Source organism: Amphiura filiformis, chromosome 6, assembly GCF_039555335.1.
Source record: "Amphiura filiformis chromosome 6, Afil_fr2py, whole genome shotgun sequence".
Classification (NCBI taxonomy): Eukaryota; Metazoa; Echinodermata; class Ophiuroidea; order Amphilepidida; family Amphiuridae; genus Amphiura; species Amphiura filiformis.
Window position 1 is genome coordinate 47,569,446 of NC_092633.1, and position 127,073 is coordinate 47,696,518.

The following is a 127,073-nucleotide window of genomic DNA, read 5'->3' on the forward strand; positions in this document are numbered from 1 at the left end:
AGTGTATATTTGGGGCACACCGACATCGCCTGGCTAATAATTACTTGGTATAGGCCTACACCAGAAATACTAGAATCAATACCCGGGATCAATACACGTGAATGTGCTATGCACGATTTTGATATTCAGACGAAAATCTTTGAATACCGGGATAGAAAATGATGAATATCTCCCGTAAATGATTTCGTCTAAAGAAACCAGATGTGGCTCCTTGCACTTGAATATATGTGTTGAACAGATATGATAGTCGTTAGCTTGCGTCTTGAGAAAGAAGCTTGCGTCTTGAACTCAAAAACTGACAATAATTCTGATTTTATAATGTGCCGAATTATATAGCGCAATGTATAGGCCAATCGTGGGTAGTCTAAAAGCATATGTGACGTGTCATGTCAAAAGGAGACACTTTTGGGCAGGTTATCAATTTTGAGTTTTTACATATCTTAAATATACAGAGATATTTTGCTCCACAACGCCGTTTTCTCCATTGAAATCGGACATCCCTAAGCGAAGATATTGAGTTCGTAAGTTATGGTATTATAAAATTGGAAATTGAGATATCGGCCTTTAAAAAATATTTTTGACAATGTTGAGAGTAGGAATTACCTTGAAAAATGTCTCAAAAATACAAGATGCCAGTCATATTCTGGTCTGAAACTATCAGACTATATTTCTAATATTACTAACATCACAAATTTGCAACAAACCCAAATTGTGAAAAAATCACCCCGGGCAGATTTTTGGCTATTTCTCCATTTATGATCCTGCCCAAAAGTGTCTCCTTTTGACATGACACGTCACATATATGACCTATGGCGTACCATGCTCGACTCACACACAGCGAGGTCAGTCACCGGGCAATTGTCAGTAGCCTTAGTCAGATGGCCCATGCGTGGCGGTGGATTCAACCTACCATGGCGATTTCTGCCATGAAGATATCGAGGCGATGACACTGTGTGGGGTGTGAAGTGTTGGGGTGTGTCTGTGTGTGATAATTGTGGTAATATGGATATCAATTGTTTATTTTGTGAGGACATCCTGAGGCAGGAAAGTCTACCTGAAGTTTCCTAAGACAGCATTGTTCAATGTGACCATCAGCAAAATCCGACTGGATCTCCCTCTCTCTTCCATTGTCTCTTTGTCTATGCTATCCCTCTCTATCTCCCCCCTCTCTATCTCCCCCACTCTTTCCCCTACCACCTCCCTTCTCTCTTTCCCTCAATCTCTCTCACTCCTTTTCAATTCGCCGTGCGGGTGAGAGGACACGTACCTTTAACCCCATCCTTCATGAAACAGAGAATAGGTGTGTTGACGTTAGGTCCAAATCTAGGGAAAAATCATAACCAGACGCAAAATTACTGCACAATATCTCTTACCAGATAAACTCATTGGATTAACTAGAAGGTATCCCAATGGGCATCAGGTTAGGATTTTGACGTTGTATCAACGTTGTATCAACGTTGATACAACGTCGAAGTTTCAACCTGATTTCAACGTTGATTCAACGTCAGGTGTGCCCACTGGATAGGTCTAGGCTTATTGCGAAACATATATTTACAATTTTTTGACATCGGACTCAGTAATTAGCTTTCAATGGGGTTCTTTGTAGGTCTGTAGCCAAGAATAAGGTTCTTTGTAGAACCTTAAGCTTGCAGAACCTAAGGAACTTTTAAGAAAGAACCCTCAAAAGGTTCTATGTAGAACAGAAAAAATGGTTCTTTATCCAAGAAAATGATTTTTTAAAGGTTCTAAGTTGCACTTTTTTCTAAGAGTGTAATATACAACTTAATTTACAATAACTTAATAATTTACCCCCATTGATGGAAAAAGAAAGGGGATATTTATAAACATGATAAATGGGGAAAATGAACGACGGCAAATCTTCAAATAGGCCTACCTCAACCGTTGAATAAGTGAAAATCGTAAGCCAGTAGATCTATATAGTTCCAAGATGTCACATAAAATGAAAATGGCTTGATACACATAATGGTCTGAGATTGTGTAGAGCAATTCCACGGTAGGAATCTGTAGCAGGAAAGAAGGAACGGATATCGGATATATATAAAAAGGTTAAAAGATAAACCCAACATGCGCAAGAACATAAAATCACAGTAGCCTATTGCCGGATATATTGTTCTGAGACTACACATCCAATTTCTCCCTGGAGCTACTCCGGATTACCCACATCTAGCTACTCCGAAGCAGTGTATCGTAACAAATATCCAAGGAGTTTATATAGGAAGGAGAGGAAATAGATTATGTAACGCTTATTGTTCCTTTGTGCCAATTAGAGTTCCCGAGTCATCGAGATGTACCTTTTGTTCGAGACAAACATGACAAAGGGCTTCCGCCATTAAATCGGTAACTAACCTGACCAGCGTATTAACGCTATAATAGGCAGGCTACTGTCAATAAGTGATGAAACGAAAGTCACGTAAAAGCGCCTATACGAACGAGAGGTACCTTTTGTACTAGTCCATCCCAAGGGTGTGCGTGAGTTGTCGCATGCTCACAAAACAGAGGTTCACCTACAATACAAATATTGCAGCGCCCAAATTGGTTTGGGCGCTCATTTGATTATACTCAGTGAACACGATTTGCTCTACCATTTCGCTACGGACAGTTCAGCAGCATAGGCAAACGGTGTGCGCTGTGTGTGGCGGATATAAGAATCTACACAAGTTCTACATTGTTTGCCAATAGGTCTACATATAAGGATTTGAAGTAATTATGATATCCCTCCTACTGTAGTATTTTTAAGGACATTAGCCGCGGTCCACATCGTGTTTTATTATGTATAGGCCTACCATAGTATTTTACATGAGCATCGCGTATATAGGAGTCTACCCTGGACCTCAAATGTGATATATTTGCTGATAACTCGAGAAGTATATAGCCATACTATTTCTGAATCAATCAATAAAGCAAAGCAAATCATACTTGTAGGCCTATAATACTATAATAAATCGTGGACCAACCGATACAGCTCGATACGCCCAATGTATGAATAAAAGCACCTAACAATAAAGTCGCCCAATTGAACAGTTGTAGATGTCGATCGCACGACTTCATTAATATTGATTGGCAACATTTTCCAATATGTCAGCGCTCAAATCGGACACAATAGAACAATAGACTCTTCAGTGCGTTGCAAATATCCACTATAGGCATGTTTCTACGTTTCAGTTTTGGTTTTACTTTAGTACATAGTTGGCAATTTTACTTATTTGATCGAATCTCTGCTCTCCTCTCCTTCCATTGAGCAGTAGGCCTATATATATTATCCGAATTATGATTCTTTATTATTTTAATAATAATTGTGGCCTAATATGCCTAACTGGTGTATCAACAATTGGCATTCACAGTTAGCCGTGGGCGTAAATCCCGGGGACAGGGGGACGTGTCCCCCCCCCACACACACACCTTTCGGCAAAATGACAATTTTTTGGTTTTTTTCAGCCACTTTTTGACAATTTAGGCCGAATGTCCCCCCCCCCCCACACACACACCCCAGCCGGATTGGCGCTTATTATGTACACAGCCGTTTTCACCAAACGTTTGTTACAAACATTTTCGTAAACGCCCGTAAATATTTGGCAGACAATCGTGAACGCTAAATATTTGTCAAACGTTTGGCGAATGTGGCTATATCATGTATTATATGTAGGCCTAGTTTTTTAATCATTTATGCATATTTAAAACTGTTTGCGCCAAAGTTTTGACAAATGTGTGTGCAAAATATTTGCAAGCGTTTGTGGTCATAGGCCTACGTCAAAATATTTCTGAAACATTTGGTGATATAAAGGCCTAATCTGCTGACAGAATAGGCCTAAACTATATTCCGGTGCGGTCTACTAACCCTTAAAGTCCGGTATCCAGCTTGACTGAGAACAACTGCAACTTGGGCCAGAGAAGAATCACTACCAATGAGAAGAACGTCAAATTCACCAGGATCTGGACCAACACGGCAAGCCATCATCATCAGTTTTATTCACACGATCATCTCATAGTTATGAAATAATAGGCCTATATATAGCTGCCCTTGCACAGGAACTGGTGGACTCAAGATCCAGCGGACTTTTACCAGGATCTAGTGGACTTTTCACAAGATCTAGCGGTCATGTGTATTTTTTGGTACCGATTCCGTTGTTTGTCAGATGACGATAAACGACGCGTTATATGCGCGTGCGTCTGCAGGCGTGGACATTCGCCGTCGCACGCAGAATCTCGTTAATTGGCGGGAATTATCTTATTCTGAATTTCGGCAATTGGCGGGAAGCATTAACATTAACACATTCTGATATCAGTCATCTTCAGTAGATAGCACCATTAACACATACTGATATTAGCCATCTTCAGTAGATAGCAGCATTAACATATTCTGATATCAGCTATCTTCAGTAGATAGCACCATTAACACATTCTGATATCAGTCATCTTCAGTAGATAGCACCATTAACACATTCTGATATCAGTCATCTTCAGTAGATAGCACTATTAACACATTCTGATATCAGCCATCTTCAGTAGATGGCAGCATTAACACATTCTGATATCAGCCATCTTCAGTAGATAGCACCATTAATACATTCTGATATCAGTCATCTTTAGTAGATAGCAACATTAACACACTCTGATATCAGCCATCTTCAGTAGATAGCAACATTAACACATTCTGATATCAGTCATCTTTAGTAGTCATCTTTAGCCTTTCAATCTATGTTTTCACGCACGACTCCGCGCGCGACTCCTCGCGAGTTTCTGTGCTCTCCTCTTCCTTTGTTTTCCGGCACGCAAAAGGTCATCACTTGACAAAGGTCTATGACCGAAAATTCGTGTTTAATTTTGCTACGCAAATAAATTTATACAAATGTGGTTTGACACCAAATATTTCTGCTCTTGGACTCTTTTACTTATCATTATTCAAACCTACGCAGCCACTACTTTTTTGCAACATTAACACATTCTGATATCAGTCATCTTCAGTAGATAGCAACATTAACACATTCTGATATCAGTCATCTTCAGTAGATAGCAACATTAACACATTCTGATATCAGTCATCTTCAGAAATGACGTAAGCTGGATGCAAAAACCGTGCGTGCCAGCTCCGAGGCTTTCGCGTAGGACAAGCGCTTGATGTATGTACGCTCGTTTGTGACGGTAAATTACGCTAGCGTATCAAGCGCGATAACACCTTTTTACTGTGTGACGCAATTCTGCACTTGTTTCAGACCCCAGACAAACAAACGTGATTTATTTGTCTGAGAAAATCCTTCATTCATGTCACATCATTGTTCGAAGTCTCTGCTACTTTCCACTCATCTGATCATCTGTTCATGTGACGGAAGTGATGTTGATTTTATAAAGGTAGGCCTATGTTTCTTGCTTTTCCGATTATTTTTAAGGCTATCTATTAGGAGCGAACAGATGTATAATACTTCTAAATGATTAGATTATATTAAAAAAAAATATGTTGTAGGCCTAATTTATTTTCTTTTGTCAACAGTTACAACCATGTTACAAAATGTTCCCCCCAGGGCCGTTCCGAACATTAGGCCAGGTAAGGCGGTCGCTTTAATAGGGCGGCAAACGCAGAGGGGCGCAAAAAAAAAAAGCCGAAATAAGAAAAAAAGGGAATGGAGAAAGAAAAGGGGAAAAAATAAGGGCGGATTAAACAAAATGGGGGGATAAATAAAAAGGGGGCGAAAAGAGAAACAGAAAACAGAGCGGAAAAGGAAAAGGGGACCTGAGAAAAAGAAAATAAACAGGCAGAGGAAAGGAAAGAAGACACGGGGCGGAGAAAAAGAAAGAAGAAAGGGGGCGGAGAAAAAGAAAGAAGAAACCGTGTCCGGTCCCTCCAAAATACTAAGTGCCGAAGAAGAACAAAAAGTGGGATAAAAATACAGAAAAGAAGGAAAGCGGCCGTGAAACAGTATTCATATAGGTCAAAACTGATGAGTTTTCAAGGGGGTAACCCCCTTAACACTTTTTGGTATGCTTTGGCGGCAGGGAGATGCTTTGCCTAGGGCGGCAAAATCCCTAGGAACGGCCCTGTTCCCCTTGAGAGGTGAGAAATTTTGTGAATTGAAGGCCCAATTGCAACCATTTGGTGGATCATTTTGGCACTATTATTTTGTACAATTTGAAAAATACGAAAATGAAAGCCCAAATTGAAGCCATTTGTGGACGAATTTTTACTATAATATTTGATTAAATATTACCTAAACATTTGGTGTGCAAAAATGGTCGATAGAGAATCGAGAATTTATTATTTAGGTTCACCATGACCATGCAGACATGCGATATCGACACACAGCATTTTGGGGTTGATTGGCGTGAGGGGGGGTGTACGGGGGGCAGGCCCCCAGTCGAGGAGGGGGGAGTGGGCGTGATGTGATGATTTTGATTTTTTTTGTGATGAGAATCGGGAGATGTACGATATCTTATACTTTAAGTTTTTAGACGTTTAATATAATTACCCTGTTAATCTTGTTTCAGATGACTACGTATTTTGATGTCTGATGAGGTGTCGTGGCAAGGGGGTGTACGGACGACTCATTACTAATGATCACGGATTTGTGTTGATGTCATATCATACACTATGTCTGTTGTTGAAATAATATTAAAGCCGCGGGGAGAGTGAATAAATATCAGTTGAAGTTATAAACTTACAAATTCGGAAGATTAAAACAAAGAAAACCAACTTCAACCAATATCAGTCTCCATACGACATGTGCAATGTCATTCTCGTCACCACATAAACATATATTCATACTATTTTGTAGTTTACTATGTCTAAAACCAGCGTCATCCGACTTGTGGTCTTGTCATGATCAATGTACCTTTGGAACTTGCATCTCAGGGTGTGTTAGTACCGGTAGCCCGTTCACCAGCAGCTGTGATGCTTGCAGATGCCCTTTCGGATGGAAAGGAACATACTGTGATAATCTTGCGCCTGAACATGGTATCGGGGTTTTTTTAGGAGTAGCGGCAGTTATGATCATCGGGATCTGTTGCTGGGTAGGCTATGCAAAAAAGAGACAACGTCGTTTGTATCCTTCTCAAGGCTTCCAGGTGACTCATCCAACAGTTACTCACCCTCCCCCTGTTACTGATTATCAACATGCTCCTCCAGGACATGTAGGCCTATCGGGTAGGCCTATAGTGATACCACCTGATCCATCGATTCAGGATACTGGACCTCCACCTCCGACTTACAATGAAGCATTCGTGATGGATGTTAGTTACAGTAGATAGCAAAATTAACACATTCTGATATCAGTCATCTTCATTAGATAGCAACATTTACACATTCTGATATCAGCCATCTTCAGTAGATAGGAATATTAACACATTCTGATATCAGTCATCTTCAGCAGATAGCAACATTAACACATTCTGATATCAGGCATCTTTAGTAGATAGTTCCATTAATACATTCTGATATCAGTGATCTTCAGTAGATAACAACATTAACATATTCTGATATCAGCCAACTTCAGTAGATAGCAACATTAACACATTCTGATATCAGTCATCTTCAGTAGATAGCACCATTAACACATTCTGATATCAGGCATCTTTAGTAGATAGTTCCATTAATACATTCTGATATCAGTGATCTTCAGTAGATAACAACATTAACATATTCTGATATCAGCCATCTTCAGTAGATAGCACCAGTAACACATTCTGATATCAGCTATCTTCAGTAGATAGCAACATTAACACATTCTGATATCAGTCATCTTTAGTAGATAGCAATGCAACATTAACACATTTTGAGATCAGCCAACATATAAGCTTTCTTGAGTAGATAGCAACATTAACACATTCTGATGTTGAATTCATATTTGTTTTATATAAAATAATGTCTTAAAAATGTCTGAAACAATGTGCTGTTCTCTGCTGTGATATTCCTCTCAAATCGGGAGTTAAGAGCAAGAATACCCTAACTGCAATAGCTGCCGTATACACATTTGACAATTTTTGTATTCTATATTGTACACATAATAAGACATGACATCTGGCAGCTATTGAGATGGAGCCTTCTTTCACATTTTAATGTGAAAGAAGGCTCCATCTCCATGATTAGAACCCTTCTAAATGATTGGATTATTTTCATAAAAAGTTATTCAAATGTCATTGTAATTTAAATTTCTTTGGTCAGCACTTAAAACATGTTACAATGTTTTGTTTGCAACTTTTTAATGTTTTGAACCTTCAATAATAGAAATAACTCGACATTTAAACGTTTTCTGTCAACCAATATGTGCAATAATTGAGAGAGTTACGAAACGTTTTGATGTGTTTAATATTTCCATGCAGGTTTAACCTGTTTAATATAAGTTAAAGGCCTATTACTGATTTCCACATCCAGATGATCGTAAAAATAATCAAAAATTTTGGCACATCTGTTACGAGTGTTAGTGTCATGTGCTAACATAACATGCTAGTGGTTAAGGCTGAAGTCGTATATTAAAGACAAAATATTGACATTTTACATGCATCTGTAATTTCTTTACTTAGCCCTATTAGCATGATTAGTATATAGCTACATGTAGGCCTATTTGAATGGGGCTTCAACTTTGTAAATACTGCCGCTGTTTTCCTTGGTTTTTTTTGCCATTTTCCATTTTAAAATACCTATAAGTATATACCGGTATATATGCATAAGAGTGGTGCAGTCATGTGTTGTGTAGTTCTACCCTACAGGGGTCTTCGAAATATTTTGTGCCACGAAGATTTTCGGATGCTAACTTTCTATACCTCGTTTTTGCTAGCCATCAATATACCATTTGTCAACCAAATATCACCCACATTTGCCATAATTGGTCGCTTTTAATGGTACTTTTGCCAAAATGTGCCTAATTGGGCGCATTGATCTCCACTGAAAACCCACCCATCGATATACAGGGTGAGTAAAAAAAAAGTGCAATAGAGTAAAGAATCAATATTTATGTAAGAACCAAGTTGAACTTTCCCATTATTGAAAGTTTCTATAAATGCCACACTCAATAGTCACCTTCTGTGAAAAAATGAAGTGACTCGCTTCTACCGTTTAATTTTTATGAGTCCTTTTGCTGCGATACCCAATTTCATTATTTGTCCACGAGGTACCATGCATTTTGAATGGGAGCACACAATGCACGATAAATGCACCAGCTCTGAAACTGACCTTAACTTAAATAAGGTTGATTTTTGCGTTATTTTTATTTCTTTTTCTGTTCAAACAAACTTTCTAACATTACTTTATGTCCTTCATACCTCACTCGACTCCAACTCCAGTTTTTTAATCCCAATATGTCCAACTTACTGGATGTTCTGTAATTCACTCCACTCCAAATTTCGCGCATTTCATTTCGACATTTGAAAAACCCGCCTATACAAATTTATATGGTTTTGATAGAGAATAAACATCTTTAAAATAAAGGGAAAATGAAAATAACAACAAATACTGTTTCTTCTCCTTAAACAAGACCAAGGGCAATAACACTTCGGGTGCTCCATTTTATTTCAATGCCAATGAGGTTAACAAACTGGCAGTTGTTCCAAATCGACCTTACACAGAGTGGGCTGACTTTCAAATTTTAGGTGTCTCCTGGACAAACATTAAAATTGGGTATCGCTATAAAATGTGTCATAAAAACAAAACGGTAAATGCTAATTCCTTGAATTTTTCACATCACTAATGGATATGTTATTTATAAAATGTTTTAAAACCTAAAAGATTCACTCGGTTCTTAAATAAAAATGGATTCTTTTCTCTATTGCACTTTTTTTGACTCACCCTGTACCACTTGAAACAGATTCATCAGGATCGTTCATAGTTCATAAGATTGATAAATGTTCTTTTTCAGATCCAATAAACTGATACTACTCACTCAGAAATATTTCAATTCCTATCAGGAATCTTGTTCACTCTGGTACTGGTGTTTCTAGATGTTTTTAGCACCGGCAACACTTCTGTCTGGTTTTGATGACGTCACCAAACTTTCTTGTTGCCGAGTATTTATGACCTGGTCATAAATTTTGTCCAGTCGGTAGGCCCCCTCGTCTTTATTCATAGTGTCTTTTCCTCTACTCCTAATCCAGATTGCTTCCTTTAGCCAGCGTGTGGTTTTGTCAGATTCTTGATCAATAACCTGAGCCTCCTCCCACCCAATTACGTGGTTTTGGTTGGCAACATGTTCGGCAATGGCAGATTTGTGAATTTCTGAAGCGGATGCTTTTCGTTGTGACCAGGTGAAGCTTTTGGCGCTTACTTTTTCGCTTTCTGACTTATGTTCTGTTAATCTTGTCTCAAACAAGCGGCCTGTTTCCCCGATGTAAGTTTTGGGGCAGTTCTGACAAGGTATCTCGTAGATCACTTCTGCTGATTGTAATGGGTCGCGCTTGTCTTTCGGGTGAACTAACATGTTACGTATAGTGCGGTGGGGTTTCATACTGGCATGGTGGAAAAGCCATGTTTTTTAAAAACTCTGGAAACCCTCTCGGAGAGTCCCTCCACGTATGGAACGACCACAAGACCTTTGCTCCTCTCCTTGCTGTCTTTGGGGGGCTTTCTCTTGGGTTTCGGATGCTCTCTGTCCGCTTTGACTTTGTTAATGGACCACTCAGGGTAACCGCATCTAGCGAGGGCTTGTTTTATATGCGACTCCTCATTTTTCCGGTCTTCCGTCTCAGTTACAATGGTATCTTTTCTATCAAGCAGAGTTCTAACAACGCCTAGCTTCTGATGTAAATCAGAAGCTAGACAAAATGTAAATCAGAAGCTGGACAAAATTTATGACCAGGTCATAAATACTCGGCAACAAGAAAGTTTGGGGACGTCATCAAAACCAGACAGAAGTGTTGCCGGTGCTAAAAACATCTAGAAACACCAGTACCAGAGTGAACAAGATTCCTGATAGGAATTGAAATATTTCTGAGTGAGTAGTATCAGTTTATTGGATCTGAAAAAGAACATTTATCAATCTTATCACCCTGTACCAATATCGCTGAAAAGGTACCCCAAAGCCGTGGTACAAACCTTCAACTATAGGCCTACGGGGTCTACCCCGGGTGGTCAATTCTCAAAATGGTATGAAAATCTCGTGCCTATGGCACTACCCGTACCCCCCTTTGGCCGTGTCAAAAAAAAAAAAAGAGCTATCCGGAATAAAAAAGAATAAATAAAATAAATAAACGAATCAAGTGAGTTTTGTCTTTACATTTAGGTCAAATAAAAACACTAATTCGTGTCACGTCCGTCCCTCCCTCCTCCTCACTTTCTGGGATCTTTTTTTTTTTTTTTTTCAATTTTCATACAAAGATTTTAAGGTTCGTGCGAAAAATTTCAATTTCAGACTATTTTAGCCTAAGTGTGCTTTCTCGTGTGCAAAATTTTTGCCCTATTTCGGTCGGCCCAAAACGTAGAGGATGATGCACTGCTTTATTTGTTTTTCTTCTGTTAAGATTTGGGGGGAGGTCGTCCTTCTTACAAAAATTTAAAGGGACGTGTCCGCCTACATTCTTCAGTAAAATATTTGCATGACTTTATTTGCACTTAGGCCTTTAAAGACAGAAGTATAAAGGGGCATCAGTTTTATGGGTAACCAATTTTGGCATTCATTTCTGTAAATGGATGACTTTTTAACCTTAAAATCCGTAGCCAAAACATAGATTAGCTCACTACGAAGCACGTATATTACACAATAGCCACAGTATGGCACGCCAGAGAGGACATTTTGTCCTATTCAGAAATAAAGAATCACTGAGAAAGAAAAAAAACTTATCCGAGAACAAAAACCTAACTGAAGATAAAAAAAAAACAAGATCACAGAGAATAAAAAAAACGATGTTTTCACGGATTTTTTGTGGGACCGACCTGAGAGCACATCAGATACATCAAATTTTATTCTAGAATACGATGTCCTTCTGATATCAAATAATTTTCATTTTTTGAAATTCGCAATAAAATATAGATTTTATGGCAAATTATTACAAATTGATATTTTTGACATTTAACAGCCCTCGAACTTAAAGAACGCATCATTAAATTGATACAATTTACTTTGAGCCTCAAAATAAATTGTATCAATTTTATGATGGGTACTTAAAAGGGCATTTCGTGATCCACAGCCTCACCCCCCCCCCCATTCTTCTCAACCAAAAAAAATGAAATTTTTATACCACTGGAAACCTCTAGCCACATAATGTTTATGTACAAACAATTTCTTGCAGATTAATTTGTTTGTATCAAATATCAAAAATATCGTCAAATTTGAATTACGTTCTGGTACACCACTGTACACCAGAACGAAATTACAACGGCCTATGGAGCAGTGTAATACACATAATCATGCATAACTCGTTAACGCAAAATTGGAATTAACTGAAATTTTGGGAATAAGCTTTTTTCGTTGATATCTACTGAAAAATGTCCGATAAAAAGAAGAGCATGCTAGGATCACGAAATACTCCTTTAAATTGTTTGTAGCTGGGATAAACAGCCGACCATCAATTGAAAATTTTGACTTTCATATACATCCGGTCCAGCCATGCCATAAATCCCGCACTGTCCACACCCACTGCAGAACCAAACTATTTCTCAATGACTTTTTTTTTTTTTTTGCATCGAATGGGGTTTTTTTGGTGTGTTTCTTCCCGACAAATATTAGGTTAAGGATTTTGTTTATTTTCAACGAGTTTAAAAAAAATTTAAGAGTTTTTTTTCTCTGAATAAGTCCATTTGGAATGTTGTTTTTAACAATTCCAAATGTTTCGGATTACTTGTCTGATGACGGTGAGTGTAGGCGTATACGTAATTATACTGTTATTAATGATCACGGACTTATGGTTTATCATGATTGATGTCATGCACTTTGGGTTGTTGACTTACGATATCTCCCAGCTATATATTTACCAAACTGATATGTGACGGATATAAAACCGAGTAGATAGAGTGCATAAATAGCACCATTAACACATTCTGATATCAGTCATCTTCAGTAGATAGCACCATTAACACATTCTGATATCAGACATCTTCAGTAGATAGCACCATTAACATATCCTGATATCAGACATCTTCAGTAGATAGCACCATTAACACATTCTGATATCAGCCATCTTCAGTAGATAGCACCATTAACACATTCTGATATCATTCATCTTCAGTAGATAGCAACATTAACACATTCTGATATCAGCCATATTCAGTAGATAGCAACATTAACACATTCTGATATCAGCTATCTTCAGTAGATAGCACCATTAACACATTCTGATATCAGTCATCTTTAGTAGATAGCAACATTAATACATTCTGATATCAGCTATCTTCAGTAGATAGCACCATTAACACATTCTGATATCAGTCATCTTCAGTAGATAGTACCATTAACACATTCTGATATCAGTCATCTTCAGTAGATAGAAATATTAACACATTCTGATATCAGCCATCTTCAGTAGATAGCACCATTAACACATTCTGATATCAGTCATCTTTAGTAGATAGCAACATTAACACATTCTGATATCAGCTATCTTCAGTAGATAGAAATATTAACACATTCTGATATCAGCCATCTTCAGTAGATAGCACCATTAACACATTCTGATATCAGTCATCTTTAGTAGATAGCAACATTAACACATTCTGATATCAGCTATCTTCAGTAGATAGCACCATTAACACATTCTGATATCAGTCATCTTCAGTAGATAGTACCATTAACACATTCTGATATCAGTCATCTTCAGTAGATAGAAATATTAACACATTCTGATATCAGCCATCTTCAGTAGATAGCACCATTAACACATTCTGATATCATTCATCTTCAGTAGATAGCAACATTAACACATTCTGATATCATTCATCTTCAGTAGATAGCACCATTAACACATTCTGATATCAGTCATCTTTAGTAGATAGCACCATTAACACATTCTGATATCAGCCATCTTCAGTAGATAGCACCATTAACACATTCTGATATCAGTCATCTTCAGTAGATAGTACCATTAACACATTCTGATATCAGTCATCTTCAGTAGATAGAAATATTAACACATTCTGATATCAGCCATCTTCAGTAGATAGCACCATTAACACATTCTGATATCAGTCATCTTTAGTAGATAGCAACATTAACACATTCTGATATCAGCTATCTTTAGTAGATAGCAACATTAACACATTCTGATATCAGCTATCTTCAGTAGATAGCACCATTAACACATTCTGATATCAGTCATCTTCAGTAGATAGTACCATTAACACATTCTGATATCAGTCATCTTCAGTAGATAGAAATATTAACACATTCTGATATCAGCTATCTTCAGTAGATAGCACCATTAACACATTCTGATATCAGTCATCTTCAGTAGATAGTACCATTAACACATTCTGATATCAGTCATCTTCAGTAGATAGAAATATTAACACATTCTGATATCAGCCATCTTCAGTAGATAGCACCATTAACACATTCTGATATCATTCATCTTCAGTAGATAGCAACATTAACACATTCTGATATCATTCATCTTCAGTAGATAGCACCATTAACACATTCTGATATCAGTCATCTTTAGTAGATAGCAACATTAACACATTCTGATATCAGCTATCTTCAGTAGATAACACCATTAACACATTCTGATATCAGTCATCTTCAGTAGATAGAAACATTAACACATTCTGATATCAGTCATCTTCAGTAGATAGAAATATTAACACATTCTGATATCAGCCATCTTCAGTAGATAGTACCATTAACACATTCTGATATCAGCCATCTCCAGTAGATAGCAACATTAACACATTCTGATATGATATCAGCTATCTTCAGTAAATAGCAACATTAACACATTCTGATATCAGTCATCTTCAGTAGATAGAAATATTAACACATTCTGATATCAGACATCTTCAGTAGATAGCAACATTAACACATTCTGATATCAGTCATCTTCAGTAGATAGCAACATTAACACATTCTGATATCAGACATCTTCAGTAGATAGCACCATTAACTCATTCTGATATCAGTCATCTCTAGTAGATAGCAACATTAACACATTCTGATATCAGTCATCTTCAGTAGATAGCAACATTAACACATTCTGATATCAGTCATCTTCAGTAGATAGCAACATTAACACATTCTGATATCAGTCATCTCCAGTAGATAGCAACATTAACACATTCTGATATCAGTCATCTCCAGTAGATAGCAACATTAACACATTCTTATATCAGTCATCTTCAGTAGATAGCACCATTAACACATTCTGATATCAGTCATCTTCAGTAGATAGCACCATTAACACATTCTGATATCAGTCATCTTCAGTAGATAGCACCATTAACACATTCTGATATCAGTCATCTCCAGTAGATAGCAACATTAACACATTCTTATATCAGTCATCTTCAGTAGATAGCACTATTAACACATTCTGATATCAGCTATCTTCAGTAGATGGCAACATTAACACATTCTGATATCAGCTATCTTCAGTAGATAACACCATTAACACATTCTGATATCAGTCATCTTCAGAAGATAGCACCACTAACACATTCTGATATCAGTCATCTTCAGTAGATAGCAACATTAACACATTCAGATATCATCCATCTTCAGTAGATAGCACCATTAACACATTCTGATATCAGTCATCTTCAGTAGATAGCAACATTAACACATTCTGATATCAGCAATCTTCAGTAGATAGCAACAATAACACATTCTGATATCAGTCATCTTCAGTAGATAGCAACATTAACACATTCTGATATCAGTCATCTTCAGTAGATGGCAACATTAACACATTCTTATATCAGTCATCTTCAGTAGATGGCAACATTAACACATTCTGATATCAGCTATCTTCAGTAGATAACAGCATTAACACATTCTTATATCAGTCATCTTCAGTAGATAGCAACATTAACACATTCTGATATCAGCTATCTTCAGTAGATAACAGCATTAACACATTCTTATATCAGTCATCTTCAATAGATAACAACATTAACACATTCTGATATCAGCTATCTTCAGTAGATAGCAACATTAACACATTCTGATATCAGTCATCTTCAGTAGATGGCAACATTAACACATTCTGATATCAGTCATCTTCAGTAGATGGCAACATTAACACATTCTGATATCAGCTATCTTCAGTAGATAACAGCATTAACACATTCTGATATCAGTCATCTTCAATAGATAACAACATTAACACATTCTGATATCAGCTATCTTCAGTAGATAGCACTATTAACACATTCTGATATCAGTCATCTTCAGTAGATAGAAACATTAACACATTCTGATATCAGTCATCTTCAGTAGATAGTACCATTAACACATTCTGATATCAGTCATCTTCAGTAGATAACAACATTAACACATTCTGATATCAGTCATCTTCAGTAGATAGCAACATTAACACATTCTGATATCAGCAATCTTCAGTAGATAGCAACAATAACACATTCTGATATCAGTCATCTTCAGTAGATAGCAACATTAACACATTCTGATATCAGTCATCTTCAGTAGATGGCAACATTAACACATTCTGATATCAGTCATCTTCAGTAGATAGCAACATTAACACATTCTGATATCAGCAATCTTCAGTAGATAGCAACAATAACACATTCTGATATCAGTCATCTTCAGTAGATAGCAACATTAACACATTCTGATATCAGTCATCTTCAGTAGATGGCAACATTAACACATTCAGATATCAGCTATCTTCAGTAGATAGCACCATTAACACATTCTGATATCAGTCATCTTCAGTAGATAGCAACATTAACACATTCTGATATCAGCAATCTTCAGTAGATAGCAACAATAACACATTCTGATATCAGTCATCTTCAGTAGATAGCACCATTGAGACATTCTGATATCAGTCATCTTCAGTAGATAGCACCACTAACACATTCTGATATCAGTCATCTTCAGTAGATAGCACCATTAACACATTCTGATATCAGTCATCTTCAGAAGATAGCACCACTAACACATTCTGATATCAGTCATCTTCAGTAAATAGCACCATTGAGACATTCTGATATCAGTCATCTTCAGTAGATAGCACCAATAACACATTCTGATATCAGTCATCTTCAGTAGATAGCAACATTAACACATTCTGATATCAGCCATCTTCAGGAGATGGCAACATTAACACATTCTGATATCAGACATCTTCAGTAGATAGCACCATTAACACATTCTGATATCAGTCATCTTCAGAAGATAGCACCATTGAGACATTCTGATATCAGTCATCTTCAGTAGATAGCAACATTAACACATTCTGATATCAGTCATCTTCAGTAGATAGCACCATTGAGACATTCTGATATCAGTCATCTTCAGTAGATAGCACCACTAACACATTCTGATATCAGTCATCTTCAGTAGATAGCACCATTAACACATTCTGATATCAGTCATCTTCAGAAGATAGCACCACTAACACATTCTGATATCAGTCATCTTCAGTAGATAGCACCATTAACACATTCTGATATCAGCCATCTTCAGTAGATAGCAACATTAACACATTCTGATATCAGTCATCTTCAGTAGATAGAAATATTAACACATTCTGATATCAGCCATCTTCAGTAAATGGCAACATTAACACATTCTGATATCAGTCATCTTCAGTAGATAGCAACATTAACACATTCTGATATCAGTCATCTTCAGTAGATAGCAACATTAACACATTCAGATATCAGTCATCTTCAGTAGATAGCAAAATTAACACATTTTGAGATCAGCCAACTTTATAAGCTTTCTTGAGTAGATAGCAACATTAACACATTCTGATGTTGAATTCATATTTGTTTTATATAAAATAATGTCTTAAAATTCAACAATGTGCTGTTCTCTGCTGTGATATTCCGAATAGTCCTCTCAAATCGGGAATTAAGGGATCTGGAATGAGCGTTTTGAGCGTTTCGACAGTATTTTTTTGTGGGACATATCGAATTGCATTATGAATACGAAGAATGTCTTTCTGATATCAAATAATTTTAATTTTTTGAAATTCACGATATAATACAAATTTTATGACAAATTATTAAAATTTGATATTTTCATATTTTTGATATATAACAGTCCTCGAAGTAAATTTTATAAAGCTAATGATATATTCTTAAAGTGTATGTAGCTGGGAGGAAAAACCGACGATCAATTGAAAATTTTACCTTTCACGTTGAAGATATGGATTTTTCCCCCCAAAGACCTATTTTTTTGGTGTTTTGAGAAAAAAATAATCCATATCTTCAATACGATTGATCGTCGGCTTTTCGTCCCACCTACATACACTTTAAGTATAAATCATCAGATTTATAAAGTTTACTTCAAGTACCGTTAAATATAAAAATATCAATTTTTAATGATTTGCCATAAAATGTGTATTACATTGCGAATTTCAAAAATCAAAATTATTTGATATCAGAATGACATTCTTCGTATTCAGAATGCAATTCGATATGCCTGATGTGCTCTAATGTCCCAAAATAAATACTGTCCAAACGTTCATACCCCAGCCCTTAATGTTTTGAAAAACGTTTTTATACTTCTAGTAACCTTCAATAATATATAGGCCCATAACTCGACATTTAAACGTTTTCTGTCAACCTTTATGAGCACTCTATGCTGCTAAATAAATTGAGAAAGTTACGAAATGTTTTAAGGGTAGACGAGGTATTGTTGGTCGAAGCAACCTAAAAATCGATTTTCATTATCTAGATCAATATATTATTGAAAAATAACACCTTGAAGTTTTGCAAAAGTTCATTCTGCAAATATTATACTTTGCAAACTTGCTTAATTTATTGTTATTAATGAGTTATGTACGTTTTACAAAAGTGTTGTTGTTTCAGCCCTCTTTACAACGTAACTCAATTAAGAACCGCAGCACGTATAAAACTATATCTGTGATATTTTAATTCTTCTACACACTCGTTATGAATTGAGCAATACAGTTTTTGCCAAAGCTCACTACCATTCGTAAGATGCTGTGAACTACCAAATCACAACAGTTTAAAATAATTAATAACCTTAAGGCGTTTAATTTTTCCACTTAATATTAGGCCTATTCTTAACTAATTTAAAGAAGTACTCATACGGAAACTGCGTGTATGAACCAAGGGAATTAAGTTTGCTTTACTGCACGGGAATTCATGCATTTCCTGTGTCAGAAACAAGAACAGCACATAAACAGGAGGGTGACACTGCATAGAATTAAATGTCGGGACGCAGGTCACACAGTTCGAGATGAAATGATTTACCACCGCGGCCATTTGCGGAAGAAAAAGCCACGGCAGTGACCTCTACCAGAAGATTATTTTAATAATCTTCTATTATTTTAATAATCTTCTATTAAAATATCTATGCCTCATCAGTTACTTGGTATAACCGATCTACTATAGGATAGTTCTTATACCATGTTTTCTGTATTAATATTTTATCATGTGCCAAACTAGTGTAGTCCAGGGTCTATGTTGAAATGGATGTGCCTACCGAGCATGCTGGGAAATAAACCGACCTATGTCATATTCAGGATATACCGCTTGTGTGAATCATGGAAGTAAGAGAAAATTACCTTTTTCAGTCGCAATTCCCGGATATCGAAGTTCCCTGATATAAATAAATTTAACTTGAACTATAACCTGCAGACCATGTAGGCCCTACCGCATATCGCATGTGCACAATGTTCTCCAGCATGGACCACGATAGTGGAATGATGTGATGATTTTGATATTTTGTGATGAGATGTACAATATGTCAATTTAATTTTTATCCGTTTAATTATAATTTTCCTGCTAATAATGTTTAGATTACTACGTATTTTGATGTCTGAAGACGGTGAGTGTACGGATGACACATACTACCATGAATACTGGTGATAACGGATTTCATGATGTCATGCGTGTTGCCGTTGGTTGTTGACTCACGATATCACACACTTCGCCGTGCCATTTACACACAGATATTAACTGACGTGTGATGGGACAGATGGTCCAAAATAATATAAAGCCGAGTAGAGTGAATAAATATCAGTTAAAGCTTAATACGTTTATACAAATCTACAAATTCGGAAGATTTTGATGAAGAACAAACCAACAGCAGTCTCCACGATGTATGCAATAATAATGTCATTTTCGTCACTACACCGTCATATATTCATGCTATTCTGTACTTTACTCATGTGTCTAAAACCAGCGTCATCCGACCTGGGGTCGTGTCATCATCAATGTACCTTTGGAACTTGCATCTCAGGGTGTGTTAGTACCGGTAGCCCGTTCACCAGCAGCTGTGATGCTTGTAGATGCCCTTTCGGATGGAAAGGAAAGGAATGTGATGATCTTGCGCCTGAACATGGTATCGGGGTTTTCGTAGGAGTAGCGGCAGTTATGATCATCCTTGTCTGTTGCTGCGTGTGCTATTCAAAAAGGAGACAACGTCGTATGCAGTCTTCTCAAGGTTTCCAGATGACTCATACACCAGTTACTCACCCTCCCCCTGCTACTGATTATCAACCTCCTCCTCTAGAACCTGGAGTGGGTATAGTGATGCCAACTGCTCCGTCGCTTCAGGATCCACCTCCGACTTACAATGAAGCATGCAAGATAGATGTTAGATGATACCAACACCAGCCCAGCACAGAGGGTCTGTGCATCTAAGATCACTCAGGGCTGCACCAGAGTGCTGTACATGTATAAAGTATTTACCGTCAAATATATTTATTTCAAATAGTGGACTGATCTAAATTAAAAATAAAAATAAATTTCGGTAGGCCTATTTATAATTATATAGCGCCTTACCACAGATCACGGAGTGTCCGAGTGTTCAAAGCGCTGTAATTTCACTGCCATGGTGAATCATAACAATCAGATCGCATCAACTAGGCACTGTGCAGCCGGAATAGCGCAAACCTATCCGCACTTAGATTGTAACATCCACCATTTATCTGTGCAGCTCCCCAAATTCCATTGGGTGAAGGAAGTTTTTGATAACCAAACAATACAATCACCGCTTTTTTGAAAGCAGGAGGAAACCGGAGATCCCCGAGAAAACCTGCGCGGAGCGGCGAGCATGGAATCAGGATAAAACCAAGTGCACATGAGTCCTTGGGCCGCGCCGGGGCTTGAACCCGGCACCTCAGTAGTGCAAAGCGAGGGAACTACCGCTGCGCTAACTCGCCCTCCCAAGGCGAGGATACTGTGTGTCTTCATAATGTAGCTTGTAAGTAGTTCTTATGGATGGAAAGAACATACTCATAATCTGATCATGGTATCGGAGGTTTTATATAGTTGAAGTAGCGGGATTGTAGCGGGATTGTTATTATCTTGATCTGTGCCAGCTATGTGTGTTATGCAAGAAGGAGACCGTCGTTTGACATCAAGGCTTCCAGTTAACACATCCTGTATGTACCAGCAACCGCTTAAGAACATGGAGTGAGTATAGTGAAACCAACTGCTCGTCGCTTCAGGATCTTTACCTCCCGACGTACAATGAAGCATGGATGTTATATATATGAAACTTTGAAACTTAGATTTAAGAAGGACCATATACAAAAAGCCAGATTTATTTTGTTGGATTGTAAAATAATATATATTTATGTTGAATATCAGTTATCCACTTATGAGATAACTTGCTTGTGAAATATTATTGAAATAATTTTATCAGAGGAATCGTATTTTGTAAATTTGTGAAATATTATCAGTGAATCTGATAACAAATCGATTTGTGTTTTCGAACTTATTCCAAAAACATAATTTTTTGTATTTTCAAATACAAATAATTATGTTTTTGGAAGAAGTTCAAGATTTAAGAATTATTAAAATAATTCTTAAATCTTAAACATCACGATAAAGATGTGATAACTAAACAATTATTTGAATGCATAATGGAAGAATTCCAAACGCACCAAAAAGTGGATTTTTTAATCAAACATTAATTCTGAGTGTACGACCCATATTACGTGCATGGTTGAAGCCTACAATCATTAATTTTGTGTATTTAAGGGAGTATTTTGTGATCCTAGCATCCTCTGCATTTTCAGTAGATATCCACGAAAAAAGCTTATTCACAAAATGTCTGTTGATTTCGATTTGGCGTTTACTATACGAGTTATGCATGATTATGTGTATTACACTAATCCATAGACAATGTGTTGTAATTTCGTTCTGGTGCACAAGAACGTAATTTAAATTTCATGACATTTTTTTGCTAAACGAATTAAGGGATCGGTCACCCCTTGCACAGTATTTTTGTGGGACCTGAGAGCACATCAGACATATCGAAATGCATTTTTTTGTTTGAAATTTGCGATATAGGCCTAATACAAATTTTATGACAAATTATTAAAATTTGATATTAACAGTCCTCAAGTCTCAAGTCTTTTGGGGAAAATGTGTACCTTCAAAACGAAAGGATCGGATATTAACGTTTGCACATTATGTGGGAGGAGCTGACTGTACATCAGACATATCGAATTGCATTCTGAATACGATGAATGTCGTTTAAATTTGTTTTTGAAATTCGCGATATAATACAAACTTTACGACAAATTATTAAAAATTGATATTTTTAAAATTTTTGATATTTAACTGTCCTTGAAGTAAACTTTTTCTAAATCTAATGACATGTACTTAAAGCGTATGTAGCTGGGATGAAAAGCCGACTATCAATTGAAAATTTTGACATTTCATATCGAAGATACAGACTTTTTTCAGGCTTTTTCAGGCAATATAAAAGGATAAAACTTTCAATTGATCGTCGGCTTTTCATCCCAGCTACATACACGTAAAATACATATTATTAGATTTATAAAAATTACTTCCAGGGTCCTATTTCATAAAGCTCGAAATAGGACCCAGACTGTTAAATATCAAAAATATCAAACTTTTGTTCATTTTATGTGAACTAGTGTAGAAAGCTTGCGTACTTGAAATTCGTTATACTCTTATCTTAATCATGTTAATATACATTTCATCTTGTCAAAACCAAAAGTTATTTACTGACCTGACAGTTTCGATGCATCTTGGGCGATGGCCATCTTCAGAGTGATGTTTTTCTCTCGAACTTCTGTTTGTCAGGTCAGTAAATAACTTTTGGTTTTGACAAGATGAAATGTATATTTTGAGTTTCTAAAAACCTAATGAACCTCTTCAAGAATATCGTTATACATTTTAATGACATTTTTCAGTAGATATCCACGAAAAAAGCTTATCCCCCAAACTTCAGGTGATTCCGATTTTGCGTTTGTGAGTTATGCATGGTTGTGTATATTGCTCCATAGACAATGTGTTGTACGTAATAATTTCCCGATATTTGTGCTAATCGAATTAATCTGCACGAAGTTTTTGTATACATAACATAAACATATAGCCAGAGGTTTCCAGTGGTATAAAAATATCAACTTTTTTGAGAAAAGTGGGGGATGAATGCATGATGATGTGGATCTCAGAAATGCCCTTTTAAAACAATTTGTATATGTTTTTGAACATGTAGATTATTGATCTTGTGATGTATTAGATAATTAATCAGGCCGCACCCCCCAATTTGCAAAAGTATTAAAAAAAAGCCCCAAAATATAAAAAAAATTTTTTTACGCTTTATTGGTCAAAAAGGTCCTAATTTTGGGCAGAAAGTCACTTGTCACAAAATCGCCTTCTTGAAAAAAGTCCACTTTTTCAAAATCAGCACCCCCCTCATCTCCCCCGCTTACGGGCCTGGATAATTTGTACACAATAGAACAATAATTTTATTGAATACACTGCAAAAACATTTCTAGACAATTCTAGACACCACCTTGTCCTCGATTTGTAAACATGTTTAAATGCTTAACGTGTTTAGGAATTTGATGCCATTTTTTTTGACGTTGGTGTTTAGATTTTACACACATGTTTACAATTGAGGTCAAAAAAGAAAGGGACCAATCACTAGACACAGTTTTTGTAGTATATTGAGTTTGAAGATGTAATCATATTTAATTGGATATTGAGTGAGATTGAAATAGAATGAATATTGAATGTAAATATTAAATTATTATTTTGAATATATTACTTAGTAGAGTGTATATCATTCTGTGTTTTTACCGTTTCATTAAATTGAAGTGTCAGTTTTTGTACTTTGCCCCCCTTGTATGTGATATCCAACATCAAGCACAGATGGTCTGTGCGTCTTATCTAGGATCCGGACTGACATGTTAGCATACCGTCAAACGTTTTTGTGTTTGACGAGTGGTTTGACGGCAGGACCGGATGCGAGTCCCGACAGAATCCATATCACATGCATCCATCTCCCAACATCTCACACAAAACATCAAAAGTCTCGGAAATACCAAGTATAGGCCTAGTGGAACAGTGCCGAATTCGCGTAAATCAATGATAGCCGCTTGGTCAAACGGCTCAAAGCTCGGTTCAAAACCATACTAATGTATTTCTCTCGTCATAGATTCATAAAAAGTATTATTTCAACCTATCTCGGACGTACATTCTTGAGGTCAAATGTCAAAATTTGGATTCCACTGGGGACAACAATTGACAAATTCTCTGATTTTTATTTAAAAAAAAGGGTCTTAGATTACTCCACTTGCAAACACATTCAAAAAAGAATAGTTTGCCATATCTCGTGGTTGTTTGTTACCTTGCCTTAGTAACATGGCCGAAAAAGATCAAAATCCATTGAGCCCTGTTGACCTATTATGCGATGTTACCAACATACAAAACAATGCATCTTTTATTAAAAACGTTTTAATAACATTTAAATGTCGGGTTATGTAAAGGTCACGAAAATAAAATGTTTTATATAAAAAACGCTTTAACAATATTTCTAAAATGTCGTTAAACTGTTTTTATAAAATATTTTTGACAATTATTTGTGCAAAATAGTTTGCCAACTTTTGAATAACAGTATGTTAGAATGTTTTGCATTAATATTTCACAAAAGGTTTTTGGAACGTTATTAAAACGTTTTACCCGTCCCTTTCTGTATAACCCGACAATAAAACTTGCTTGCTGGGTATCTTCAGTAGACAGCACATTTGATACATTCTGATATTAGCTTTTTAAAGTAGATAGCACCATTAACACATTCTGATATCAGTCATCTTCAGCAGATAGAAACATTAACACATTCTGATATCAGCCATCTTCAGTAGACTAGATGGCAACATTAACACATTCTGATATCAGTCATCTTCAGTATATAGCAACAATAACACATTCTGATATCAGTCATCTTCAGCCTGAGATAGCGTCATTAAAACATTCTGATATCAGTCATCTTCAGCAGATGGCAACATTAACACATTTTATTATTAGCCATCTTCAGTAGATAGCAACATTAACACATTCTGATATCAGTCATCTTCAGTAGATAGCACCATTAATACATTCTGATATCAGTCATCTTCAGTAGATAGCAACATTAATACATTCTGATATCAGTCATCTTCAGTAGATAGCACCATTAACACATTCTGATATCAGTCATCTCCAGTAGATAGCAACATTAACACATTTTATTATCAGCCATCTTCAGTAGATAGCAATATTAACACAATCGGATATCAGACATCTTCAGTAGATAGCAACATTAACACATTTTGATATCAGTCATCTTCAGTAGATACCAATAGCGATCTTCAGTAGACAGCACCATAAACACATTCTGAAAAGAAGAAAAAATCCGCCAGTACCCGGTACATTATAAGTTGTGCCCCCCCCCCCCCCCACCCCGGTTCCGAAAACCTGGCTACGCCACTGCCCATGATCGGGGTGAACTTTGGTGGCCGGGAAACGGGCAGCACAGAATGGTGCACCGGGCAATTTTGGGGAGATCCTTTCCTTCAATTTACTTTTTCCCCTTTTCTTTTCCTTTGTCTTTTGGAGACCAGACGCCTCTAATCTAGCATTCCCTAACAATCCCAAACTTGAATCATGAGCAGTGCATTGAACAGAAAGCGAAGTTTGCTTTATAGGCCTAAATTTATCAGGGAAGCGAGAGTAATTACTATATTCCGTCCATTAACCGCCCAACCCTATAAGCGCCCACCAGTGACTTTAGGCCTATACGTCAAGCAAACTTTGGTATTAGTTTATTAACTGCCCATGCAAATCTGAATCATGGTCTGATGATGATGATGGATGAATATTTTGGGCCTTACGTATTGTAGGCCTAAACAATGTAAAAAATAAGCTCCCATCCAAAATGACATTGTTAAACGCTCTGGGTGGTTAAGGGAACGAATACGGTAAATAATGAGCTATGCATTGGACAGAAAGCAAAGTTTGCGTATAATAAGGCCTAAATTTAATAGGGAAGTGAGAGTAGCTTATAGGCCTATATTATTACAATCACTTCCCTGATTATACTTTGCATGGGACAGCATTTGTCGTGTCAGAAGCAACAGCAAATGAACTTGAACTATAACCTAAATTTGTATTGTTAAAAAGGACACGGCTGTACACAGTTGAGTGAACATTAAAAAGGAAACAGAACTTCTATTCAACTCGAATTGGTAATGTGATCACGAGATATATCTGCCATGTTTGCGGGGTACGTTATGTACGTTGGTTGCGAGATATATCATAATATGCCACTTCATACGTAATTTACCAGACATACCAGCCCGGATAGTCCAAGACTCTGCTGTAGGCCTACCAGCTAAGCCGGACATCTGTTCAAGTTTGCAGCTTCCACGATGTGTAGAAGTCGTCTACATAGCGTATGTAATTTTATTATGCAACAACTGCATGCGTGAGCACACTGGTTTCAGGAACACTCTTAGCTATTCTTCTCATTAACATGAATATTGAAATCACTGACAAGGACAGATACACTTGGTACCGGACCGAACAGGCGGCGGATGACATGATCGAGCCGGCAACTCGTGAAACCGCCCGGCCGTATGGCATTTTCCACAAGCGGCTCCATATACTCGGTCAGTTTTGTGGGGTTCATTATCGAACCCCAACGGTTTTAGCTTGTATTTATATTATTTATCAACATAGGCCTATTTGTTTGTGATATTTCAAGCGTTTTAAAATTTCAAAATAATCCCATTCAATTACACGGTTGACGATGAAAATTTACTGAATTTAGGGACTGCACGTCATACACCACCTGGGACCGAATGAAAAGACAACATTCAAAGGAGAACAATTTTATAAAAAATGGCCAAAAAGCCTAAACAAAAAATGCCTAAACAGCCTTCACAGGGGTACAGCTATCCCCTGCCACTGGAAGAGGCGAAACACATCTGAACCTGAAGAATTGGTCATATCTAAGTAGTGAAACGTCTTGAAGGATTATGATTCATAGCTTGTATACTTAGCTATACCCAGTAAACACAAAACGTTTTTGACATTGTTCATAAAAGGTTAAAGGTTGCCAGAAAACGTTAAATGTCGGGTTATATATAAAGGGTATATAAATGGTATAATATACGTTTTTTAACTGGGCCATATGGAAGAACAGGGGGATATACTTAAATTTTCTCCTGAATATGGACCCAGTATAAAGAAGAAATAAACAAAACAAAACAAAACAAATAACATTTAAGATATTTTTTGATAATTTACTGAATATGAACATGCTGAATCAAATCAAATCAAATGTTATGCAAGTGTTGAAGAACTATTTGGCAAAACATGCTTGCAAAAACAATTTTACAATAACATTTTGACAACATTTTTTTTTGTTTTTATACAAAACGTTTTAAATATATAACCTGTTTAAAACGTTTTTATGACCTTTATATAACCCGACATTTAAATGTTATTATAGTTTTCCCGTCCAATTTCAAACTTTGGTCGTTTAGTTTAGTATAAGTGTCATTCCTTTTCGCGCGAAATTGAATGAACGCTTACATTCTCGATTTCAATTTAGCGAATGTGCAATCTAAAATTTATTTCATTTAATACGCAATCAAAATTCTAAATAGTGCACCCAATTTCTCACATTGTGCAGCAAATTTCGAAAATTGTGCCGCCAAATTCACGTAGCCTTGAATTCAGCGCCTATTTAGAAATACACATTCATATAAATGCGAAAACAAAATTGAAAAATGTTCAATCGAATTCGCAAAGTGCAGAATAAAATCCAAAAGTTCTTAAATATTTTACAATGGTTCAAATATGAAAATGCTATTTATCGTGTTATATTAAGCATTAGATACATGTATCGTCAACATTGTTCAAACAAGCACGTTGCTATATTAAATGTGAAGGGAAAACATCGTTTTAAGTAGTGTTAAAAATTGCCTAATGCATAGGCCTAGTAAAAATGAAATGAATTATAACTAATTATATATTTAAAAGCATTTTCACGATTTAGTTACGTAGACGTATTATAGGCCTATGTCAGTATACTTGAAAATGCGCATAAATTTCAAATTGAATTCCTTTTCGCTAATTAGATTGTCAATGCATGAAATCGAAAATCGAACTAACAACATTTCGCAGTCCCTCATGCATCTATGGCGAAATTGATTGCCTATTTCTTTAAATTCGACGTCTAATGGTGAAATTGAAACATTCAAGAACGAAATTGATCATACATTAATTTGACTGAACTAAAAAGAAATCGGGATTCGTTGCCATCATTCAATCTTGCGTGAAAACGAATGACACTTTTATAAAATCGAACGCACAAGTTGCGAAATTGACTAGGAAAACCTATAATTTTTCAAGTTTCAAAAAATCAAAATTACGGTATTAGATATTAGAAGGACATTCCTCGTATTCAAAATACAATTCAATATGTGTGATGTGCTCTCAGGTCCCACAATATATAATGTGAAAACGTCGCTACCCGAGTCCTTAACAAAACATAAATGCAAATTTTACAATATTTTTGCCAACAGAATGAATCTGCAACAAATATTTGGGCACAAACATTATGTAGTCGGAGGTTTCCGATGGTATAAAAATCCCAAACTTTTTTAGAGAAATGGGGATGAGGCTGTGGATCATGAAATGCCCCTTTAACCAGTATAAACTACATTACAGACCTCCAACAATTTCTATAATTATTGGGAGCTGATTAAATACAAAATCATTCACACAATATTACAGTTTTCATGCCTTTATATTTTTTTTACAAGTTGCATTTTTACTTAAGCTTTCAGTGTCAGCATAAAAATGTTTTCGTATCAATAGTACACTTCGAGGAATTATAGTCTGTTCACTATATGATATCACATGACATTTGGAAGTATTCGAGGTCCCGGGGTCAAATGGTCACACAACTATGTTGTGTGGTAGTTTTAGTGAATGTTGCCACAACTTAAAATTATCCTTTTGTGATATATAATTATAGTAATTTCAGTGAAAAAAGAACAGGGTCATGTACTATCTTATACTGGATAGACTATAGTCAAGTATGTGTTATCTGCCCTACGGACATTTGACCATTTTGATATTGTACACATGCATCTGACACCTGGCAGCTATTATTGCAGATAGGACCTTCTTGTATATATTACTAAAACCAACTATGCCACCATAGCCCATGTCTTGGTTATAAATTGAAGTCTGTTCGTCATTTGGAGAAATAAAAAACGCCCATCCCAATTGCACCTCCAAAATATTAACCAGATTTCAAATTATTTATCTACTTTAAAAGTTCAATAGTCTTTCAACTAACAGCTTCAATTACAATTTAGCATTTCAATGGCATTAATTGTGCGTATTCCAGGAGTAGCTTCTCCAGTGGCGTAGCTAGGGGTGTTGTGCCCCCTGGGGCAGGGATATAGAATGGCAACCAAACTGGGGGGGTAGGGATCACAAAAATTGCAACATACGTATTTGTGGCAATATTAATCCTTCAATATGGCAAAATTTGGTTCATTTTCATGCAAACGGACAAAAGGGATATCAGTACATAAAATTTTGAATAGTTGACCCAACTTTTTGTAACCATTCGGCACCACCCAAGACTGCAATCCGGCGCCCCTAAGATGGCGCCCATGACATGTGCCCCTCGTCCGCGTCCCCCTTAGCTATGCCACTGAACCTCTCCATTTAATACGACAAGTAGCCAGGTGGATAGCCTAGACACTGGCTATAGCTCTGTCAGTCACCCTTGCAGGTGTCCAGCACCTGTCTTCACATGGTACCTTATAGAATATTATTTTGGTCCCATTATGACAATCCAATATTTAATATTTTTAAACAACTGATTAACCATAGGGCCTAAAAAAAATTATTTGATTGGCGTAACCCGACCGACCCAACCGGTCGGGGTAACCCGGCCGATAGAAATCGGCCCAACCCTGATTTGTTTTTTGCCAACCCCCCCCAACCAAAAAAAAAAAATAAATTAAATTCTAAAAAAAAAGAAGAAAAGTTCCAAATACAAGTTCTTTATCAAATGCAATTTACAGCTTTAAAAGTAAAAAAAAAAAAAAATCCCAACCTATCCTAAATTTTTTAGTGTTATGCCAATCAAACATTTTTTTTTCAGGCCTAGTTGTACTCACTGGGCTATTTATAGTCCGGACTTATTAAGTCTCTGACTGAAATACAAACAAAGGAAAAAAATAAAAATTTTCCTATAAAACAGAGCAAGCATGATTTACAGTTATCAGCTTTGTTAATCATAATTTGTTTTTCAAAACTACTACACTGTGCACAACTGATAGAACACCATAGTTGGGCTATTCCTTCCAGTTGAAACCACCCCCTACAACCTCTGTTTCCACCCAGTGAGAATTTCAAATGGAGTTACCTGAATGGGCAACTCCATTTGAAATCTACACCCCCTGTGTGGGAGATTAAAGCCATAATGTGCGATTTGCTCCACAGCGACGCCCCCAATTTTTCTCAAATTTCTACTTTTTACATGATTGCCCAGTGGCGTACAAAATACCACATGAAAAACTAAGCCTGAATTGTTTTAATATTACAGTAAAATTTTGTTCAGAGTTCACCGATCGAGTGCTTGCCAACACGTCTCGTGAATGTCAGCTCATTGAATCGCAGTGACGTATAAATTGTGTGCACATACAGTATATCGCTATTTGTTGTACGTCTTATATATACGTCCCAGTTGCGTGATGCTCCGCGCAATAATACATGTAATATGATCGCTGAGCTGATACACGCATTGTAGGCACTGGATTGAAATAGCAATTTGTTTGGCTTAAAATTAAAAGGGTGCAATGTGATCAGTGAAAACTAAGATTTAAATAGGAATCTATTCTTTATGCAAATCACACATTATTGCTTTAAGGTCAAGGTCAAGGTCACTTCCATAGTGGGTGTATGGATTTCAAATAGAATTGACCAGTGCATAACTGATATGGACCACAGTTTTTATTTTTATAAAATATGCCAACGAGCTTATGGAAGTTCTTTTCAATGCAAATGAGTATAGAGCACCAAAGCATGAAACTATACAGCACCAAAACGTATCATATTGTATTAGGCTAAAAAAAAAAAGCGTAAGTTGGGACTTAATTGATGTGCGCAGTAACAAAACATGTGCCCCCTCCCGGGGTACTCAAGTTTGGTTTTGGTAGGGATGTGCCGCTGAGATTTTGGAAGTGGACCCATAAATATACCAATTTTTCAAGAAATTTGGACCCATTGATATACCAAAAGTCAAAATTTTGGCAGAATTTAACCAAAATTGTCTTAGTTTTTACAAATTTTCCCAAAATTTTGGGAAAATTTGGAAAATTTTGGCCAGATTAAGGAAAAATTGGGCTGTTTTCCAAAAAAATTGAGAAAATTTTGAAAAAAGGACCCATTCATATACCAAAATAGGCTTTGATAAAGGGGTCATTGATATACCAGAAGGTCGAAAATGCTACCCATGTTTGCGGCATTTGTACTGAGTACCCCCCCGGGCCCCCTCGTGCCCCTATGACGCTACACCACTGCCTGAAGTCAACCAAAGTGGTTCAACACAAAGTTGCTTAATTCCAATTTAGAGAATAAAGGTATTGTTTTTAGCCGTTGTTGTGCATCTATCATCTCATATAACACGGTGACATCATTATTTTGAAACAACAAAATTATGATGTCACCTGTGTTATATAGATAGACGATAGATGCACGACAGCCGCTAAAAAACCCTTTATCACACGGCTAAGAACCAATAAGTTTGCAGGAACTTTCTCAAGTGCTTAAGAATATGCAGTAAAAGTAAAAAAAAAATCCTAATGCAAAATATTCATGATGTAAAATCTTGAATAAATCATGTGAAAATTAGAGGTAAATCGGGGTGATTTCAAATGGACTCAATCCTAACAGGTAAAAATAAAGAAAGTCCGCAGTCATGTAACCCGTCCTACACCAAAACCTGATCTTGTTATGACAATTTGATAGATACGGTCATGTGCATAATCTTGTTAGCTCCAATTTGATACCAAATTTACTACCCAACACTCAAAAGTGACAAAGATTGATACCAGTTTATGGCATTTGGTGGATTTTCAAAAGTTGCAAATCAAAACAACGCACACGGTCGAAATTGCTTAGCCTGGCAATGTTGTCAAGCTTGCTTGCCCACGATGGGCCCCTGTCGACTATCCTAAGCGAGCACTTTATTCAATTGTTAATTTAACATGCATGGATTGCTACAGTGCTTTACTGATGAATACTAGGGCACGATGCGATCAATATGACCTAACGGTTGTTTCGGGCTGTGTCAATGCTCGCGCTCTGCCCCATCACCTCTGCAGGTCCGCGTGGTCCGTTTTCAATTTGCAACTTTCAAAAATGCACCTAATTTCATATACTGGTATCAATCCCTCTGAATTTAGAGAGTTTGGTAGCAAATTTGGTATCAAATTGGAGCTAATAAGATTATGCACATGACAGTATCAATCAAATTGTCATAATAAGATCAGGTTTTGGTGTAGGACGGGTTACATGACCGCGGACTTTCTTTATTTGAGCAGTTTATAAAAGACCTATATAAAGGGGAGCTTGAAATTATTTTAAAAAATTTAAAGAATGTCAAATCTGGGTAAAGATTAAAATTTGTTCATCTTTTTACTAAGTATAATAATAATTGTCAAGGTCAAAAATAGGCTAAAGCAGCTGATTACTTAAGGGATGGGGTATGAACGTTTGGACAGTATTTATTATGGGAGATTAGAGCACATCAGACATATCGAATTGCATCCTGAATAAGAAGAATGTCCTTCTGATATCAAATAATTTTGATTTTTGAAATTAGCAATGTAATACACATTTTATGGCAAATATTAGGTCTTTTGGGGGGAAAACTCCATATCTTCAATATGAAAGGTCAAAAATTTCAATTGATCATCGACTTTTCCTCCCAGCTACATACACTTTAAGAATATATCATTAGATTTATAAAATTTACTTCGAGGACTGTTATATATCAAAAATGTGAAAAACATCAAATTTTAATAATTTGTCATAAAATTAGTATTACATCGTGAATTTCAAAAAATGAAAATTATTTGATATCAGAAAGACATTCTTCGTATTCAGAATGCAATTCAATATGTCTGATGTGCTCTCATGTCCCACAAAAAATACTGTCGAAACGCTCATTCCAGATCCCTTAACAAAAACAGCTTTTAATTATCCATAATTAATACATTTCAAAAATTTTGATTTAAATCACTGATTTTTTTAAAAGAATCATTTGATTCAAATCAGAAATCAGTGTGATTTAAATCAGCCAATCCTGTAAGCAACTGACCAATCATGCTCCTCAAACAATATGCATTAGCATTATCATACAAAAATCCCACTGAAACCACATACAGTTCACACAATAAATAAGGTACCACATTTTGAACATGACCCCACAGCCAAGTGAGAATTGATTTTGAAAATCAAGGTGACGACTATGTGTGCAAGGATGTTCTATAATAAATGGGCTATTCCAGTTGAAATCCACACTACCCCTGTGGAAGATTTTGGAACTATCTTCCACAGGGGGAGTATGTTTTTCAATTGTAATTGGTCAGAGTAAATCATTTTGAAACCCATACTCCCCCTGCATTATGGCTTTACCTATATCTTCCACAACAGGAGTGAGTATTTCAAATGGAAGTTACCAATTGTCTATTCTATTCAAAACTTGTACTCCCTCTGTCGAAGCCTTTAGCTAAATCTTCCACAGTAGTGTTGATTTTAAATGGAATAGCCCAATTTTGAGATACTAGTAACAGCAAATAATGCAGAAATCACAAAGTTATACAAAAAATGCTGGACGGTACCGTTAAAAAAATGCCTTTTGCTTCCGTCAACATTTAAGTTTACTGTAGCAGGCTCCATTGAGTTTTACACATCATGATTGCTAGGTCTACATGAAAATAGCCAATCCATGCATGTTGTGTGCCGACAATGGGACCTTCTACACATAATAAATGTTGAAAATGGAACTAACATTGATTTTAGTTAAATAGCTTGGCAATTTCTGCATCATTTGCCGACACTGATATCTCCAGTTAAAGAAAACATCCTTGAGATCATTGTGCTGATCTACCCCTACTTAGGCTGTGGGGTCATGCTTTAAAACTTGTCATGTACTGTTGTGTAGTTATAAATATATCAGGATACTGGTTCAACCAGGACAGTGCCACATCAATAGCTAATTAACTAATGTCTCATGTACTTCACATAATTATTCTACAGTAGCCTTCCTCTACATTGCGTGGCTCCACAGTGACATAACAGTGATTTGTCCGCCACGCTCCCAACGTCGTAATTATAATCCCACGTTAGTTCTGTACTGGCTCGGATACGTCTGTAAGTGAAGAATAAACATACAGGAAAATAATTTTTATGTACACATCTCTGAACACACACACTAATCTAGGTATATCACTTCAACGGTATCGGCAAAATAAAATTTGACGTACGTCACATTTGCCCGCCCTACAGTAGCCTGCCTTTACATTGCGAGGATCCGCAGTGGCATATCAACGATTTGCCAGGAACGCTGCCAACGTCGTAATTATAATCCCAAGTCAGTTCTGTGCAGGCTCGAACACGTCTGCAATAACAGAAGAATACACACACAAAATAGGGACGACGGTCCCAAATAGGTTGTCCAAAGATATGGGTTTGTGAACACAATTAGTCCCCAAGCAACAGTGCAACTGTGACCAAATTTAGTTGCAAAAAGATTTGAATGTTTTTTTCTCCATTTTCAGCCTATATTTACAAGTTGACTTGAAATGCCCTTTGACCACAGTGTGTGACCTTGCATGAAAGTTCTTATAGTGTAGATACGGCCAAAGTTTGCAATTGGATTTGAACTGCTCATGCGAGACCATATTTTTCATTTTCAGCCCATTTTACACATTGACCTTTGACCTCAGTGTGTGACCTTGAACACATTCATTTCACTAGAGTTTCCATAATGCAGCTATGACCCAAGTGTGATTGTACGTTTTGAACTGTTCATAATACAAGAACAAGACCAAATTTTAACCAAAAGTCTTACATAATGACCAAATAATTGGTTGACAAACACACCCCCACCCCAGCTCATACTGCTATTTACGCTCTCTCGTTTGCATGAAAGGTTCTGCATCCCGTGTAAATACCGGTGCCCATCACTGCAAAACTTAATCATTTTGAAAATGGGCCATTGAATAGATTTGATATGTGTTATCCAATTTAGAACTCTCTAGCTGGAAAACCAGTTGGGTCTAGCGATATGATTCGATTTTTCTTTCAGTGATATCTTGTAAAACATGATCGCATTTTCAAGCAATTAAAATGCATAATAATAGTACTTCTTTAAGGTGGAATTTGTGTCAGGCCTTATAATTAAGAATGCCTGGACCAGGAGCTAAAATGAGCTCCTGGCCCCAAAGATGGCCCCTGGTCCTGTATAGTTTGCAGTGTAAAATATTGGACACACCAGGAGCCAAACCTGGGCAACCATAAAATTAAAAAAAGCCTGGGTGCCTGCTTAATATAAGCCTTACTTGTAGAAAGAATGGCTAATTACCATGCAGCATCTTGACTGTCTTTGCAATATTTTTCCCAATTAAAGATATAAGCAATTTTGCATATCATTTCTGAATTCTTTTTCGCCTTCACTATACCAAGAATAACTTTCACAAACAGCAGAGGTCGACATAAGATCGTCTGAAGCAGGGGCAACGTCTTTTGGAAATTGTTCAGGGTTCATGTGTCTTTGTCTTGAACCAGTGGCAATTTCACATCAATCTGGTGCAAATGCAGAGCAAAAATGAATATCATGCTGCTCTGAAGATGATTCTGCCTGGGGCAATATTCAATAAAGAGTTGCCCCTGAACATGAAGATTTCCATGGGAAATTTGCAGGTTCAGCAGGGGAAAAATTGCCCCAGGCGTCTGCATATTTCGAACCCTGCTTGACAAACAATGCTAAATGTAGAGAAGTCACCCAATTCTTCTCTTACTATTGGTTTCTATGGTACTGAAAATGGTACAAAAAATGAATTGAAAAAGTGAAGTCAAATTGAAGTGAAAATGTCACAAGTGGCCCAATGGTCTATTCCATTTAAAATCCACACTACCCCTGTGGAAGATTTGGGAAACATGTTCCACAGAGGGAGTATGAATTTTAAATGGAATTAGCACATTATAGATGAGTTGACCTAAATCTTTATCAACAAAGGCAAGGGACTGGTATATCGATATGCTTGAGTGAACACTATGCAACCACTACACTGTTCCATGGCCATATTGTGATGTGGCTGGAGTTTTAAAAAAATGAGCCCTGAACAAAATATGATGCATGCGCATACTGCCAGGCATTTACATCAAGTCACCTCATTATATATGCAGCTCCATTTGAATTTCATACACCCTCTGAGAATGCTTTAACCTGAATCTTTCATAGAGAGAGGGCAAGTTTCAAATGGAGCTGCCTAATTCTATTTGAAATTCATACACTTCCTTCCTTCTTATACATCCTGTACCTCGATGTTTGTGTACTAAACCTAACTGAACAAAAGGTGTTTTGCTATCGGAAGGGAAAGAAGAAACAAAAAAGGAGAGAAGATGAAGAAAGAAGTCACATGGTACCCCCGGGATTCGAACCTCGCACCCCTCGCATGCCACACGGAAGATCACCGACCTATAGCCACACGGGTGATGCTTGCCCGGCCAGCGATTCCCTGGGGGGTATATATGACTTGGGCTGATTGCATCATCAAGTCACGTGGGATGCATGCACGAGCAGTGGTTTTAATAGTGAGATTTAGTGAAATCTGGTTCAGTTAGGGTTATTACATGGTCTTTATATTCACAGTTTACATATGCACTACCCATACCTGCATGTGCTAATTGTAGTAGTAGCAAGAAAATATCTCCAAAATATGAATATCATACTTACTCATGTGCAAAAAATGCAACCCATGGAAAGCGCAAGTCGTGCGTGTCAACGAAAACATTTTGTACAAAGAGGTTTGGACTGCAGCTATGCTGTATGGGGTAAAAGAACAAACAGAAACAAGTCATAAGTACTCCATGATAAATGCACAGATATTGAGTAGTATTAAGTAGTGGTAACTTAGGCCTAAAAGAAATTTAAAGCTGTAAATTGCATTTGATAAAGCCCTTGGAACCTTTTATCTTTTTTTTTAATTAAATTTTTTCAATGTTTTTTTTTTTAAAAAAAGGCAGGCCTTACTAAGGGACACTATTTTCTCAAAAATTTATGCAAGAGGTGTAAAACAAAAAAAAAAAAAGAAGATAAGTCTCAAAGCCCTTGGCAGTTTAAAAAAAATGCAAATGCATTTTTTTTTACAGATTTGGTTGAAAATTAATTTTGAATTAAGATGTCATTTGCAAGTGTTCAAAAGTACACAGCATAAAATTTCTGTTCATTTAAACAATTGAAGTACAAATGTCTACTGTTTTTAACCTATAATCAAATCAAGTAATTTTCTTCAAACTATATCTCAGATCTTACACTACCTGCCAATCTAATATTGCCTATGATTGGTCAATTACATGATATATTCACTTTAATCACCAATCAGAATGGATCTTTGTAAATAATTTACCCCAATGTTTTTGCATGTTGAAATTATTCTAACAATATTGCTGATTGGGCCAAATGATAATGAAAATTCTTTTTAGCCAGTCCGCAGGTAGTTCTCATGGGGTTAAGATTCTACTCACATTTAGGTACCTGCCAAGATTTCCGATAAACTTGGCATCCATAATGTAATGATGTTCCTCGCCATAGTACGGTCTAGTTCTCATCGGGGGAGACCGTCGATTGCCATCACCTACACACAAAAAAAAAATACAGGACTCACCATTAGCGTCAAGCCGTCTTGAAATGTGCGAATCAGCCTGAATTGTCAAAGAGTGGCAGAAACAAACAAAAATGGGCCATTTTGCCGAAAAGGTGGGGGAGGGAGACATCCCCTGGGATTGACGCAATTTAAAGTTTTTGAACGGATCCCAAATAGTGTATTTAGCTCTCTTTCTGACATGGAGAGATAAAATGTGCCATTTATTTCACATCTCACATAAAGTAATTATTGCAACATTTCCATAATAAAGAGATATTAATTTTTCCCCCAAATGTTAATTTTTACTATCGGATGTTCCAGGGCTGCCAACTCTCACATATTCAGCATTGAGTCTCACAAACTCGGGCACTTTCTCACACCAAGGTAGTAAACATCACATGCCAAGGTAGTAAAATCTTCCACATCGTCAAAATATAGTAAGAGAATATTTGTATCCCTTTCCCCAAGTGTTGAGGGCCCCCCCCCCCAAAAAAAATAAATCAACAATTTTAGTCTGCAAACAATATTTTCATCCCGGTAAGCCCCTGTTCAATATTTCCTAAAAGTTGGCAACTCTGCAGGATCCCTTTTAAAGGTCTGTGACCCAATCGACAGCTTCATCCTCCCATTTTAATTCATCGAAACTGGGATTTTGGTATCAGAAGAAAGCTCATATTTTTCTCACTACCCCAGTGAAATTTAATGCCCAAGATATATTTCGTCTAAATGGTGTGAACCAAAACGTAGTGATTTGTGGTTACCACAACGAAAGTGTATATACCGTATTGTTTGTAATAAACGCTCCCCCTCTAATAAACGCCCCCCTCCAATTTTTCTGTGATAATTGACAAAATTCCATGCTATATCGTGTGAGTAAGCTTAAAACTGGCATCAGTCAGTCAGTCGTATCAGGGACAATCGGTAAATTGCATGATCAAAACCTGTTATGACTCACACTTCCATCCATTCCATTGCCTAATTATGGTAGAATTTCACTAGATTCCTGCTTGATGATGTACCTGCGGGTGTAATTTGGATGCATTTACCACGAAAATGATATTTTCCATGGGCGTCACCATTAGTATACCCGTAAATCCCTCTTTTCTACAGGAGCACCATCGGGAAATTTAACCCGATTTTAAAGTTTTTTTCACTGACAATTCACCTTCAATAAACGCCCCCCTTTTGGAAAAATGCAACGCCCCCGGGGCGTTTATTACAAACATTACGGTATGTACTATCCTATGGGGCAATGTTATACACGATTCTGCTTCTCATATATCAGAACCACTGCAGCATTGCAACTCAAAATTTGGAAACATATTGTTTTAAAGGTAGGCATCAATCTAAGATAGACAACAGAACATGCAAAATCGGTCCATGTCTCATTTAATTTTGAAGACACTCTGACAAAGGGTGTACCTTGTGCATGTGATGCGTTGCCACCTGGCCCCGTTCTTTTCGTTGCCATTTGCAATGGCATCCTGGAATGCTGAGTTGACTTTGGTACCGTCTTCTTATTGTCATCTGTGTGGGATGTAGAAAGAAACAAAAGCAGCAATTAATAACAATATTTCAGAATTGGCCAACAAGAAAAGTTTTGTGTTATTGTAATATATTTAACTAGGATAGGCTTAAGTTGCATGCATGATATCAATATAGAGATAATTTCATATTCCACCCAGCCTCGCCTAGTTAGTAAAAATATTACACCAATGTCAGGGTTGCTGATTTTTTTTTTTTTTTAAAAAAAATCAAGATTTTTTTAATGTAAATCTGATTGACGGGCCAGTAAGTTGTTTTTTTCTGTTACAAGATTACCCTATACTTTCAATGCTTTAGGCCCCTAAGTTTCTTAGTAAGTAATTTAGTTTGCAATTTTGTGTATTTTCATAATTTACATTAATTATTTAGGGCTTCAAACATGTATTTTCATGACTGGGCGGTTGTTTGTACCTGAGGGGCCGCAAGCGGCCCGAGGGCATAAGCTGTTTATGCCTGGCTCTCGACCAATCACATGCGCTGTTATATAGCGTGTATGTATGAACGTAAATTAATGCTAATTTACTGGTTGATTAACCATAATTTTTAATTTGCCGGTAAATTAACAACACTGACTTATTTATTTTTGTTTATCCTTTGTTTGTTAGGCCTCCGCACTTGTCTTGTTTAGTTGTTATGTGTGTGTGTTTAATAGTTTTAATTTTTTTAAGGTGGTGCAACACTTTTGCAAGCATTTGCCTTTTGTTGCATCTCCTCCATCTTGTGTTATTTAATCATTTTGGTGTTAATTAAGTATTCTTTGCATTTTTGATGGAAATAAATTGAATTGAATTGAATTGAATTGAATTGAAGTTTAATACGTGTAGCAGGTAAGTGTTACTGTTAACCATTTAGATGTGAGCCCTGCTCATGATTTCTTTATGACATTAGAGGGGGTGGGGTTGGAAAAAAATTCTTGAAGTATAGTGAATCCAGCACCTTTTGGCGACAGAATAATTTTATGGTACTACAAATGCGTGCAAAGTGGGCAAATATTTTTCACATATTGAAACTAAAATTGAGAAGAGGCCCTATGGTGCAAAAGTAGAACAAATTCACATGAAGAGCGAATAAAATTGGCACTTTTATCGGGCGTGTAGTGTACTTTTAAAAAGTGTGTAAAAGCCCAGCCCTGCTGGATTGACAACTTCTCAAAAACCAATATGCAAGAACAGAGAATCTAATCAACAATCCAAACAAGTAAAAAAACAAAGGTATGTACTACAAATGGTTTTTACTTTTAGACAATAAAAAACAAAAGATAAAAGCAAACAAACAAACAAGTAAAATTTCACCTTTTGTTCCTTCCGTGTCCGACTCATCTGTATCATCACTTTCAACAGCCAATGAGGTGATTCCTTCTATCTGGAACCCACCAAATCCACCACCACCCCCACCCCCACCACTACTCTCAGCTATTGTTGGCAGTTCCATTACACCACCATCTTTGTTTGTGTCACTTTGGGGGTTGACAGGAGTTGATGGTTCAGATGCACCTGGGGTGGTCGGTTTTGAAGCTGGACTGGAATTCTTTTTACCATTGTTACTCCCTCTGGAATTTTCTTCATCTGATGACGATAGAAGAGTGATTTCTCCTGCAGGTTCAAAAATGCAAAACACAAGAGGCAAGATATGAATAAAGATATCAGGAATTAACACTACTTAAAAACACCCTTTAAATTACCTGCTGCGTCAGATCCACCCGGAGGAGTTTTCTGTACCTCTGTGTCAAGTTTCCTTCTCATTTTTTTCTTTTTCTGAATGCTTCAAGAGTTTTTGAGGACTAACACATTTCCTGGGTTAGCACCACAGCCATACCCCCCTCCCCCCCAAAAAAATCTTTGAAATTACCAGTTTGCTCAGATCCACCCGGAGGGGTTTTCTGAAACTCTGTGTCAAGTTTCATCTTCAAGACCTTCTTTTTTCCCTTCTCTTCCTGAATGCTTCTCGAGATTTTGAAGTCCAACACATTTGCTGGGTTAGTACCACAGCCATAACCACCCCCCCAAAAAAATTGAAATTACCTGTTTGCTCAGATCCACCCGGAGGAGTTTTCTGTAACTCTGTGTCAAGTTTCTTTCTCTTCAATGCCTTCTCTTTTTCTTTCCTCTTTCTGTATGCTTCTAAAGTTTTTGAGTCTAACACATTTCCCGGGTTGGTATTGTAGCCATAGAGTCTTGTGGGCGTGTCTGGTTCGCTGGCAGGATTGGACGAAGCTAAAGAGAAACAAATGGCTAAAGTTAAAGCAATCATGTGTGATTTGCATAAAGAATAGATTCCTATTAAAATGTTTGTTTTCACTGATCACATTATCCCCTTGTAATTTCGAGCCAAACAAATGAGGTATAACAAAGAAAATTGCGATTTTTATTCCAGATCCTACAATGCCTGTACTACGCTCGCCAATCGTAAGATGTAAAACTGCACGGAGCATTGCGCTCGACGTGTGTACACATAAGCTGACATCCACGGGAGATGTTAGCAAGCAGTCGATCGATGAACTCTGAATAAAACCGGGTCGACCCGGTTTTAATATAAAAAGTTAAATTTTACTGTTATTAAAGCACTTCAGGCTTAGTCTTTTACGTGGTATTTTAGTACACAACTGGGCATTGTAATTATGCAAAAAGTAGAAATCCGAGTAAAATTGAGGGCATCGCTGTGAAGCAAATCACACATTATGGCTTTAATTAAACTATCCCATTTAATCCACACTCCCTCTGTGGAAGACTTTGGAAATATCTTCTTCAGGGGAAGAATAATTTCCAAATGGAATGAACACATTAGGCAGCTCCATTTGAATTCATACATCCTCTAAGAAAGATTCAACCTGAATCTTCCACAGAGAGAGGGTGAGGTTTTTAAAAGAGTTGGTTATGTGCTACTTCCATTAAAATGCATACTCCCCTGTAGGGGAGTGTGGATTTTAAATGGAATAGCCCAGTATTACTGCCACCAGATCTAGACGATCATGGTCGGGTGGCATCTGTGATAGTTAAGTAGTGACTCTGGAACAAACATACCAAATGTGACCTGCACTAACATAACGAGCGCAGAGTTGACAAAATAAGTGACAGTATAATGAAAGACAAAGATGAAAAGAATTTATCGGCGTCTGAGGTCACTGTCAATTACGATCCGTGATTGGTTGACACAGGTTAATAGTGCGTAAAAGGAAGGCTGATTTATCTGGTGCCGATCGGAGAAAAGGAATAGCATAAAATGGTGAAAAATTACGTACTTTTACAAGGCAAAAGCAACTTTTCTAGGCATTGTTGACATGATGCCTTTGCGAAAGAAAGTTTCCTACTATAAAGTCCTAACTTTTGAGATGGTTTGTATGTTTGAAGGTGCAAAATTAACAATAAGGCACCCGGCTATACCGCCGTTTTCAGCAAGTCATCATCACGACACTTGTAAACAAACCGTGCTCGAGTTTGATTGACAGATGGCGTCAGACGCGATAAATTTATTTTTATCTCCGACTTTCATTATAGCATGGCTTCAAGTCGGTAATCTTGTGCGAGGCTCCTGAGGGGTCTAAGGTTCGACTCCCAGGACTGCCAAGCAACTTCCTTTGTTCATCTTCTCTCCTTTTTTGTTTCCTTTCCGATTAGCAAAAACCATGTTTAGCGTTAAGGTTAATTAGCAAAGAGTGTAGACGACTCAAGATCAGCTGCAATATATGAAGTACTTATTTAGGCATTCTTCCGTTTAAAAAACCCAGTTACATAAGCTTACCTTTAGTGGGTGTAGTATTGTTATCCTGTACAGCACTGGTACTTGGTACAGATGGCAAATCTTTGACCCAATCTGCTACTTTATCTTGGTTGTCCTTATCGGACGGGACAACTGACCACTGCGTGTCCGGCCGTCTTCCGATATCAGCCGACACTTGACGCCTAAATGTCAGCCTTGTGCTAACTTGAGCTAACTCCTTCGGCCTTGCTCCGTCAATTTCGCCGACGCTGCCTGTGTCGGACTGAGACGTGTTGTCAGCTCGTCCTCCTCTCTCCATTCTACCTACTTTTGGTACGTAATCTGCATCACTATCAGAGCCAGCTCGATAGTCTTCGTCAGATCCTTCGTCCAGATTACTGGAACACAGAAACGCATGAGAGAGATTATTATATCATGCTAAGCAGTTGCAACAAGCGTAACATTTTGTGTGTTTTTTTTCATGTCACCTGATCGGAAAAGCAATTGCCAATATATATTGATCGGAAGTCACTTGGCCTAGCTTGCATCACTATCAGATGACTAGCAACTGTCAGTCGCTAGTCATGATGGCAACCATAGTACAAATGTTACTGGCGATGTTATGCTACCCCCATCACCAAAATGCACCTAATTTATGGCTGGGAAGAATAGCACTCTCTTGTTCTGATCAACCCATGCGCCCTGTTAATCCATAAAAAGAATGGCGTCACACCAGGATCACACATCTGTAGCACATACACATGATCACTTCAGATTTTGAGTGGGAATGATGCCGCAAAAGGGATTCGACAGAAAATATTGTTGGCCATAGCTTTATTTTGGATTTCGGATGCACCAAACATATGGCTTAAATATTTGATTTCTATTCAAAGATGAATGTTTCAGATGTTTCTCCATTAAGGGCTAACCGGTGGCATAGGGGCATGCGGCCATGCCCCCCCCCCTGATAAAAATGAAAAATACCATTGACAGGGGGGTGCGAGGCCTCAGACAAAAAAAAAGAGGAATATTACTTTAAAAAACAGTGTAAAATCAGGGTAAAAACACCAAATATGGGCTGAAAATAAAAGAAAATGCGTAAATTTTGGCAATATAAAAAGCTGAAATCGGCTTAAAAGCACGACTCACACCCCTGCATTGAAAATGGTGCCCCCAAACGAGTGACTCACGCTACGCTTCTGGGGCTATCTTCGACTTGCATCCAATGGTTCCTATTCACAAGGGGAAGAAATTAAAATCGGCATCAATATTTAGTGCTAATCCGCATCGATGTAGTTCAAGCTCACATCAGAGTGCTAACCCACATCGAGTTAACCCACATTGCAAGTTGAACAAACTTTGTCACAAATTGATGATCGCCAAAATAATTTTCTGGTATTAATGCCGATGTATAAAAGTTGAACTGTATTTCTCATGACATTATGAACTCTTACTTTGGTAGTTTGACCTCACATGATCACCCCTGCTTGTATCATGTGTCGATTGGGGACACTTGTCTAAAACCTAAAATTGGGGACACACAATTCTAGCCTAAATCCCACCAATTGGGGATATTTGTGTGTCAACTGGGGACATTTGTGAACAAAAACACACAAAACTTGTCTAAAATTTACAATCGTGCATGTCCTACACCCCCTGACACTGGGTGCAGGGTGAGAAGTCTCTACAACCGGGAACATCCCCGGTCGTCAGATGTCCCTGTTTGGTGGTTAAGACCAGAAAATGTCCCCATTTGTTAATGTTTACAAGCCCAAAATGGATGACATTTACAGCACATAGATTCCAGGATAAATATAGTGTTAACCTACACATTGCTTTACAGACACACATCTTACATTATTGTAAGCTTAACACTCTTTGCCGTAGAAGGGACGTCATAATCGGATGACCTATCATAGCAATAGAGAAATACAATTTTTGAGTAGAATGCCCTGCACTACAAGCAGATTGCACTAATCACCTGTGTATGTCAGCAAACATAGATTGAATACAATACCGATACTAATCTTACAGGTGCGAGTGATCAGCCTTTCTTTGACGTCTATGGTTCAATGCATCGGTACCGCGTGAATGTTGTAGTGCAGGGCGATATAGTCAAAATTGTATTCCTCTATTGCTATGGTAGTTAATCCGATTAATTACGTCACTTCTACTGCGAATATTGACCCCGAGATACAGCATTTATGTTTTAGTAAATAACTTACGGGATGCAAAAGATACAATTGACTCATCAACATAACTATCATCCATATTTAACATGCGTTACAAAAAAAGACAATGCTGATCTACCAAAAAACCCCGATAGCTTCAGACTCTAGCCTCGGGTGCAAATTCAAAACTAGAGTTCTTAAGTAACATGTGAGTATATCCATTGGTCAAAGATCGATCCTTGCTCCTACCTTTCATCTTCGCTTGAATTGTATCCTTTGTCTGACAACACATCAGACCCTACATCACTCTCGTATCCTTCCTTGTTATTCTCAACTACCTCTGTGATAAGAATACAAAAAATAAAATAATTTAATGTAGATATTTATATAGCGCTTTATACCGTAAACAGCCTCAAACCGCTTTACATTTATTCCACCATCATTAGAATATGTCGGAACCAAGTTTGCTGCCTACAAATGGCGCAGGGTTAATCAGTACAACGACTGTGACTACCCCTAACAGCTTCCCATTGCACATGGGTGGGGTGAGACAGGCGAAGCAAAGCGCCATTGCCCAAGGGCGCAACACAGTGGTGGGACGGGGACTCGAACCCACGCACATCGAGCAAGCTCTCAGATTATGAGTCAAAGGCCGTAACCACTGAGCCACTGTGTCCTCTATCAAATTAAGCAGGTGTGTTTCAGGTCCTACACTCCAAATAACGACCGGTACCCACCAGTTTTGGATTTAGCTGATCCAAATGGGTTATTCCAGTTGAAATTCATACACCCCTTATGGAGAAGACATGACCTTAATCTTCCACACAAGTGGAGGTGGAGATATCAAATGGAGTCACTCATTCAGGTCACCCAATTGAAATTCAATATCTTATGAAGCCCACAGTGTCAACACCCTATATTATAAATATTTTTTCATACAGCTCCATACTCCGTTGGTGAAATCAATATTCTATTATTGACATAGATAAAGAAAGTTTACTTATGCATTGTGATATACACGAGTGATCGAATATTCTATACAAGCCGCACCTGGATCTTAGGTGAATGGGCTATGTGTTCCTTTATATATTATGTAATTCTCAAAATTAAATATATCACTATTTTTAACTTACAATTTAAAAATTGTTACGCCAAAAATGCAGTAAAAATGTATCCAGAGCAAACAGCAATGGCCGCTAATTAGTGTATTTAATTTCAAGTTAGTGTATTAAAAACAAAACCTGTGTTTTACCAGAAAAAAAAATTGAATTTCCTTGTAATAGCAACACCATATGGGATACTAGAGCATGCGCAAATCGTAATAATGTGTAGAATAGAACTTGGTGGTATCCAGTGTTGTAGGTCTCGAGACAAGGTCTCGGTCTCGAGACCATCTCGAGACCTTTTTTGTAGTGTCTCGGTCTCGGATGTCAAGGTCTCGGTCTCGGAACTTAAAAGTCTCGGTCTCGGACCTCAAAAGTCTCGGTCTCGAACGTTTATTTGTTCGAGACCTGAAGACAAAGATATGATTTTCTGTTTTTGTTCATTATTTATTCCTTACCCTAAATTTCAATGAATGTTGAAGAAATTGTTAAGAATAAAGATACAGAAATCATTTTATAAGGTTATAAAGCGTTATAAATGAATCATAAGTGAGCTTGTTGGGATGTGAGCTTCCAATTTCAGTTCATGATTAAACATAGGTGAGCAGGTGGTGGAAGTGAGGATCCCACTTAACTTTTGCAAGGGGAACATTCCGAGTCTCCACAAAAGCAAAATAGATGAACAAATAGTTGCCCTGTGCAGTGTGCATCTTCTTTTCAGCACGAAAAACAAGTGTGTTTTTGGCCCAAATATGGTAAAATTGCTCAATTTTTGCGTGCTTGGCAAGCACTGTTGTTTCCAGCCCTTCACACACTAGCCTAATTTTGCCTCCACTATCGCCAACATTTTTGAAATGTTCCAAAAATTTGGAGAAAAAATTGCAAAAATTAAGACAAAAGTGTTAACTGCAGGTCCAAATTTCTTGAACAGTTGGTACAATGATGGGTTCCCTTTTAAATTCTCAGCGACACACCCCTACCTAAACCAAACTTGAGTATCCCAGGGGATTAAACCAAGGTCTCGGGTCTCGGTCTTGGTCTCGGAACTTAGAGGTCTCGGTCTCGGAAGGGGTGGTCTTGGTCTCGGAAGGTTTGGTCTCGGTCTCGGTCTCGATCTCGGACGGGCAGGTCTTGGTCTCGGTCTCGGTCTCGGACATAGAGGTCTTGACTACAACACTGGTGGTATCTCATATGATAGTCGTACTATGCTTAGCCTAAGTCGCTCGGCCTATCTCGAACAAAATCGCCATGCGTAGCTATTGAAAAACAAGAGGATTCGCCGTACTATCACAGCAATTTTTGACACAAAGATATAGGGATGATGACGCTGTGCAGCCCTACTTGTTAAATGTTGACCTACCTATGTAATCAAGTTCAGCAAAGTATTCATCACCGTATAGCCTGCCTCTCTCATTGGCCATGTCTTCTTTCCATATCTGCCCTGCATAGATGCATACAAAGGCTCCTTTTGGAATGTCATCCAGACACCGTAGTCCCCACCCCCTGTAAAGAATAAACAAGGTATCATTGATTGCATTGCAGCAGTTCTAGTGCCACGGTTTTCAGACAGAAGAAATTGGGAAGCGCCGCAAAAAACAATGACGGCTGGTGGCAAGAATTTTTGCTCACTTTTCAAAGCGACTGGTGAAAAAGTCTACTAAATGACCTCAAAAGGTCAAGCCTGTAAAAATTAAAATGGTGAAATTGTGACAAGAACTGTCGCCCTTGCCAACTGCCTAAATTGCCGCAGTTGGCTGCATAAACAGCCCATATGATACTATTTGGATACTACATTACTGTCTACACATGCATGTTTACTATGTTCACTGAATGTTGCCGTCGGAATGATGTCATGCCGGGCTTCTATTAATTTGCAATAATTTATGAAACAAACAAAAAAATTTAAAAAAAATAAAATGTTTGAAATGTTTGGTACTCACTTTTTGTTAGTCTTAAAAACTTGTAATCTGAGTTTGATACCATGTTGTACGACCCTGTTATGACATTGCTGGTTGCACTTGCACCGTTTGTTGCATTCAAATATGCTGAAAAACAAAATTAAAAAAAAGTCTTAAACAAATTAAGGAATATCAGGTCCTTGGTTTCTGAGGGTATCAAAATCTCAACTTTTTGGAGCAAATGGGGGATGAGGCTTTGAATCACAAAGTGGCCCTTTAAATAGTATTTAAACTCAAGAGTTTTTAAACTCAAGTTTAAAAACTTGAGAGAGTAACGGCATCTTGGATTTCGAAGTGGCCGAGTCGAATCGGTGCGTTTACGCTGTTGTATTGCCAGTGTATGAACAAAGCATGTGTATACGCCCACCAGATTAGGTAAGAGAGTGTGTTTGAATCTGCCACTTCAAAATCCAACATGGCGTTACTCTCAACTTGAGACGAGACATACTATAGTGTTTATAGACCACGTAATAGAGGCGGGGTCTCCAATCATCCTATATGCACCGATGACCAACTTTGATCAGCTCATAACCGGCGGGAATTATTAGGCATTAGGCATCACTATGCCGAAAAGTAGACCCACGTTGAGAGTGATATAGTTGATCTTTCTGGTCTATATGTTGCATGTTAAAGAAAGTAGACAAAGTACCGGACTTTAATTAATAATTTGTAATACTTCTGGCGAGATGTCACACGACAATTCTTCAAATAAAATATATTGATATTAATCCACGATGTTATATGGCCTGCCAATTATAAGCTGATCAAACTGAATCTTGTTCATGACTGTTGATCAGCCAATCAGCGTGATTGTTTATCACTTCCGAGTTTATGCTTGTATACGCTCGACGCACGCTACAGACCACGGAAGAATTAAAAAGTACTGGGTGCGACTTACCCTGTAGGGAGATGCTCTATCAATCTCCTGTTCATATATCCTGCTTTTTTATCCTTTGTTCCTGATGGATTGACGGCAGTTGATTCAATGGTTAACTGCCAACATGCACACTTAGACTTGTCCTAGAGGAATAGAAGCATAAAAAGGAATGAAAACTGAAACTTGGGCATGTGTGGTCTAGTGGTACAGCACAGGCTTCATGATCGTGAGATTGCGGGTTCAAGCCCTGTCATGGCTATATGTGTTGTGCCCTTGAGTAAGGTGCTTTACCTTAATTACTTCTCTCTACCCAGGTGTATAAATGGGTACCAGCATTCAATGGGTACACCGGCATTCTTTAATGCTGGGGAGCCTCACTGTGGAGGAGGTGTTGCGATCCCCAAAATGTGATGTTCTTGAAATAAAAACAGCTTTATATCTACCACAATTCCAGGAATTACCAACAATTTTGCATGAAAAGTTCAATTCCGCGGATAATTGCGGATTCACCCTAGCCCTTGTAGATACATACATACATACATACCATACAGTTATCAGTACAGTCACAGCACATGAGGTATTCTGGGTCTGTGTTAATCACTGTCCCTCCTGAAGGCAACCTGTGTGCTACGTACTCAACACTTGGCAATGGAGAAGAGTCTAGCTCATTCACACACTGAAAAGTCAAATCAATACAAACTGATCAATCACATACATAATGGCTATTCCATAATTATGAAATCCACACTCCCCCTGTGAAATATTTAAGAAAAGTGTTCCATACAGGGAGATGTTTTTCAAATGGGATTGGCTACGGTTACATCTTTTGAAACCCATCCCTGGATATATTGTTTTACCCATATCTTCCACAACTCGAGTGACTATTCCATACACATCAAGAGACGAAACTGCAACCTGAACAGGGACCAGGGACGGCATGTCCTCCCTCTCAGTTATGACAACATCACCAAGTCATGTGACCCTAGAATTGCCAGCGGTCATGTGACGAACATGGAATAAAGTAGGGGCTCCAAAGGCTTGTGGATGCAAGCCGCAGGCTACCGCAGCTCTGAATAATATAGTCGTGAGATGTAAGTTAAAACTTTCCTTATACATTGTACTATAAAACATTTTTAGTTTTCAATATGCAAAGTTCAAATTTGTGTTCACTTCATAATCTATTAATGATTTCAAAATGCATTGGATTTGTATCTATTTTGAAATCATTAATAGACTATGACATAAATACAAATTAAATCTTCACATATTGAAAACACAAAATGTTTGTTTTAAATCAACCATGAATGATCCTAGCATTTAGCTCTAGGTTCAGGGACACCCCAAATCCAAAAAAAAAAAATAAATAACTAACTAAAATATTGAAATTTGAGTATAGTCCCTCCCCAAAATTTTTCCACCTAAAATCCTAAAAGGGGTGTGACTATACTGGAACGAATACGAGTAATATCAAAATCTCTATACTTCAGATTCTCTTCTCAGCACAAATACTAACCGATACAGGCATAGGTTCAGTCCCCTTGGATATATCGTCGATTCTCCAGATAGGTTTATTCCTTGGCTTACGTGTCAAAGTATACACAAATGAGTCAAAGCTGAAGTGATCTACTGACAGATAATTGATGCCGGTTTCCAACACTGAAAAATACAAAGCAGAAATACTTATCAAACTATTCTTGTTATTTAAGAAATAAATGGTAATGCGGTATTCTTTACACCCAATTAATGTGTCCGAGGCAGTAAATAATGGGCGAGGCGCAGCTGAACTCATTGTTTAAACGTTTTTACTGCCGAGGACATATTATTTGGGTGTAAAGTATAATGCTACACCATTTATTTCTATTCTATTACCACAAAATAGTGTGATTAAAGAGAAAATAATCTCTTTTTTTTGCTCAAATATTTCAGGTTGTTTACTTCAAGGTGGAGCGTGTATGTGTAAGTGACAGCGTGTATGCGTACGTGACAGCGTGTATCGCAGAAATATTGTACGAAATATCCTACATGCAGCATCACAAAAAATACCATATCTAAATACCATATTTCGTCTATTAGTCACCCCCTTCTAATAAACACACCCACCATTCTAAAAATGTTTATCAATACTATCAATTAGCCAGACGCTATAGATGTTCTCAGCAGCTGTTAAGAATTCTTTGGACACAATAACAATTGTGCAACTATTGCACACCAATCATGTACCACTTTATTTGGTTAAAATCAGAGCATTTTTACATTTTCATAATTTTTGACCACTATAGATCCAAAAATTTGACCTTTGACCTCTTTGGAAATAACTCAAGAATGGAACTTCCCAGATAGGTCAAACCATACTATTTCTGAATGCTGATGACAAGAGGAATACAATTGGTATCCTCTTAAACACAATTTGAGCAAATCTGGAGTTTGACCCCTGTACAAAATTCAACGACCTCTAGAGGAGTTGTTGCCTGGATACCAAAAGAGTACCCTCACTTTTTGTCATGTCTCATGGTCTAGAATATGACTGTGAACAGTAACTTAAGGGATTTTTCATGTACACAGGATCAGATTCAGATAATGGACTATGCATCCAAATTGAACCTTTGACCATGTTTGTTGTTGAACACATATTTTAAGAACATCAGAGCACAATCCTGTCACAACGGCAAGATAAATCACCGGCACTAATAGGAAATTGCATTGTGGCACACGACCAAAGTCACGCTTAAACATTTGCATGAGTCCGCCACGCTTCCAGCTATAAGTTATTCAGTCACTACTACAAGCATAACACAAATACATGTGCAGTGTATACAAGGAAAGATTTATTCTATGTGGCGCGTGGGTTACTCCCTCATGCCAACACAACAATATTTTTTATGCCAAATCTTAGGGTACACTTACAGTATCTGTTGACTTCCTCTAATCTCCGCTATAAAGGACAAATCAGAAACATACATACAGGGTGTTAAAAATAAAACATACATACATACAGGGTGTTCAAAAGTAAGTTTTACTGTTGGTTTATTTACAAATAAAGTAGAAACACAAAACAAAGAAAACTAATTTGAAACCTTGAAATGAGTTTCAAATTTGGTCAAACATATTGATTTTTAATACTCTCACCAAATTTCGTCACAATGGGATAATGCAAACACTTCCAAAATTCCAACTATTTTTACAAATTTGACCTCAAAACAAGTTCAAGTATACAAAAAAAAAGGCCAATTCAAAACAAATTTGTTGACCTGAATTGTGGTCATGAAATTGAAAAGCTTGAAAATGAACTTTCAATTAAGGTTGGTCTGAACCATGGCATGTTTTAAAAATGACAAATTCCAGTTTTCTTGAATTCTATATTCATTAGTCTGTGTACTTAAAGTTTGAACTGAAAAATTTTAGGTTTTTAATTTTTTTACCAAATTTCTATTATTTTAAATATGGTATTTCACCCTTTTCCATCTGAAATCGTCCACATGGTCAATGGCGGGAAATCTTGCCAATCTCGTTACTAAACAGGCGCGTATGTTTGCCTTGCGCCCGACGCAAAACGCAACAAGCCTGACCACGTTTCCCTGTGCGCTACTAATAATACGCGTGCGATTCATCCTCCCCTGTATCTCGCGCGAGACTTAAAAACAATTTCTCTGACCGAAGACATGGCCGGCCGGGAAATTCATACGCTTGAAGAACAATTATTCCTCTTTTTATGGAAAATAATGCTTGGATTTTCGTAAAACGTGCGCGGAAGTTGTATCTTAATTACGACTACGAGCTGCGTGAATTACAGGAATCAATATTATCACATTTGAAAACAAGGGTTGCTTGATTGCTGTCTACTGCCACTTTTGATAGAAAACAGCGATTTAAAACGTGTTCATTTTCGTGCATGTTTTCAATTTTTTGTGCAAGCTAACAGATTAATTATAGAAAATAAAGGTAAGATTTTGGTCTTATCGTGTACAGATCCTTTTCCTCTAGGGACCGTTTTTTCATTTTTTTAAATTTCCGTCCAAAAACAAAAATATACACCAGTATTGCCTAAATTAGGCTGAAACTGTCAAATTTCAACCATTTTTATCGAATATTTCTAAAAGATGGTCAAAATTCAAAAAAATAAAAAAACGGATCCTAGATTTTCATACCTAGTTTTTGAAAATCAATAAGAAAAACTTTTTTACTGAAACAATAATTAGTTACGATGTACGTAAATTTTTGGGTCAAAATCACGCTTTTTGATGATTTTCTCCAAAAGTAACCATTTTTACATACATCTGACGTCACCGTTGGAATTGTCAGGTCATTTCCATTCTAAATATGTATACTTTAATATACTTTAGTTCAACAATTTAGAAGTTACAAGACCAAAACGTTTTTCATAATTCCATGGTTCAGACCAACCTTAAAACGGATATAAGCACAAAAATGACCCAGCTTTACATTATTGAAATCACTCATTTGCACTCACCAATACACGGCCACAAGGTGTGCGATAAATCACATGTCTCTTGCCGCTCCCTTTAGTTTTGCACAGTTCCCGGCTCCAGCCGCATATCTCTGGCAATCTTAGCGGGTTCTTGTTGAATGTCTTATTGGCATCTGTAGGCCAACAGCTGATGACACAATAGTAGTTGCAGTTATGGGTAACTGTAATAAGAATGGATGTCAATGATAAAACAGTATTAGCAATCCCTAACATGTGTTAGTGTATAGATGAATCCGACGAGCCAAGTGATGGTCAGGATTAAGTCAGCCATAGCTGGGGGCCATCTGTGCCAAACTAACTTACTTCGTTTGGACTGTGATCCAAGACGCCCACTATAGCGAACGCATCGGAGCACATAGCACTTGCGCCGTGTCATGGGAGCGGTAAACACTGCACGCCTATGATACTGGCGTCGCGTAAAATGGATGGATGGCCGCCAGTGAGGTGCAGGAATGTGGCTTGTCGGATTTGTCTATAGGTCTATACACCCAAGTCCTTTTTGGGGTGGTTTAGTTGAAGGTATCCCATGTGCTGCCTGTTGCTGACCTGCCCTATAACATTTTTCACCCTGATGTGGCAGTAAAGTCAGTGCGCATTAATTCTTTGAGAGTAGCCTCAAATCACTAGCGTTTGCTCAAAGCACTGGTGTTAATCAGATCATATGCACATACTTAAAGACGCTGCATAGATGCGCGAGCAAAACATTGACCTCACTGCCACATCAGGGTGAAAATTGGTAAAGAGAGCATATCAGTCCTTCAGGATTTGTTACTATTTAGAGTGAATGTGGAAAATGGTTTTCCTGCTTCTTAACCCATCAAATTTTGAGTCCTCAAGGATACATCTTGGGTCTGCATTTATTTAGCATGTATACAAATACCTTAGGACATACCAGAAAGGGTGGCGCCTGATATCATATATACGCTGACGACACCCATGTTTCTTTTGATTTGTTGACCCATGTGTACCTGGTAATGATGAACTTGCTCCTTCTAGACTGTCTAAGTTTATTTGATGACGTAAAAGGTTAAATGACAAACACTAAACTGCAACTACCGTATTGTTTATAATAAACGCTCCCCCTCTAATAAATGCCCCCCTCCAATGTTTCTGTGAAAAATTGACAAAAACGCGAACATTTCCATGACATATCGTGTAGGTAAGCTTAAAACTTGCATCAGTCATGTCAGTCACGATCGCTAAATTGAATGGACAAAACCTATTATGACTCAACTCCCATCCATTTCATTGCCTAATTATGGTAGAATTTCACTAATTCCATGCACTTACAGGTGTAATTTTGTTGTATTCCCCACGAAAATATCATTTTCCGTGGGCGCCGCCATCATGTATAGTGTAAATCCCTCCTTTTAATAGGAGCACCATCGGGAAATTGAACACGATTTTTAAGCTTTTATCACCGACAATTCACTTCCAATAAACGCCCCCCTTTTGGAAAAATGCAGCGCCCCCAGGGCGTTTATTACAAACAATACGGTACATGTACAGAAAACTGAGTTTTTCATCATGCCAAACCCGAGTTGCCCAAGCTTATCCTCAATATTGAAATTGCAAAAATTATGTAAACCCATGACATCTGATTGCAGTTGCAAGTTTTTTTATTGACCGACTATGCAAAAAAGGGCCAGAAAAAGGGTAGCCAACCATTCATTAAATGATATATGACTTCCCTTATTGTTTTTGACAATGTGGCTTGTGATACCGATGTCTGAATTGGTCCCTGTTGGTGATCAAAGTTTCAAAGTGGTCGCAGCAAATGCCTGGAACTCTTTGCCGAGACAACTTCGGACTGCTGGATCTACAGAAATTTTCAAGGGAAATCTAAAGACTTTTCTATTTAAAGAACTTTGTAATTCATTTATTTGCTGTAAACGCTATGGTACCTTGTGAATAGCGTCCTAAATACATGTTTGTTGTTGTTGTTGTTGGTTTATAACCACTGAACACCGCTTACCAAAGTTTTTCTGATTCTTGCGTTTCTTTCGCTTAGCCTGTTTCTGCTGTACTGGTTGCTGCTGCATTATCAGAAATTGCTGTTGCTGCTCATGCTGTACGGACATATTTGCAGCATTCAATAGATCTGCTACGGTCACATTCCCCATTTTACTTTGATATAAAACGGGTTGTTGTGGCTGGTTTACCGCCACTGGTGCTTGTGGCTGGTTTTGCACCACTGGCGATGGCGACTGGCTTTGCACCATTGGTGACGGCGATGATGTGGACGCACCCTCGTTTCCGTTACTGGCAACTGCACTGTTGTTTTCTTCACTGTCATCCAATTCAAATATATCTGTGAAACAGGAGATACTTTATTAATGAATAAATTATTGATTGATTGATTGATCGATTGAATGAGCAAATGAATGAATGTGTCAGTGAATGAATGAATGAAACAATGAATGAATGAATGAAATGAATGATCATTTGATATATCTAGATGTATATCGAATGAATAAGCGAGCGAACAAACAAATGAATGCATGAAATGAATGATCGATCGATCAATATAAATTGATGATAATATATTGATGACAATATATGAATGATTTATTGAGTGAATGATCGATCAACTTAAACAGATTTTTTGCCAAATTGCAGGAACAAAAAAGAAAAAAGAAGAAAACATCATGTGATGGGGATGCTTAAATAACAGTTACTGTCCAAAAGAAGGATTTTGTTTCCGTAAATCTACTCATTTAAATTGATTTCCTTCCGCTTACCTGGAGTTGGTGATGGTGATTTTGGTCTATGGTGACGATGTTTCTTTCTGTGGTGATCTCGACTTGTACTTTTAAAAGCTGTTGGACCTTTCTTTTTGAATTCTGGCGATCTGGGTAATCCGGAGGATGTTGATTTCTTCGCAGTGTTTTTAGTTCGTGCTGCAAGTACAATATGGGGGAAAAAAGAATGATTCCAAGTCAACATTGTGATGAGTCAGTAACAGTTTAAAATGTATAAAAAACTAAAATAATTGTCGCAAGGGCATTAGTACATTTCTGATCATTTCACTGTCTTAAGAAGCAGCTTTTGTCTTACAAAGAAGTAAATATAGGTGAAAGGAAACTGACAGAAAATGAGTATTCTGCATTTTGAACCATAAATTAATCCATTAAAACATTGAATTGATGACTAATCATAGTTGGTGTTGCAATATACATGTTTACCCATGAAATTTAGACAGATTTAAGGCAGTAGGTAATTTTGTGCCCGGGTCCCCTATGTAATATACAGTAAGCCAAAAAATTAAGGTACCAGTCCTAAACAAAGACAGATATATCACAATTGGAACCAGATCTTTTAGTTCGAATTTAAGACCTCATTCGTTGAAATTGTTTAAGAAATACAGTAACGATGATCCAAAACCCCAAGGAAGGTGTCAATTTAAAAGTTGCAGTTTCCTCCATTGCATGCACTATTGATTTGTACACACACCGTTCGCGAACAAGGGAACTAACGCTGTGCTTTCATTGATTAGCACGTTAAAACTAGCGTCATGATTTCATTGATAGAACACAAAAGTGCAACTTTTGATTTCGTCTCTTCGGTATGTAGGTTTTATATCACCGTTTTTTTAATTCTCAACCAATTTCCACAAATAAGGTCTTGAATCAGAGCTAAAGAGTTCAGGTAATAGATGCTTGTTTTAATTTTGACATGTTTGTCTTTATTTAGGATATACATGGGCAGGGACAGACTTAGGTTTCAGTTTTCTACTGGCCCTCTAGGCCAGTGAAATGGCAGATCTAGTGGCCCTGCAATAAATTTACTGGCCCAGCTTTTTCAATATGTTCTGCTGCAAAAAAAAAAAAAGAAAAAAAAACCCTAATTTTTTGTTGGTGTTTTTGGGAAAATATATATTAGTGGCGTCGTGCGCACATTGAAAGTGGGGAGGGGGGGGCAGGTTGTTCAGTTCCCCCGAATGGAGTCTGATTAGGAGCAAATTTTGATGTTTTTAACGGTTTTTCCCCGAATGACCAACAAAAGTTGGGGGCATGACCCCCTGCCCTCCCTTTGCGCACGCCACTGATCTATATCAATTTTTAAACATTTGCCATAAAATTATTTGATATCAGAAGGACATTCCTCGTTTTCAAAATGCAATTCGATATGTCTGATGTGCTCTCAGGTCCCACAAAAAATATGTGGAAATGTTGCTATCCGAGCCCCCAAAGTCAAGCAAACCTTAACATTTGTTTTGATGTACTCAATGTAGAGAGTATAGTCACTATTATTCAGTAGTCCTGCCTTTTTTAGTTCCAAAAGTTCACCGGCAAAGGTTCAAATATGCGGTCCTGTATCGCTATCATCATCATGATCATCAGATAGAGGACGAAAGAGCTTGGAAGTAGTACGTAGGCCTACTAGGCGGCCGTATATTTCCAACTTGCTAGCAACGCAAGAATAAGAATATAAATATACGAAAAATCATTGAATAAAGATATAAATTACAGGTGACAGGCGGAGCAGAAACTGTGTAAATAATGTCCATCACTGATTATATCTTGTTTCATATGTGTTGGCTCAAAAATCTAGTGGCCGCTTGGCCAGCATTGTTGAAGTTTACTGGCCCGACGCTTAAAATCCACTGGCCCGGGCCACTGCTTAAATCCGTCCCTGTACATGGGTGAACACAACTGGTACCTTAATTTTTTGGCTTACTGTATGTGCGGATACCTGGGATACAAGTTTCACCAGGGATCAAGTCAAAGTGAAGTGCAAAATTTGCACTTATTTGTCTTTAAATGGTCTCAAAACAGCAACGATATTTAGCGAAAAAACACACCTGCAACTGCAAAATATTTATTGTAAACAAGTTACACAGCAGCATTGACTGACATTGAACTCTGGCCTCTTGTAATTGGATTTTGTGGCTAGGGACCACATGGACCAGGTATATCAACTCATCATGTGCCCAATACACTTATTATTGAACATATCTTCCACAGAGGGAGTATGAAATCCAAATTGAATGAACACATTTGGCAGTTCCATTTGAAATTCATACACCCTCCGATAAAGATTCAATCTTCCACAGTGGGAGTTTCAAATAGAGATGGTTAATGTGCTAATTCCAACTGAAATTCATACTCCCTCTGTGGAAGATATTTTCAACACAAGGGGTGTGGGATTAGGCCATTCTGACTTACGTTGTATTAACTGCTGCTTCATCACAACGGTGTATTCTACCCGTGTTGGTCTGCGCCTTTTGTAAGGATTACTTGTAGCACTAGCCACCATATTCCCTGTTCTCTCTGCCTCCTCAGCTTTTGACTATTGGATTTAAACAAACAAGTGTAATGATATGCGAAGGGGAGTACGGCATAATGGTTATGCAAGTATGTGGTGAATCAAAATGTTGTGCAGAATATTTGTTAAAATCAAAATTCCAATTGATTTTATTTCTTCAGGTGTGTGAAGTGTTCAAAAAATTAGGGTACCATTTTGGCCAAATGGAATAAGGGTATCAAATATTCAGTATGTTCCGATCAAGTTTTGCTATACCTCAGACTCTTCCTCTTACCATAAAAAACAAAAAAATCAATGGTTGTGTATCTCGAGGATGCCGAATTTTACGTATAGCCTATGCTGGCTGCAGTATAATTTTTCTATTTCTAATGGTTTTGTAGGCTAAGTGTTTATAGCAATACGCATACTTTTTACGTAGCCTCCCCTGTGGCAGGGACAGTTTTCTGCTTCTAATAGTCAGGTTAGCCCAATGTAGTTATGCATTGCCCTGATATCACCTTCTTGGATTGCACTGGTATAAAAGTTGCTAGGGCCTGAGTGAACTGTGTCCATGGACAAAAAAGATAACAGACCAATCGCAACCAGTCAAAGTCTCAGCATCACCCGATAATGAGGGCTGATTGTTCCATGAAATGCGACAGGCGAAACTGCTACGCACGTACCGCATAGTTTTAAGGTCTTACACAAAGACACGCAAAGCTCTATAGGCACGCACAATGGCACAAACGGCCCTCATGAATATGCGAGAATTCACAGCATACAAAACACAGGGACTTTGGTTGTGATTGGTCTGTAGTAGTCTGTGACTGTGTTTAATAATCCACCATAAACAGTGGTGCCTTGAGGCTAGAAAGACACTTTATGTATAAATATTGATTGACAAATGCAAAGGATGCCTCATATGTGACATGGGGTGGGGTGGGATGGGGCTGAATACTGAGAAGCAAATTTGAAATTTAGATAATGGCAAAACCTCTTGGAAGTTTTGCTTTAAACATGTTCAAGGGCCACAAGTACAGAGGAGGTTTTGTCCTGCCCAACAGCGATTTATCACTGAATACGTACCAGTTCAGAATACAGTGGTTCAAGTCTTGGTGATCCCCTGTATATCCACTCCTCACGGTTGTCGCTCTCAAAGTGCATTAAAGCTAAGCTTCCATCTACCTCCTTTACCTTGGCTCTCCACCTGCACAACCAACCATCAACAATGATATCAATGACATTACTTGTTCTTATATTTAGTGTTTTATCAAATCTTTCACAATTGGGCAGATTCCAAATGACATCACTTCCATCATTGTGAAAGACCTCCGCCAAATCCCATCATTATATGCCTTACCGAGATATTGCACTCACAACCTCAGATGGAATGATGGACGGACGGACAATCAGGAAGCATAATACCTCTGGTAGGGGCATAAAAATGTTTTTTTCTGTTATAGATTTGTCAAATTTTGAACATTTGAAGAGAAGGGGGAAGATGAAATGAAAAAAAAAAAGAAGAAGATTTGGGCCAAATTTCAATACTTTGATACACTAAGAATCCAATTTATAAACTTGATATTAAACAATGTTTCTTTCTGACCAGCAGTCAGATGTTGTATTTAAGTTCTAAAAACCCCACAAATAAATAACACATGAACAAACAATTTGATGTGGCATTAAAGAAACAAGAAATAACTACCGTATTCGTTCCAATAAGTGCCCATACCTCAATAAGCACCCACCCAGGGTATTTTCAATTTGCTAAAGGGTACCATTAATGTTATAGTGACTGATAGATATTAATACAGTGAAATAGTTTGAGGATTTGAAGTCCTGTGTAAACTTGCAATACATTGACTGCATTAGAAAAGCTACTAGAACATCTTGGAACCCTATTATAATATAGGTAAATTTGTCTCTAATAAATGGCTCTTACAAAAAAATTAGGTAAACCAGGTAAAAAATAAGCGCCCACCCAACATGACTTTGTAAAGCGCCCTGGGCGATTATTGGAATGAATACAGTACTCTCTATTAGTGAAATGACTACAATACAGTGGCGTCCGCAGGTTTTCAAAAGTGGGGGAAGGGGCACAGGTCTCGATTCCCCTGGCTATTAAAAACTTTTCGGCTCAAATCGCTTGCCGTAATAGCTAATTCCCCAATTTCCCCCAGGTTACTAACAAAAGCAGGGGTTGGGGGCACACTGCTACTACATAGAAAATACACAGGTGCTGTTCATTTATTAAAACGACACATGACCTTATCCTCAAATCAAATGACAAGGATCTACTCAGGTGATGTATTATATAGGGAGCTAATCATTTTCTTTCAAACTTACCAAACTCCATTCCACTCTGTCTTGGCCCACTGTCCCACTGCTAGTCGTACCATCGGTCTTTCCGGGTACCTCTTCAGGTATCTCATGATGAAGTCTCTCGAGTCGCCCATGTCATCTTCCCATACATTAGTAGCTGATGATGGAGAAACAAAGTAATACAGTTGTATGTAATTGTTATAATTATTGGGGAGAGTGAGCTGCCACATCAGTTCCCACGTCTTGCACCACTGTGTCCCGGGCTCAAGCCTCGGCTGTTCCCAAGGATTGTATGCACACTTGGTTTACCCTGATCCATGCTCTCGCAGGTTTTCTCCGGGATATCTGTTTTCCTCCTGCTTTCAAAAATCGGCGATTAGTTGTTTAGTTATCAAAAACTTCCTTCACCCAACGGAATTTGAGAACTGCACAGTTAATCGGTGCATGTTACAATCTAAGTGCAGATAGGTTTGCGCTGTTAGGCTGCAACCAGCCTACTAAGATGATGCGATCGGATTATGATGATTCACCAATGCCAGTCAAATTACAGAGCTTTGAATCTTATGGTAAATTGAGCTATATAAACCCGAACTTCATTAATTTGTATAGTTTCAAGGGGTGAACCGTGTAACCAGCGGGGACCCGGGGTTAGCAGAGGAAAACACTAACCCTAGGAAAAATTTTTTTCAATTGACATCTGGACATACCCACATGTTTTTCCTCTGAACAATTATAAACACAAAGGTGTAACCAGAGGCTGGTGTGCCTGCATGGAAAAATATTTTTGAGTGACATAAGGAATGAAAGCCCCTTTTCCTTCTAACCGCGACTGGGACAACCGAATGTTAATAATGGCACTTTACCCAGAATGACAAGGCATATAGCATACCTTATTATATCCTAACATGGCAGTGAATGCAGGTTTTGCAAGTAACAGCCTTCAAACAAATTGGCTTCTATCTTAATAAGATGATCAAGTACTTCCTGTACTGGGCTATTCCCTTTGAACCCCCTCCCCAGCCCCCAATTTTGGAATTCCAACCAAATTCAACAGTTTAAAACAATTCCAGATACAATCTTTATTCATAAAAAGTGCTCAAGGTGTGGAAAAGTTTGGAATTGTAATTTTAGGCCAAATTTGAGAATGTTGACCAACACCACTCCACTGGTTGCCAGAGTCAAGATTCATCAACTCAAATTTCTCGGCCATATACTGCGTCTTGAAGATGGCGAGCCTGTAAAAGAATATGCGCTTTATATTCCACCACATGGGAAGAGGAAACCGGGACTGACGCGCACACTGTACTTACAGTATGTCCAGCACCTCCTGGGAGATACTGAAGGGATGCTGCAGCCAAACAAAATTGTTTCGCTTGCCCAAGATCGCATTAGTTGGAGAAAGCTTGTAGTCGCCTGCTCTGCAGCCGACTGATGATGATGATGATGATGATGAGAATGTTTACCTGGATCTGATGCATTTCAATCATTTTCAATTGGAATTTTAACATAAAATTGGCCAAAATTCCCAGGTGGATTGAACATACATGTAGTATGCAACTGGAAACAAGATGGCAGTAAAAATCTTGCACAGAGGGTGTGTGGATTTTAAATGGAATTGCCTAATAATGATATGACAATGTTCACTTGCTGTTGAAAACGGTTGCTACTGTGATAATGAGTACATCAGAAAATTCCAATATTGTGTTAAGTACTTACCAGGTTGATATACAAGGAACATATCATCCAGATCTACGTACTGAGCATACCCAACGTCATAGAAGATTAGCAACCTGACAGAATATAAAAGAAAAATACAATTTAACACTTTAAAAGGCCTACATGCTTCTGTATGAGCCTAAAAAATAGTTGACTTGCCCTTACGGTGCCAACACCTGGGTCGGGTGAAGTGAACATACAGTATGTTAGAACTATGGTGTTTTTAGTATATGATAGCCTAATGTTTGTATAGCAGAGACCATGCAGACCTGCCAACCTACCAAAGTCAGAAAGAGGGACATTGAGGCAAAAACCTTGTACATGTACACAAACCAGGTACCGACAAATTCAAAGACTTGAGGTGTGCAATACTTTCAGAATTCAGGGAAGGTTTTGCAGGTCTAAATAATGCTATATCAAAATCTTAAAGTGAAATTTGCATCATTTTCTGCTGTTCTTGCATTTAAATTTACTGGAAACAGTTTATTGATGGCCATTGTTATTGGATCATCTTTTACGACTTTCAATTACATGCGAGTTGCGCTGACGGTGGTGCGGTGTTTGATTTCTTATTTCTTATGTTGCACTTCAAAATACCGAAAACCATCAAAATATATAAAAGTTCGACAGTAATCAAGAGATGATTTGGTAATAGCTAACTCACCTTCCCTTGTTGGTAAGCATTGGTAACTCGGCAATGATACCAGAATACAAGCTATGAGTGGATTTGTCATCACTGTCACTAGATTTCCTGTACAGAGCTGGAAAACAAACCATAGATTGACATTATTAAAAAAAAAGTGCAATGATTTATAACAACACCTAGACGTTGATCCACAAGCCTCAGCATACTTTACAGGTTGTCACTGCCCACTATGGGCCCCATGTCATTCCATAAACCATTAAAAAACAACATAGGGACTTGCAGCTAAGAAGCGCGCACCTTAGACATTCCACAATTGACCATCACAGCCAGGATCAGCTCCCAGAGTTTCGTACAATCAGCAGTAAGTTCCTTGTCCAGGGGAATTTCAAGATAACTCAATTTTTCCACGAGAGCGTACAAACCACCTCTTGCAACCTCTCATACCATAGTCAAACGCCTTATTGATTGAGCAAACTTGACTGCTTATAACACTTACTAACAATATAAGATAAAAAAAGTTTGTACAAATTTCACTCAACAACTACCGACAAACAAAAGCACATGCACAATGTATAAGTTTGAAAAATGTATAAATTTGAAAGGATTATTACTGATTCCTGAAAAATACAGCATTCATTTGTTTGGCTAAACAAAATATGTGACCGTACAGCACGAATGAGCCGTAAATTCCCTAAATTGAATTCTGAGTTACAGTGTAAAATGTACATGAAGGTCGTATTCATCGGTACCTCTAGCTGGCGCGACATCTATCTCATTTTAATAGTCAAACACCAATCAATAATCATACTGTTGAAGAGGATAAGCTTCTACCTTAGATGGCTATAGAATTTTTAATAGCTCTGGTCTTTGTTTGCTTTGGCTAAATCCTGTTCAAGTGGTGGGTGACCAGGCATTGTATTTTGTATAGGTATGTATAATCAACAATTAACAATGACAGAACTTTCTTGAACCTCGTTGACATGGGGATGATTTCAAATGACCGCCAATTATGACTGTTTGATATTTATTGCCAGCAATGTGGAAAAAGAGACACACGTAGAAACGAAAAAAGCTACCATTTTGTTGAAGGAGCAAAGCTGCAAAGTTCAACAAACCATAAACCCACTTCTGGATATCGTTTGAAGTCAAATAATATACCATTTTAGAGCTTATGATGTATATTTTCTAACACAAAATAAAACAAAATAGACCGGGAAAGAATTTATGGCTCATTCGCCGTGTACGGTCACATATTATCCTGTTTTCTAAATGAAACATCTAAATCCTAATCCTTTAAGGTAAGGATGAGGGTTTAATATAATTTATTGAATTTTTGGAGTAATGACCCTTCAGACTATCGACCAGTGTCCGTTTACTTACCCACAACTCTGGATCCAATTCTCACTTGTTCAAATGTTGGATGAGTTTTCAGAGCAATATGCTTTCCAGACAGCAGTCGTTTTCCCGCCACATCAAATTTAACTTTGTACTTTTTCTGAAAGAGGAGAAGACCAGAATTAAAAGAAAAGTAAGTAATTGAGATACAATAATAATTAATATAAAATGTCCTTGATACCGTTAAAATTTAATATTTCTAAAAAAAGTGATTGAAAAAAAAACCCACCAAAAATCCGACAAAGATTTCTAATTTTCTTGGTCGGTCACAGAAAACAACCAAACATATTTTTGGGGCCTAAAATTGGTATGGACACAATAAATAGCCGCCATCACTAAGTCATAGTCCAAAGGTGTGACTAACGCTAATAGTCGCAACTACATATGGCTATTTGCGACATAGTCATGCTACCCTAGTGTATACTGGCTTTGCGGGGTACTTACATTGCCCTGATCATTGATGATATTGAGAAGAGTTGCTTCAAACCACGCATCTTTTCCTTCATTGCCTTTCTTCTTGGCTAGCAGCTTCATTCCTTTGGCAAATTCAGCTGGTCTAAAAGTTACAATATTAAAAACAAGATGGTTAGGTTTTGAAGCAGAAGTATAATATCTACTCAAGATTACAGAATATGTCAAAAGATCTCAATCTTCCCACAAAGTATTCTGATCTCAAGACCCAGTTGATTAAATCGGCGCTAATGTCATCTTATTCCATTTTCATCGCCAGATATGAAACATCTTGGAATGTAAATGAAATTATTTAACTTTTTCTTCCCGCCATGAGTATTTCCAACTTTGTTTTTTTTATTTAAATGTTTGTATTTTTGTCCTGCCTTGCCTGCAACCGGAATGGGTTGCAGTAGATCTGGGCTTTATATGTGTTTTTCTTTATGTTGAATAAAGGTGATTTATATATATATCAGAAACAAGATTCGGTTAGCAATGAATCAAGCTCATCCTAGTGCCCAAGAAATGTTTTAGATCCTGGTTTTAAAAGATAAGATCATGTATAATGACCCTTAGTAAAATGTCAATACACAGTAAGATGTCAGGAATGGGTTATTCAAATTGAAATCATACACCTTCCATTGAAGGCATGACCTTATTCTCCCACACAGGCAGCGTCTTAGCTATCTACCCGTCTAATTTCAAACCTCAATTTCTAGCTAAGAACCTGCACACAAAGGGTGTAGATTGCAGGTAATCCCATTTGAAATTCACACTCCCTGTGTAGAAGATTAACATCATGCCTTCCATAGTGGGGTGTATGGATTTCAACTGGAATAGCCCATTTTGGAGCAGACGACACTGACTGGGTGACTCCATTTGAAATTCATACTCCCTGTGTAGAAGTTTAACATCATGCCTTCCATAGTGGGGTGTATGGATTTCAACTGGAATAGCCCATTTTGGAGCAGACGACACTGACTGGGTGACTCCATTTGAAATTCATACTCCCTGTGTAGAAGATTAACATCATGTCTTCCATAGTGGGGTGTATGGATTTCAACTGGAATAGCCCATTTTGGAGCAGACGACACTGACTGGGTGACTCCATTTGAAATTCACACTCCCTGTGTAGAAGATTAACATCATGCCTTCCATAGTGGGGTGTATGGATTTCAACTGGAATAGCCCATTTTGGAGCAGACGACACTGACTGGGTGACTCCATTTGAAATTCATACTCCCTGAGAAGATTAACATCATGTCTTCCATAGGGGGTGTATGGATTTCAACTGGAATAACCCATTTTGGAGCAGACGACACTGACTGGGTGACTCCATTTGAAATTCATACTCCCTGTGTAGAAAATGAAGGTCAAATCTTCCATAGGGGTGAATAGCTCAACGTTGTTTCCCCTCTACACACATTTGTTAAATGTTTCTAACAATCTATTTCCCCTTTATTATTTGCATAAATTTGCATATACTCACTGTGGATTTGGGGCTTGGTAGTAATCAGCATCATAGGGTACCACATCTTCTGAACCCCCGCAGAGGTCAATTATCTCCGGCTCATCAGAAGTAAGACTTGGAACAGTAGTGCCTATACATCATCACATAGGAAAAAAATCTTTATAATACTCTAGTGAGGAGACAAACAAATTTACAAGATATAATACAGGTTGCTCTTAATCTACAGATCCATATTTTGATCAGCTTGCAATTGGCAGGCCTTGTAACATTGCGTATAAATATCAATATAGTTTATTTCGAGAATTGTCTGGTGACATCTTGCAAGAAGCATCACAAATAATGAATTTAAGTCCTATACTCTCGTCTGTACTTTCTTTAACACGCAAATTGTAGCCCAGACATGTCAACTATATCACTCTTAATGTGGGTCTACTTTTCGGCGTAGTTGTAAAAGCCCAACAATTCCCGCCCATTACGAGCTGATCAAACTGTAGGTATTTTGGTTAAAACCAAAGAGGTAGGACTAAAGAGTACCAACTCCGGCATGTTTGTGTGTCGCTCACAGAGTGCAGAAAAATTGTACCTCCAGATTATTTCGCTATGCACCGACAAACTTTGATTAAAAGTGCACGTTTATTTGCATTCTGTGAGTAATGCATGCACAAGTCTTTGTTATAATGCTCAAATTTAAAGACACCAATTATCGTTGGCATTTCAGACTTTTTAGCCAAAAACACTTGATGTACCAACTGATCTTTATTCGGGTGCGCCGTCGGATATATCACATCACCGGTCAATGTGTGAAAACTACAGTATTGGTGCAGCAGTCACTGTGTGAAACTGGTTGCACCAGTACTGTAGTTTTCACACATTGACCGGCTGCACCGGTAATGTGATATCCCACGGTGCACCTGGAATCCTAACGTGAAAGCCTATCTACTCACATGATGTACACTATTTGTCCCCCATGAGCGACAAGCCAAAATGGTGGATATACAATAACATTACACACAAACCAATTTTGAGTTGGTACCATACTCTTTGGGTCTAACCCGCAGAACAAGTGACACTTAAAAAAAGAAGATATCATCTCCCTTACTTAATTTATTCTGAGTATTGTCTTTATTGGCAGTAGGTCCACTGGAAGCGGCGAGGGAAGCACCATTGACACCGCTTGTTTTCTTTGTTCCAGCAGTCGTGACGCCAGAGCTGTTGGTTACCGTACTCATCGACAGGGTATTGGTCGTCGCAGTAGTGGCGTGAGACTTTCTGTCCAGGCTACGGTACAAGTAGAACAGGTTGAAGGGGTTGCTACTGGAGATCTTGCTCTGAAACAGCTGGGCTTCATTCTCTGCTGTACGCTGCTCTGCATCTTTGGAATCTCTGTGAATTGGTATCATATATGGGTGTAAATTAACGGTTATTTGTCTAACCGTTAAACGGCCCACAATCCAGTCAGATAACCGTGTAAACGTATGTTAAAACTTTTTTGAAGTTATAAATTTCTTGTTAAGGTTAGAACCATAGAAAAACTACCATTAAAAAATTCACTAAAAGTTTTAAGGTTTTTATTCAAAGTTGGAGATAAAGTTTTTTTTTTACGTTTAAACGGTTAGTGATTTAAAACAGATAGTGCATTTTACAGCTGGTTAACCGTGAAATGTGTAAACGTAGACACCCCTAGTATCATATGGTAATTTATAAACACGGTGGCTAGGCCAATAAAAAAGTTTGTTTGCCCTCCGCGATCAACCCAAAAAACATTTTTTTCCAACATTCTCAGTATGCATCAGGAAATTTCGCTGCCCGAGAAATATTGGGTGGTGAGAGACGGATAATTTTATTTGTTTACATGTATAAGCAGGGGTGTGAGTGACCTCTATTGAAAAAAGAGGAACTTTGTTCAGAAAAGAGGAAAAGCACTGAAATATGCTCAAAATGGGCTGAAAATGAACGAAAAAGCTAAAATTTTGCCTCAAAGAAATGTCCAAAACAGAGGAATTCAGCTTAAAAGAGGAGATTTCACACCTGTGTATAAGCTAGGCAACAAGTTTGTTTTAAATAAAACCATGTGATTTGTGCTTCGTTATTATTTTTCGAACACTATAAGGCATAATGTTGTGATTGCCGGAAATTTCCTTTAAGGCATACATGTAGAATCTGTTGATTCCACCTATGTGATAACAACAGCTGCTGTTGAGATGACACTTTGGATTATCTTGTAATACTTACACAATTAGCTGGTCTATTTCAACTTTCTCTTTTGTCAGAGCTGCCTGCAGGTCCTCGGCCAAAACACGGGTTGATTTGAAGATGGAATCAATTTCATTTATGCTTTCTGCAATGTTAAATACAAAATAACAAATATGTGACACAATCTGCATGGTCTATGGGGGCCAAAGGAGGCATTTTTGAAAATTGAGTTACTGTAATTATTACATAATACATACAATAGGCCATCATTTACTGAAAACACCAAAGGGCTAGCATAGTTGGTTCTAAAGTTATGAAGGTTTTTGATGCATATTTTCTTATGTGTTTTATTGTTTTTACTCCATATTTTTACCTTTATCTCAGTTTCAAATGTGCCACCTTTGGCCCCCATGGACCAGATCGTGTCACATATGTCAATGACAGTGTGCTGACAAACATGGAAATTGTGCTTTAAAACAAACATGGAATTCCAGACTCCCTATATAAGATCCACCCTGTATATTGGCACCATCAGCAGTATCAGCCATGTGGGAAACTTTGGGAGATTTCTGGTCCTTGACAACAGCAGACAGAAATTTAACGAAAATATTTCTGCACCAAATCTTATGATATATGTGACCGTCCATCTCAAACCACTCGTAAAGTCTGCAAATTGTATTTCGAGTTACAGTGCAAAATGTGCATAGAGGTTGTATTCATATGTCCCTAATATTTGTCCTACATGTTTCTCATTTTAGTCCAGTCAAACACCAATCTTTAACCCTATGGTTGAAGAGGATAATAAGCTTATACTTATGTATAGAATTAGTAAAAAGCTTAAGTCTTTGTTTGCTTTGGCTAAATCCTGTTCAAGTGGTGGGTTAACCAACAATTAACAATAAGAGGACATTCCTGAACCTCGTTGAGTTGGGGATGATTTGAAGTGACTGACAATTATGACCATTTGATATTTAATACCAGCAATGTGGAAAAAGAGAAATAATGAAGTGCCAAAATAATGTACCCTTTACTGAAGGAGCAAAGTTTAACAAGTTGTAACTCCGCTTCTGGATATCATTTGAAGTCAAATGATATATCATTGTAAAGCTTATGGTATATATTTTCTAAACACAGAAGAAAACAAATTTGACCAGGGGCCGACTTTACGAGCATTTCGACCTGCACGGTCACATATAATGCGTTATGACGGTCCTTTGACATAATTAGATTATCCTAGCAAGAAGTATTTCCAGTTTAGCAAAATGATTGTTTTCATTTTTATCAGATACACATGGTATTACTATACCTTTAAATGGTATGATGTCATTAGCGACCTCCTTAAGGTCCTTGGCGATGGGTTCAGCATATTCTTTATCAATTTTTTCCAACTGAGGTATGAGTTGTTTAGCTATCAAGGCATCAATCGCTGTCGAATCGGAATCATCCAAATCCAGCAATGCTAATAACTCAGCTTCATCTAGATCTCCCATGATGAGTCATTCCTTAAATTGAAAAAATAAATCAATTCATGTGTGGTTATTAAAATGTTGAAGTACTCTGTGCACCGCTAAAACAAATGTGCTCTTGTAGAATTTCCTAATCACATCATTCCCACCTTCCCCATCAAATGCGCAAAAAAATGTCACACATGAGATGAAGGACGTAGCCGGAAGGGGTGTGGGGGAAACAAGTGGGCTATGTGCCCCAGGCACCATCACTGTAAAAAAACACACCTCGTACTGAACAAACCACCTCATTTTGAAATCCCTGTAACAATGAGGAATTATCTTTTGTCTCTCCAATTCAAAACGAGTAGCAATTCAAGACCAGCTCTTGACATTCCACTTCAAAACGAGTACTAATACGAGTACTGATTCGAGATCTTCAGGCCACGATTTGCATGGAGCATTGTCTTGTTTATTGATGTTAGGTGGTAAAATACTTCACATTTGGTGGAATAAGAACTTGTTATGTACCCGTTTTGCTACTCGTATTGCAAGGATAACAAAGCTAAGGCCAAAAAAAAAAATTGTTGTGTTGCCCTCAACCGTCCGGTCCTAAATCCTGAAAATCCTGGAATGATGATTTTTACAGATTTGTTCAAAAAATCAATGTTTTTCACTTAAAATTAATATTATATTGAAAGACTAGTCTTTAATTGATGTCTAACAGGTATCCAGAAGTCAAAATTGACAAATGTCCCTAATTGAAGAAGCATTATTTAATATTTGAGGGGATTTTTTAAAATCTGAAGCTAAAGGTTAAAAAAAAAGGAAAAAAAAAAGAAATCTGACCGCCCGACCCAACTTTCCCATTTTTCCACTTGAGGGCAACACAACAATTTTTTTTTTTGGCCTAATCCACCATTGTTCAGGGTAGCTTTAAAATGAGGTGGTTTGTCCAATGAGGTGTCAGGCTAATATAATTACTATAACACATTTGCTACATGTAGTCAGCCACATTGGCTCAAATACAATACTTCTTTTGCATAGAAAACTAAAAGAAAAGATAGGTCAAGGAAACCTACAATGTACATAAATATGTTGTCTATATACTTTATCTACCAAAAAAACGTTGACAACGTAAAGAAAGCAGCAAGTTTAAAAAGCCCCACCTCGGCTCACTTTTTGAAACTTGGTCCCATTTGTAAAACGTACTGATTTCCTGGAACTGATTTAAACTTTATCATAATATTATCAACTTCAAACATTTCCATATGTGTTATGAGTCTTTAATGTGCCGATGCGATATTAATTTGTAAGATCAGAAAGGTTATAATCTTGCTCTTGCATGGTAAGCCAACATCCTATATATGTTTTGTTTTATAATATTAATTTCATGATTAATGATCGAATTAAATAAATAACAAATAGGCATATAATGCCAGTCATGCTATCATTAAAACTTTGGAAGCGCTGTATTTGATGTTCAAAATGGGACCAAGTTTCAAAAAGTGAGCCGAGGTGGGGCTTTTTAAACTTGCTGCTTTCTTTACGTTGTCAACGTTTTTTTGGTAGATTTCCTTTCTTTTTATGAATGAAGCCGAGTAGCTCCAAGCTTGAAAAGTCATCCGGTTACGAAGAAGTACTACATAAGACGAATAAAACGAAAAATAGAAGTTTGAATAATATTATCCTTGATTTATGACAATAAAAAATACGAGTATAATGTAGCTAAACCTATAAAATGTACATGGTTCTTTGTAGCCCTGAGGCAATCTAGTTGGATATCCAAATTTCGCCGTTTGTGGTTATTTGTAGCCCTGCAGGCAATCTAGTTGGATATCTCTATTGAGCGGCGGTTGTTGGCGGTCTTTCGCGGTTTGTGGTATTCCATTATTCTTCAAGCCCTGTCCTCTATCGGGGCTAATTTATTGTTTAAGCTTGTTGGATATCCATATTTCGCGATGTGTGGTTCTTTGTAGCCCTGCGGGGTAATCTAGTTGGATATCCAAATTTCGCCGTTTGTGGTTCTTTGTAGCCCTGCAGGCAATCTAGTTGGATATCTCTGTTGAGCGGCGGTTGTTGGAGGTCTTTCGCGGTTCGTGGTTATAATTTTCCTTTTCCTTCATGCTTTGCCCTCTATCGAGGGCTAATTTATAGTTAAAACTTGTTGGACATCCATATTTCGTCTAGTTGGATATTTCTATTGAGTGGCAGTTGTTGGCGGTTTTTCGCGGTTTGTGTGTTTAATTTGTAGGATATCCATATTTCAAGATTTGTGGTTCCTGAGTCCTACGGGGCAATCTAGCTGGATATCCAAATTTCGCGGTTTGTGGTTCTTTGTAGCCCTCTTGGGTAATCTAGTTGGATATCCCTATTGAGCGGCGGTTGTCGGCGGTCTTTTGAGATTTGTGGTTTTAATTTTCCCTTTTTTTAAAGTTTCGGGCCGCCCTCCTCTACATCCCGAGGATGCTTTTCAATAATTATACGGTGTCAAAATTACTATTACTTGGTATGATAATTTATCTTACCATTTTGACTTATATTGTTTGTTAAGGTAACTTTCGCGGTTCGTTGTTATAATTTCCCTAATCCTTCAAGCCTTGCCCTCTATCGAGGGCTAATTTATAGTTAAAACTTGTTGGACATCCATATTTCGCGGTGTGTGGTTCTTTATAGCCTCTGCGGGCAATCTAGTTGGATATCCAAATTTCGCGGTTTGTGGTTCTTTGTAGCCCTCTTGGGTAATCTAGTTGGATATTTCTATTGAGCGGCAGTTGTTGGCGGTTTTCGCGGTTTGTGGTTTTAATTTGTAGGATATCCATATTTCAAGGTTTGTGGTTCCTGAGTCCTGCGGGGCAATCTAGCTGGATATCCAAATTTACGCAGTTTGTGGTTCTTTGTAGCCCTCTGGGCAATCTTGTTGGATATCCATATTAAGCGGCGGTTGTCGGCGGTCTTTTGAGATTTGTGGTTTTAATTTTCCCTTTAATTTCGGGCCGCCCCTCCTCTACATCCCGAGGATGCTTTTCAATAATTTAAATTATACGGTGTCAAAAATTACTATTATTGTTTGTTTTGACTTATTGTTTGTTTTTTAAGTCAACTGGACGTGAAAAAATATCCTGCTATGTTGACATTAATTTGTTGCTAAATTGACTTGGCATAATAATTTATTTCGCGAAGACGACATCCATTTTTGGTATGTCGACTTAGCATGATAATATATCTTGCCATGTTGACTTGTTTGTTCAGTTGTCTTGGCGAGATATTTTATATCGTCATGTTGACATAATGCTGATAATAAGTCGACATGGCAAGATAATTATCTTGTCAAGTTGTGTCACATAGACGCTTCCGTACTATATATGCTTGATAAATGTTATTTGGATTTTTTTCCTGCTGGCCTTCCATACTACCGGAACAATTTTCCACACCTACAGAGTGTTTGTAATCAACCTACCGGGACGGTATGACAATTGTCATGTTCTACGATAGCTGAAGATGACAGAGAGTCAGGTCTCTAAATCGATTCAACAACCATTCATACATATCACAATCATGTTTTATTGTCCTATTATCATGCGAATTTGTCCGTGGTAGGACAAAATATATTTAAATGAGAATAACAATGAGTAACGTCGTATATATATCCTATAAATACCTGATCTAGTTTCTTGTGTTATTCAGATTTCTTTCGATCCTTGATGGTGTTGTATCACACTATGCTGTGTTTTTAAATTGCTTTAATAAAAAATAATATCACAATAGCACTGGATGTTTAAAATTATGTTATCCTTGATTAATGACAATAAATTGTTTAATAAAATATTGAAAAAAAAAATCAGTTGGTCACGGGTTTGAACTCGGGATAGCGTATCTGGAGTCAAACGCCTAACCATTAGGCCATGGGCCTCTGCTGAAAATTGCTGTGTCGAAATACAGCATTTATTATATAAATGGATGCGTCGTCCGATAAGAACAAAAGAATTGTGAAAAATTTGATTTTTTGGCGAATGGGGCTCAGAATTTGTATGTAGGGTATCTCAGAAACTGCTAGGGTATATTTGGAAGTGAATCTGAAAAAGTAGTGTGAAGGTGAGAACCAGGTAGACCTGTAGCAGTGTCCAAAAATTCTGGATCAGTTTGATTTGCAACTAATTTTCGCTATGAAATACCGCGTGAAATGGAAGCAAAAATATTTGTTTATTACGAACAATGATTGACTGTAGGATTGGTGGCCCTTTTGGAATTAATGAGTTGTCAAGATATTACACCTGGGACTGTAAATAACATTTACCATGGTTTTAGATACATTTTGTACCCAGCGAAAAATAACATCGAACAATAGAAGTCAAGTGTTTTAATGTTAGGTGTAAATATAGTCTCGCGGGAGCATATGATATTAGTCTTCTTTATCAGTCTTTTTTTTTAAAAACTTGCTGGTCACGGCTACCGCGTGACTCTAACCTGACCCAATAATTTATTTTTGTGATGAGAGAATCACATATAGAATTTTAGAGGGATTCCATATACAGAAAAGCTGCTCTATCATCATGAGATCATGCTGTTTTGTTTTGCAATTGATGCATTTGTTGGCTGAACATTTTTGATGAAAGTCAATCTTTGACAAGATTAAACTTTAGAACGGAAAGCGCTATGACAAAACGGTTTTCAGTTTTGGTTTTCTTTACTCAATGGCTTGATATATTATGATGAGGTTTGATGACAAATTTGAATTTGCCTTTTATATCTACCGTATTTCGTCAAATAAACGCCCCCGGGGGCGTTACATTTTCCCAAGGGGGGCGTTTATTAGAGGTCATTTTTAGCACGACAATTCCCGTTAAAATCATTAGGTAAGCTTAAAAGTTACGCTAAAATGACGAACTATGACCTTTTGACACTGACTTTTGGTTTACTTTCGGGTTTCGGATGCAGATTTTCGCCATTTATTGACGCTATTATCAACCATGTGAGCAACTTGGTAAGCTTACTATAAGATAGCATGGAAATATCGGAATTTTGAAACATCTTGGTTGAAAAAAGTGGTGGGGGCGTTTATTTGAGGGGGGGCGACTATTTGACGAAATACGGTATATACATGAAATTGCCATCTCATCATCTGCCAAACAATTAAACAATATACGGAATACAACATGAAACATCAACTTGTCATCAAAATATTGACGAAAGTGCACAAACCGTGCCGCTGAAGAGCCATTACGGGCCCGGGGTAAAATGATCGCACAGGCCCCCTTTTTTTACGGGCCCGAGGTTTCTCTTCTTTGCTTTTATGGACCCATTAAGGTATGTTTTCTTTATTTTTACGGGCCCCTAGGACCCCGGGCCCAGGAGTAACGCACCCCTTTAACCCCCCTTGTCGGCAGCATTGTGCACAAAACAATTCCCATTCAAACGTGTGGGAAACTGAAAGTGCCCGGTCAGACTCAGCTCTTACTAGCTCGAGATAATCTAGCTAAAATACAGGTTTACATTTACTATCTCACATTATCTTGCTGTATTTCAGCTAGAGTGCCATACATGTATGTAGAGCAACCGGGTTTTTCGGAGAACAATTTACTGTTACGTAAGGCGAAGAAGAAGCCCCCTACTCATTACTTCACTGTACTTATTACAGTTTGCCATAACATATTATGTAATCATACATTCACAGCATCATCATGACTTTTATAATTCAGTTAAATTCAGCATTTTCAGATTTAAATATAAACATGTCATATTCCTTCAAACTTACGACAGCTCCTTGCATCTCCATTTATTTTCAGCAATCGCTATACTTCTACCCCTGAAATTGGTCTATTTTTGTTTCAGGTCCATGTGCGATTTTGCTAGCAATGTCTTTAATGGGACTCAAATTGTAGGCTTTTCGTATGCCCAGCACAGCCAGATTGCTTCTGCAATGCTCCACCACAAGCCGAGCCAAGAAGGCGCGAAAGAGGCTAAAAATCTATAGTCAACAAGGCGTGGGTCATGTGGTCTAACAATACACAGGTTTCGCGGGGTTTACTTGGAAATTCCTTACTCCGTGGTTTGCCGCGCGGTAGCAGATAGATGGCGCTATACTTGGTTTAATTTTGAGTGGTTTAAAGATCCCGATTAGGGGTGTCACTTGAGATGTGTCGCACTGGGTGATGTCACAAAATCACCAGCAAATTATGTGATGAGGTTTGCCTGTTATACCAACACCTGTTATACTCCTGAAGTCTACAGTAGTTATCCACGTTCAACTTAGTTTCGTCAGCACAGACATTGACTGTTATCATACTGACATTTTTTTAAACGGAATACATCCGAATACTGCTCTTCACTAAGTTGGACAATAAGTAGTTTCTGAAACACGTAGCGGAAGATGGTGATGGTCCCCAGTAAGTTCATCCGCACAGCATGCTAGGAGATCGGGAGCCAATATGACACAGCGCACTGCGCGCAAGTTTTGTTGTCACACCCATTGAATTTGTGTGGAACTAACTCGCTATCGGGGAAATGTACGTAAGTATTTCTTGGCCATACTGGAACACTATAAAATAAATGCTAATGGCTCTGTGATAAACACACACAAATATAGCGCGGTACAGAAGAAAGCATACACACGCCTTACATTGCGTACACGTTTATTACGCTGCATGGACGCAACGCGCATGTCCCAGTTTGGCCAAGAAATATGCGCATGTCCCAGTTTGGTCAAGAAATACTTAACTTAATTTTCCTGTAGTAAAAAATAAAAAAAGGTTTTTTAATACAAGTTACTCGAGAACTCTAGCTTCGAATTTGCACACGATAGTTACTCATTCGATGCTAGAGTGTGTTGGCATCGTTTTTCAGTCGGACAGCGTTGCAACTTTTTGCACCGGAGGTTATTTATTCTGTTAATATTGAAATTTGGATGAAAGTTATTTCGATGAAGCAACTGTATCTTTTGAGCAAGATTTGCCTATTTTGCTGAAGTATTATTTCACACTTGGCAGTGGGGTTTGACCCCCACCCTTTTTATTTTACCCCCACCCTTTTTTTTGAGGCACCCTTTATATTGAAAATTCCTGACCCCCACACTTTATACTGAGGCACCCTTTACACTGAAAATTCCTGACCCCCACCACTTTTTGCTTAAATTCCCCTATTTGTATACATTGATATAGTCACAGGCAATTTGGTTCAAAGTAAATTAAGTACGCCGAGTTCTGCACCTATCATCACCCCGGGATCATCACACAATAGCCTAGTGGATGTAAACATGCATCAAATGGAATTTTATCTTGCGATATGGTTTGCTGGCAGGCCAATTCCACGCCAAAAGTGCTTTTTGTAACGTCCGTAACAAAATTTTGGAACATTATTGCTCAAAACAGGAGCATTTATTTCAAATTTGCTAATGATGCCTCCATAGATTGATGTCAGACCTACTTCAAGGTAGTAAAGAAAAAAATCTGAGGAAGCACCTTGACAGTTTTTTTTCAATATGAAAAACGTTACGGACGTTACATTTGAGATAAAATGTAACGTCCGTAACACTAAATTATCAGTGTAGGACGATACAGGAGTATTAATTTCAAACTTGCTTTTCATGTTTACATAGAATGGAGTCAGGGCTTGCTCAATATAGTTAACAGAAAAAATAAAACACAGAACTGAATGGAGATTTAAGGATATGTACCATCTGTCAAAATGGCAGGCACTTTCGGCGTAACGTCCGTAACGCAGCTTTCGTTTCTAATTTCTGTAGCTAATTAACTAAGAAAGCCAAAACCAAATTGCTTCATTATATTGAACATTAGAGTGTGTACTAGTAGCATACAAAGAAATAAAGTGTTATCCTAACAGCAAACATGTGTGCTATTCACTTAAAAGTTGCAAGTTGCATGTATCTGTAACGTCCGTAACGGTGGAATTGGCCGGCAGTGGTTTGGCACTTTTTGTGGTTTGGCACTTATTCTTGGAAACTAGGATGATTTTATCATTCAATGAAAATATATTGTAAGCTGGCACTCCCACCCTTTTTATTTTACTCCCACCCTTTATATCAATCCACCCTTTTTACCAACAAAGTTTAAACCCCCACCCTTAGTTTTAAGGATTTTCCAAATTTCCAAGTGACACCCTTTAAAAAGGGTGCCCTGCCAACAGTGTATTTTAGCAACATTTTTGATGCAATCGCCTGTTGTGATCGGCTGTGTTTACTTCTGAACTTCCATTGCTTTTAACGGTGTCATGTCATGCTTCAGCGAATCCGACTAGATTTTGAATGCAGTGGTCTCTAGCCTAGAATGTGATGCTATCGGTGAGCAAATTCTTGGCTAGATTCATTTGACTTGAGACGTTGAGTAGTTTATACAAGACAAGTCATGAAAAACACATTTCCAAAGTGTATGGCTCAAATTATAGACCATGTTGACATCTCTCATCTGAGACCAAAGTCATTAAGTCCAAATGTGCCATTGAAGTGCCTGTAGTTCAACATTTTGATCGGTTTTTGACCAGAAAGTGTTTGACGTGACTGCAGAATTTTGCTCCGATTTAAGCTTACCACCGAAATTTAAATGCCCTGGATAAACAAATCAGTTGGTGTAATTTTCAGACATAGTACAGACATTAAATGCGCCGTGCGAGGAGGTCGGCTTAATTGAAGTTAGCATGGTTTGAAATCATACAAATCTGAGGTATGAAAGATTCTTACCATGGTTTTCTATCAGTAAAATGAAAAGTTTTACGCTGGATCGAAATTCACAACAAAGGCAGCATTACGGCACCACGTTGAGCAGGTCATGAATATTAACAGAGAAAATAAAGGTAGAGAAGCGACACTCCGTACAATTAACGTGCAGACGGCCTATACCGATGTGAGGACAGAAAATGTGACTCTCCTGCTAGTCTCAGGCGCGGGCCAGACTGTATGCGGTATGAACAAAAACATAATTAACTGGTTGTGTAGGAGACTAGCAGGAGAGTCACATTTTTCTGTCCTCTGCTGTCCTCCGGAGTGTCGCGGTCCTGATATTAATAAGGTTCTGTCATCTATCAGCTCTTGGCGTCTGGTTTTACGGGCGCACACCACTAAATAATCGTCCCATTGAAATACACGGGAAAATACAAGAAAGTAAGTTTGTTTTTCTACCCCATGTAACAACATTTTTAATATTTTGATCGAATCAACGTCTTAAATAAAGATTAAACTTTTATTTAAATTTGATTTTTTGGGACAAGTTGAGACAAGCTTAAGAGATACGAACTCCTGAACAGCGCCATCCCGAATTTCAGCCGACACTCTCGAGTTCCGGCCATGATATTGTTCCGAGGGCCTATTGCCCATGTACATTCGAGTCAGAACATTTTCTGAACAGATTTGTAATGTTGAGCTCCTATTCTATCGTTTTTATCAAAACAATCAAGAGTCACTCAAATTTGATTCCCTTGGGACGCCGATATATTTCGCATAGGCGCTATTTTTTACCGGAACTATGAAGGGTTACACCAAATGCGGAAGGATTTAGTGTAGTGCACTCTTCTAAGAAAAAATATTTTTGATATTCTTTATTTTTGGAATCAGTGGTCAACATCCTAAAAAAGTGAAATTGCTTTTTATCTCTAGTCGCTCCAAAGTTATAAAACAGGGCTCCAAACAAGCTGGGACTGGGTGAAAAATATGATACTTTTTGCAATTTTCGGCATTCAAGGGCCAGAGCAACATTTTGACCATGTTAAACTGTATTTATAATCCCATTAACATCAGGAAAGTGACTTTGTTTACTAAAAATATGTACAATCACAAATATAACATGACCGAAAAGCGACATGAGATCATTTCACCCCCCCACTCTTATATCATGCATATATAAGGACGTGCAAATAGGCATGTGCCTAAAGTTGGGGGGGGGGGGGGGTATGGGTAGATAGAACGTCAATTTGACACTCTAAAATGTTAAATTTCCCTGTTGTGTGTATTATTTTTGCAAGATCTAAAATTAAGAACCCCCATCATTAGAATTGTTTGATAAATTTCTCTCTTGGGAATTGAATATTTGGTCATATAATAAAAATGCCGTCATTTTTCCATCATTAGGCCGTAATATAGTATGCTTTGACTTTAAATGTCTATTGAGACCCAATTAAAGGTTCACTGATTATTTTCAAAACGGTTATAATTAAGTTTTGATCTTATAATTACATTTTGCATCAAAATAATTCCAAAGATGTTTCATTTTTTCTGCACCGAGATAATCAAAAGTGACCACTTCTATGATATTGTGGCCAAAATAGATCAATTTCAATAGCCCGGTCTTAAATTGTCAATTCGACGGGAACTTGTGTTTTGAAGCAAATTTCTCGTGCGTTTAAGAATGAAATCGCGTATTTGTAGACGGAAATAGAAAACAGATCTTTTTTCTTTGCAAAGACATCAGTTTCAGACAAAATCTCAACTTTTGGCACTTAAAATCAGGTATTAATCATGTCCATAGCCTATAAAAATGAGTCTTCGAAGGGCGCACACCACTAAATAATCGTCCCATTGAAATACACGGGAAAATACAAGAAAGTAAGTTTGTTTTTCTACCCCATGTAACAACATTTTTAATATTTTGATCGAATCAACGTCTTAAATAAAGATTAAACTTTTATTTAAATTTGATTTTTGGGACAAGTTGAGACAAGCTTAAGAGATACGAACTCCTGAACAGCGCCATCCCGAATTTCAGCCGACACTCTCGCCTCCTTACCAGTTCCGGCCATGATATTGTTCCGAGGGCCTATTGCCCATGTACATTCGAGTCGGAACATTTTCTGAACAGATTTGTAATGTTGAGCTCCTATTCTATCGTTTTTATCAAAACAATCAAGAGTCACTCAAATTTGGTTCCCTTGGGACGCCGATATATTTCGCATAGGCGCTATTTTTTACCGGAACTATGAAGGGTTACACCAAATGCGGAAGGATTTAGTGTAGTGCACTCTTACGGGTACGCGACGACGCAGCCGAAAAATCGATTTTCATTATCTAAAAAACCAATAGGCCTATATTATTGAAAAATTACACTCTGAAGTTTTGCAAAAGTTCATTCTATAAATCATATACTTTGAAAACTTGCTTGTTGTTGATGAGTTTAAGTACCGGTAGGCCCTATGTTTTACAAAAGTGTTGTTGTAGGCCTAATCGACCATCGTTTAATACAGCACACTTCAAGAACCACAGGGCCTACAAAAATATCTGTTTAATTCTTCTACACACTCGCTATGAAATGATCAATGCAATTTTTGCCAAAGCTCACTACCATTCTCAAGATGCTGTGAACTACCAAATCGCAACAGTTTAAAATAGTTGCTAACCTTAAGACCGTGCTTAGGCCTACACATGTTACAAGCTTTTACACGAGTTTCCGGGGGCAAGCATGTAGGCCCCCCCCCCCCTATATGGGGCAGGGACCCAAATCCATCAAACAAACTGACTCCCTCGAAAAAAAGTACAATCGGCTAGGGGACGCAGGGGCAACCTTAAGAGTAAAAAACTTGAGCAAAAAGACAAATGGATACCGTAGCCTATAGGCCTATAATTGGAAAAAAGAACTGATGAGGTAATAGGCCTCAAGGGACCGTTCACAAACACTTGTAACGGGGGCGGGCGGCTGATGGCCCTGAAAATTTGTATCCGTCTGAAGGGCCTTTTATTTATATATCACCTTAATTCGTCTCGTAGGGCCTACACTTAGCCTAGCTCTTTGGGGTTGACGTTCATTTTTCATGGCCAGGGGTGGGGGCCCTGAAAATAAGGTTCGATACTTTTATTGTAGGCCCCCTACTTTAGGTCCGAAAGGGGGCCCTGAAAAAATATGTGAAATTTCCTTTTTGCATCAGGTGCTCTGTTTGTGAACGGATACACCCAATTTTTCATTTCAAGGACAAGTTTGCTCCAAAACACCCCTAATTTGGACAATCACGAACAATTTTGTCCTCGAATTCCGCGGACATCTCTTGAAAAGTAGGCCTACCCCTAATTGGAACCATCATGCCGTTCATGCGTACACATCGTCAGTGGAGAGTGAATTCACCGGGTATATATAGTGCCATCAGAGTGTATTGCCATATTGAGAAACACAACAATGGCTCAAGAGGGGAAATGGCAAACTCAGTTAAGGTCCGTTCATACTACGCCGCAATTGCGTTGCGATGTGGTGCGATGCCGCATCGCACTGTACTGAAAAATACTGCATTGCGATATCGCAATAAAGTTAAATACATTTTAACTTGGAATTGCGACGAGTTGCGTTGAGTTGCGGCAAAAAGTAATCGATATATCGGCATCGCAAAGCAACGCATCGCAAATGCGGTGGTAGTATGAACGAACCTTAAGGCTATTATTACTTTTTCAAAGAAAATGTGCGCTCTGCGAGAATTTCTAATTTGGTCTTGATAGAAATTAATTTTGGCCACAATTCAAGTTATAATTTCATGTTAAATGCACGCGAAGAATTTCAATTTTAAATGTTTTCAAAAATGTTATTGTAAACTATTTTTGCAAACATTTTTGCCAAATATTTTGTTAATACTTAAATAACATTATGTTAAAATATTTGAACCCAACAAACACAGAAATGTTCTTAAAATGTTTTTTTCAAAACCTTTTAATAACATTTAAATGTCGGGTTAAGGTCATGAAAACGTTTTTAAAACGTTATTGAAAACATTTTGGGAAAACATTTTTCGCAAAATATTTTTTCAACCCCAAAATAACATTCTGTTTAGAATGTTTTGTATCAAGTAATGAATTTTGTTTGAATGTTATTAAAACGTTTTTATACCCTTTATATAACCCGACATTTAAACGTTTTTGTAAAACATTTTTGTTTGCTGAGCACTAGATTATCAAAAATGTTTTTAAGGTTATGAAAACGTTTTATACTCTTAATATACCCTTTATATAACCCGACATTTAAACGTTTTCTGACAACCTTTTATAACCTTTTGCGAATGATGTCGAAAACGTTTTGTGTTTGCTGGGATGTCATATGGGGGAAAATGGGAGATCACACAAAAACAGCCAGATTTCCTAAAATAACGACAAAATCTGTTAAAACAGGCTGCTGAATTCTGCAAAATTGTGATAAATGAGGAGAAATAATGCTAAATATGTGTGATTTACCATTTTCCCCCATGTGACATTGGGCCTGATAATTTGTTGATTTGTTTTTATTGATAAAATTGCAAATTACCACAGAAATTCAGTTGTGAATATGCTAGGTGTATTGAATTGAGCAATTCACATCGATATTTTTATTTTGAAAAACAATACGAACAGTCCCTGGCGTATTTTATGCTCCGTGAGATCATTTATTTAATATACAAAAACTTGTTGGTTGCCCATCCATCCAGCAGCTGACCATGCACGATCGACTCAACATGCTCAATGTTGGTCAGTGGCGTAGCCAGCACTTTTTCAGAGGGTGGGCGAAAGGGGGAGGCCAGTTTCAAAGTGGGAAAACTTGAACGAAAATGGGCTAAAATGTAAAAAAAGCCTAAAAATTGTAAATATCAGGGCAGCTACCGGTATCATCCCACGCGGGGGTGGGGCAAGAAGAGGGGGCAAGTCTTCTCACAGAAGGCTACGCCACTGATGTTGGTGCTATGTGGTGGCCCCCTGGTTGCAATTAATTTCGAGTTGTTATGTCGGTGTGCTCCAGAAACTTAAATAGTGAGAAAAAATCATATCATTGAACAAAGCTGCTTATCTCACAGGAGATAGAGGAAACAAACTTCAACACGAGTAAAAATAAAAATGAAGGATTAGAATGCAAAATTCTACAGCACCCGGTATTCCAAGGCGTGCTCCCAGACAAGTGCTTAGGTCATTAATACTAATGAACAATGTAATTATGTAAATTATGTAAATATGTAAGTATGTAAATAAAAGATGTAAATATGTAATTATGTAAATAAAAAGATGTAAATACGTTTACTTTTGTGTTGAATTGTCTTCTTTTTTGTGTTTTCAAAACTTTATATAGGTAACCATCGTCCAACATAATGGAAAACATGAATTGCTATCCCTTTCTGTAAAGCTGTTGCTATAAATAAAATAAATAGTGGAAGACGTGCATTGCTATTTACCGACGTTGCTTAATCTTGCGCGAAACCTTAAATGCAACCGAGCTATCTTCAGTAGATAGCAAACATCGGCTAGTGTAGTGTAAAGAAATGAGGATCAAGGATGTCACGGGCCTCAAATAAAAATATGAGGATCAAGGATGTATAGTGGGCCTACCCCCGGTATGAAATCGCAGATGATAACATTGACTAAGAAATGAGGATCAAGGCTGTGACTTTGCTCAAATCAAGTTTTGACGATCAAGGATGTGGTCGCGGTATAGTATAGAATTACTACAAATAGAATTGCAGATGCTACCATTGACTAGTGTAGTATAAAGAAATGAGGATCAAGGATGTGACTTTGTGACTTGGCTCAAATCAAGTTTTGAAGATCAAGGGTGTGACTGTGCTCTCCATAGTATAGAATTGCGGATGCTAACATTGACCAGTGTATTATAAAGAAATGAGGATCAAGGCTGTGACTTGGCTCATATAAAGTTTTGAAGATCAAGGATGTGACTTGCTCAAATGAAGTTTTGAAGATCAAGGATGTGACTGCGCTATAGTATAGAATTGCAGATGCTAACATTGACTAGTGTAGTGTAAAGAAATGAGGATCAAGGATGGACATCCAGGATACACAAAAACAATCACTCACGCACAAAATTTTAATTTAGGTAGGGAAATCTCTAAACAATACAAAATTTTAAAAAGTATAAATAATGCAACTCGTAACACCAATACCCTTTTAACATAGGCCTACCCATGTTGACACACAAACAAACAAAGAAACAAACACAACACGTTATATTTTTTATTTTGCAGAAGCACGGATAACACAAATTAAGGTCAACATGCGATGTTTTGTTTTGTTCATTTTGCAGCCTGAATTGCATTGATTTCGTGTTGTCCAATACACGCATGTGAGCTCGCAACGTCAAGCGCGTCGACGCTAGGGCGCGGTATGCGCGTGAAACAATGATTTAAGTTTACGCGTACGCATTACACATGTGACAATGATACGCATTTCGCTTAACGACAATCAAAACAATCGCGTACAGCTGCTTCAGCTTGTCAACACGTGTTTTGAAACTTCTGCAATTTGTTCTGTTCAGTTGCTTGCAAAACTGAGTTCTGATGATACCGAGGTTTGGCTGTCACCGAATTACGTCTTTAATTTGCCAAAAAGAAAATGTGTCTATCATTCTATTTTGTGATAAGGTGGAATATCTACTTGCAAATGCCCGAGATCCGTGCTGCTGTCGGTCTTCCTACCCCGCCGTAGACCTACTCCATAAAAGCAGTAAGTATCAGTATGATGATTTGGTTGTATTGATTATGATTGCAAATTATCATAAAGTTTCAGCTGCGAATATGTTACTTTGATTGAATTTCGCGATTCACAGCTGTATTTTTGGCATTTTTACGATAGCTAGGCAACAGTACAGCGCTTAGGCCTATTTGTTTTACCTCATATCATAATATGAATTACAAAAAAAGTTGTTGGTCTCCCATTCAGCAGCTGACCACGATCGACTCAATGTTAGTGCTATGTGGTGGCGTTTGGATAGCTATTTTTGAATTGTTGTACACTAGATGTACGCTCCAGAAATTGAGAAAAAATATCATATTTTGAACAAAGTCGCTTTGTAGAGAGAAAAATTACATCACAGGCGACAGAGGAAACAAACATAAACACGAGCAAAAATAAAAAAGAAGAATTTGAATGCAAAAGTCTACAGCACCCGGTATTCCCAAGCGGTCTCCCATCCAAGTACTAACCGGGCCCGACGTTGCTTAACTTCGGAGTTCGGACGAGAACCGGTGTATTCAACGTGGTATGGCCGTAGACATATGAAACACCGATTTTAGCTTACTTATAATAGTTTAGCGTTGACTGTGTCAGAATGCTTGCTCACTTTTCTTTCAAACCTTCTATAATTGTAGCCAAATTATTGTGCAACACTTTATGCTCTTGGTGAATCTTATACAACTAACTTTATTCAAATTGTGCTCATGAGATTCTAGTCTTTTCATTTTTTAGGAACTACACCAAATCACGGGTTGCACGTCCGGTTCGCGTAAGTTTACCAAATTCAGTGTCACAGTCACAAGGTAAACTGGTCGTCTTTTCAAATCTTGCGCGAAACCTTAAATGCAACCGATTTACTTGGTTCGAGCTATCTTCAGTAGATAGCAAACATCGGCTAGTGTAGTGTAAAGAAATGAGAATCAAGGATGTCACGGGCCTCAAATAAAAATATGAGGATCAAGGATGTATAGTGGGCCAACCCCCGGTATGAAATCGCAGATGATAACATTGACTAAGAAATGAGGATCAAGGCTGTGACTTTGCTCAAATCAAGTTTTGAAGATCAAGGATGTGGTCGCGGTATAGTATAGAATTACAGGTGCTAAGTATATAAAGAAATGAAGATCAAGGATGTGACTTGGCTCAAATCAAGTTTTGAAGATCAATGATGAAACTGCCCTATAGTATAGAATTGCAGATGCTACCATTGACTAGTGTAGTATAAAGAAACGAGGATCAAGGATGTGACTTTGTGACTTGGCTCAAATCAAGTTTTGAAGATCAAGGATGTGACTGTGCTATATAATAGTATAGAATTGCGGGTGCTAACATTGACTAGTGTAGTATAAAGAAATGAGGATCAAGGCTGTGACTTGGCTCAAATAAAGTTTTGAAGATCAAGGATGTGACTTGCTCAAATGAAGTTTTGAAGATCAAGGATGTGACTGCGCTATAGTATAGAATTGCAGATGCTAACATTGACTAGTGTAGTGTAAAGAAATGAGGATCAAGGATGGACATCCAGGATACACAAAAACAATCACTCACGCACAAAATTTTAATTTAGGTAGGGAAATCTCTAAACAATACAAAATTTTAAAAAGTATAAAAATGCAACTCGTAACACCAATACCCTTTTAACATAGGCCTACCCATGTTGACACACAAACAAAGAAACAAACACAACACGTTATATTTTTTATTTTGCAGAAGCACGGATAACACAAATTAAGGTCAACATGCGATGTTTTGTTTTGTTCATTTTGCAGCCTGAATTGCATTGATTTCGTGTTGTCCAATACACGCATGTGAGCTCGCAACGTCAAGCGCGTCGACGCTAGGGCGCGGTATGCGCGTGAAACAATGATTTAAGTTTACGCGTACGCATTACACATGTGACAATGATACGCATTTCGCTTAACGACAATCAAAACAATCGCGTACAGCTGCTTCAGCTTGTCAACACGTGTTTTGAAACTTCTGCAATTTGTTCTGTTCAGTTGCTTGCAAAACTGAGTTCTGATGATACCGAGGTTTGGCTGTCACCGAATTACGTCTTTAATTTGCCAAAAAGAAAATGTGTCTATCATTCTATTTTGTGATAAGGTGGAATATCTACTTGCAAATGCCCGAGACCGTGCTGCTGTCGGTCTTCCTACCGCGCCGTAGACCTACTCCATAAAAGCAGTAAGTATCAGTATGATGATTTGGTTGTATTGATTATGATTGCAAATTATCATAAAGTTTCAGCTGCGAATATGTTACTTTGATTGAATTTCGCGATTCACAGCTGTATTTTTTTTTTTTTTTTTCGATAGCTAGGCAACAGTACAGCGCTTAGGCCTATTTGTTTTACCTCATATCATAATATGAATTACACAAAAAGTTGTTGGTCTCCCATTCAGCAGCTGACCACGATCGACTCAATGTTAGTGCTATGTGGTGGCGTTTGGATAGCTATTTTTGAATTGTTGTACACTAGATGTACGCTCCAGAAATTGAGAAAAAATATCATATTTTGAACAAAGTCGCTTTGTAGAGAGAAAAATTACATCACAGGCGACAGAGGAAACAAACATAAACACGAGCAAAATAAAAAAGAAGAATTTGAATGCAAAAGTCTACAGCACCCGGTATTCCCAAGCGGTCTCCCATCCAAGTACTAACCGGGCCCGACGTTGCTTAACTTCGGAGTTCGGACGAGAACCGGTGTATTCAACGTGGTATGGCCGTAGACATATGAAACACCGATTTTAGCTTACTTATAATAGTTTAGCGTTGACTGTGTCAGAATGCTTGCTCACTTTTCTTTCAAACCTTCTATAATTGTAGCCAAATTATTGTGCAACACTTTATGCTCTTGGTGAATCTTATACAACTAACTTTATTCAAATTGTGCTCATGAGATTCTAGTCTTTTCATTTTTAGGAACTACACCAAATCACGGGTTGCACGTCCGGTTCGCGTAAGTTTACCAAATTCAGTGTCACAGTCACAAGGTAAACTGGTCGTCTTTTCAAATCTTGCGCGAAACCTTAAATGCAACCGATTTACTTGGTTCGAGCTATCTTCAGTAGATAGCAAACATCGGCTAGTGTAGTGTAAAGAAATGAGGATCAAGGATGTCACGGGCCTCAAATAAAAATATGAGGATCAAGGATGTATAGTGGGCCAACCCCCGGTATGAAATCGCAGATGATAACATTGACTAAGAAATGAGGATCAAGGCTGTGACTTTGCTCAAATCAAGTTTTGAAGATCAAGGATGTGGTCGCGGTATAGTATAGAATTACAGGTGCTAAGTATATAAAGAAATGAAGATCAAGGATGTGACTTGGCTCAAATCAAGTTTTGAAGATCAATGATGAAACTGCCCTATAGTATAGAATTGCAGATGCTACCATTGACTAGTGTAGTATAAAGAAACGAGGATCAAGGATGTGACTTTGTGACTTGGCTCAAATCAAGTTTTGAAGATCAAGGATGTGACTGTGCTATATAATAGTATAGAATTGCGGGTGCTAACATTGACTAGTGTAGTATAAAGAAATGAGGATCAAGGCTGTGACTTGGCTCAAATAAAGTTTTGAAGATCAAGGATGTGACTTGCTCAAATGAAGTTTTGAAGATCAAGGATGTGACTGCGCTATAGTATAGAATTGCAGATGCTAACATTGACTAGTGTAGTGTAAAGAAATGAGGATCAAGGATGGACATCCAGGATACACAAAAACAATCACTCACGCACAAAATTTTAATTTTTAGGTAGGGAAATCTCTAAACAATACAAAATTTTAAAAAGTATAAAAAATGCAACTCGTAACACCAATACCCTTTTAACATAGGCCTACCCATGTTGACACACAAACAAACAAAGAAACAAACACAACACGTTATATTTTTTATTTTGCAGAAGCACGGATAACACAAATTAAGGTCAACATGCGATGTTTTGTTTTGTTCATTTTGCAGCCTGAATTGCATTGATTTCGTGTTGTCCAATACACGCATGTGAGCTCGCAACGTCAAGCGCGTCGACGCTAGGGCGCGGTATGCGCGTGAAACAATGATTTAAGTTTACGCGTACGCATTACACATGTGACAATGATACGCATTTCGCTTAACGATAATCAAAACAATCGCGTACAGCTGCTTCAGCTTGTCAACACGTGTTTTGAAACTTCTGCAATTTGTTCTGTTCAGTTGCTTGCAAAACTGAGTTCTGATGATACCGAGGTTTGGCTGTCACCGAATTACGTCTTTAATTTGCCAAAAAGAAAATGTGTCTATCATTCTATTTTGTGATAAGGTGGAATATCTACTTGCAAATGCCCGAGATCCGTGCTGCTGTCGGTCTTCCTACCGCGCCGTAGACCTACTCCATAAAAGCAGTAAGTATCAGTATGATGATTTGGTTGTATTGATTATGATTGCAAATTATCATAAAGTTTCAGCTGCGAATATGTTACTTTGATTGAATTTCGCGATTCACAGCTGTATTTTTTGGCATTTTTTACGATAGCTAGGCAACAGTACAGCGCTTAGGCCTATTTGTTTTACCTCATATCATAATATGAATTACACAAAAAGTTGTTGGTCTCCCATTCAGCAGCTGACCACGATCGACTCAATGTTAGTGCTATGTGGTGGCGTTTGGATAGCTATTTTTGAATTGTTGTACACTAGATGTACGCTCCAGAAATTGAGAAAAAATATCATATTTTGAACAAAGTCGCTTTGTAGAGAGAAAAATTACATCACAGGCGACAGAGGAAACAAACATAAACACGAGCAAAAATACAAAAGAAGAATTTGAATGCAAAAGTCTACAGCACCCGGTATTCCCAAGCGGTCTCCCATCCAAGTACTAACCGGGCCCGACGTTGCTTAACTTCGGAGTTCGGACGAGAACCGGTGTATTCAACGTGGTATGGCCGTAGACATATGAAACACCGATTTTAGCTTACTTATAATAGTTTAGCGTTGACTGTGTCAGAATGCTTGCTCACTTTTCTTTCAAACCTTCTATAATTGTAGCCAAATTATTGTGCAACACTTTACAACTAACTTTATTCAAATTGTGCTGATGAGATTCTAGTCTTTTCATTTTTAGGAACTACACCAAATCACGACGGGTTGCACGTCCGGTTCGCGTAAGTTTACCAAATTCAGTGTCACAGTCACAAGGTAAACTGGTCGTCTTTTCAAATCTTGCGCGAAACCTTAAATGCAACCGATTTACTTGGTTCGAGCTATCTTCAGTAGATAGCAAACATCGGCTAGTATAGTGTAAAGAAATGAGGATCAAGGATGTCACGGGCCTCAAATAAAAATATGAGGATCAAGGATGTATAGTGGGCCAACCCCCGGTATGAAATCACAGATGATAACATTGACTAAGGGGGCTGGCATTTTCTTCGGAAGGGGGGGGGTCACAAATATGTCGGTGACCGGAGTCAATTTTTATGACCCCCCTATCGCGGGCAAAATTTTTTTACGCCCCCCCCTATCGCGGGTCGAAAAATTTTATGACCCCCCCCCCCTTCCAACTACACAGACTCAAGAAAAATGATTCATTGCCGGAACTAAGGCGCGGAGCGCGTCAAAACTTAAAAGTGAAGAAAGTGTGTGTAGCGCGATAAAATTTTTATTGTAAGTGTAAAGAAGGCGCGTGGAGAGTGTAAAAATTTTGCATAGATTGTACGCACATTTCGACTTCGAAGTTACATAATGCGCGCGCAGCGCGCGAAAATTTTAAGTCACCAGCCCTTAATAATTCTATAACCTATTTTGGGTGCTAAAAAATTATAACCCCCTATTTTTGGTCTGAAAATTCTATGACCCCCCCAGTATTTTTGTGACCCCCCCACTTCCGAAGAAAATGCCAGCCCCCTAAGAAATGAGGATCAAGGCTGTGACTTTGCTCAAATCAAGTTTTGAAGATCAAGGATGTGGTCGCGGTATAGTATAGAATTACAGGTGCTAAGTATATAAAGAAATGAAGATCAAGGATGTGACTTGGCTCAAATCAAGTTTTGAAGATCAATGATGAAACTGCCCTATAGTATAGAATTGCAGATGCTACCATTGACTAGTGTAGTATAAAGAAACGAGGATCAAGGATGTGACTTTGTGACTTGGCTCAAATCAAGTTTTGAAGATCAAGGATGTGACTGTGCTATATAATAGTATAGAATTGCAGGTGCTAACATTGACTAGTGTAGTATAAAGAAATGAGGATCAAGGCTGTGACTTGGCTCAAATAAAGTTTTGAAGATCAAGGATGTGACTTGCTCAAATGAAGTTTTGAAGATCAAGGATGTGACTGCGCTATAGTATAGAATTGCAGATGCTAACATTGACTAGTGTAGTGTAAAGAAATGAGGATCAAGGATGGACATCCAGGATACACAAAAACAATCACTCACGCACAAAATTTTAATTTAGGTAGGGAAATCTCTAAACAATACAAAATTTTAAAAAGTATAAAAATGCAACTCGTAACACCAATACCCTTTTAACATAGGCCTACCCATGTTGACACACAAACAAACAAAGAAACAAACACAACACGTTATATTTTTTATTTTGCAGAAGCACGGATAACACAAATTAAGGTCAACATGCGATGTTTTGTTTTGTTCATTTTGCAGCCTGAATTGCATTGATTTCGTGTTGTCCAATACACGCATGTGAGCTCGCAACGTCAAGCGCGTCGACGCTAGGGCGCGGTATGCGCGTGAAACAATGATTTAAGTTTACGCGTACGCATTACACATGTGACAATGATACGCATTTCGCTTAACGACAATCAAAACAATCGCGTACAGCTGCTTCAGCTTGTCAACACGTGTTTTGAAACTTCTGCAATTTGTTCTGTTCAGTTGCTTGCAAAACTGAGTTCTGATGATACCGAGGTTTGGCTGTCACCGAATTACGTCTTTAATTTGCCAAAAAGAAAATGTGTCTATCATTCTATTTTGTGATAAGGTGGAATATCTACTTGCAAATGCCCGAGATCCGTGCTGCTGTCGGTCTTCCTACCGCGCCGTAGACCTACTCCATAAAAGCAGTAAGTATCAGTATGATGATTTGGTTGTATTGATTATGATTGCAAATTATCATAAAGTTTCAGCTGCGAATATGTTACTTTGATTGAATTTCGCGATTCACAGCTGTATTTTTTGGCATTTTTACGATAGCTAGGCAACAGTACAGCGCTTAGGCCTATTTGTTTTACCTCATATCATAATATGAATTACACAAAAGTTGTTGGTCTCCCATTCAGCAGCTGACCACGATCGACTCAATGTTAGTGCTATGTGGTGGCGTTTGGATAGCTATTTTTAATTTGTTGTACACTAGATGTACGCTCCAGAAATAGAGAAAAAATATCATATTTTGAACAAAGTCGCTTTGTAGAGAGAAAAATTACATCACAGGCGACAGAGGAAACAAACATAAACACGAGCAAAAATAAAAAAGAAGAATTTGAATGCAAAAGTCTACAGCACCCGGTATTCCCAAGCGGTCTCCCATCCAAGTACTAACCGGGCCCGACGTTGCTTAACTTCGGAGTTCGGACGAGAACCGGTGTATTCAACGTGGTATGGCCGTAGACATATGAAACACCGATTTTAGCTTACTTATAATAGTTTAGCGTTGACTGTGTCAGAATGCTTGCTCACTTTTCTTTCAAACCTTCTATAATTGTAGCCAAATTATTGTGCAACACTTTATGCTCTTGGTGAATCTTATACAACTAACTTTATTCAAATTGTGCTCATGAGATTCTAGTCTTTTCATTTTTAGGAACTACACCAAATCACGGGTTGCACGTCCGGTTCGCGTAAGTTTACCAAATTCAGTGTCACAGTCACAAGGTAAACTGGTCGTCTTTTTCAAATCTTGCGCGAAACCTTAAATGCAACCGATTTACTTTGGTTCGAGCTATCTTCAGTAGATAGCAAACATCGGCTAGTGTAGTGTAAAGAAATGAGGATCAAGGATGTCACGGGCCTCAAATAAAAATATGAGGATCAAGGATGTATAGTGGGCCAACCCCCGGTATGAAATCGCAGATGATAACATTGACTAAGAAATGAGGATCAAGGCTGTGACTTTGCTCAAATCAAGTTTTGAAGATCAAGGATGTGGTCGCGGTATAGTATAGAATTACAGGTGCTAAGTATATAAAGAAATGAAGATCAAGGATGTGACTTGGCTCAAATCAAGTTTTGAAGATCAATGATGAAACTGCCCTATAGTATAGAATTGCAGATGCTACCATTGACTAGTGTAGTATAAAGAAACGAGGATCAAGGATGTGACTTTGTGACTTGGCTCAAATCAAGTTTTGAAGATCAAGGATGTGACTGTGCTATATAATAGTATAGAATTGCGGGTGCTAACATTGACTAGTGTAGTATAAAGAAATGAGGATCAAGGCTGTGACTTGGCTCAAATAAAGTTTTGAAGATCAAGGATGTGACTTGCTCAAATGAAGTTTTGAAGATCAAGGATGTGACTGCGCTATAGTATAGAATTGCAGATGCTAACATTGACTAGTGTAGTGTAAAGAAATGAGGATCAAGGATGGACATCCAGGATACACAAAAACAATCACTCACGCACAAAATTTTAATTTAGGTAGGGAAATCTCTAAACAATACAAAATTTTAAAAAGTATAAAAAATGCAACTCGTAACACCAATACCCTTTTAACATAGGCCTACCCATGTTGACACACAAACAAACAAAGAAACAAACACAACACGTTATATTTTTTATTTTGCAGAAGCACGGATAACACAAATTAAGGTCAACATGCGATGTTTTGTTTTGTTCATTTTGCAGCCTGAATTGCATTGATTTCGTGTTGTCCAATACACGCATGTGAGCTCGCAACGTCAAGCGCGTCGACGCTAGGGCGCGGTATGCGCGTGAAACAATGATTTAAGTTTACGCGTACGCATTACACATGTGACAATGATACGCATTTCGCTTAACGACATGAAAACAATCGCGTACAGCTGCTTCAGCTTGTCAACACGTGTTTTGAAACTTCTGCAATTTGTTCTGTTCAGTTGCTTGCAAAACTGAGTTCTGATGATACCGAGGTTTGGCTGTCACCGAATTACGTCTTTAATTTGCCAAAAAGAAAATGTGTCTATCATTCTATTTTGTGATAAGGTGGAATATCTACTTGCAAATGCCCGAGATCCGTGCTGCTGTCGGTCTTCCTACCGCGCCGTAGACCTACTCCATAAAAGCAGTAAGTATCAGTATGATGATTTGGTTGTATTGATTATGATTGCAAATTATCATAAAGTTTCAGCTGCGAATATGTTACTTTGATTGAATTTCGCGATTCACAGCTGTATTTTTTGGCATTTTTTACGATATCTAGGCAACAGTACAGCGCTTAGGCCTATTTGTTTTACCTCATATCATAATATGAATTACACAAAAAGTTGTTGGTCTCCCATTCAGCAGCTGACCACGATCGACTCAATGTTAGTGCTATGTGGTGGCGTTTGGATAGCTATTTTTGGATTGTTGTACACTAGATGTACGCGCCAGGAGTTGTGAATAAATATCATATTTTGAACAAAGTCGCTTTGTAGAGAGAAAAATTACATCACAGGCGACAGAGGAAACAAACATAAACACGAGCAAAAATAAAAAAGAAGAATTTGAATGCAAAAGTCTACAGCACCCGGTATTCCCAAGCGGTCTCCCATCCAAGTACTAACCGGGCCCGACGTTGCTTAACTTCGGAGTTCGGACGAGAACCGGTGTATTCAACGTGGTATGGCCGTAGACATATGAAACACCGATTTTAGCTTACTTATAATAGTTTAGCGTTGACTGTGTCAGAATGCTTGCTCACTTTTCTTTCAAACCTTCTATAATTGTAGCCAAATTATTGTGCAACACTTTATGCTCTTGGTGAATCTTATACAACTAACTTTATTCAAATTGTGCTCATGAGATTCTAGTCTTTTCATTTTTAGGAACTACACCAAATCACGGGTTGCACGTCCGGTTCGCGTAAGTTTACCAAATTCAGTGTCACAGTCACAAGGTAAACTGGTCGTCCTTTTCAAATCTTGCGCGAAACCTTAAATGCAACCGATTTACTTGGTTCGAGCTATCTTCAGTAGATAGCAAACATCGGCTAGTGTAGTGTAAAGAAATGAGGATCAAGGATGTCACGGGCCTCAAATAAAAATATGAGGATCAAGGATGTATAGTGGGCCAACCCCCGGTATGAAATCGCAGATGATAACATTGACTAAGAAATGAGGATCAAGGCTGTGACTTTGCTCAAATCAAGTTTTGAAGATCAAGGATGTGGTCGCGGTATAGTATAGAATTACAGGTGCTAAGTATATAAAGAAATGAAGATCAAGGATGTGACTTGGCTCAAATCAAGTTTTGAAGATCAATGATGAAACTGCCCTATAGTATAGAATTGCAGATGCTACCATTGACTAGTGTAGTATAAAGAAACGAGGATCAAGGATGTGACTTTGTGACTTGGCTCAAATCAAGTTTTGAAGATCAAGGATGTGACTGTGCTATATAATAGTATAGAATTGCGGGTGCTAACATTGACTAGTGTAGTATAAAGAAATGAGGATCAAGGCTGTGACTTGGCTCAAATAAAGTTTTGAAGATCAAGGATGTGACTTGCTCAAATGAAGTTTTGAAGATCAAGGATGTGACTGCGCTATAGTATAGAATTGCAGATGCTAACATTGACTAGTGTAGTGTAAAGAAATGAGGATCAAGGATGGACATCCAGGATACACAAAAACAATCACTCACGCACAAAATTTTAATTTAGGTAGGGAAATCTCTAAACAATACAAAATTTTAAAAAGTATAAAAATGCAACTCGTAACACCAATACCCTTTTAACATAGGCCTACCCATGTTGACACACAAACAAACAAAGAAACAAACACAACACGTTATATTTTTTATTTTGCAGAAGCACGGATAACACAAATTAAGGTCAACATGCGATGTTTTGTTTTGTTCATTTTGCAGCCTGAATTGCATTGATTTCGTGTTGTCCAATACACGCATGTGAGCTCGCAACGTCAAGCGCGTCGACGCTAGGGCGCGGTATGCGCGTGAAACAATGATTTAAGTTTACGCGTACGCATTACACATGTGACAATGATACGCATTTCGCTTAACGACAATCAAAACAATCGCGTACAGCTGCTTCAGCTTGTCAACACGTGTTTTGAAACTTCTGCAATTTGTTCTGTTCAGTTGCTTGCAAAACTGAGTTCTGATGATACCGAGGTTTGGCTGTCACCGAATTACGTCTTTAATTTGCCAAAAAGAAAATGTGTCTATCATTCTATTTTGTGATAAGGTGGAATATCTACTTGCAAACGCCCGAGATCCGTGCTGCTGTCGGTCTTCCTACCGCGCCGTAGACCTACTCCATAAAAGCAGTAAGTATCAGTATGATGATTTGGTTGTATTGATTATGATTGCAAATTATCATAAAGTTTCAGCTGCGAATATGTTACTTTGATTGAATTTCGCGATTCACAGCTGTATTTTTGGCATTTTTACGATAGCTAGGCAACAGTACAGCGCTTAGGCCTATTTGTTTTACCTCATATAATAATATGAATTACATAGAAAGTTGTTGGTCTCCCATTCAGCAGCTGACCACGATCGACTCAATGTTAGTGCTATGTGGTGGCGTTTGGATAGCTATTTTTGAATTGTTGTACACTAGATGTACGCTCCAGAAATTGAGAAAAATATCATATTTTGAACAAAGTCGCTTTGTAGAGAGAAAAATTACATCACAGGCGACAGAGGAAACAAACATAAACACGAGCAAAAATAAAAAGAAGAATTTGAATGCAAAAGTCTACAGCACCCGGTATTCCCAAGCGGTCTCCCATCCAAGTACTAACCGGGCCCGACGTTGCTTAACTTCGGAGTTCGGACGAGAACCGGTGTATTCAACGTGGTATGGCCGTAGACATATGAAACACCGATTTTAGCTTACTTATAATAGTTTAGCGTTGACTGTGTCAGAATGCTTGCTCACTTTTCTTTCAAACCTTCTATAATTGTAGCCAAATTATTGTGCAACACTTTATGCTCTTGGTGAATCTTATACAACTAACTTTATTCAAATTGTGCTGATGAGATTCTAGTCTTTTCATTTTTAGGAACTACACCAAATCACGGGTTGCACGTCCGGTTCGCGTAAGTTTACCAAATTCAGTGTCACAGTCACAAGGTAAACTGGTCGTCTTTTCAAATCTTGCGCGAAACCTTAAATGCAACCGATTTACTTGGTTCGAGCTATCTTCAGTAGATAGCAAACATCGGCTAGTGTAGTGTAAAGAAATGAGGATCAAGGATGTCACGGGCCTCAAAAAAAATATGAGGATCAAGGATGTATAGTGGGCCAACCCCCGGTATGAAATCGCAGATGATAACATTGACTAAGAAATGAGGATCAAGGCTGTGACTTTGCTCAAATCAAGTTTTGAAGATCAAGGATGTGGTCGCGGTATAGTATAGAATTACAGGTGCTAAGTATATAAAGAAATGAAGATCAAGGATGTGACTTGGCTCAAATCAAGTTTTGAAGATCAATGATGAAACTGCCCTATAGTATAGAATTGCAGATGCTACCATTGACTAGTGTAGTATAAAGAAACGAGGATCAAGGATGTGACTTTGTGACTTGGCTCAAATCAAGTTTTGAAGATCAAGGATGTGACTGTGCTATATAATAGTATAGAATTGCGGGTGCTAACATTGACTAGTGTAGTATAAAGAAATGAGGATCAAGGCTGTGACTTGGCTCAAATAAAGTTTTGAAGATCAAGGATGTGACTTGCTCAAATGAAGTTTTGAAGATCAAGGATGTGACTGCGCTATAGTATAGAATTGCAGATGCTAACATTGACTAGTGTAGTGTAAAGAAATGAGGATCAAGGATGGACATCCAGGATACACAAAAACAATCACTCACGCACAAAATTTTAATTTAGGTAGGGAAATCTCTAAACAATACAAAATTTTAAAAAGTATAAAAATGCAACTCGTAACACCAATACCCTTTTAACATAGGCCTACCCATGTTGACACACAAACAAACAAAGAAACAAACACAACACGTTATATTTTTTATTTTGCAGAAGCACGGATAACACAAATTAAGGTCAACATGCGATGTTTTGTTTTGTTCATTTTGCAGCCTGAATTGCATTGATTTCGTGTTGTCCAATACACGCATGTGAGCTCGCAACGTCAAGCGCGTCGACGCTGGGGCGCGGTATGCGCGTGAAACAATGATTTAAGTTTACGCGTACGCATTACACATGTGACAATGATACGCATTTCGCTTAACGATAATCAAAACAATCGCGTACAGCTGCTTCAGCTTGTCAACACGTGTTTTGAAACTTCTGCAATTTGTTCTGTTCAGTTGCTTGCAAAACTGAGTTCTGATGATACCGAGGTTTGGCTGTCACCGAATTACGTCTTTAATTTGCCAAAAAGAAAATGTGTCTATCATTCTATTTTGTGATAAGGTGGAATATCTACTTGCAAATGCCGAGATCCGTGCTGCTGTCGGTCTTCCTACCGCGCCGTAGACCTACTCCATAAAAGCAGTAAGTATCAGTATGATGATTTGGTTGTATTGATTATGATTGCAAATTATCATAAAGTTTCAGCTGCGAATATGTTACTTTGATTGAATTTCGCGATTCACAGCTGTATTTTTGGCATTTTTACGATAGCTAGGCAACAGTACAGCGCTTAGGCCTATTTGTTTTACCTCATATCATAATATGAATTACACAAAAGTTGTTGGTCTCCCATTCAGCAGCTGACCACGATCGACTCAATGTTAGTGCTATGTGGTGGCGTTTGGATAGCTATAATTGAATTGTTGTACACTAGATGTACGCTCCAGAAATTGAGAAAAATATCATATTTTGAACAAAGTCGCTTTGTAGAGAGAAAAATTACATCACAGGCGACAGAGGAAACAAACATAAACACGAGCAAAAATAAAAAGAAGAATTTGAATGCAAAAGTCTACAGCACCCGGTATTCCCAAGCGGTCTCCCATCCAAGTACTAACCGGGCCCGACGTTGCTTAACTTCGGAGTTCGGACGAGAACCGGTGTATTCAACGTGGTATGGCCGTAGACATATGAAACACCGATTTTAGCTTACTTATAATAGTTTAGCGTTGACTGTGTCAGAATGCTTGCTCACTTTTCTTTCAAACCTTCTATAATTGTAGCCAAATTATTGTGCAACACTTTATGCTCTTGGTGAATCTTATACAACTAACTTTATTCAAATTGTGCTGATGAGATTCTAGTCTTTTCATTTTTAGGAACTACACCAAATCACGACGGGTTGCACGTCCGGTTCGCGTAAGTTTACCAAATTCAGTGTCACAGTCACAAGGTAAACTGGTCGTCTTTTCAAATCTTGCGCGAAACCTTAAATGCAACCGATTTACTTGGTTCGAGCTATCTTCAAGATCAAACATCGGCTAGTGTAGTGTAAAGAAATGAGGATCAAGGATGTCACGGGCCTCAAATAAAAATATGAGGATCAAGGATGTATAGTGGGCCAACCCCCGGTATGAAATCACAGATGATAACATTGACTAAGGGGGCTGGCATTTTCTTCGGAAGGGGGGTCACAAATATGTCGGTGAAATCGCGGGCAAATTTTTACGACCCCCTATCGCGGGTCGAAAAATTTTATGACCCCCCCCCCTTCCAACTACACAGACTCAAGAAAAATGATTCATTGCCGGAACTAAGGCGCGGGCGCAATCAAAACTTAAAAGTGAAGAAAGTGTGTGAGCGCGATAAAATTTTTATTGTAATCGTGGAAGTGTAAAAATTTTGCATAGATCAAGGTACGCACATTTCGACTTCGAAGTTACATAATGCGCCGCAGCGCGCGAAAATTTTAAGTCACCAGCCCTTAATAATAGATATAACCCCCTATTTTGGGTGCTAAAAAATTATAACCCCCTATGAAAATATGACCCCCAGTATTTTGTGGCCCCCACTTCCGAAGAAAATGCCAGCCCCCTAAGAAATGAGGATCAAGGCTGTGACTTTGCTCAAATCAAGTTTTGAAGATCAAGGATGTGGTCGCGGTATAGTATAGAATTACAGGTGCTAAGTATATAAAGAAATGAAGATCAAGGATGTGACTTGGCTCAAATCAAGTTTTGAAGATCAATGATGAAACTGCCCTATAGTATAGAATTGCAGATGCTACCATTGACTAGTGTAGTATAAAGAAACGAGGATCAAGGATGTGACTTTGTGACTTGGCTCAAATCAAGTTTTGAAGATCAAGGATGTGACTGTGCTATATAATAGTATAGAATTGCGGGTGCTAACATTGACTAGTGTAGTATAAAGAAATGAGGATCAAGGCTGTGACTTGGCTCAAATAAAGTTTTGAAGATCAAGGATGTGACTTGCTCAAATGAAGTTTTGAAGATCAAGGATGTGACTGCGCTATAGTATAGAATTGCAGATGCTAACATTGACTAGTGTAGTGTAAAGAAATGAGGATCAAGGATGGACATCCAGGATACACAAAAACAATCACTCACGCACAAAATTTTAATTTAGGTAGGGAAATCTCTAAACAATACAAAATTTTAAAAAGTATAAAAAATGCAACTCGTAACACCAATACCCTTTTAACATAGGCCTACCCATGTTGACACACAAACAAACAAAGAAACAAACACAACACGTTATATTTTTTATTTTGCAGAAGCACGGATAACACAAATTAAGGTCAACATGCGATGTTTTGTTTTGTTCATTTTGCAGCCTGAATTGCATTGATTTCGTGTTGTCCAATACACGCATGTGAGCTCGCAACGTCAAGCGCGTCGACGCTAGGGCGCGGTATGCGCGTGAAACAATGATTTAAGTTTACGCGTACGCATTACACATGTGACAATGATACGCATTTCGCTTAACGACAATCAAAACAATCGCGTACAGCTGCTTCAGCTTGTCAACACGTGTTTTGAAACTTCTGCAATTTGTTCTGTTCAGTTGCTTGCAAAACTGAGTTCTGATGATACCGAGGTTTGGCTGTCACCGAATTACGTCTTTAATTTGCCAAAAGAAAATGTGTCTATCATTCTATTTTGTGATAAGGTGGAATATCTACTTGCAAATGCCCGAGATCCGTGCTGCTGTCGGTCTTCCTACCGCGCCGTAGACCTACTCCATAAAAGCAGTAAGTATCAGTATGATGATTTGGTTGTATTGATTATGATTGCAAATTATCATAAAGTTTCAGCTGCGAATATGTTACTTTGATTGAATTTCGCGATTCACAGCTGTATTTTTTGGCATTTTTTCTATAGCTAGGCAACAGTACAGCGCTTAGGCCTATTTGTTTTACCTCATATCATAATATGAATTACACAAAAAGTTGTTGGTCTCCCATTCAGCAGCTGACCACGATCGACTCAATGTTAGTGCTATGTGGTGGCGTTTGGATAGCTATTTTTGAATTGTTGTACACTAGATGTACGCTCCAGAAATTGAGAGAAAATATCATATTTTGAACAAAGTCGCTTTGTAGAGAGAAAAATTACATCACAGGCGACAGAGGAAACAAACATAAACACGAGCAAAAATAAAAAAGAAGAATTTGAATGCAAAAGTCTACAGCACCCGGTATTCCCAAGCGGTCTCCCATCCAAGTACTAACCGGGCCCGACGTTGCTTAACTTCGGAGTTCGGACGAGAACCGGTGTATTCAACGTGGTATGGCCGTAGACATATGAAACACCGATTTTAGCTTACTTATAATAGTTTAGCGTTGACTGTGTCAGAATGCTTGCTCACTTTTCTTTCAAACCTTCTATAATTGTAGCCAAATTATTGTGCAACACTTTATGCTCTTGGTGAATCTTATACAACTAACTTTATTCAAATTGTGCTGATGAGATTCTAGTCTTTTCATTTTTAGGAACTACACCAAATCACGGGTTGCACGTCCGGTTCGCGTAAGTTTACCAAATTCAGTGTCACAGTCACAAGGTAAACTGGTCGTCTTTTCAAATCTTGCGCGAAACCTTAAATGCAACCGATTTACTTGGTTCGAGCTATCTTCAGTAGATAGCAAACATCGGCTAGTGTAGTGTAAAGAAATGAGGATCAAGGATGTCACGGGCCTCAAATAAAAATATGAGGATCAAGGATGTATAGTGGGCCAACCCCCGGTATGAAATCGCAGATGATAACATTGACTAAGAAATGAGGATCAAGGCTGTGACTTTGCTCAAATCAAGTTTTGAAGATCAAGGATGTGGTCGCGGTATAGTATAGAATTACAGGTGCTAAGTATATAAAGAAATGAAGATCAAGGATGTGACTTGGCTCAAATCAAGTTTTGAAGATCAATGATGAAACTGCCCTATAGTATAGAATTGCAGATGCTACCATTGACTAGTGTAGTATAAAGAAACGAGGATCAAGGATGTGACTTTGTGACTTGGCTCAAATCAAGTTTTGAAGATCAAGGATGTGACTGTGCTATATAATAGTATAGAATTGCGGGTGCTAACATTGACTAGTGTAGTATAAAGAAATGAGGATCAAGGCTGTGACTTGGCTCAAATAAAGTTTTGAAGATCAAGGATGTGACTTGCTCAAATGAAGTTTTGAAGATCAAGGATGTGACTGCGCTATAGTATAGAATTGCAGATGCTAACATTGACTAGTGTAGTGTAAAGAAATGAGGATCAAGGATGGACATCCAGGATACACAAAAACAATCACTCACGCACAAAATTTTAATTTAGGTAGGGAAATCTCTAAACAATACAAAATTTTAAAAAGTATAAAAAAGCAACTCGTAACACCAATACCCTTTTAACATAGGCCTACCCATGTTGACACACAAACAAACAAAGAAACAAACACAACACGTTATATTTTTTATTTTGCAGAAGCACGGATAACACAAATTAAGGTCAACATGCGATGTTTTGTTTTGTTCATTTTGCAGCCTGAATTGCATTGATTTCGTGTTGTCCAATACACGCATGTGAGCTCGCAACGTCAAGCGCGTCGACGCTAGGGCGCGGTATGCGCGTGAAACAATGATTTAAGTTTACGCGTACGCATTACACATGTGACAATGATACGCATTTCGCTTAACGACAATCAAAACAATCGCGTACAGCTGCTTCAGCTTGTCAACACGTGTTTTGAAACTTCTGCAATTTGTTCTGTTCAGTTGCTTGCAAAACTGAGTTCTGATGATACCGAGGTTTGGCTGTCACCGAATTACGTCTTTAATTTGCCAAAAAGAAAATGTGTCTATCATTCTATTTTGTGATAAGGTGGAATATCTACTTGCAAATGCCCGAGATCCGTGCTGCTGTCGGTCTTCCTACCGCGCCGTAGACCTACTCCATAAAAGCAGTAAGTATCAGTATGATGATTTGGTTGTATTGATTATGATTGCAAATTATCATAAAGTTTCAGCTGCGAATATGTTACTTTGATTGAATTTCGCGATTCACAGCTGTATTTTTTGGCATTTTTTACGCTAGCTAGGCAACAGTACAGCGCTTAGGCCTATTTGTTTTACCTCATATCATAATATGAATTACACAAAAAGTTGTTGGTCTCCCATTCAGCAGCTGACCACGATCGACTCAATGTTAGTGCTATGTGGTGGCGTTTGGATAGCTATTTTTGAATTGTTGTACACTAGATGTACGCTCCAGAAATTGAGAAAAATATCATATTTTGAACAAAGTCGCTTTGTAGAGAGAAAAATTACATCACAGGCGACAGAGGAAACAAACATAAACACGAGCAAAAATAAAAAAGAAGAATTTGAATGCAAAAGTCTACAGCACCCGGTATTCCCAAGCGGTCTCCCATCCAAGTACTAACCGGGCCCGACGTTGCTTAACTTCGGAGTTCGGACGAGAACCGGTGTATTCAACGTGGTATGGCCGTAGACATATGAAACACCGATTTTAGCTTACTTATAATAGTTTAGCGTTGACTGTGTCAGAATGCTTGCTCACTTTTCTTTCAAACCTTCTATAATTGTAGCCAAATTATTGTGCAACACTTTATGCTCTTGGTGAATCTTATACAACTAACTTTATTCAAATTGTGCTGATGAGATTCTAGTCTTTTCATTTTTAGGAACTACACCAAATCACGGGTTGCATTTAAGGTTTCGCGCAAGATTTGAAAAGACGACAAGTTTACCAAATTCAGTGTCACAGTCACAAGGTAAACTGGTCGTCTTTTTCAAATCTTGCGCGAAACCTTAAATGCAACCGATTTACTTGGTTCGAGCTATCTTCAGTAGATAGCAAACATCGGCTAGTGTAGTGTAAAGAAATGAGGATCAAGGATGTCACGGGCCTCAAATAAAAAAATATGAGGATCAAGGATGTATAGTGGGCCAACCCCGGTATGAAATCGCAGATGATAACATTGACTAAGAAATGAGGATCAAGGCTGTGACTTTGCTCAAATCAAGTTTTGAAGATCAAGGATGTGGTCGCGGTATAGTATAGAATTACAGGTGCTAAGTATATAAAGAAATGAAGATCAAGGATGTGACTTGGCTCAAATCAAGTTTTGAAGATCAATGATGAAACTGCCCTATAGTATAGAATTGCAGATGCTACCATTGACTAGTGTAGTATAAAGAAACGAGGATCAAGGATGTGACTTTGTGACTTGGCTCAAATCAAGTTTTGAAGATCAAGGATGTGACTGTGCTATATAATAGTATAGAATTGCGGGTGCTAACATTGACTAGTGTAGTATAAAGAAATGAGGATCAAGGCTGTGACTTGGCTCAAATAAAGTTTTGAAGATCAAGGATGTGACTTGCTCAAATGAAGTTTTGAAGATCAAGGATGTGACTGCGCTATAGTATAGAATTGCAGATGCTAACATTGACTAGTGTAGTGTAAAGAAATGAGGATCAAGGATGGACATCCAGGATACACAAAAACAATCACTCACGCACAAAATTTTAATTTAGGTAGGGAAATCTCTAAACAATACAAAATTTTAAAAAGTATAAAAAATGCAACTCGTAACACCAATACCCTTTTAACATAGGCCTACCCATGTTGACACACAAACAAACAAAGAAACAAACACAACACGTTATATTTTTTATTTTGCAGAAGCACGGATAACACAAATTAAGGTCAACATGCGATGTTTTGTTTTGTTCATTTTGCAGCCTGAATTGCATTGATTTCGTGTTGTCCAATACACGCATGTGAGCTCGCAACGTCAAGCGCGTCGACGCTAGGGCGCGGTATGCGCGTGAAACAATGATTTAAGTTTACGCGTACGCATTACACATGTGACAATGATACGCATTTCGCTTAACGACAATCAAAACAATCGCGTACAGCTGCTTCAGCTTGTCAACACGTGTTTTGAAACTTCTGCAATTTGTTCTGTTCAGTTGCTTGCAAAACTGAGTTCTGATGATACCGAGGTTTGGCTGTCACCGAATTTTTTCTTTTTTTTTTTTTTAAGAAAATGTGTCTATCATTCTATTTTGTGATAAGGTGGAATATCTACTTGCAAATGCCCGAGATCCGTGCTGCTGTCGGTCTTCCTACCGCGCCGTAGACCTACTCCATAAAAGCAGTAAGTATCAGTATGATGATTTGGTTGTATTGATTATGATTGCAAATTATCATAAAGTTTCAGCTGCGAATATGTTACTTTGATTGAATTTCGCGATTCACAGCTGTATTTTTTGGCATTTTTACGATAGCTAGGCAACAGTACAGCGCTTAGGCCTATTTGTTTTACCTCATATCATAATATGAATTACACAAAAAGTTGTTGGTCTCCCATTCAGCAGCTGACCACGATCGACTCAATGTTAGTGCTATGTGGTGGCGTTTGGATAGCTATTTTTGAATTGTTGTACACTAGATGTACGCTCCAGAAATTGAGAAAAATATCATATTTTGAACAAAGTCGCTTTGTAGAGAGAAAAATTACATCACAGGCGACAGAGGAAACAAACATAAACACGAGCAAAAATAAAAAAGAAGAATTTGAATGCAAAAGTCTACAGCACCCGGTATTCCCAAGCGGTCTCCCATCCAAGTACTAACCGGGCCCGACGTTGCTTAACTTCGGAGTTCGGACGAGAACCGGTGTATTCAACGTGGTATGGCCGTAGACATATGAAACACCGATTTTAGCTAACTTATAATAGTTTAGCGTTGACTGTGTCAGAATGCTTGCTCACTTTTCTTTCAAACCTTCTATAATTGTAGCCAAATTATTGTGCAACACTTTATGCTCTTGGTGAATCTTATACAACTAACTTTATTCAAATTGTGCTGATGAGATTCTAGTCTTTTCATTTTTAGGAACTACACCAAATTACACGGGTTGCACGTCCGGTTCGCGTAAGTTTACCAAATTCAGTGTCACAGTCACAAGGTAAACTGGTCGTCTTTTCAAATCTTGCGCGAAACCTTAAATGCAACCGATTTACTTGGTTCGAGCTATCTTCAGTAGATAGCAAACATCGGCTAGTGTAGTGTAAAGAAATGAGGATCAAGGATGTCACGGGCCTCAAATAAAAATATGAGGATCAAGGATGTATAGTGGGCCAACCCCCGGTATGAAATCGCAGATGATAACATTGACTAAGAAATGAGGATCAAGGCTGTGACTTTGCTCAAATCAAGTTTTTTGAAGGGGGATCCATTCGTATAATGATACGCATTTAGATCAAGGATGTGGTCGCGGTATAGTATAGAATTACAGGTGCTAAGTATATAAAGAAATGAAGATCAAGGATGTGACTTGGCTCAAATCAAGTTTTGAAGATCAATGATGAAACTGCCCTATAGTATAGAATTGCAGATGCTACCATTGACTAGTGTAGTATAAAGAAACGAGGATCAAGGATGTGACTTTGTGACTTGGCTCAAATCAAGTTTTGAAGATCAAGGATGTGACTGTGCTATATAATAGTATAGAATTGCGGGTGCTAACATTGACTAGTGTAGTATAAAGAAATGAGGATCAAGGCTGTGACTTGGCTCAAATAAAGTTTTGAAGATCAAGGATGTGACTTGCTCAAATGAAGTTTTGAAGATCAAGGATGTGACTGCGCTATAGTATAGAATTGCAGATGCTAACATTGACTAGTGTAGTGTAAAGAAATGAGGATCAAGGATGTCACGGACCTCATTTTTTGGTCTGAAAAATCTATGAGGATCAAATTTAGTACGGGCCTCAAATAAAAATAAGGAGGATCAAGGATGCCAACCCCGGTATGAAATCGCAGATGATAACATTGACTAAGAAATGAGGATCAAGGCTGTGACTTTGCTCAAATCAAGTTTTGAAGATCAAGGATGTTGTCGCGGTATAGTATAGAATTACAGGTGCTAAGTATATAAAGAAATGAAGATCAAGGATGTGACTTGGCTCAAATCAAGTTTTGAAGATCAATGATGAAACTGCCCTATAGTATAGAATTGCAGATGCTACCATTGACTAGTGTAGTATAAAGAAACGAGGATCAAGGATGTGACTTTGTGACTTGGCTCAAATCAAGTTTTGAAGATCAAGGATGTGACTGTGCTATATAATAGTATAGAATTGCGGGTGCTAACATTGACTAGTGTAGTATAAAGAAATGAGGATCAAGGCTGTGACTTGGCTCAAATAAAGTTTTGAAGATCAAGGATGTGACTTGCTCAAATGAAGTTTTGAAGATCAAGGATGTGACTGCGCTATAGTATAGAATTGCAGATGCTCATTGACTAGTGTAGTGTAAAGAAATGAGGATCAAGGATGGACATCCAGGATACACAAAAACAATCACTCACGCACAAAATTTTAATTTAGGTAGGGAAATCTCTAAACAATACAAAATTTTAAAAAGTATAAAAAATGCAACTCGTAACACCAATACCCTTTTAACATAGGCCTACCCATGTTGACACACAAACAAACAAAGAAACAAACACAACACGTTATATTTTTTATTTTGCAGAAGCACGGATAACACAAATTAAGGTCAACATGCGATGTTTTGTTTTGTTCATTTTGCAGCCTGAATTGCATTGATTTCGTGTTGTCCAATACACGCATGTGAGCTCGCAACGTCAAGCGCGTCGACGCTAGGGCGCGGTATGCGCGTGAAACAATGATTTAAGTTTACGCGTACGCATTACACATGTGACAATGATACGCATTTCGCTTAACGACAATCAAAACAATCGCGTACAGCTGCTTCAGCTTGTCAACACGTGTTGAAACTTCTGCAATTTGTTCTGTTCAGTTGCTTGCAAAACTGAGTTCTGATGATACCGAGGTTTGGCTGTCACCGAATTACGTCTTTAATTTGCCAAAAAGAAAATGTGTCTATCATTCTATTTTGTGATAAGGTGGAATATCTACTTGCAAATGCCCGAGATCCGTGCTGCTGTCGGTCTTCCTACCGCGCCGTAGACCTACTCCATAAAAGCAGTAAGTATCAGTATGATGATTTGGTTGTATTGATTATGATTGCAAATTATCATAAAGTTTCAGCTGCGAATATGTTACTTTGATTGAATTTCGCGATTCACAGCTGTATTTTTGGCATTTTTACGATAGCTAGGCAACAGTACAGCGCTTAGGCCTATTTGTTTTACCTCATATCATAATATGAATTACACAAAAAGTTGTTGGTCTCCCATTCAGCAGCTGACCACGATCGACTCAATGTTAGTGCTATGTGGTGGCGTTTGGATAGCTATTTTTGAATTGTTGTACACTAGATGTACGCTCCAGAAATTGAGAAAAAATATCATATTTTGAACAAAGTCGCTTTGTAGAGAGAAAAATTACATCACAGGCGACAGAGGAAACAAACATAAACACGAGCAAAAATAAAAAAGAAGAATTTGAATGCAAAAGTCTACAGCACCCGGTATTCCCAAGCGGTCTCCCATCCAAGTACTAACCGGGCCCGACGTTGCTTAACTTCGGAGTTCGGACGAGAACCGGTGTATTCAACGTGGTATGGCCGTAGACATATGAAACACCGATTTTAGCTTACTTATAATAGTTTAGCGTTGACTGTGTCAGAATGCTTGCTCACTTTTCTTTCAAACCTTCTATAATTGTAGCCAAATTATTGTGCAACACTTTATGCTCTTGGTGAATCTTATACAACTAACTTTATTCAAATTGTGCTGATGAGATTCTAGTCTTTTCATTTTTAGGAACTACACCAAATCACGGGTTGCACGTCCGGTTCGCGTAAGTTTACCAAATTCAGTGTCACAGTCACAAGGTAAACTGGTCGTCTTTTTCAAATCTTGCGCGAAACCTTAAATGCAACCGATTTATTTGGTTCGAGCTATCTTCAGTAGATAGCAAACATCGGCTAGTGTAGTGTAAAGAAATGAGGATCAAGGATGTCACGGGCCTCAAATAAAAATATGAGGATCAAGGATGTATAGTGGGCCAACCCCCGGTATGAAATCGCAGATGATAACATTGACTAAGAAATGAGGATCAAGGCTGTGACTTTGCTCAAATCAAGTTTTGAAGATCAAGGATGTGGTCGCGGTATAGTATAGAATTACAGGTGCTAAGTATATAAAGAAATGAAGATCAAGGATGTGACTTGGCTCAAATCAAGTTTTGAAGATCAATGATGAAACTGCCCTATAGTATAGAATTGCAGATGCTACCATTGACTAGTGTAGTATAAAGAAACGAGGATCAAGGATGTGACTTTGTGACTTGGCTCAAATCAAGTTTTGAAGATCAAGGATGTGACTGTGCTATATAATAGTATAGAATTGCGGGTGCTAACATTGACTAGTGTAGTATAAAGAAATGAGGATCAAGGCTGTGACTTGGCTCAAATAAAGTTTTGAAGATCAAGGATGTGACTTGCTCAAATGAAGTTTTGAAGATCAAGGATGTGACTGCGCTATAGTATAGAATTGCAGATGCTAACATTGACTAGTGTAGTGTAAAGAAATGAGGATCAAGGATGGACATCCAGGATACACAAAAACAATCACTCACGCACAAAATTTTAATTTAGGTAGGGAAATCTCTAAACAATACAAAATTTTAAAAAGTATAAAAAATGCAACTCGTAACACCAATACCCTTTTAACATAGGCCTACCCATGTTGACACACAAACAAACAAAGAAACAAACACAACACGTTATATTTTTTATTTTGCAGAAGCACGGATAACACAAATTAAGGTCAACATGCGATGTTTTGTTTTGTTCATTTTGCAGCCTGAATTGCATTGATTTCGTGTTGTCCAATACACGCATGTGAGCTCGCAACGTCAAGCGCGTCGACGCTAGGGCGCGGTATGCGCGTGAAACAATGATTTAAGTTTACGCGTACGCATTACACATGTGACAATGATACGCATTTCGCTTAACGACAATCAAAACAATCGCGTACAGCTGCTTCAGCTTGTCAACACGTGTTTTGAAACTTCTGCAATTTGTTCTGTTCAGTTGCTTGCAAAACTGAGTTCTGATGATACCGAGGTTTGGCTGTCACCGAATTACGTCTTTAATTTGCCAAAAAGAAAATGTGTCTATCATTCTATTTTGTGATAAGGTGGAATATCTACTTGCAAATGCCCGAGATCCGTGCTGCTGTCGGTCTTCCTACCGCGCCGTAGACCTACTCCATAAAAGCAGTAAGTATCAGTATGATGATTTGGTTGTATTGATTATGATTGCAAATTATCATAAAGTTTCAGCTGCGAATATGTTACTTTGATTGAATTTCGCGATTCACAGCTGTATTTTTTGGCATTTTTACGATAGCTAGGCAACAGTACAGCGCTTAGGCCTATTTGTTTTACCTCATATCATAATATGAATTACACAAAAAGTTGTTGGTCTCCCATTCAGCAGCTGACCACGATCGACTCAATGTTAGTGCTATGTGGTGGCGTTTGGATAGCTATTTTTGAATTGTTGTACACTAGATGTACGCTCCAGAAATTGAGAAACAATATCATATTTTGAACAAAGTCGCTTTGTAGAGAGAAAAATTACATCACAGGCGACAGAGGAAACAAACATAAACACGAGCAAAAATAAAAAAGAAGAATTTGAATGCAAAAGTCTACAGCACCCGGTATTCCCAAGCGGTCTCCCATCCAAGTACTAACCGGGCCCGACGTTGCTTAACTTCGGAGTTCGGACGAGAACCGGTGTATTCAACGTGGTATGGCCGTAGACATATGAAACACCGATTTTAGCTTACTTATAATAGTTTAGCGTTGACTGTGTCAGAATGCTTGCTCACTTTTCTTTCAAACCTTCTATAATTGTAGCCAAATTATTGTGCAACACTTTATGCTCTTGGTGAATCTTATACAACTAACTTTATTCAAATTGTGCTGATGAGATTCTAGTCTTTTCATTTTTAGGAACTACACCAAATCACGGGTTGCACGTCCGGTTCGCGTAAGTTTACCAAATTCAGTGTCACAGTCACAAGGTAAACTGGTCGTCTTTTCAAATCTTGCGCGAAACCTTAAATGCAACCGATTTACTTGGTTCGAGCTATCTTCAGTAGATAGCAAACATCGGCTAGTGTAGTGTAAAGAAATGAGGATCAAGGATGTCACGGGCCTCAAATAAAAATATGAGGATCAAGGATGTATAGTGGGCCAACCCCCGGTATGAAATCGCAGATGATAACATTGACTAAGAAATGAGGATCAAGGCTGTGACTTTGCTCAAATCAAGTTTTGAAGATCAAGGATGTGGTCGCGGTATAGTATAGAATTACAGGTGCTAAGTATATAAAGAAATGAAGATCAAGGATGTGACTTGGCTCAAATCAAGTTTTGAAGATCAATGATGAAACTGCCCTATAGTATAGAATTGCAGATGCTACCATTGACTAGTGTAGTATAAAGAAACGAGGATCAAGGATGTGACTTTGTGACTTGGCTCAAATCAAGTTTTGAAGATCAAGGATGTGACTGTGCTATATAATAGTATAGAATTGCGGGTGCTAACATTGACTAGTGTAGTATAAAGAAATGAGGATCAAGGCTGTGACTTGGCTCAAATAAAGTTTTGAAGATCAAGGATGTGACTTGCTCAAATGAAGTTTTGAAGATCAAGGATGTGACTGCGCTATAGTATAGAATTGCAGATGCTAACATTGACTAGTGTAGTGTAAAGAAATGAGGATCAAGGATGGACATCCAGGATACACAAAAACAATCACTCACGCACAAAATTTTAATTTAGGTAGGGAAATCTCTAAACAATACAAAATTTTAAAAAGTATAAAAAATGCAACTCGTAACACCAATACCCTTTTAACATAGGCCTACCCATGTTGACACACAAACAAACAAAGAAACAAACACAACACGTTATATTTTTTATTTTGCAGAAGCACGGATAACACAAATTAAGGTCAACATGCGATGTTTTGTTTTGTTCATTTTGCAGCCTGAATTGCATTGATTTCGTGTTGTCCAATACACGCATGTGAGCTCGCAACGTCAAGCGCGTCGACGCTAGGGCGCGGTATGCGCGTGAAACAATGATTTAAGTTTACGCGTACGCATTACACATGTGACAATGATACGCATTTCGCTTAACGACAATCAAAACAATCGCGTACAGCTGCTTCAGCTTGTCAACACGTGTTTTGAAACTTCTGCAATTTGTTCTGTTCAGTTGCTTGCAAAACTGAGTTCTGATGATACCGAGGTTTGGCTGTCACCGAATTACGTCTTTAATTTGCAAAAAAGAAAATGTGTCTATCATTCTATTTTGTGATAAGGTGGAATATCTACTTGCAAATGCCCGAGATCCGTGCTGCTGTCGGTCTTCCTACCGCGCCGTAGACCTACTCCATAAAAGCAGTAAGTATCAGTATGATGATTTGGTTGTATTGATTATGATTGCAAATTATCATAAAGTTTCAGCTGCGAATATGTTACTTTGATTGAATTTCGCGATTCACAGCTGTATTTTTGGCATTTTTTACGATAGCTAGGCAACAGTACAGCGCTTAGGCCTATTTGTTTTACCTCATATCATAATATGAATTACACAAAAAGTTGTTGGTCTCCCATTCAGCAGCTGACCACGATCGACTCAATGTTAGTGCTATGTGGTGCGCGTTTGGATAGCTATTTTGAATTGTTGTACACTAGATGTACGCTCCAGAAATTGAGAAAAATATCATATTTTGAACAAAGTCGCTTTGTAGAGAGAAAAATTACATCACAGGCGACAGAGGAAACAAACATAAACACAAACAAAAATAAAAAAGAAGAATTTGAATGCAAAAGTCTACAGCACCCGGTATTCCCAAGCGGTCTCCCATCCAAGTACTAACCGGGCCCGACGTTGCTTAACTTCGGAGTTCGGACGAGAACCGGTGTATTCAACGTGGTATGGCCGTAGACATATGAAACACCGATTTTAGCTTACTTATAATAGTTTAGCGTTGACTGTGTCAGAATGCTTGCTCACTTTTCTTTCAAACCTTCTATAATTGTAGCCAAATTATTGTGCAACACTTTATGCTCTTGGTGAATCTTATACAACTAACTTTATTCAAATTGTGCTGATGAGATTCTAGTCTTTTCATTTTTAGGAACTACACCAAATCACGGGTTGCACGTCCGGTTCGCGTAAGTTTACCAAATTCAGTGTCACAGTCACAAGGTAAACTGGTCGTCTTTTCACATCTTGCGCGACACCTTTAATGCCACCGATTTACTTGGTTCGAGCTATCTTCTTGGCTCAAATAAGGCTGTGTCTTGCTCAGTAGATAGCAAACATCGGCTAGTGTAGTGTAAAGAAATGAGGATCAAGGATGTCACGGGCCTCAAATAAAAATATGAGGATCAAGGATGTATAGTGGGCCAACCCCCGGTATGAAATCGCAGATGATAACATTGACTAAGAAATGAGGATCAAGGCTGTGACTTTGCTCAAATCAAGTTTTGAAGATCAAGGATGTGGTCGCGGTATAGTATAGAATTACAGGTGCTAAGTATATAAAGAAATGAAGATCATCAAGTTTTGAAGATCAATTGAAACTGCCCTATAGTATAGAATTGCAGATGCTACCATTCAGGATCAAGGATGTGACTTTGTGGTCAAATCTGACTGTGCTATATAAATATAGTGCGGGGTGACTAGTGTAGTATAAAGAAATGAGGATCAAGAATGTGATGAGGATCAAGGATGTCACTGGGCCTCAAATGTTCATTTTGCAATTGCATTGATTTCGTGTTGTCCAAAAAATATGAGGATCAATTTCGGACAATCAAAATACAGCTGCTTCAGTGTCAAACGTGTTTTGAAAGTGTGGAGCCGATCAAAATTTTTATTGCCAAAAAGAAAATGTGATAAAATCGCGTATCAGTATGATGAGTTGTATTGATTAAAAGATGATTGTAACATTTCGATTTTTTACGAAAGAAATGTTTTACCTCAGGATTATTACGGCAGACTCAATGTTAGCTATGTGGTGGCGTTTGGATAGCAAAGAAATTTTTAAGTCACCACTTTCGACGAGAACCGGTGTAATAACGTGGTATGGCCGTAGACATATGAAACACCGATTTTAGCTTACTTTATATTAGTTTAGCGTTGACTGTCAATGCCCTTATGAAATTGATACTTTTGGCATTTTTACAATAGCTGAAGGCAACAGTACAGCGCTTAGGCCTAAAGATTACCACAAAAAGTTGTTGGTCTCCCATTCAGCAGCTGACCACGATATATATGTGGTGGCGTTTGGATAGCTAGAATTCTAGATAACCCCCTATTTTGAACAAAGTGCTAAAAAATTATAACTAAAAAAGAAGAATTTTGGCTCAAATCAGAGCCCCACGTTGTATTTTTATGCATTGACTAAGAAATGAGGATCAAGGCTGTGACTTTGCTCAAATCAAGTTTTGAAGATCAAGGATGTGGTAGAGGTATAGTATAGAATTACAGGTGCTAAGTATATAAAGAAATGAAGATCAAGGATGTGACTTGGCTCAAATCAAGTTTTGAAGATCAATGATGAAACTGCCCTATAGTATAGAATTGCAGATGCTACCATTGACTAGTGTAGTATAAAGAAACGAGGATCAAGGATGTGACTTTGTGACTTGGCTCAAATCAAGTTTTGAAGATCAAGGATGTGACTGTGCTATATAATAGTATAGAATTGCGGGTGCTAACATTGACTAGTGTAGTATAAAGAAATGAGGATCAAGGCTGTGACTTGGCTCAAATAAAGTTTTGAAGATCAAGGATGTGACTTGCTCAAATGAAGTTTTGAAGATCAAGGATGTGACTGCGCTATAGTATAGAATTGCAGATGCTAACATTGACTAGTGTAGTGTAAAGAAATGAGGATCAAGGATGGACATCCAGGATACACAAAAACAATCACTCACGCACAAAATTTTAATTTAGGTAGGGAAATCTCTAAACAATACAAAATTTTAAAAAGTATAAAAATGCAACTCGTAACACCAATACCCTTATAACATAGGCCTACCCATGTTGACACACAAACAAACAAAGAAACAAACACAACACGTTATATTTTTTATTTTGCAGAAGCACGGATAACACAAATTAAGGTCAACATGCGATGTTTTGTTTTGTTCATTTTGCAGCCTGAATTGCATTGATTTCGTGTTGTCCAATACACGCATGTGAGCTCGCAACGTCAAGCGCGTCGACGCTAGGGCGCGGTATGCGCGTGAAACAATGATTTAAGTTTACGCGTACGCATTACACATGTGACAATGATACGCATTTCGCTTAACGACAATCAAAACAATCGCGTACAGCTGCTTCAGCTTGTCAACACGTGTTTTGAAACTTCTGCAATTTGTTCTGTTCAGTTGCTTGCAAAACTGAGTTCTGATGATACCGAGGTTTGGCTGTCACCGAATTACGTCTTTAATTTGCCAAAAAGAAAATGTGTCTATCATTCTATTTTGTGATAAGGTGGAATATCTACTTGCAAATGCCCGAGATCCGTGCTGCTGTCGGTCTTCCTACCGCGCCGTAGACCTACTCCATAAAAGCAGTAAGTATCAGTATGATGATTTGGTTGTATTGATTATGATTGCAAATTATCATAAAGTTTCAGCTGCGAATATGTTACTTTGATTGAATTTCGCGATTCACAGCTGTATTTTTGGCATTTTTACGATAGCTAGGCAACAGTACAGCGCTTAGGCCTATTTGTTTTACCTCATATCATAATATGAATTACACAAAAAGTTGTTGGTCTCCCATTCAGCAGCTGACCACGATCGACTCAATGTTAGTGCTATGTGGTGGCGTTTGGATAGCTATTTTTGAATTGTTGTACACTAGATGTACGCTCCAGAAATCGAGAAAAACTATCATATTTTGAACAAAGTCGCTTTGTAGAGAGAAAAATTACATCACAGGCGACAGAGGAAACAAACATAAACACGAGCAAAAATAAAAAGAAGAATTTGAATGCAAAAGTCTACAGCACCCGGTATTCCCAAGCGGTCTCCCATCCAAGTACTAACCGGGCCCGACGTTGCTTAACTTCGGAGTTCGGACGAGAACCGGTGTATTCAACGTGGTATGGCCGTAGACATATGAAACACCGATTTTAGCTTACTTATAATAGTTTAGCGTTGACTGTGTCAGAATGCTTGCTCACTTTTCTTTCAAACCTTCTATAATTGTAGCCAAATTATTGTGCAACACTTTATGCTCTTGGTGAATCTTATACAACTAACTTTTTATTCAAATTGTGCTGATGAGATTCTAGTCTTTTCATTTTAGGAACTACACCAAATCACGGGTTGCACGTCCGGTTCGCGTAAGTTTACCAAATTCAGTGTCACAGTCACAAGGTAAACTGGTCGTCTTTTTCAAATCTTGCGCGAAACCTTAAATGCAACCGATTTACTTGGTTCGAGCTATCTTCAGTAGATAGCAAACATCGGCTAGTGTAGTGTAAAGAAATGAGGATCAAGGATGTCACGGGCCTCAAATAAAAATATGAGGATCAAGGATGTATAGTGGGCCAACCCCCGGTATGAAATCGCAGATGATAACATTGACTAAGAAATGAGGATCAAGGCTGTGACTTTGCTCAAATCAAGTTTTGAAGATCAAGGATGTGGTCGCGGTATAGTATAGAATTACAGGTGCTAAGTATATAAAGAAATGAAGATCAAGGATGTGACTTGGCTCAAATCAAGTTTTGAAGATCAATGATGAAACTGCCCTATAGTATAAATTGCAGATGCTACCATTGACTAGTGTAGTATAAAGAAACGAGGATCAAGGATGTGACTTTGTGACTTGGCTCAAATCAAGTTTTGAAGATCAAGGATGTGACTGTGCTATATAATAGTATAGAATTGCGGGTGCTAACATTGACTAGTGTAGTATAAAGAAATGAGGATCAAGGCTGTGACTTGGCTCAAATAAAGTTTTGAAGATCAAGGATGTGACTTGCTCAAATGAAGTTTTGAAGATCAAGGATGTGACTGCGCTATAGTATAGAATTGCAGATGCTAACATTGACTAGTGTAGTGTAAAGAAATGAGGATCAAGGATGGACATCCAGGATACACAAAAACAATCACTCACGCACAAAATTTTAATTTAGGTAGGGAAATCTCTAAACAATACAAAATTTTAAAAAGTATAAAAAATGCAACTCGTAACACCAATACCCTTTTAACATAGGCCTACCCATGTTGACACACAAACAAACAAAGAAACAAACACAACACGTTATATTTTTTATTTTGCAGAAGCACGGATAACACAAATTAAGGTCAACATGCGATGTTTTGTTTTGTTCATTTTGCAGCCTGAATTGCATTGATTTCGTGTTGTCCAATACACGCATGTGAGCTCGCAACGTCAAGCGCGTCGACGCTAGGGCGCGGTATGCGCGTGAAACAATGATTTAAGTTTACGCGTACGCATTACACATGTGACAATGATACGCATTTCGCTTAACGACAATCAAAACAATCGCGTACAGCTGCTTCAGCTTGTCAACACGTGTTTTGAAACTTCTGCAATTTGTTCTGTTCAGTTGCTTGCAAAACTGAGTTCTGATGATACCGAGGTTTGGCTGTCACCGAATTACGTCTTTAATTTGCCAAAAGAAAATGTGTCTATCATTCTATTTTGTGATAAGGTGGAATATCTACTTGCAAATGCCGAGATCCGTGCTGCTGTCGGTCTTCCTACCGCGCCGTAGACCTACTCCATAAAAGCAGTAAGTATCAGTATGATGATTTGGTTGTATTGATTATGATTGCAAATTATCATAAAGTTTCAGCTGCGAATATGTTACTTTGATTGAATTTCGCGATTCACAGCTGTATTTTTTGGCATTTTTACGATAGCTAGGCAACAGTACAGCGCTTAGGCCTATTTGTTTTACCTCATATCATAATATGAATTACACAAAAGTTGTTGGTCTCCCATTCAGCAGCTGACCACGATCGACTCAATGTTAGTGCTATGTGGTGGCGTTTGGATAGCTACTTTTGAATTGTTGTCCACTAGATGTACGCTCCAGAAATTGAGAAAAATATCATATTTTGAACAAAGTCGCTTTGTAGAGAGAAAAAATTACATCACAGGCGACAGAGGAAACAAACATAAACACGAGCAAAAATAAAAAAGAAGAATTTGAATGCAAAAGTCTACAGCACCCGGTATTCCCAAGCGGTCTCCCATCCAAGTACTAACCGGGCCCGACGTTGCTTAACTTCGGAGTTCGGACGAGAACCGGTGTATTCAACGTGGTATGGCCGTAGACATATGAAACACCGATTTTAGCTTACTTATAATAGTTTAGCGTTGACTGTGTCAGAATGCTTGCTCACTTTTCTTTCAAACCTTCTATAATTGTAGCCAAATTATTGTGCAACACTTTATGCTCTTGGTGAATCTTATACAACTAACTTTATTCAAATTGTGCTGATGAGATTCTAGTCTTTTCATTTTTAGGAACTACACCAAATCACGGGTTGCACGTCCGGTTCGCGTAAGTTTACCAAATTCAGTGTCACAGTCACAAGGTAAACTGGTCGTCTTTTCAAATCTTGCGCGAAACCTTAAATGCAACCGATTTACTTGGTTCGAGCTATCTTCAGTAGATAGCAAACATCGGCTAGTGTAGTGTAAAGAAATGAGGATCAAGGATGTCACGGGCCTCAAATAAAAATATGAGGATCAAGGATGTATAGTGGGCCAACCCCGGTATGAAAATCGCAGATGATAACATTGACTAAGAAATGAGGATCAAGGCTGTGACTTTGCTCAAATCAAGTTTTGAAGATCAAGGATGTGGTCGCGGTATAGTATAGAATTACAGGTGCTAAGTATATAAAGAAATGAAGATCAAGGATGTGACTTGGCTCAAATCAAGTTTTGAAGATCAATGATGAAACTGCCCTATAGTATAGAATTGCAGATGCTACCATTGACTAGTGTAGTATAAAGAAACGAGGATCAAGGATGTGACTTTGTGACTTGGCTCAAATCAAGTTTTGAAGATCAAGGATGTGACTGTGCTATATAATAGTATAGAATTGCGGGTGCTAACATTGACTAGTGTAGTATAAAGAAATGAGGATCAAGGCTGTGACTTGGCTCAAATAAAGTTTTGAAGATCAAGGATGTGACTTGCTCAAATGAAGTTTTGAAGATCAAGGATGTGACTGCGCTATAGTATAGAATTGCAGATGCTAACATTGACTAGTGTAGTGTAAAGAAATGAGGATCAAGGATGGACATCCAGGATACACAAAAACAATCACTCACGCACAAAATTTTAATTTAGGTAGGGAAATCTCTAAACAATACAAAATTTTAAAAAGTATAAAAAATGCAACTCGTAACACCAATACCCTTTTAACATAGGCCTACCCATGTTGACACACAAACAAACAAAGAAACAAACACAACACGTTATATTTTTTATTTTGCAGAAGCACGGATAACACAAATTAAGGTCAACATGCGATGTTTTGTTTTGTTCATTTTGCAGCCTGAATTGCATTGATTTCGTGTTGTCCAATACACGCATGTGAGCTCGCAACGTCAAGCGCGTCGACGCTAGGGCGCGGTATGCGCGTGAAACAATGATTTAAGTTTACGCGTACGCATTACACATGTGACAATGATACGCATTTCGCTTAACGACAATCAAAACAATCGCGTACAGCTGCTTCAGCTTGTCAACACGTGTTTTGAAACTTCTGCAATTTGTTCTGTTCAGTTGCTTGCAAAACTGAGTTCTGATGATACCGAGGTTTGGCTGTCACCGAATTACGTCTTTAATTTGCCAAAAAGAAAATGTGTCTATCATTCTATTTTGTGATAAGGTGGAATATCTACTTGCAAATGCCGAGATCCGTGCTGCTGTCGGTCTTCCTACCGCGCCGTAGACCTACTCCATAAAAGCAGTAAGTATCAGTATGATGATTTGGTTGTATTGATTATGATTGCAAATTATCATAAAGTTTCAGCTGCGAATATGTTACTTTGATTGAATTTCGCGATTCACAGCTGTATTTTTTGGCATTTTTTCTTTAGCTAGGCAACAGTACAGCGCTTAGGCCTATTTGTTTTACCTCATATCATAATATGAATTACACAAAAGTTGTTGGTCTCCCATTCAGCAGCTGACCACGATCGACTCAATGTTAGTGCTATGTGGTGGCGTTTGGATAGCTATTTTTGAATTGTTGTACACTAGATGTACGCTCCAGAAATTGAGAAAAAATATCATATTTTGAACAAAGTCGCTTTGTAGAGAGAAAAATTACATCACAGGCGACAGAGGAAACAAACATAAACACGAGCAAAAAATAAAAAAGAAGAATTTGAATGCAAAAGTCTACAGCACCCGGTATTCCCAAGCGGTCTCCCATCCAAGTACTAACCGGGCCCGACGTTGCTTAACTTCGGAGTTCGGACGAGAACCGGTGTATTCAACGTGGTATGGCCGTAGACATATGAAACACCGATTTTAGCTTACTTATAATAGTTTAGCGTTGACTGTGTCAGAATGCTTGCTCACTTTTCTTTCAAACCTTCTATAATTGTAGCCAAATTATTGTGCAACACTTTATGCTCTTGGTGAATCTTATACAACTAACTTTATTCAAATTGTGCTGATGAGATTCTAGTCTTTTCATTTTTAGGAACTACACCAAATCACGGGTTGCACGTCCGGTTCGCGTAAGTTTACCAAATTCAGTGTCACAGTCACAAGGTAAACTGGTCGTCTTTTTCAAATCTTGCGCGAAACCTTAAATGCAACCGATTTACTTGGTTCGAGCTATCTTCAGTAGATAGCAAACATCGGCTAGTGTAGTGTAAAGAAATGAGGATCAAGGATGTCACGGGCCTCAAATAAAAATATGAGGATCAAGGATGTATAGTGGGCCAACCCCCGGTATGAAATCGCAGATGATAACATTGACTAAGAAATGAGGATCAAGGCTGTGACTTTGCTCAAATCAAGTTTTGAAGATCAAGGATGTGGTCGCGGTATAGTATAGAATTACAGGTGCTAAGTATATAAAGAAATGAAGATCAAGGATGTGACTTGGCTCAAATCAAGTTTTGAAGATCAATGATGAAACTGCCCTATAGTATAGAATTGCAGATGCTACCATTGACTAGTGTAGTATAAAGAAACGAGGATCAAGGATGTGACTTTGTGACTTGGCTCAAATCAAGTTTTGAAGATCAAGGATGTGACTGTGCTATATAATAGTATAGAATTGCGGGTGCTAACATTGACTAGTGTAGTCGGCCTATAAAGAAATGAGGATCAAGGCTGTGACTTGGCTCAAATAAAGTTTTGAAGATCAAGGATGTGACTTGCTCAAATGAAGTTTTGAAGATCAAGGATGTGACTGCGCTATAGTATAGAATTATGCTAAATTGACTAGTGTAGTGTAAACCATGAGGATCTAGTGTAGTATAAAGAAAGGATCAATACATTGCTCAAGGCTGTGACTTCAAATCTCAAATAAAAGTATTTGAAGATCAAGGATGACGTTATAGTATAGAATTGCAGATGCTACCATTGACTAGTGTAGTATAGAGAAAAGAGGATCAAGGATGTATCAAGGTTTGAAGATCAAGGATGTGACTGTGCTATATAAGAGTATTATAGAATTGCGGGTGCTAACATTGACTAGTGTAGTATAAAGAAATGAGGATCAAGGCTGTGACTTGGCTCAAATAAAGTTTTGAAGATCAAGGATGTGACTTGCTCAAATTTTTGAAGATCAAGGATGTGACTGCGCTATAGTATAGAATTGCAGATGCTAACATTGACTAGTGTAGTGTAAAGAAATGAGGATCAAGGATGGACATCCAGGATACACAAAAACAATCACTCACGCACAAAATTTTAATTTAGGTAGGGAAATCTCTAAACAATACAAAATTTTAAAAAGTATAAAAAATGCAACTCGTAACACCAATACCCTTTTAACATAGGCCTACCCATGTTGACACACAAACAAACAAAGAAACAAACACAACACGTTATATTTTTTATTTTGCAGAAGCACGGATAACACAAATTAAGGTCAACATGCGATGTTTTGTTTTGTTCATTTTGCAGCCTGAATTGCATTGATTTCGTGTTGTCCAATACACGCATGTGAGCTCGCAACGTCAAGCGCGTCGACGCTAGGGCGCGGTATGCGCGTGAAACAATGATTTAAGTTTACGCGTACGCATTACACATGTGACAATGATACGCATTTCGCTTAACGACAATCAAAACAATCGCGTACAGCTGCTTCAGCTTGTCAACACGTGTTTTGAAACTTCTGCAATTTGTTCTGTTCAGTTGCTTGCAAAACTGAGTTCTGATGATACCGAGGTTTGGCTGTCACCGAATTACGTCTTTAATTTGCCAAAAGAAAATGTGTCTATCATTCTATTTTGTGATAAGGTGGAATATCTACTTGCAAATGCCTGAGATGCGAAATCCTCTTGTCCGTGCTGCTGTCGGTCTTCCTACGCGCCGTAGACCTACTCCATAAAAGCAGTAAGTATCAGTATGATGATTTGGTTGTATTGATTATGATTGCAAATTATCATAAAGTTTCAGCTGCGAATATGTTACTTTGATTGAATTTCGCGATTCACAGCTGTATTTTTTTGGCATTTTTACGATAGCTAGGCAACAGTACAGCGCTTAGGCCTATTTGTTTTACCTCATATCATAATATGAATTACACAAAAGTTGTTGGTCTCCCATTCAGCAGCTGACCACGATCGACTCAATGTTAGTGCTATGTGGTGGCGTTTGGATAGCTATTTTTTTATTTTTTTACACTAGATGTACGCTCCAGAAATTGAGAAAAGATATTATATTTTGAACAAAGTCGCTTTGTAGAGAGAAAAATTACATCACAGGCGACAGAGGAAACAAACATAAACACGAGCAAAAAATAAAAAGAAGAATTTGAATGCAAAAGTCTACAGCACCCGGTATTCCCAAGCGGTCTCCCATCCAAGTACTAACCGGGCCCGACGTTGCTTAACTTCGGAGTTCGGACGAGAACCGGTGTATTCAACGTGGTATGGCCGTAGACATATGAAACACCGATTTTAGCTTACTTATAATAGTTTAGCGTTGACTGTGTCAGAATGCTTGCTCACTTTTCTTTCAAACCTTCTATAATTGTAGCCAAATTATTGTGCAACACTTTATGCTCTTGGTGAATCTTATACAACTAACTTTATTCAAATTGTGCTGATGAGATTCTAGTCTTTTCATTTTAGGAACTACACCAAATCACGGGTTGCACGTCCGGTTCGCGTAAGTTTACCAAATTCAGTGTCACAGTCACAAGGTAAACTGGTCGCCTTTTCAAATCTTGCGCGAAACCTTAAATGCAACCGATTTACTTGGTTCGAGCTATCTTCAGTAGATAGCAAACATCGGCTAGTGTAGTGTAAAGAAATGAGGATCAAGGATGTCACGGGCCTCAAATAAAAAATATGAGGATCAAGGATGTATAGTGGGCCTACCCCCGGTATGAAATCGCAGATGATAACATTGACTAAGAAATGAGGATCAAGGCTGTGACTTTGCTCAAATCAAGTTTTGAAGATCAAGGATGTGGTCGCGGTATAGTATAGAATTACAGGTGCTAAGTATATAAAGAAATGAAGATCAAGGATGTGACTTGGCTCAAATCAAGTTTTGAAGATCAATGATGAAACTGCCCTATAGTATAGAATTGCAGATGCTACCATTGACTAGTGTAGTATAAAGAAACGAGGATCAAGGATGTGACTTTGTGACTTGGCTCAAATCAAGTTTTGAAGATCAAGGATGTGACTGTGCTATATAATAGTATAGAATTGCGGGTGCTAACATTGACTAGTGTGTAGTATAAAGAAATGAGGATCAAGGCTGTGACTTGGCTCAAATAAAGTTTTGAAGATCAAGGATGTGACTTGCTCAAATGAAGTTTTGAAGATCAAGGATGTGACTGCGCTATAGTATAGAATTGCAGATGCTAACATTGACTAGTGTAGTGTAAAGAAATGAGGATCAAGGATGGACATCCAGGATACACAAAAACAATCACTCACGCACAAAATTTTAATTTAGGTAGGGAAATCTCTAAACAATACAAAATTTTAAAAAGTATAAAAAAGCAACTCGTAACACCAATACCCTTTTAACATAGGCCTACCCATGTTGACACACACAAACAAACAAAGAAACAAACACAACACGTTATATTTTATGTTGCAGAAGCACTGATAACACCAATTCAAGTCAACATGCGATGTTTTGTTTTGTTCATTTTGCAGCCTGAATTGCATTGACTTCTGTGTTGTCCAATGGCGGGACACGCATGTGAGCTCGCAACGTCAAGCGCGTCGACGCTAGGGCGCGCGGTATGCGCGTGAAACAATGATTTAAGTTTACGCGTACGCATTACACATGTGACAATGATACGCATTTCGCTTAACGACAATCAAAACAATCGCGTACAGCTGCTTCAGCTTGTCAACACGTGTTTTGAAACTTCTGCAATTTGTTCTGTTCAGTTGCTTGCAAAACTGAGTTCTGATGATACCGAGGTTTGGCTGTCACCGAATTACGTCTTTAATTTGCCAAAAAGAAAATGTGTCTATCATTCTATTTTGTGATAAGGTGGAATATCTACTTTTGTAAATGCCTGAGATGCGAATCACCTCTCTTGTGCTGCTGTCGGTCTCTTCCTACCGCGCCGTAGACCTACTCCATAAAAGCAGTAAGCATCAGTATGATGATTTGGTTGTATTGATTATGATTGCAAATTATCATAAAGTTTCAGCTGCGAATATGTTACTTTGATTGAATTTCGCGATTCACAGCTGTATTTTTTTGCATTTTTACGATAGCTAGGCAACAGTACAGCGCTTAGGCCTATTTGTTTTACCTCATCATAAATATGAATTACACAAAAGTTGTTGGTCTCCCATTCAGCAGCTGACCACGATC

General features: G+C 38.0%; 1 protein-coding gene and 17 non-coding genes across 20 annotated transcripts; all 18 read right to left on the reverse strand.

The window, feature by feature from the left end:
• Nucleotides 1–32,970: 32,970 nt before the first annotated feature.
• On the reverse strand, nt 32,971–79,804 carry LOC140155519 (histone-lysine N-methyltransferase SETDB1-B-like). Of its 3 annotated transcripts, XM_072178390.1 has the most exons (31): nt 79,712–79,804; nt 70,881–71,076; nt 69,614–69,719; nt 68,481–68,764; nt 67,400–67,511; nt 65,905–66,016; nt 65,446–65,560; nt 64,084–64,180; nt 63,420–63,493; nt 61,728–61,860; nt 60,468–60,588; nt 59,303–59,426; nt 56,876–57,034; nt 56,110–56,445; nt 54,117–54,295; nt 52,553–52,580; nt 51,162–51,304; nt 50,193–50,324; nt 49,670–49,791; nt 48,754–48,858; nt 48,174–48,316; nt 45,960–46,050; nt 44,730–44,771; nt 43,582–43,937; nt 41,865–42,056; nt 41,136–41,435; nt 39,721–39,825; nt 38,180–38,289; nt 37,389–37,477; nt 34,915–35,048; nt 34,685–34,799 (listed from the first exon to the last, which is right to left on the reverse strand). In XM_072178390.1, the coding sequence occupies exons 2-30, from the start codon at nt 71,062–71,064 to the stop codon at nt 34,931–34,933; spliced, it is 4,212 nt and encodes a 1,403-aa protein (XP_072034491.1). In that variant the 5' UTR covers nt 71,065–71,076; nt 79,712–79,804; the 3' UTR covers nt 34,685–34,799; nt 34,915–34,930. The 3 variants fall into 3 exon arrangements, with proteins under 3 accessions (XP_072034490.1, XP_072034492.1, XP_072034491.1); XM_072178389.1 differs by lacking the exon at nt 34,915–35,048 and having other exon boundaries at nt 32,971–34,799; XM_072178391.1 differs by lacking the exons at nt 34,915–35,048; nt 44,730–44,771 and having other exon boundaries at nt 32,971–34,799.
• A 7,039-nt stretch (nt 79,805–86,843) lies between these two features.
• Nucleotides 86,844–86,962, reverse strand: LOC140156088 (5S ribosomal RNA). The gene has a single exon (XR_011859455.1). It is a non-coding gene; the product is annotated as a 5S ribosomal RNA (ribosomal RNA).
• A 2,078-nt stretch (nt 86,963–89,040) lies between these two features.
• LOC140156099 (5S ribosomal RNA) lies at nt 89,041–89,159 on the reverse strand. Its single transcript, XR_011859466.1, has one exon. It is a non-coding gene; the product is annotated as a 5S ribosomal RNA (ribosomal RNA).
• Nucleotides 89,160–91,245: 2,086 nt separating this feature from the next.
• Nucleotides 91,246–91,364, reverse strand: LOC140156109 (5S ribosomal RNA). The gene has a single exon (XR_011859476.1). It is a non-coding gene; the product is annotated as a 5S ribosomal RNA (ribosomal RNA).
• Nucleotides 91,365–93,924: 2,560 nt separating this feature from the next.
• LOC140156120 (5S ribosomal RNA) lies at nt 93,925–94,043 on the reverse strand. The gene has a single exon (XR_011859485.1). It is a non-coding gene; the product is annotated as a 5S ribosomal RNA (ribosomal RNA).
• A 2,085-nt stretch (nt 94,044–96,128) lies between these two features.
• On the reverse strand, nt 96,129–96,247 carry LOC140156121 (5S ribosomal RNA). The gene has a single exon (XR_011859486.1). It is a non-coding gene; the product is annotated as a 5S ribosomal RNA (ribosomal RNA).
• A 2,080-nt stretch (nt 96,248–98,327) lies between these two features.
• LOC140156089 (5S ribosomal RNA) lies at nt 98,328–98,446 on the reverse strand. Its single transcript, XR_011859456.1, has one exon. It is a non-coding gene; the product is annotated as a 5S ribosomal RNA (ribosomal RNA).
• Nucleotides 98,447–100,522: 2,076 nt separating this feature from the next.
• LOC140156090 (5S ribosomal RNA) lies at nt 100,523–100,641 on the reverse strand. The gene has a single exon (XR_011859457.1). It is a non-coding gene; the product is annotated as a 5S ribosomal RNA (ribosomal RNA).
• A 2,517-nt stretch (nt 100,642–103,158) lies between these two features.
• LOC140156091 (5S ribosomal RNA) lies at nt 103,159–103,277 on the reverse strand. The gene has a single exon (XR_011859458.1). It is a non-coding gene; the product is annotated as a 5S ribosomal RNA (ribosomal RNA).
• Nucleotides 103,278–105,359: 2,082 nt separating this feature from the next.
• On the reverse strand, nt 105,360–105,478 carry LOC140156092 (5S ribosomal RNA). The gene has a single exon (XR_011859459.1). It is a non-coding gene; the product is annotated as a 5S ribosomal RNA (ribosomal RNA).
• Nucleotides 105,479–107,581: 2,103 nt separating this feature from the next.
• LOC140156093 (5S ribosomal RNA) lies at nt 107,582–107,700 on the reverse strand. The gene has a single exon (XR_011859460.1). It is a non-coding gene; the product is annotated as a 5S ribosomal RNA (ribosomal RNA).
• A 2,740-nt stretch (nt 107,701–110,440) lies between these two features.
• Nucleotides 110,441–110,559, reverse strand: LOC140156094 (5S ribosomal RNA). The gene has a single exon (XR_011859461.1). It is a non-coding gene; the product is annotated as a 5S ribosomal RNA (ribosomal RNA).
• Nucleotides 110,560–112,643: 2,084 nt separating this feature from the next.
• Nucleotides 112,644–112,762, reverse strand: LOC140156095 (5S ribosomal RNA). The gene has a single exon (XR_011859462.1). It is a non-coding gene; the product is annotated as a 5S ribosomal RNA (ribosomal RNA).
• Nucleotides 112,763–114,844: 2,082 nt separating this feature from the next.
• Nucleotides 114,845–114,963, reverse strand: LOC140156096 (5S ribosomal RNA). The gene has a single exon (XR_011859463.1). It is a non-coding gene; the product is annotated as a 5S ribosomal RNA (ribosomal RNA).
• A 3,068-nt stretch (nt 114,964–118,031) lies between these two features.
• Nucleotides 118,032–118,150, reverse strand: LOC140156097 (5S ribosomal RNA). The gene has a single exon (XR_011859464.1). It is a non-coding gene; the product is annotated as a 5S ribosomal RNA (ribosomal RNA).
• A 2,081-nt stretch (nt 118,151–120,231) lies between these two features.
• LOC140156098 (5S ribosomal RNA) lies at nt 120,232–120,350 on the reverse strand. Its single transcript, XR_011859465.1, has one exon. It is a non-coding gene; the product is annotated as a 5S ribosomal RNA (ribosomal RNA).
• Nucleotides 120,351–122,432: 2,082 nt separating this feature from the next.
• LOC140156100 (5S ribosomal RNA) lies at nt 122,433–122,551 on the reverse strand. The gene has a single exon (XR_011859467.1). It is a non-coding gene; the product is annotated as a 5S ribosomal RNA (ribosomal RNA).
• Nucleotides 122,552–125,044: 2,493 nt separating this feature from the next.
• On the reverse strand, nt 125,045–125,163 carry LOC140156101 (5S ribosomal RNA). The gene has a single exon (XR_011859468.1). It is a non-coding gene; the product is annotated as a 5S ribosomal RNA (ribosomal RNA).
• Between the last annotated feature and the right edge of the window lie 1,910 nt (nt 125,164–127,073).

Bases quoted from the DNA above. Each gene is read 5' to 3' on its own strand.
- LOC140155519 (XM_072178389.1), bottom strand. From the start codon at position 71,064: ATGGGAGATCTAGATGAAGCTGAGTTATTAGCATTGCTGGATTTGGAT. The intron at 67,512-68,480 runs GTAAGGGAGATG...GATGATGTATAG, and splicing joins CAATACTCAGAATAAATTAA to GCACTACTGTTCCAAGTCTT. The intron at 46,051-48,173 runs GTAGGTCAACAT...TTCTTATCACAG, and splicing joins TGCTGAACTTGATTACATAG to AGGTAGTTGAGAATAACAAG.